Genomic DNA, 144179 nt, shown 5'->3' on the forward strand with positions numbered 1-144179 from the left:
TGGTTGCCAGTGGAATCACTCCTGGAGCAAAGTTCCTTTCCTCACAGTTATAAAATTAAAAAATTGTTGTGGTCTCGTCTGGTTTCCATATATAAATTGGGGTCTGGTCCAGGTATTGTCGTACAAATGGGAGAAGTGATCTAATTAAGGCATTACAAATTGTGATGCAAACTGAGCTCAGAAAGCAAAATTGTGTTAAGGGTTTCTTGGAAATGAATGAGTGAGGCCATTCTTCATAATAACAATCTTTATTGTCACCAGTAGGCTTACATCAACACTGCAATGACGTTACTGTGAAAATCCCCGAGATGCCATGTTCCAACGCCTGTTCGGATACAAAGAGGGAGGATTCAGAATGTCCAAATTACCCAACAGCACGTCGATACGCAGGTCAGAAGCGGGAAATCAAACAAAAACAGAAGCCCGCAAAAACAGGGAAAGTCACTCCAATCACCGTCCAGAAATGTTCTCGGTGTGGCGGGAAAAACCTGCACAAGCGGAAAGAATGCCCAGCAGAGGGGGCAGAATGCCAACGCTGTGGGAACTTAGGGCATTTAAAAATTTCTGCCAACTTAAAATACAGCCTGCAAAAAGAAAGGAAAGTTATTAAGGGCAAATCACATTCAAGAAGTGGAAGAACCACAGAAAAACAAAATAACCTTACTGGGAGAAACAGAAAATAAGTACAGGGGCCAGGATTCTCTCACCCTGAGGCTAGCCCAGAGAATCCCCTGACCAGCGCCAATCGCACCACGCTGCCCTGGCACCAGTCCGCCGATTCTCCGGAGAGCAGAGAATCGGTGCAATTGTCGCCGCCGCGGTCGGCACAGCGCCAGTAGCGGGCCACTCTACGGAGCCCCCCCCGGTGATTTTTGACCTGGGATGGGCCGAGCGGCCATGCCAAAAAAGCCGAGTCCCGCCGGTGGCGTTCACACCTGCTCTTAGCCGGTGGGAACTCGATGTGGATGCATCCATGGGCAGCCCGGCGGAGGGGGGAGGGGGGGGGGTCCGACCCCGGGGGGGGGGGGGGGGGGGGGGGCTCTGCTGTAGCCTGGCCCGTGATCGGGGCCGACTGATTGGCGGGCTGGCCTCTTGGGCTGGGACCTCTTTTGTTCTGCGCCGGCCCCTGTAGCCCTACGCCATGTTGCGTCGGGGCCGGCGCAGAGAAGGGAGCCACTGCGCATGTGGAAGCATACACACCATTCAGTACCAAACAAGTTTGGCAGAAACCAATGAGTGTTTCTGACAGCTGTTGAGACAAGGTCAACAGTGGTGCTGGAATGTGGATCTACAAAATGCTTCTGAGAAGATCAAAAATCTAATTTCTCCTGAAATTTTAGCACAGTAGAATCCAGAACTGCCCACCATAGTAGCTGCAGATGTGTCATCTACAGGACTGAGCGCAGTTTTATTCCAAGTAAACAGGTATTGTAAATGCAGACCAGTTGATTCCGCCTCAGGATCACTCATAGACACAGAAAAAAGATATTCTCCAATTGAGAAGGGAACATTGATAGCAATATGCAGATGGGAGCTGTTGTAAGACTAAGTGATAGGATAGTGGTTTGAAACTGAAAGTGACCATAAGCTATGAGTCACTCTTCTGAACACGAAGGAGATTGCGAAGAAGTCACCGAGAATTTAGTGTTTCAGACTGAGACGAATGAGGTAGGATTCAGTAACTGAGTACGTTCAAGTACCAGATAACAACAGGTACATTATCAGGAACACCAGTTGAAGAAACCAAATGAGAAGATTTGCATTTCATCAAGGAGGTGGAAGCATACACACCATTCAGTACCAAACACCGACTGGCTACTGCAAAGAAGCTGCCGGAGACAAAACAAGTACAACAGCAAACTGATGAACTGCAGGATGGCACAGTGGTTAGCACTCACCGCATCAGGAACCTGGGTTCAATTCCAGCCTTGGCTGACTGTGTGGAGTTTGCACATCTCCATATCTAACCATTAACCCTTAATATTCAATGGCATTACCATAGCTGAATCCTCCACTACCAACATCCTGGGGTTACCATTGATCAGAAACTGTGTTGGACTAGCCGTATAAATACTGTAGCTACAAGAGCAGGCCAGAGACTATGAATTTTACGTCCTATCCACTATCTACAAGGCACAAGTCAGGAACTTGTCAGGATGGCCGAGTGGGCTAAGGCACCAGACTCAAGGAATGTATTTGGGCGGCACGGTAGCACAGTGGTTAGCACACTTGCTTCACAGCTCCAGGGTCCCAAGTTCGATTCCCGGCTTGGGTCACTGTCTGTGTGGGTTTCTCTCCGTGTCTGCGTGGGTTTCCTCCGGGTGCTCCAGTTTCATCCCACAGTCCAAAGATGTGCAGGTTAGGTGGATTGGCCAGACTAAATTTCCCTTTCGTGTCCAAAAAGGTGAGGTGAGGTTACGGGGATAGGGTGGAGATGTGGGCTTAAGTGGGGTTAAGGGCTGGTGCAGACTCGATGGACCGAATGGCCTCCTTCTGCACTGTGAATTCTATGCAACGGGGAATATTCTCCACTTGCCTGGATGAGTGCAGCTCCAACAAAAATCAAGCATCTTGACGCCATCCAGGATAAAGCAGCTCTTTTGATTGGCACCCATTTTACAAATACTCACTCCCTCCACCATCAACAGACAATAGCAGCAGTTAGTGCCATCAACAAGATGCACTACAGGAAGGCTTCTTAGTGTCTTTGAATCGCACAAACACGACCATGTAGAAGGACGCAAGCAGCAGATACATGGGAACACCACCCTCAAAGTTCCCTTTCAAACCACACAGCATCTTGCCTTGGAAACAAATTATCATTCCTTTACTGTAGCTGGGTCTAAACCCTGGAACTCCATTCCGTTTTTTAAAAACGCATTTTATTGCAAACTTGTATCAAAGTAGGTTACAGCAAATAAACACCCCGAGGAATATACTTCCCAACAATCAGCTATACAGTCTGTACAGAATTTTCTCCTTTTTCACCCCCCCTCTCCCCATTCACCCTCTCCCCCCCCCCCCCCCCCCCCCCCACCTCCCTGCGATGAACAGCTCCTCAAACACGGTCACAGACATCCCCCACCTTTTCTCAAACTCCCCTGCTGAGCCCCTTAACCCATACTTTATGTTCTCTAACCGCAGGAAGTCATACAGGTCACCCAACCATGCTGCTACCCCCGGTGGCGATGCCGACCGCCACTCCAGCAAAATTCGTCACCGTGCAATCAGAGGGGCGAAGGCCATGACATCGGCCTTCCTCCTCTCCATGAGCTCCGGCTTCTCTGAAACCCCAAATATCGCCACCAAAGGACACCTCCTCCTCCACTATCCTGGCTAAGACCGCAAACACTCCCACCCAGAATCTTCCCAAGTTTTCGCAACCTCAAAACATGTGCGCGTGATTTGCTGGCCCCCGCCCACACCTCTCACAGTCATCTACTACCCGCTGAACGAACCCACTCATTCTCACCCGAGTCATCTGCACCCTGTGCACCACCTTAAACTGTATCAGACTGATCCTTGCTCAAGAAGAGGTCCTGTTAACCCTTAGCAGTGCCTCACTCCATACTCCCCAATTGATCTCCATTCCCAACTTCGCTTCCCATTTCGCCTTGATCTTCACCATCCGCTCACCTCCCTGCTCCCCCAACCACTTATATATATCCCCAATTTTTCCCTCCCCTTCCACCTCCGGAAGCAGCAGCCGCTCCAGCAGGGTGTATCCCAGCACTCTAGGGAACCCCTTCCAGACTTTTTGTGCAAAGTCCCTAACCTGCAGATACCTGAACTCACTGCCCCTCGGCAGCTCTACCCTCTCCCTGAGCTTCTCCAGACTGGCGAACCCTTCCTCCAAATAGAAATCCCTCACCTTGACCAGCCCCACTTCCCTCCACCTCCTGTATACACTATCCATCCCCCCGGCTCAAACCCATGATTCTCGCACAGCGGCGTTAGCACCTACATCCCTTCCACCCTAAAATGCCTCCTCATCGGATTCCATATGTTCACCGTGGACTGCACCACTGGGCTCCCTGAATACCTCCTCGGAGCCATTGGCAATGCTGCCATCACCAGGCCCTCAATCTAGACCCTTTACAAGATTCCTCCTCCATCCTAACCCACTCTACCCCTTCTCCTTCCCACCACCGCCGCACCTTCTCCACCTTCGCCGCCCAATAATAATGAAGCAAATTCGGCAACGCCAACCCCCCTGCCTCTGCCTCTGTAGCAGGGTCCTCCCCACCCTCTGCACCTTCCCCGCCTACACAAAGTCAGAGATGATTGTGTCCACGTTCCGAAAAACGGCCTTTGGTATAAAGATCGGGAGAGCCTGAAAGATAAACAAGAACCTCGGCAGAATATTCATTTTCACCACTTGGACCCTCCCCGCCAATGTTAAGTGCAGTGTATCCCACCTCTTAAGATTCTCCCCGGCCTCCTCCACCAGCTTCGTTAAGTTCCATTTATGGAGCCCCGTCCATTCCCTCGCTACCTAAATCCCCAAATACCTAAACCTATCCCTTGCTACTGTAAATGGCATCCCCCCTAAATTAGCCCACTGTGCCAGCTCATTCACCGGGAACACCTCGCTTTTCCCTACATTCAGCTTGCAGCCCGAGAACCCTCCAAACCTCCCCAACAGGCCCATAATCCTTCCCATACTCTCCAACAGATCTGAAACATCCAGCAAGAGGTCATCGGCATTGAGCGACACCCGATGCTCCCTCTGTACCCTCATTATCCCCTGCCACTGCTGACTCCCTGAGAGCCATTGCCAATGGCTCTATGGCCAGCGCAAACAGCAGCAGCGACAGCGGGCACCCTTGCTTTGTACCCCTGTGTAAGTCAAAGCTTCGTGAGCTCATATCATTCGTCCACACCCTCGCCCTTGGTGCCACATACAGTAACCGCACTCATGCCACAAATCCCGGCCCAAACCAAAACCTTCCCAAAACTTCAAACAGGTACCACCATTCCACACGATCACATGCTTTCTCCGCGTCCATGGACACCACCATCTCCAGTACCAGAGCCCTCGACGGATTCATCACCACATTCAACAGTCGTCTTATATTACTCGCGGGCTGCCTGCCATTCATGAAGGCCAACAACATAGCCAATACTTTCACATCCGTGTTCAATAGTGATATGGGTCTATATGACCCACATTCCACTGGATCCTTCCCTTTTTTTGGGATTAGTATGATTACTGCCTGGGTCATCGTCTCCGGCAACTCCCGCTTCTCCAGTCCTTCATTAAACGCCCCCAACAGATGTGGTGCCAGGTCCTCCGCAAATCCCTGATAAAATTCCGTTGGGTACCCATCTGGTCCAGGGGCCTCCCCCGACTTCATACCCCTGATACTATCCAGCGCCTCCCTCAACCCCAGTGGCTCCTCCAATGCCTGCCTCTTTGCTTCCACCTGGGGAAATTCCAGCTCGTCCAGAGACCACCCTTTGACCCCCTCCTCTCCTCCTGGATCTGCTTTATAAAGTCCCTGGTATACTCTCTAAATGCCTCATTTATCTTCCCTGGCTCTGACACCACATCCCCAGCCCCAGACTAGTCAATATTTCCCTGGACGCAGCCTGCCTCTGCAGGCTCGCCTTCTCCCCATACTCGTATTGCACCCCTCTTGCCCTACACAGTTGCCCTACCAGCCTATGTGTTTGTCTGCAACTTTCTCCTCCTCACCAATCCCTCCACAAATATTATCTCGCTCACAAAATGGTCATTTTCCGCCCTCCTTTCTTTATTCGCACGAACCGTAAACAAAATAATTTCTCCCTCGACCACTGCCTTCAGTTCTTCCCAAAAATGCCCGCCGCCACCTCCCCATTCTGATTCAACTCCACATAATTCCTAATTGCCAGCCACACCTTATCACAAAAACCTCCATCCGCCAACAACCCCGGGTCAAACCTCCAGCCAGGCCTCTGCTCTCGTCTCGTTCAAAACCGAATCTCCAGCCAGTGGGGTGCATGGTCTGAGATAACTATTCCTGCATACTCTGCCCCCTCCACCCCAACCAAAATCTCCCGACTCACTACAAAGTAATCAGTCCTTGAATACACCTTATAGAAGTGTGAGAAGAAGGAATACTCCCTTCCCCTTGGGTTCTGAAAACGTCCTGGGTCAACCTACTCACCCCCTCCATAAACCTCCCCAGCTCCCTTGCCATTTGTACCCCACCCATTGACCTGGGTTTCGATCTATCCACCCCCGGCTCCAGCACACAGTTAAAATCTCGTCCCATGATCAACCGGCGCGTGGCCAAATCCGGGATTGCTGCCAGCAAAACCCTCATAAAGCCCACATCATCCCAATTTGGGGCATAGAGATTTACCAACACTACCGGTGCCCCTTCCAATACCCCACTCACAATCACATATCTCCCACCTGAATCCCTCACCTCCTTCACACTCATGAACCCGGGCGCAATTCTCCGCTCCCCAGGCCGGGTGGGAGAATCGCGGAAGGGCCGCTCTGGCACCCCCTGTGATTCTCTCACCCCCCCCCCCCCCCCCCCAAATGGCATGTCACGTTTTGCGACACGCCGCTCGGAGAATCGCCGCTCGCCGTTTTTCACGGCGACCGGCGATTCTCCGGCCCGGATTGGCCGAGCGGCCTGACAACCCCGACCTGTTCACCCTGACCTGTTCACACATGGTCGCTGCCGGCATGAACAGCGCGTGACAGGTAAGTGTGTGGCCTGTGGGGAACGGAGAGAAGATCGAGCACCACGGGCGTGCTCGTGAGGGGACTGGCCCGCGATCGGTGCCCACCGATTGTCGGGCCAGCGTCTCTAAGAGACGCACTCGTTCCCCTCCGCCGCCCCGCAAGATCAAGCCATCATGTCTTGCGGGGCAGCGGAGGGGAAGACGGCAACCGCGCATGCGCGGGTTGGAGCCGGCCAACCTGCGCATGCGCGGCTGACGTCACTTAGGCGCCGCTGGCAACGTCATTCTTGGCGCGCTGCCTTGACATGAGCGTCAGGGCCCGGCGGCCGAGCTTCCCGCAATGCCGCTCCTCGCCCCCCGGGGGGGAAGGGGAGAATAGGGGGCGAGGAGCGGCCTCTGGAGTGTTTCACGCCGGTGTCGGCCGTTGCGGAGAATCGCGCCCCCCATTTTTTTGCTCATTAAAATCGACACACCCCTCGATTTCAAATCAAACCCCGAGTGAAAAACCTGCCCGACTCGCCCCTTCCTTAACCTAACCTGGTCCGTCACACGGAGGTGTGTCTCCTGCAAAAAGACAACCCCCGATTTCAAGCTGCTGAGGTGCGCGAACACCCGCGATCTTTTAACCGGCCCATTCAGACCCCGGACGTCCCACGTTATCAACCTTACCAGAGGTTTGCGCCTCCAATCCTGTCTACCATCCGTCATCTTCCCTACTTAACTCCTGCCCCTTTAATCCCACTCTCCCTAGCCCATCCCAGATTACCCCTTTCTTTGCCCTTGACCGTGTCATCTCTCACCCCCTACCACGTTGCAGAAACCTCCCCCACTTCCGCTTTTCCCCTTCCCCTTCTTTCCCCCACACTTTCCCTTTCCCCCTCCCCCCGGCCACCCGTCTTGGCCTTCTCCCCCACCACCTCACTTCCGTTCACCAGGGGTAGCGCGGCTGCCCCTGCCCAAAGGCACATCCTAAAGACCTCCTCTGCCCTCTCCCCCACCCCCTCCATTCCTCAGCTCAAGGAAGACGGCCTCCTGCTGGCCTTACCCTCCCCCACCCAAACAAGGACTTCTCCTGAACTCCAGACATCCTTCTCCAAAAGCAAACAAACAAATGTTAAACACACATAGTCCCATAAAACAGGAGGGGGGAATAGGAACATCCACCCCCACATAAACCTTTCACCCCTACAACTCCTTACAATCTCAACATTGAACAGAATGTTCCCCCCACAAAAAAAGGTGAAAATTCCCCAATCCCTACACCCATTTCAAACATGCTCCCGACCATTACATAGTGCCAGCACCCTGGTTCCCAAGCATTGTTTGCTCAGTTCTCCCCCAGTTTATGCTCCTTAATGAAGTCTTCGGCCACTTCTGGGGTCTCGAAATAATACTCCTGGCCTCTGAACATCACCCATAATTTCGCCGGGTAGAGTACCCCAAACCTTGGCCTTGTTGAAACCTACCCACCGTTTTGCCAACTCGGCTCTAATTTCCTGATAAATTCAGACGCTATTTCCCTGCCAGTTGCAGCTACGCTTCTCCCTGGCCCCACTTCCGCCTCCAGAGCCACCACACGATCGCTGTGGTCCATGATCACTCCTTCAATCTCCCGAATCTGTGACCCCCTGCACATCCAAAAACCTCTCCATCCGCTCCAGAGTACTCTTCAGGGGTCCCACAGCTTCTGCAATGGCCTTTGCATGATCCTCACGCATTTCTTTCCTCTGTTTATGGAATTCTTCCTTGATAAAAGTAATCAGTTCCTGTATCTGGGGCTTTCCAGCTTGCCCCGCCTGCATGCTGGAAGAGACTGTCTGTGAAGCACAAGATTGTTCCAACTTTCCAGCCTAATCTCTCACTGTTTTCTGCCGGGTCTTGTTGCTCGTTGTGCTTTCTCTTTAATTGCTCTGTTTTAATAACCTTTGCTCTAGAGTCGCCAGGTATCTTTCTGATACCACCAGGAGGTTCAAAGCCAAGTACTGATCAATAACTCAATACACCAGTTAGTAAGTTTGAAATCAATACACATTTATTATACACACAGTCAATCACTACTCATGCATAAAACTCTACTTACTAAACTATCACTATTACTAAAAGCCTATACTTAGCTTCGAATGGCCCACCAGGTCAGAGGAACAATGGCCTTTGTCCGGTTCTGATTCTGTTGGCTTCGAGCTGGTACGGAACAGTAGCTAGGAGCGTCTATCTCATAGTGTGCGTTGATCTGAGACTTACTTGGTTGATGCAGCTGCTAGGCAGGTCTCTCCTCGTTGAGAGCCAAAGACAAGAAGGTCGAACTGAACTTGGGGATACTATCTTATAGGTCCCAGGGGTTTTGAGCTCTTTTGGGCGGTCCCCGGACTTGGTCCCAATTAATTGGACCATGTCTCATCGATTTTCTCCAATACTGGAGTTGTTCCCTGATCATTGGGTGGGCCCTAGGTGTTCGTTGGCCTGCCTTTGTCCTAGCTCCCACTGGCGCCAGGGAGTCTGTCTTGGTCCCGATCGTTTCAATGTTTCTGATTGTCCCTGTAGATCGCTCATTAATATGTTAATGGCTATTGGTTTCAGTTCTGTCTGGGTTCTGCAAATCTTAATACACAGGAAACCTTGCACCTGCTTGTGTTCCCTGTAGCTGGCCAATTTTCCCTACACTCCTCATGAGTGTCCATTTTGAAATCGGGACGTGGCCACCCCAGGTGGCTACAGTCTGGTGATCAGAAGACATACCATTTCAGGGGTAAACTACTCCTCTAACATTCACCTATGCCTTTTCATCAAAATTCCACCCTGTTCTGTGCAAAAAGAGTTATTTTCTGTGACTTTAAGCAGGAGCAGCGTACGTGACCATTCACTCCATGGTCACAACCGGAAGTCCTGGAACTCCATTCCTAACAGCACTGTGGGTGTACCCACAGCATATGCATTGCAATAATTCGAGAAGGCAGCTCACCACCACCTTCTCAAGGGCAATTAGGGATGGGCAATAAATGCTGGCCAAACCAGCGATGCCCACATCCCTTGCCTGAATAAAATAGAAACTCCCAGCAAACCTCAAACCTTGGGCAATGCTGTGTAGATACTGCTATTGATGCAGTAAAATGCTTGCGCTTGTATCTAATGTAAGTTGATTGACCCAGCACCATTGTTGTCATAGCGTGCGGTTCAGCGGACAAAAGTTAAAGTCTGCTTATGAGCGCATTTGGCGGGGTGCAGCACCGAGAATCACCCTACCAATCAATGGCACTTTGCCTTTTTGTTGAGCTCAGGGAGGTTCGCACCGCCATGGCCAGCCACACTCTAGTCAATTTCCTGCTGGCGAGCTGATCTTGGTGCCATTTGCAGTGGCAGCCCCGATATCCTCCCCCAAACTGGTTGAGGACCCTGGCCGTGCCAATCTGGGACTTGGGCACTCTGGCATGGGGGTGGCACTGCCAGAACACCTGAGTAGCACTGCTAGTGTGCCAGACTGGCAGTGTCAAGGTGCCCAGGTGTTGGGAGAGTGCCAGGGTACTACCCTTCCCTGATCACCTGGGGGTCTCTAATGGCCTGCGAGACCCCCCCAAGGAGCTCTCATGCCTGGTCCACGTATGTGGAAACAAGTGCTAAACAGTGCTTTGGTGAGGTCTCACAAGCACGGCCATTGACTTTGGACACCAAATGAAAGCAACGTCCTGGTGTTTAAATGAGCTTAATGTCTAATCTAATTATGTTGATCTGGATCTCGCCCAGCTAGGGAGTCGAGTGATTCGCGATCAGCCTGACACCCACTACGGAGCCCGATTTGGGGCTCTCCCAGGATTCACCCAGCATGCTGATTGTTGAATCACGCCCATAATCATCATGATGTCAGAATCATAGAATGGTTACGGCGCGGAATGAAAATGGTCAGCCTATCGTGTTTGTGTCAGCTCTCTGTACGAACAACTCAGTCAGTTCCACTGTGCTGCCTTCTCTTCATAAACCTGCAAATTCTTTCTCTTCAGCGTATTGATTTCAGCTTGTGTATATGAAATAGGAGCAGAAGTGGGCCATTCGGCCCCTCAGACCTGCTCCACCATTCAATAAGATCATGGCTGATATGTTTGTGTTGTGTTCCACATTCCCATCTACCCCCGTTAACCTTGATTCCCTTGTCCAACAGAATCTATCTACCTCCGCCTTAAAAATATTGAATGATCCAGCATCTTCTGAGGCAGAGAGTTCCCAAGTCGCACAATCCTCTGAGAGAAAAAGATTCTCCGCCTCTCTGTCTGATAAGGGCGACCCCTAATTTTAAAACCGTGCCCTTTAGTTCTGAACTCACCCACAAGAGGAAAATCCTTTCCACATCCACCTTGCCAATACCGTTCAGGATCTCATATACTTCAATCAAGTCACCCCTCATTCTTGTAAGCTCTAGTGGAAACAAACCCAGTCTGTTCAACCTTTCCTCATAAGGCAACATGCTCATTCCAGGTAGCAACCTTGTAAACCTCCTCTGAACCGCCTTCAACGCATTCACATCCTTCCTTAAATAAGACCAGAACTGCACACATTATTCAAGATGTGATCTCACCAGTGCCCTATATAACTGAACATCCTTAATTGTATCTGTATTAGATACACTTTGCAAGAGGAATGGTTTATGTTCTTTAAAGGCAAATTATTTTGTTTCAAAAAATACCTGATTGTAATTTCTTGTGATTTGGCAGACTCTGTGCTATTCAGCGATGTCTAGACACTGTCTCTCCTCTGATAAGACCTAGTGGTGTTAGAAATATGGCCACAGCTCCCATGAGTGGGTTCCCAGCAAAACTAATCAAGAACATGATCACTTTACTAGCACTGGGCCTGTTGTCACGCTTCAGCCATAAAAAAAACCTCTCCTGTGTATTGTGCTGGGGGGCTTAATACAAGTAGTAAGATTGAAAGCTGATGGGGAAGTCCTTCAATTGAAGTAACTGTACTCATATTGCCTGTAAAGTACACAGGGGAGGATCTTCGTTGGTGTTAGATCGCAGTTAAAGGACTTGGAACAATTCTGAATGAACTCCCTTGGGGCCGGGATTTCTCTGAATATGAAAGGCTGAGTGAGCTGACTGAAAGATGAGCAGACAGGCGGGGAGATTGTTTCACATCATTGCACGTTTGCCGAGAATGTATTTGTTCTCTGTTCTCAAAGTGACAATTAGAAGAGATACACTGTTCTTTGCCCCCATGGTGAAGCCACTGGAGAGAATTTTAACCCCCCCCCCCACCCACAAATGGGTGGGTTGGAGGATTGTGAGGGGGGAAAAGTATTGGCGAGCATCTAGTAAGGGGTGAAGTGAGGTCATTCACTGATGGACCTGTGAAAAGCTATGATTGTACGTTTTCTATAGGCCACAGCAGGAACCAATAATGAACGGAGTGACTGAGTGGAGAGGCTGAGTGGCATGGTGCGTTGCTGGTGAAATTGTATTCCCTCTGATCTCACAAACAATAGGAAAATTGATTTAAATAATTTTCAATGTTGTACTTTCATTTGTAGCTCCCCCACTCCTCCAAGCACACACAGCTCCTCCTTTACAACCTTTGTAGGGGATGGAGCCAGGGGTTCTGCGGAGGGTGGGGTTGGCTGGGAGGCAGGGGGAAGAGCGCGAGACAGGGCTGCTGGGAGGAGGTGTAGGGGGAGCAGAGCTAGGGTGCTAAGGGTGTAGAGTGGAGAGGGGTCAGGGGCAAAGGAGCAGCCCGAAATAAATAAACATAAAAATTGGGCTAGGTGCTGAGCAGTCAGCTCAAGGTTTTGCGCTGAAAGGCCCAGGCAGAACTATCAGCATGAGTTCCTCTGGAGCTCAGTCAGGCAGGCTGCAGCTTCCAGCTTTCAGTGTAAGTGTGCGCCCCCCCCCCCCCCCCCCCCCACCCCTCCCCAGAGGTTTTGTTGCCATTGCAACCTGAAATAATGGCAAACTTCTCAGCTGTTCCAGCCACCCATGTCTGTTTATGCTCACGTGTGAGTTGTGAAACATCAGCTGAAAACCCAACTAACTCTTTAAGTGAACTTACTGAAGTATGAGTATCTGTCCGGGTGCAAGACTGTATGTCCTGTGATGGTGCACCCTCAGGATGAATGGAGTCACATGAATAAGACAATTCCTCAGACCCTCTGAGGAATTATTCTCATGGCCATCCTTTGGAACTTGTGATATGAGTGAAGGTCGGAAGACAAAAAGGGATATGATTTAGCTCCACAAGATCCCTGAATGATGGCTTTCCCCAAGGTATGTTCTAACTCCGATCTTCTTCAATATCTATCTGCCTCCCAGCATCACTCGGAGATTTGCCTATGTAGATGATCTGACCCTTGCTACCAGAGGAAAAACCATGAGGATCTCAACAGCATCTTATCCAAGAGCACAGAATTGATGGAGCAATGTTTATACTACTCGTGACTCAGTCCAACCCAACTACCAACACAGTCACTACTTTCCCCTTCAGCAACTGACTGGCTAGCAGTGAACTGCATCTCTTTTCTCAGCAAACTGGTCAAGAATGAACCCTAACCCAAAGTACCTTAGAGACCGCAGCCTCAAGTATTGTGAACACCTGAAAAAGGTCAGAGACAAACAGAAAAGACCAAGACCAGAGTAAACAGTACATGAACAGTAGCAGGCACTAGCTGGGAACCAGTACATGCACTCTTCATACTGGTAACCTCACTCATGTGTACTCTTCAGCAGAATGCTGCTTTAGACAGTAGCCGCACAAATTACTTGGACACTGACTGGACATGTCACTGCAGATTATCAGTGGTACACTGAAATTAACACCTGTACAATGGTTTCCACTCCTTTCGAATGTCTCACCTCCTGGCTCAGTAAGTTGTGAAGCTCTGTGGATTTTGCTCCAAAGGTTTAGACGCCCAGAAAATGTCATCACAATCCTGCAGTTGCTTCGTGATGATATGACTGCAACTGGGTTGAGTGGGAGATCTGAAAAAAGTTCCCTTCAGAATCTTGACCAGGGTAAAGCAAGGCTGTGTGATAGCCCTCATACAATTTCCAATCTACCTGACAGTGGCCGGGCATCTCATTAAAGATCAACTGCCCTCTGGTGTCAGTATTAAATAATACCTGGATGGAAAATACTTCAGTCACCCCCTGCCCCTCCAAAAACTAAACTGACCACCACTGACATGCCTGATCAACAGTTCGCGGGTGACTGCAGTGTCATTTCCCGCTCTGCACCAAATTTGCACACCGCTCTCAATCTCTTCAAGTCTGCATACATTAGAGGTGCCACGGTCAGCACTGCTGCCTCACAGCGTCAGGGGCCTGGGCTCAATTCCGGCTTTGGATGATTGCCTGTGTGGAGTTTGCACGTTTGCCCTATGTCTCCATGGGTTTCCTCTGGGTGCTTCGGTTTCCTCCCAAAGATGTGATGGTTAGGGGGATTGGCCGTGCTAAAATTCCCCTTGGTGTCCGGGGATGTGCAAGTTAGGTGGGGTTACAGGGATAGGGCAGGGGAGTGGGCCTAGATAGGGTGTTCTTTCAGAGAGTCAGTGCAGACTTGATGGGCCAAATGGCCTCCTTCAGCACTGTAGGGATCCAATAGTTCTATGGTTCTGAGAAACTTGGCCTGTCCTTGAATTTTGCCAAAACAAAATTCCTAGAGCAACCTGGACCTGGTCAGTCAAATAATCCACCTCCCATTAATGTTGAAGGAGAGATTCTATAATATGTTGAGCACTTCCCATAATTTGGCAGCCACTTCTCTCAATAGACCACCATTGGTGTGGAGATCCAAAATCAGATTAACTGTGCCGGCTGAAGTGTTCCACAAACTACAGCAGCGAATGTTTGACAACAAAGACCTCCACAAGTCAACCAAAGTCCGAGTGTACAGAGCATTTGTTGCCACGATGCCCCTGTAGTGTGGTGAGACATGAACTGTCTATCAGCAACACCTAAATATGCTCAAGAAATTCTGCCAACATTGCCTCCATTGCATCTTCTGGTGTGAATGGGAGGGTTATTGAAAAAGTGTCAGTGTCCTTCTTGAAGCCAGCTCCTCAAGCATTCAGGAAAATCTGCTGCAAAATCAACTTTGATGAACTGGATACTGTCTCAATGGCTAAAAATGCTCCCCTGCCAGGTCCTGTTTTCCAACTCTCAAATGGCCAACGTTCCAGGGAAAGACAAAGAGAAGACTTCAAAGATGTTCTGAAGATCTCCTTGAAACGTTGCAGCTTTGACATTATTTACTAAAAGTTGCAAGCCTGAAATGAAGTATGCGTGTCCTCATTATCACTCTCTTCATGCGGTTCCTGAATTTGCTGCCAGCTTTCCTTCTCAGATATCTGAGAGGAGGAAATCACAAGGGACAGGGAAATGCAAACTGATGACGGACACTAAGGAAATCCACAAATGTGAATTATTTACTTTTGTATGCAATATGGAATGTTTTGAATTCTAAATTTGGTTTTGCATGTCTATTCTATGCTGAATTTTATATTTGCTTTGCAGTTAAGAGGACACTATAATAGTCAGCAGTACAGGGGAGGTAAGATGCAACATGGTTTGTAAATGAAGAATTGGGATTGTGTTTATGGTATTGTATTATGATGACAATACCATAAATCAGAAAGGATCTGTTTCATGAGCCTTCTCTCTTCTACTTCCCCCTCTTCCTGTTCCTCATGCTCTTGTTCCTGACCTGCTTTCGGTATAGCTGATGGTCCTCTCATGATGGTGAGGCCCGGCAGCCAGTCGCAGGCTAAAAACACTGCAGGGTTCCTCCAGAGTGGTCAAGGCAGCAGAAGCGTTGTTTCAGTCTGTCAACGGTCTGTATCATCACAGTTCTTATGGCAGGCAGCATGGCTGCGCACATACATGCTGTGTACATGTGTGTGAGTGAATGAACAGTGATATCGTTCAAAGACATGTCTGTCTTGGAGGGAATTTACAGACAGTGGTGTTTCCAATCATCTGCTGTACTTGTCTTTCTAGGTGGTAACATTTGGGGTTTGGAAGTTTCTGTCAAAGGAACTTGGTGAGTTGCTGCCATTATGCTGCAGGGCGTGAACTTTTCAGGTGATCAACGTGGTGCTAGTCACACAGTTGCTTTGTCCTCACTGGTGTCGAGCTTCTTAAGTGTAATTGGAGTTTCAGTCATCCAGGAAAGTAGGGATATTCCATCAGATTCCTGACTTGTGCCTTGTAGATCTAAGAAAGGCTTTGGGATGTCAGGATATGAGAATTCTCAGTTTCCGACCTACTCGTTCAGTGACAGTATTTATGCAGCTGGTCCAGTTAAGTGTATGGTCATCCCTAGGATGTCGATGATGGGAGATTCAGCAATGGTAAGGCCAATGGCTGTCAAGGGGAGATGGTTAGAATCTCTCTTGTTGGGGATCGTCAACTTGTGTGGTGTGAATGTTATTTGCCACTAATCAAAACAAGCCTGAATATCGACCTGGTCATGATGTATGCCTGCATAAACTATTTCATTATCTGAGGAGTTACAAATGGGACTAAACATGTAACAATTATCAGTCAACATCCCCTCGTCTAATTTTATGATGGAGGTTAAGTCATTGATCAACCTGCTAAAGATCGTTGGCCAATAGGACACTGCCCTGTGGATCTCTTGCGGTAATATCTGGGGCTGAAATGATAGGCTTCAAACAACCCAACCGTCTCCCTCTGTGCCAGGTATGAATCTAGCCAGTGGAGAGTTTGTCCCTGATTCTCATTGACTTCAGTTGCTCTGGTGCTTCTTGATGTCACTGTTAAATGCTGCCTTGAGTTAGGATCACAATCAACTGATCATTGAGAAAATCTATTTTGGTTGCAGTATGCCCATACTTTGATGCCCAAAAAGCAATATGCATGTGCAGCCAGTGGAACCCTGCTAGGGGGTACCTACAAGCTTAGCAAAGCCACGAGCTTGCTTTTCTCTGGTAAGAGAGAATGACAGCTCTGATTGATTGTCCAGCCTCATTTATTCCCCCTCACACAACATTGGAGGGCACACTGTGAGATGTTGCAAGAACCTCCAGCTTTGGCATGGATAAAGCGAGGCACACATAAGATCAGTGCCACTGGCAATGCAGTCCTTCCCCTGCCCTGGATAGATATAGCCTCCTCCCACCCAAACCCCAAACAATGTTTCCTGCTCTGAAAGGCCTCCTTTTGCATTCCAGTGATGCTGAACTCCAAGCGGAATGCCGGCTCATGCACACATGTCTGGGAACAAGCGTCTGGGACAGAAGCCTCGAGATTAGTAAAACATCTCTCAGCACCTGTCGCACCACCAGCTTTGAGACTCTAAACAACAATAGGAAGCAACAGACACTTGTAGAATTGGGCAATATCCCATTGGGCAGACGCAACATGGGTTCATAAAGGGCAGGTCGTGCCTAACTAATTTAGTGGAATTTTTTGAGGACATTACCAGTGCGGTAGATAATGGGGAGCCAATGGATGTGGTTTATTTGGATTTCCAGAAAGCCTTTGACAAAGTGCCACACAAAAGGTTGCTGCATGAGATAAAGATGCATGGCATTAAGGGTAAAGTAGTGGCATGGATAGAGGATTGGTTAATTAATAGAAAGCAAAGAGTGAGGATTAATGGGTGTTTCTCTGGTTGGCAATCAGTAGCTCGTGGTGTCCCTCAGGGATCAGTTTTGGGCCCACAATTGTTCACAATTTACATAGATGATTTGGAGTTGGGGACCAAGTGCAATGTGTCCAAGTTTGCAGACTACACAAAGATGAGCGGTAAAGCAAAAAGTGTAGCGGATACCGGATATCTGCAGAGGGATTTGGATAGGTTAAATGAATGAGCTAGGGTCTGGCAGATGGAATACAATGTTGACAAATGTGAGGTTATGCATTTTGGTAGGAAATGATAAAATATTAAAACATGCTGCTGTACAGAGAGACCTGGGTGTGCTAGTGCATGAGTTGCAAAAAGGTGGTTTACAGGTGCAACAGATGATTAAGAAGGCAAATTGAATTTTGTCCTTCATTGCTAGAGGGATGGAGATTAAGACTAGGGAGGTTATGCTGCAATTGTATAAGGTGTTAGTGAGGCCACACCTGGAGTATTGTGTTCAGTTTTGGTCTCCTTACTTGAGAAAGGACGTACTGGCACTGGAGGGTGTGCAGAGGAGATTCACGAGGTTAATCCCAGATCTGAAGAGGTTGGATTACGACGAGAGGTTGAGTAGACTGGCACTGTACTTGTTGGAATTTAGAAGGATGAGGGGGTATCTTATAGAAACATATAAAATGATGAAGGGAATAGATAGGATAGATGCGGGCAGATTGTTTCCACTGACGGGTGAAAGCCGAACTAGGGGGCATAGCCTCAAAATAAGGGGAAATAGATTTAGGACTGAGTTTAAGAGGAACTTCTTCACCCAAAGGGTTGTGAATCTATGGAATTCCTTGCCCAGTGAAGCAGTTGAGCCTCCTTCATTAAATGTTTTTAAGATAGAGATAGATAGTTTTTTGTAGAATAAAGGGATTAAGGATTATGGTGTTCGGGCCGGAAAGTGGAGCTGAGTCCACAAAAGATCAGCCAGGGTCTCATTGAATGGCAGAGCAGGCTCGAGGGGCCAGATGGCCTACTCCTGCTCCTAGTTCTTATGTTCTTAATTGAAGGAACAATTGGGAGAAGTTAATCAACAATTAACCTGTAAGTAGTTGATCATTCCCTTCAAATAGCACTGCTGCGAGTTTCTTCTTGTCGCTGAATGCTTGGCCAGCTGGGTGAGATTAAAAGAAGGTGTTTAGCTGGAGTAATGAGTTCCAAGATGGCACCAGTAGTGTCAAATCAGAGTTGCAGACTGATTGTCATCATGATCTGACTGCTTGGCAAACTTCTGCCGGCTGCGAACAGCACTTGTACTCGCATGCTTGCCAATATGACTGATTCCTGGGATGGCGGAACTGACATACAAGGGGGGTTGAATCAGGATTGTACCCGTTGGAGTTCAGAAGAATCAGGGGGGAATCTTATAGAAACCTATAAAATTCTAACAAGGACAAGACAGGGTAGATGCAGGAAGGATGTCCCCGATGATGGGTGAATCCAGAACTAGGGGTCACAGTTTGAGGATATGGGGTAGACCGTTTAGGACAGAGATGAGGAGAAATTTCTTCACCCAGAGAGTGGTCGGCCTGTGGAATTCGTTACCAAAGGAAGTAGTTGAGGCCAAAACGTTGCATGTTTCCAAGAAGCATTTAGATATAGCACTTAGGGCGAAGGGGATCAAAGGATATTGGGGGGAAAGCGTGGTTAGATTATTGAGTTGGATGATCAGCCATGATAATAATAAATGACGGAGCAGGCTTGAAGTGCCAAATGGGCTCCTCCTGCTCCTATTTTCTATTTTTCCATGTTCTAACATGGTTTCTGGCGCAAATGGTCCCAGAAATGTGCATACTTTGATGCCCAAAAAACAAATGTGCGTGCAGTCAGTGGAACCCTGCGCGGGGGTCAATTTGACCACAAATAGGTCACCCAAACTATGGAGGCGTTACCTATCTGAATGTTGCTCCTTGGATGTTTACATAGTTATTAGATTGGTGAGGGAAGCAGAGACGCTGGTCGAGTTCAGTTTTGAAATATTCCACAGTGTGCCAAACTCAGTGGGGGGGGTAACTAAGGGTAGACAATGATAATAATAATTATTGCCCATACCCCCCTGAGAGGAAATAAATAAATCTCAGCCACAGTACGAGCCAATGTGTTACAATTGATCTCAGTGTCCAGTGACACTGGGGAAAAGACATTAACCCTAAGGAGGAAGGATCACAATCTGGTGTGCACACATAGGATGAGGGCATGGTCGGGGTCAATCGTAATGCCTGCTTTGTCAAATAAGTGGCTGTCTGTGTGCGGACCTACATGTGAACAATGGCCACTCGGGGAATGGTATTTGAGGGCTGTTTGAGCAATGGTGCCAGATTCCGGTGGGAGTTGCTGCTTTCAGGAGGGCCGAGATAATTGGATGAAAGTCAGAGAGAAAGAAAATAAACATCAACACAAAAAAAATGAAATCCAATATGGATGTCAAAAATTAATTAGATGGTATATGAGCCCATTGCCTTCTTTCATCTTTGTTCCAATTAGTTTTGATTCAATGTTTAGTTAATAATTGTTGCGATGATCAGATAAATTCAATGATCTCATGTTCCCAGTATTCAGCTCATGCCAAAAGGTACTGGGAGCGGGGGTTAGACTGCAGCCCCTATTGACTCATGTTCCTCTTGGGCACTAGGAAAGCAGGATCATTGAATTTATCTCCATAATTTATTTTAATGTATTAATAAATCAGTCCCAGCATTGGAAGGCCGCACTCAGCTGCCCCTGCTTCCTTTGGTTTTGTGCTCTGTAACGTAAGTTCAACGGCAGATTCAAGTGCTGATTGTATCCTTGACAACTCCTGAGAATGGCAGGGGACGGGGGGGGGGGGGGGGGGGGGGGGGGCATTGCATCTCGTGGTTTTGATTTTAACCACATTGCTGGTGTGTTATTTTGGAATTTGAATTGAGATGAAATTTTGCGAAGATTCTGTGCAGATGGAGTACTTCGCCTGGTATTTTTTTCTCTTTTAATAAAAACAATGTCAGTTTTGTAAAACCCCAGAAAGCACTGGCACTGAAGATAATTTAAGGAAAAGAAATTTGCTGGCGGCTTTATTTATAGAGCAGCCAATGATCAGGTTTCAGAGAAATGTCAAAACCTCCAGGTCTAGTTCTTTTGCGGAAACTGGGGAGTCTGAATGAGGGATTCGCGCAATAAGTAACTTACAGGGGAATCCGAGTAAAGCTGCAGCATTTGTCACATTCTGCAGAAGCCAGAAGGGAATATTTACAATTGTACATAAACCCAGGCTTATGGACTCCAGTTATGTCAAAGTGGGTTCAGGTGGTGAGCAACTGATCCATTGAGCCATCCTATAGGTTTTCACTGTGTTCAAAGATGTTCAACATGCTACAATTGGCTTCTGAGACAGTCAGACAAAATAAACAAAGGTTATTACTCCTGATTGCGATTCAGCAACCTCTTTGTCATGCCCCACGTGCTTTGTGAAAAGCCTGTATTTTCCTTTTGTGCAATCTCCTCCTTGCGTCCAAAAGTGAAGCCGGGGATATTCCAAGAGGTGGGCAATGGATATGACATCATCAGGTTGCACAAAATGTCTATGTGACCTGAGGTTGCTACGGGGATGAAAGTTGAAGTGAACAGGAAGCTAATTGCAGTGGTGTTGGGTTCCAGCCTGTCTTGAACACAGAGTTTGTGTGAGGGGAGCAAACTGAGAACTCCTGAACAGATTAGCTTCTGTTTGGCTGTAAGAAGAAAATCCAGCTCCAGAAGCTCTTGATGAGGCAATGTGAGGGCAAACTAAATGTTTGTATCAGAGGACCAAAGTGAACTGGATGTGCTGGTTGGTCAGTCAAAACAAATTCTAAATAGCTATACCATGGAATCATAGAATAAAATCATAGAATCCTTGCAGAAGGAGGCCATTCGGCCCATCGCTTCTGCACTGACCCGCTGAATGAGCACCCTACCTAGGCCTAGTCTCCCACCCCATCCCCGTAACCCCACCTAGGGGCAATTTAGCATAATTAATCCACCTAACGTGCACATCTTTGGACTGTGGGGGGTAACCGGCGCACCCGGAGGAAATCCACGCAGGCACGGGAGAGCACGCAAACTCCACACAGACACCCAAGGTCGGAATCAAACCTGGGCCCCTGATGCTGTGAGGCAGCAGTGCTAACCACTGTGCCACTATGCCACCCATCAGGACTGTTGTGAACCATGTCGGGGGCCTTCAGATGGAATACGTTCAGCGGGAGAACATGACACAAGTGCCAAGATCCTACTTAGTGAAGGCTGGGGTGTAAAGACTGTGAGATTGCACATGCTTCGACAATTGTACAGGAAGTAATGCAAGTGAGAAAAGAGAGTTTGGTGAGGAGGGGAGGGAGGTAGTCCTTTGCTTTTCTAACTTTTTCACCCCCGAAGCATTGTTTTTTGCTGTACAACAGGAGAGAAGGTAAGCTGTTGGTGAGTATTGGGTAAGTGGTTGGAGAGAAACTTGCTGTACAAGGTTATGATCTCTGCATTTTTACTTGAACCATGTGTAAATTGGCATAGAGTATATAAAATTAGAGAGAAGAATACGTGGCTCAAAGACTGGTGTGGGAGAAGTGGGTTTCAGTTTGTGGGGCATTGGCATCAGTACTGGGGATAGTGGGGGCTGTCCCTTTGGGATGGCCTTTATCTGAACTGTGCTACAACTAGTGTCCTTGAAAACCGCAGAACTAGAGAGGGCTTTAAATTAATAAAGAGGGAATGGTTCTGCAGAGAGAATACGTGGGCTTACAAAGCAAAAGGATATGGCAGCATTGCAAGGCAGCTATTTAGGTAATGATGCTCAGGATTTGACAGGAAGTGTGCAAACATAAAAAATAGCAGCAAATAGGGTCAAGGGGAAAATGGTCAAACAAAATTAAAGGCTCTTTACTTAAATACACACAGTATTCGGCACAAAATAAATTAATTAACGGCACAAATCGAGATTACTGGGTATAATCTTATAACCATTACAAGGACGTGGTTACAAATCAAAATTGGGAACTAAATATTCAGGGCTATATGACCTTTCACAAGGACAGGCAGGAAGGAAAGGGCAGTGGGGTAGCTTTGTAAGTACGAGATGGAAAAGTATGACAACAAGAAATGATGTCACGGGCACTGATTTCTTTGATCCTGAAGCGGGATAAGGACCCCTTGCAGTGTGGATCATACAGGCCAATCTCGCTCCTCAATGTGGATGCTAAGTTGCTGGCAAAGATCCTGGCCACCAGGATAGAGGACTGTGTGCCAGGGGTGATACACGAAGACCAGACAGGATTTGTCAAGGGAAGACAGCTTAACACGAATGTGCGGAGATTGTTAAATGTTATTATGATGCCGGCGGTGGAGGGGGAGGCGGAGATAGTGGTGGCGCTGGATACAGAGAAGGCGTTTGATAGAGTTGAGTGGGGGTACCTGTGGGAGGTGCTGGAGCGGTTCGGATTTGGGGAGGGGTTCATCAAATGGGTGAGGTTGCTGTATGAGGCCCTGATGGCGAGTGTAGTTACTAATGGAAGGAGATCAGAGCACTTCAGGCTCTACTGTGGGACCAGGCAGGGGTGCCCTCTGTCCCCCTTGCTTTTTGCACTGGTGATTGAACCTCTGGCTTTGGTGTTGAGGGAGTCGGGGAGGTGGAGGGGTCTGGTGCGGGGTGGGGAGGCACATCAGGTATCGCTGTATGCGGACGACCTGCTGCTGTATGTGGCAGACCCAGAGGGGGGAATGCCGGGGGTGATGGAGCTGTTGGCTGAGTTTGGGAGCTTTTCGGGCTATAAGCTGAATCTGGGCAAGAGCGAGGTATTTGTAGTGCACCTGGGTGATCAGGAGGAGGGAATTGGGAGGCTCCCGTTTAAGAGGGCAGTGAAGTGTTTTAGGTACCTGGGGGTGCAGGTGGCCAGGGGTTGGGGGACTCTCCACAAGCTTAATTTTACCAGGCTTGTGGAGCAGATGGAGGAGGAATTTAAAAGGTGGGACATGGTGCCGCTATCGCTGGCGGGTAGAGTGCAGTCGTCAAAATGACGGTGCCCCCGAGGTTCTTGTTCCTTTTTCAGTGTTTGCCCATCTTTATCCCTAGGGCCTTTTTTAGGAGGGTGACTAGCAGTATCATGAGCTTTGTTTGGGCGCATGGGACCCCGAGGGTGAAGAGGGTCTTCTTGGAGCGGGGTAGAGATGGTGGGCGGCTGGCGCTACCCAATCTCTCGGGGTATTATTGGGCGGCCAATGTGTCGATGGTGCGCAAGTGGGTGGTGGAAGGGGAGGGGGCAGCATGGAAACAGTTGGAGATGGCGTCCTGTGGAGGCACAAGCCTGGGGGCCCTGGTAACGGTGCCGTTGCCGCTCCCTCCTATGAGGTATACCATGAGTCCGGTGGTGGCGGCTACCCTCAAGATTTAGGGGCAGTGGAGGCGACATAGGGGGGGAAGTGGGGGGTTCGATGGAGGCTCCGCTAAGGGGGAACCATCGGTTTGCCTCGGGGAACATTGATGGGGGGTTCCAGGGTTGGCACAGAGCGGGCATCAGACAGCTGAGGGACCTGTTTATTGATGGGAGGTTTGCAAGCCTGGGGGAGTTGGAGGAGAAATTTGAGCTCCCCTCGGGGAACATGTTCAGGTACCTGCAGGTAAAGGCGTTTGCCAGGCGGCAGGTGGAGGGATTCCCTTTGCTTCGCGCGAGGGGGGTGAGTGATAGGGTGCTTTCGGGGGTCTGGGTCGGGGATGGGAAGATATCTGATATCTACAAGGTAATGCAGGAGGTGGAGGAGGCGTCAGTAGAGGAGCTAAAGGCTAAGTGGGAGGGGGAACTGGGGGAACAGATTAAAGATGGGACATAGGCTGATGCCCTGGAGAGGGTTAACTCTTCCTCCTCATGTGCGCGGCTTAGCCTCATCAAATTCAAGGTGCTGTATAGGGCCCACATGTCTGGGTCTTGGATGAGTAGGTTCTTTGGGGGCGAAGACAGGTGTGTCAGGTGTTCGGAGAGTCCAGCGAACTATGCCCATATGTTCTGGGCATGCCCGGCACTGGAGGAGTTCTGGAAGGGGGTGGCGAGGACGGTGTCGAGAGTGGTAGGATCCAGGGTCAAGCCAGGCTGGGGACTCCCGATTTTTGGGGTTGCGGTGGAGCCGGGAGTGCAGGAGGCGAGAGTGTCCGGTATTTTGGCCTTTGCGTCCCTAGTAGCCCGGCAGAGGATCTTGCTACAGTGGAAGGATGCGAGACCCCCAAGCGTGGAGACCTGGATCAGTGACATGGCGGGTTTCATTAAGCTGGAGAAGGTCAAATTCGCCCTGAGAGGATCAGTACATGGGTTCTTTAGGCGGTGGCAACCTTTCCTCGACTTTCTGGCTCAGCGATAGGGTACTGGGTCAGCAGCAGCAGCAACCCGGGGGGAAGGGGGGGAAGAAGGGGGGGGCGGGGGGCGTTGACTATGTTTATTTAATTTAAATTTATTTTTAAGTTATCTTGTTGTTTACTGGGTTTGGGGGTGGGGGGCAGGTGTGTGATATATGCGTTGCTACGGTCTTGGGGGTGTTATACTTATTATGTTGTTTTATTGTTGCTTGCTATTGTTTGTTGTTATATTTTCTGTAAAAAATTTCAATAAAAATTATTTAAAAAAAAGGATTATCATATATCAGTCATGATCTCATATAATGGGGGAGCAGACTCGATGGGCCGAATGTCCTATGCTTAAGAGCTTGCAATTATCTTTATTGCATTGACTATTTAAAGTAAAATCTATCTTTTAAAAAAAATATCCCTTTCCTGTTAATTAATGTTTGACCTATCTTGATTTTAGTTGGTTTGTTACAGTAAAGTTAATCAAGTCTTGACCATTGGTATTCTTTTTGTTGGCATCATGGGGATTCCGTTCTTTTATAAATGTTATTGGTCTCGCTGGTAATGTAACATTTTTCAGGAAATGTATTTTTGTGATTGAGAACTGGTGAATTTATCAGTAATCACAGATGGGAGCCACATGGAAACAATGACCTTTCAGGGATTACTGGAGGAATAGTAGCCTTGGAATATTAGCGGGAAAAAATAAGAACAAAGAATAGTACAGTACAGCACAATAACAGGCCCTTCGGCCCATCAAGCCTGCGCCAATCATGATGCCTGTCTAAACTAAAATCTTCTGCACCTCCAGGGTCAGTAGCCCTTGATTCCCCCATCCTATTCATGTAATTGTCAAGATGCCTCTTAAAGGACGCTATCGTACTTGTTTCCGCGACCTCCTCTGGCCGTGAGTTCCAGACACTCACCACTCTCTGTGTAAAAAAAACTTCCCTCACACATCTCCTCTAAACTTTGCTCCTCGCACCTTAAACTTCTGACCCCAAGTAATTGACTTTTCCACCATGGGAAAAAGCTTCTGACTATCCACTCTCTTCGTGCCACTCATATTTGTAAACTGGAGGCAATGGGGCTGACGGTGTCGGACATGGGTCAGGTTTTTCATGGCCTGATGCATTCTGTGCAGGCGGGGGCCGTAGCCCTGGAAAGGGCTGCCAACTCACAGTTCGCCACGTGCCAGAGCAAGCTACAAACTGCAGTGGCGCTCCTCAGCGTGGCGAAGTCCCAGCAGGCCATGGCTGAGAGCATCGGCACCATTGCCCAGATGCTGGCTGGCATTGCATAGTCCCAGAGGGAGATGGCGCAATCCCAGAGGGAGGTGGCAGCAGCTAAGTTGGCACGGGTGCAGGGCACAGTTTAGTTATAAGGGCTAGGGCACAAACTGTATATATCTCTTAACATTAAAAACATGTTAACACTGGTCAAACCTGCATCCGTGCTCTGTCTGATGGGGGTGGGGCATACAGTGATGGCCACTGTGGGTGAGGGGTGCTGGATGAGTGAGGCCCAGTGGATGAACTGTGCAACCCCCCCCCCTCCTCCCGCCCGACCGTCCCCATCACCCCGTCCCAGCTATTCGACAGGGCCATGTGATGGACCGGCCATCCCGCACAGTCAGACATTGTCTAACGATGTGGAGCATGGAGCTCACCGCAGAGCAGGCTGTCATCATCCTCATCCCATGGCCCAGACCTGCTGTCACTGCCAACCCAGTGCCCCCAGATCGTTGTGCATATAATGGAGGGGTGTCTAAGCGGGTGGTTTGGTGGTGTGGGAGGTGAGGGTGGTCGGTGGTGTGGGAGGTGAGGGTGGTCGGTGGTGTGGGAGGTGAGGGTGGTCGGTGGTGTGGGAGGTGAGGGTGGTCGGTGGTGTGGGAGGTGAGGGTGGTCGGTGGTGAGGGGTATGGTATTGTGGTGTCCGTGTCCCTGCCGAGCAAACACCTGCCCATATAGTTGGTGAAACGTCTGGCATCTAATGTGTCCCGTGCTCGCTGGCCCTGCCAATGGCATAGTACGGCCCCCAGTGCATGGACGGCCCCTATGTCCCGCCAATTGTCGCCCTCCCCCTCATCCTCCTCGTCTGGAGAGGCCTGCCCTTGCTCCTCCAGCACATCGCCCCTCTGCTGGGCTATATTGTGGAGGACACAGCAGACCACCACGATGTGGCCGACCCTGCTTGACTCACACTGGAGGGCCCCCCCCCCAGAACGGTCCAGGCACCTGGAACACATCTTCAGCACCCCAAAGCACCTCTCCAACACACCCCTGGTCGCACAATGGGCATCATTGTAGCGGGTCTCCGCATGGCTATGTGGCCTCATATTGGTGACATCAGCCACGACCTCAACGTGTAACCCATGTCGCCCAGCAACCAGCTCCACAGCAGGGGGTGGCGTCCTCGAACATGCCAGGTATCACACGTTGGGCCAATACAAACGGGTCATGCTCACTGTCTTGGTACTTGGATGCAGACGTGCAAGGTCTTCATCTGATGGGCACAGACCACCTGAAAGTTCATGGAGTGATAGCCCTTATGGTTGGTGAACAGCGGCCTGTTATCTGCAGGTGGCTGCAGGGCGACATGCACCCCATCAATTGCCCCCTGTACCATGGATATCTTGGCACGGCAGTGAAGCCCGCTGCCCAGGCATCCTGGTGGGCATGGTCCAGATGCACCTGTTCGCCGATGCTTGGGAGATGCCCGACAGGTCCCCACTCGGTGACTGACCCGGTCGCATTGACGTTCAGGACGACCGTCATCTTGACAGACACCAGTAGTGGGTGTCCTCCCCCACTCCCACATGGTGCCAGGTATGTCATCATGTGGCACATGTGTCCGACAGTCTCCCGGCTCATCCGCAGTGTCCTCCTGCATGCCCAGTCCGGGAGTTCCTCAAAGGACATGCAGCACCAGTACATGCAGGGCCTCATGAGGCACCTCCTTGGCATCACCACCTCTTCCTCCTCCTCATCTTGTTCCTCCTTCTCCTCGGCCTTCCAGCCTGAGCGGCTGGCACCTGCCCCTCTATGGCCCCCTCCTCTGCTGCAGCCTCAGCCTCATCTCTGAGCCACATGAGGTAACGCTGCCACAGGGCTGCATGCAGGGCAGCGGCCCCCGCCACGGCGGCCAACATCGCTGGGTGGTTACCAAACATGATCTGCAGGGTGTGAGGGGAGAAAATTTTACCATGGCACATGGACCTGTGCACAATCACCTGCCATGGGCTACATTGTCGCCCCGGTTGGCACCGAGCGTCCCCGACACGTATGCCCCCCACACCTGCCCGTTCCTGCTGCCAGGTCCACTGTTTGATGACATTGCACTCACTGGGGGCTGCCGTTGATGTGGCCCTGGGAGTTCCTCCCCGGTGGGTGTCGCCGTTTGAGTGGGGTGGCCGGGAAGGGGGACCCATATGGCCGTTAACCCTATGTTCACCCAGCGCCCGGGTGGGTGGCCAAAAGGTGGCCGCCGTAATGGCGCTCCTTGAGTGGGCACCACCCTGTCACATTGGGGCTCCCCGAATGCTCGGCCTGTGCCTCCCCCTTCCCCTCCCCTCACTCAACCCTGGCAGGCCCACCCCCACCCTCCTCCCCCCCTCAGAAAGCACAGCCAGTGTCGTTCCGGGAGCCCGCAGTCCACCCCACGCCAACCCCTACCTCCTCCCGCAGCCGCCTCAGCTAGCACGCCGGCTTCACAAATTTTTACAGGTGGTTAGAAGCACACTGTTGGGAAATCAGCCTATCCGGGCTGCGAGATTCGGTCATCGGGGCACTTGAGGCGATTCTCCGGCCCACGCGCCTGGGGCCGCGATTCCGTCGATTTCGGCGTCGGAGCCGATTCTCTGGCTGATCATGTTTCGCAATTTCGCTGCAATGTCTCGGAGAATCCAGCCCAGTATGTTCAATTCTCGTCACGCAGTTTTGGCTAAACTAGTTTCAAACTGACCTTATGGGCTCCCCCTCCACAATGATGGGCACTTAGCTGTGGGCAAGCTTAATTTTTTTAAATTGCAGCGAGTGTGTCTGTAAAGTTCTTGGGACAGAAATATCTAGGAATGTCCAGAATTTATAACTGCATGGTGGCAGAGTGGTTAGCACAGGGACTCGGATTCAATTCTGGCCTTGGGTGACTGTGGGGAGTTTTAACATTCAAAGTACAAATATATTGGCAGCAAGCAGCAGTGAAGGATTGTGATGAACAGAATCAGCTGGTCCCCAGTGACCTGCCTGCTTCGGTGGCGAAGATTTCACTTAGATTGTAACTTCGCTGTTCCTGACATCTTGTGGTTTATTGAGTCGGGTCCTGGTGTCCATCCTGTTCAACTACTAACAAGATTGCCTGTGGGTGAGTTTGTTCTGACCAGGCTGAGCCTCTGAATTAGTGTTACAGACACATACAGGGCAGATACTGATGCTGTTGCATTCTAAATAGGACAATATGTCTCTGACCATGGGATACATTGGAAGGCTAGGAACAATGCGAGAGGTCAAGAACCATTCAATTTGTACATTGAAAGAATGGGCATGTATTTTAGAGTTAGAACTTGAAGGTGAAGAGTGCCAGATTCAGGACATGGCAATTATTGAGTGCAAGAAAGCGCTTTTGCTAATGGAGATTGCCCCGGGAGCTCCCAACAATGCAAAAGATGCATCTTTCAAAACAATTATGTCAGTGAGATTAAATCCTTTCTTGGTATGGTCAATTACTGTGGAAAGTTTATTGTAAATTAAGCCACAACATTGGCACCATGACATCAACTATTAAGGAAGAATCAGTGGTGACAATGGAAGGAGCCTCAAAAAGAACTCTTCCAAGTCGTCAAGCAAGCGTTGCAATCTTGAAACCTCTTGATGCATTTTAGTCCAGGAAAACCAATCATGCTGACATGTGACACGTGCCCTTACGGTATTAGAGGCTGTTTTATCCCGCAACATGGGAGGTGGTTCCAAACTTCCTATCGCCTTTCTGAAGCAGAACAAAACTATGTTTAGATTGAGAAGGCAGGCTTAGCGGTTGTATTCGGTGTGAAGAAATTCCACCAGCAAGTGTAAGGTCGATGGTTCGACGTAGCGACTGATGATAATTCTTTGCTTCGTCAACTGTTAAGGGAAGGTAAGTCCATGCCACCCATAGCCTCAGTGAGGATGCAGATGGGCCCTGTTGTTGGAGACTTTCAACTTTGCTTTTCAGCACTGGCAGAGGATGTAAATTGCTAATGTACATGCATCAAGTTGACTGCCCCGACCCAAGAGCATCCCTAGGAGATCATTCTTACACTTAACTTCCTAGATACCCTGCCAGTGTCCGCGGGCACATTCGCATCTGGACTCAGCGACCCTATTATTTCAAAGCTCAAAGGAACAATACAGTCTGGCTGGCATTACGAGAAGTCTGAACTACTGAGGCCCTTCTTCACCCCTCAAGACGAGTTGACAAGTGAAGATGGCTTATATGATTGCTTTTTAATGATGTACTTGAAAGTTTGAATGGCCCACTCAGCCAGTCCATTCGACGTTGGGTGATAGGAGGTTATCCTCGTGTGTCGTATGCCATTTGCGCTCACAAAACATTGGAAATCAGCACCGGTGAAGGGGATGCCATTGTCCAAAGCAGTTGGGGATCATCGGTGGTTGTCCCACCTCAGGCTAGGAGACCCTTTCCTTCAAGAGTTACACAGCACCCACCAGAGCAAACAAAGATGAAGATGTTGGCATGCAGTTGTCTCTGGTGACCAGGCATAGACAAAGCCTTTGAAGAACTAGTACAACAGTGCCACCCTTGCCAAATGCAGCAACCTTTGCCCCCTTCTGCCACCATTCACCCCTGAGAATGGCCAGGTTATCTATGGACCAGGGTCCACGTGGATTACGCAGACCTGTTTTGGGGCAAGATGTTTTTGGTGCTGGGAGATGCCCACTCAAGGTGGATATTAGTCCAGGAGAAGGGGACCACTACCTCTGTGGCCATGGTCAATGCCTTGCACCAGCTGTTTGCCATTTTTGGGCTTCCAAAGGCAATTGTTTTGAACAATGGCTCCCACTTCACCGGCGCTGATTTCCAGTGTTTTGGACAATGCACCCACTTCACCGGCGCTGATTTTCAGTGTTTTGGACAATGCACCCCATTCACCGGCACTGATTTCCAGTGTTTTGGACAATGGCACCCACTTCACCGGCGCTGATTTCCAGTGTTTTGGACAATGCACCCCATTCACCGGTGCTGATTTCCAGTGTTTTGAACAATGGCACCCCATTCACTGGCACTGATTGCCAGTGTTTTGGACAATGGCACCCCATTCACCGGCGCTGATTTCCAGTGTTTTGGACAATGCACCCACTTCACCGGCACTGATTTCCAGTGTTTTGGACAATGGCACCCCATTCACCGGCGCTGATTTCCAGTGTTTTGGACAATGGCACCCCATTCACCGGCGCTGATTTCCAGTGTTTTGGACAGTGGCACCCACTTCACCGGTGCTGATTTCCAGTGTTTTGGACAATGGCACCCCATTCACCGGCGCTGATTTCCAGTGTTTTGGACAATGGCACCCCATTCACCGGCGCTGATTTCCAGTGTTTTGGACAATGGCACCCCATTCACCGGCACTGATTTCCAGTGTTTTGGACAATGCACCCACTTCACCGGCACTGATTTACAGTGTTTTGGACAGTGGCACCCCATTCACCGGCACTGATTTCCAGTGTTTTGGACAATGGCACCCCATTCACCGGCGCTGATTTCCAGTGTTTTGGACAATGCACCCCATTCACCGGCACTGATTTCCAGTGTTTTGGACAATGCACCCACTTCACCGGCACTGATTTACAGTGTTTTGGACAGTGGCACCCCATTCACCGGCACTGATTTCCAGTGTTTTGGACAGTGGCACCCCATTCACCGGCACTGATTTCCAGTGTTTTGGACAATGGCACCCCATTCACCGGCGCTGATTTCCAGTGTTTTGGACAATGGCACCCCATTCACCGGCGCTGATTTCCAGTGTTTTGGACAATGGCACCCCATTCACCGGCCCTGATTTCCAGTGTTTTGGACAATGCACCCACTTCACCGGCGCTGATTTCCAGTGTTTTGGACAATGCACCCACTTCACCGGCACTGATTTCCAGTGTTTTGGACAATGGCACCCCATTCACCGGCGCTGATTTCCAGTGTTTTGGACAATGGCACCCCATTCACCGGCACTGATTTCCAGTGTTTTGTTAGCGCAAATGGCATGCGACACACAAGGATAGCCTCCTATCACCCAGTGTTGAATGGTCTGGCTGAGCGGACCGTTCAAGCTTTCAAGTACATCATGAAAAAGCAAGCAGATAAACCACTTCGCCAGAGGTTGATTCATTTTTTGTTGTTGTACAACTCAACCCCTCAATCAACCGCGGGCTGCTCATGGGCCGCCGGTTGAGAAACCGATTGGATCTTCTGTGTCCAAATTTGATGGGGAGGGTGGAGGCACATCAGGCCTCCCAGAAGAGTCAACGGTCAGGACAGAGAGGTGACAGGTCATTCCGGGTGGGAGGCCCAGTTTTGGTTTGTAATATTACAGCAGGCTTGTCTTAGTTAAAAGGATGGGTTGTGCCCAGTCAGGACTGGTGTCTTATGTGGTCGATGTTAACGAGAAGACTGTCAAGACGCAGGCTGACCACCTGAGGAGTGGCAGGATGGTGACCCCCAACATGGAGTCAATGAGCCCAGTGAGCACCATGGTAACCACATGAGGCAGGCATGTCAATACAGAAATGCCAAATGCTTTATAGGCTGAAACAAAGCTCAAATTGCAACTGCTGTCTGAGCAAAGTCCAAAGCAGGAAAGAAAACTCATTTGGGTGGTAATGGAAAACAACAATGTCACATTGGTGAAGTTCACAATCTTGAAGTTAATCCAGAGTGTGTAAACAAAGAGGAGTTAGGTCCATATAGTGTTTATGCTATCAGCAATCACTATTGTACAAAAGTACTGGTAAATCAACAATGCGTCAACATACCTACCGACAGGCTGTAGATGATTCCGTTATGAATAAATGCATATTCATGAGCAAATTGAGGGAAGTACCTCTCACTGAAAACAGAATTCAATTGAGAACCTGCTCTCATGAGGTGTTTGAAACATCTGGATAAATGGAGTGCAATGACCATTATGAGAGCAAGACCCACAAGATACTCAGTTTTGTAGTGTGATATGCCAACAAACCAACATTAATGGGTAAGGATTGGCTTAAAAAGCTGAAGTAAAACCGGAAGCACATTCTTCAAGTTAAGGTGACCAAGAGGCTTAATTAGCTATTGAATAGTTACAGCAACATTTTCAAGGACAGTTGTGAAGGTGTAATCAGTGTGGAAGCGCACTCCCACATTCGGCCTGATGTAAAAATAGCAGTTCTAGCCTTGTTGACATTGTCAAAGCCCGATCTGTATATTTACTATTGCACTTGGCAGATTTTCAAAGGGTGACTCGATCTGCCAGCTGCAGTTTAACATCACAGTCAACCAGATCACCAGCAACAAGCAAGAAGCTAGGTTTCTCCCTCCAACTAACTGTCGGTTCCCCAGGCGCCACTTCCAGAGTAATATTCATGTCTTACATGGACCATTGTTTAATAGGGAGTCATGGGTGAAGGAAATGCAGCATGAAAGACAAAATTCAAACTTCCCATACACAGGCCTCAGCAACACCGGACTTGTGGGAGCTCCATGTGAGTTTAATCACGAACGGAAAAAAAAATCCATTTTGTGAATTGTAAATAAAGTAGCTAAAAATGGCTGCACATTCATACAGCAAATGGAACTCCTTTAGCGCGGTGAGGTAGCACAGTGGTTAGCACAGTTGCTTCATAGCTCCAAGGTTCCCAGGTTCGATTCCCGGCTTGGGTCACTGTCTGTGCGGAGTCTGCACGCTCTCCCCGTGTCTGCGTGGGTTTCCTCCGGGTGCTCCGGTTTCCTGCACAGTCCAAAGATGTGCAAGTTAGGTGGATTGACCATGATAAATTGCCCTTAGGCTAGGTGCGATTACTGGGTTACGGGGGTGGGGTAGACGTGTGGACTTAAGTGGGTGCTCTTTCCAGGGGCCGGTGCAGACTCGATGGGCCAAATGGCCTCCTTCTGCACTGTAAATTCTATGAAATTCTATGAAATCTATGAGTTCTCTGGAAAGTGAAGGAAAAACAAACGATTGATAATTGTGCGCCTGTCCTACACTAATGTCACTGAACTCTGCCAGATGCAGAGAAGCATGCAAAGTTTACTTTCATTACCCAATATCTAGATGTGCGAACAATATCCTTGTTACTTGAAGTGGATATCATGATCCTTCCTTACGGTTTATATTTCAGTTACTATGCGGATACAAGAGTAAAACTCATAGGAAATCTAATCCTATTTCAAATGTGTCCCTCTTTGGCAATAAAGAGAGGACAAAGCACACCAGAATGCTCTGATCATTTGTCTGTTGGCCTCCTCTGTTACTGAATCAGGCCGGATCTGATTTGAACACCTTTTGGCTTCCCTCTTAAGGTGGACGATCTCAGACCTTCCTCAGAAAACCTTAAAAATTTACTTTATAACGTGTTTCTTCTGTGGCTTCGGAGAGCAGGAAAATGAGGGCTCCACTTTTCTGTTTGTTGCTGTTCTGGAGCTGTGAAATTATGTTGACTTTAGTGCCACACTTCAGTATAAATTATAACCAAATCCTTCCCTGGCAAAATGGTTGAACGTCCCAGAAAGCAACTTGAATACTTATGGCATTTTAAGAGAAGATCTATGGACGTGGTGCCCTGCATTGTCATTTTGCTGTTAATTCTCCATGTGAACATTATTGATGGATGATGTGAATTGAAAGTAGATAAGATATGATTTATCCTCCTTGAGTTGGCTAGTCTGGGAAATGGGAAATATTAAAAAGTGGCCCTCTGTTCAACCATGAAGAGCCCAGAATCTCTGATTACATATGGATAGGATTAAGGAGTAAGCAGTGCAGAGGTAAGATTATCAGAGCATATTACAGGCTATTAGAGAGTGGCGATGAGATAGAGGGAGCGATTTGTAAATAAAGAGGCAATAATATTGGGTGATTAAACAGCCTGGAACAGACTGGGATGAAGATAATGGCACTAAATTTCCAGTGCACACCCCGGTACGTTTGCTGGAAGCGCAACAGCACCCTAGGAATTAGGCCAGGGTCCAGCTCCATCAACTCCCAATCTCCATTCTGAATTCCTGTGGAAGTGGAGACTGTTTGGCTGGGCTGAGGGATAGGGAATTCCCAGACTGTTTTTGGTCAGGAAATCATTCAGCAATCGTGTCCCCAGCTGCTGCTCTTGGACTGGGCACAACTCGCCAGGTCACCTTCCTGCTGGGAGTTACACTTCCGACTAGCTAAAAGGGAATATAAAGATGTTAGCAGATAAAATAAAAATGAAAAACGATGGCTTCTACAGCCGCATTCTAAGTAAAAGTATATTTAATTGTTCAGGACAGCTCAGGAATGATGGATCTAGCTGTGGTGGCTGGATATGTACTGGTAATATTAGACTGGCAGCACACCAGGGTACAATCTGCCCACGGCTAAAGCAATCAAAATATAATCAAACTGCCTTTACATTTTTCTCTGCTACAAATATTTATCTAATTTTTTCTTTCATAATGCAAAAGTCTGTCAAGACTGCGACCTTGGCAAGGTTTCTATGTTCCAATAACCTTTACTATAAAGACATTCATAATCTCTCTTCAAATGTTCTCCGTGACAAATATAAATTTATGACTCCTTGTTACTGGCTATCTAATCAGTCTTTCCCTATTCACTCAATCAAAGCCATCATCATTTTGAAAAATCTTCAATTAAATCTCTTTTTACCCTTCTTTGTTCTGGTAGCATGTCAAGTAGCGATAGTTTCCCATTCCTGGCAGCATCCTGACAAATCTATGTCTCAATGAGGTTAACATTTCAGGGCTTTTGTTCTGCTGCTGCGAAGCCTGGCAGAGTGACTCCCAGCCCCTAACTAGCAATGATGATCAAGGTTTTACTATGTTCTGCTGTCCTTCACCGTGAACCAATACCAGTCCTACACCAGGGCTGGTGAAACAATAATGCGGTTTCTTTATTTGAAGAAAAGGGGCTGGATTCTCCGCGTGTTCCGTGGCAAAGTGACGTTTGCTGGCAGCGGGATTTTATCTTCCCGCTGCTTGTCAATGGGATTTCCAACTGTAACCACCCCACACATTGCCGGGAAACCAGGTGGGGAGCCTTGCTGACAGGTAAAGTGAATCGCAGCGACTGGAGAATTCTGGCCAAGATTATATACAGATAACGTTAACTGGAGACCACTATCCACATGTCTGACCTAACTGCCACTTAAAGACTGACACTAGTCATGTGACTAATACATCACATCCTCTTGATGTAGCAATAATTGGCAATAATTTAAGATATGCTCCCTTAAATGCTTTTCTCACCATATCAAACATTCTCCCTTTTCTAAACTAAAGGTTTATCCTTATAAAAATCAAACTATTTACACAAAAGCAAAACAAAATAACATTGTGTCTGAATGTACTTTAGCAGAGAGCAATACATTTACAAATCTCTGAAACACATCAGCAACTTGCTCATCTGTCCAGACATAGCAGAGGTGGTCTTTGATGGATTCTGATGCATGTTTTCAGAATGCTGGTTCGAGTGCTTTTGTCCGTGTTCTGTTCACAATAGGACTGCTTGGTGTTTCTAGTTGAGTTTACTGTTCTGTTTTGGAATCTGTTTGGTTGCAATGCCATGCCATTTGGTGCTCATACTTGACACAATCCTTGGTTCTGGTCAGTGACAGTTTCTGTAACACAGTCGAGTGTTGTACTCCAATTTTCTGTTTGACGTTCAGGTTGAGTAATTTGTTACCCGTGTGCCAGTCATCAGCATCTTTTGTCTTCCAGAGGCTAGGCACGGTGGCACAGTGGTTAGCATTGCTGCCTCACGGCACTGAGGACCTGGATTCGATCCCCGCCCCGGGTCACTGTCCGTGTGGAGTTTGCGCATTCTCCCCGAGTCTGCGTGGGTCTCATCCTCACAACCCAAAGATGTGCAGGGTAGGTGGATTGGCTACATTAAATTGCCCCTTAATTGGAAAACAACATTGGGACTCTTTAAAAAAAACTTTTGTCTTCCCTTGTTTTTCAGTTAGTGCATCACACACTCCTGGGTGTTCCGACAAGTGATGACTGGGGAGGGTTGTCAGCACTTGTCCACCAAAATGCAATTCTACATTGGTTCCACAGTGCGGTAAGCATGCATGTTTGGAACGGGTGCACCTATTTGGTTCAAATCGTTCAAATTATTGGCTGGTGATCATTGTTGCAGAGTTAGGTGACCTACTCTCACTATAAGTATAGAGTTTCCAATGGTTCTCCTTGTGATTTGCACTCCTTGTCATTGTCTTGACGAAAACATGGATGGTGACCAAGAACAGGTCTTTGCACACCACTAGGTCTGCAATCATTGGGCCTGTAGTGTCCATGACATTAAAATATCTGCGGTGATCATGTTGAGTTTTTGTAACGACATTTAGAGTGTAATGAATGCAGGGATGGAATCTCCGAACCGTTGTATGCCGTGATTTTGGCAGTAGTTGGTTGAACTATCACTTGCCGCTTCTGTGAGTACATACACTTCAGTATACAAAGTGGAGGGATGTCTGAACCTGCACCTTTATCCGGTTTTCCATATAGGTTAGGCAGATCCAGCATCTGTGGGCATATAATCTGGATGCTGGCACTGTGCCAATATATCCTTTGATGTTCACTATGCTGAATGCCTGCTCACTTTGAATGTCGATGATCTGGTCATCCTCCTCATCTGACCGTGTACTTGGCAAGACATTTAGTGGATCTTGTGTTGACCACTGTTTGATCCAGCTGCCTGGAAGGCTATACCTGTGTGTCTTATGGTTGTGGCTCCTCTTGAGGTCAAACTGCTTATTTTGGCATTTCCAGTATCCTCTTTGCCACATGCCTTGCATACAACCTTAAAGCTCAGAAATTCTATCTGTATGTATGAAGCTGAACTGCTCGCATTACTTACTCCAGTTACCTGCATTGGCTGTCATTCCAATGGTAGATGAATTGTGCACAGCCTGTCACTCTCTGTCTACCTAGTAGTATGACTTCATACTTGTGACCGCTTTGTAGTAGTGCTTCCAGGTTGGTTCGAGATATCTTGCTTGAATGTTTCCATTGGGGTAGATGCTATCGCGAGCTTGGTTATTCTGAGGGCTACCTCAACTACCATGACATTTTCACAATGACTGCTGCATTCAAAGCCTTTCTGAATAGTTAGTTATGGAGGACATAATAGATCACTGCAGTTTTTAACACCATGCTAGGCGTATACCAAAGGGCATCCCTGACCAATCCAAGCATGTAAAATTCAGCATGCCAGTTGATTGCCCCATTTGAACTTTTGTTCCAATGTGAGAATGGCTGTTTCTGATTTGTATTGGTGATTCTGTGTAGTGGCCTTATAAACCGTGAGAGAAGACGATAGCCATTATTTACAATGGACCATCTTGATACTTGCCCTAAATTTTTAAACACATTGGTTATTCTGTCAACCAAGCAGCTTCAATGTGTTAATAGCTGCTTTCACGGTCCATACTTGTGTAAATGATGCATCAACTGAACCTGCTGCAAATGAGGGGCGGGACCCTCCGTTGCTCGACGCCGAAATCAGGAACGGCGATCGGGCGGAGAATAGCACCCGATGCCGAAATCGGGAACAGCGATCAGGCGGAGAATAGCTCTCGACGCCGAATTCGCTGCAGGCACCGGTTTGACACCAGGTCGCGGTACTCCACCCCCTCCAAATCGGTGTCATCGGGATGCGCGGCAGGCGCAGTCACAACCCCATTGGAATGTCATTAGCAGGCCCATGCATGATGCTCCGCCTCCGATGGGCCGAGTTCCTGACGGCACGGGCCACGTGTGGTCTCAGTGGTCGTGAGCCTAGTGTGTGTGGCGGCTGCAGTGAGAGAGAGAGGCCGTGCGCACATTGTCCAGCACTGCCACACTCGGCCAAGGTCTGTGCCGCTGGTCGGGGGGCTTCTGCCAGGGCTGGGGGTTGACCAGGAAGTGGGCTCTTGGGTTGGGGTGGGTGGGTATGCAGTCGAGCACAGCAGGCGCCATCTTTTCCGGTGTGATCGGTGCATGTGCGTGGGGTGTAGTTGTACGCGTGGCTGTAATCCGTCAGCCCTGAGCATGTCCGGCCAGGGACCCAGCGATTCTCCAACCATTTTCCACACTTTCCGCGGATGTTACACGTGGCGCCGGTGCTAGCCCCTCACCGGCAGCGGAATCGGTGCGTGTTTCGTGCCGATTTTCCCGCGTGAAACACCATGGATCTTATGTTGCCGTCAGCACTTAGACGCAGGAACGGAGAATCCAGCCCGATATATTTTGCTATCAACAAAATTATGAGGATTGCCAGTCGAGAGATTTATAGTTACATGTGTACAGTCAACTGCACATACAGCACGGGAAATGCTACAACTCTCTAGAAACTAATGTCATATTTATTCAGGTGCATCTGATCTGCATCAAACTTGCTAATTTGGATAGCTGTGGTGAGTTGTGCATTGGAGATTTGTCTTCTATTTGTATGAATTGCAAGTTGATATATAGGCCAGAGTTACCATTTAGGTCTTGGAATGCGTGAGTTGCAAAAAAATAAATAATGGTGCACGGCTGGGACCTTTTCTGTAATGGTAAACGTGTGGCTCTATTTTCCGATTTGTGGGGAGGTGAGCGAGCTGGAAAGAGAAGTGCTTGGTCCGTTCCTGCCCGCTCCCACTGTTTCAGCATGGTGGGTCAAGTGTTGGCCAGCCAATTAGTGGCTGCCCAGTGGGGAGACTGATCGCTTCACAATGGGTAGACGGGGGGGGGTGTCTCTGCTCCCACCCAGACATGCAGGGCACGACGTCCGAGCGGAGAGGTTAGGCTGGGAACCGGAAGTCGGTCACAATCACCCAATTAAAGGCAAGCTGGCATTGGGTCGGTAGCAACTTCAGATTTGGTGGCAGCACTCTGTGGCTGTGCCCAGCATACACTGAAATACTGGAGCAGGTGAGGACCTGTTTCTCCCATTCTGTGGACTCTTGTGTTAACAATGTCACATTCAGAACCCTTATTAAAAAAGAAATAACACCCAAGGACACCTGTCCATTCTCTTTCTGAATAATATTGGTGCAATTTAATGGAAAAGTTTCTAAGTAGTGAGCAGGAACTGCCATGAGCTACCTGACGTCAGCCTGATGAGGATGTCACCGCTTTAAATCACTAATTGGCCCACTTAACAAGGCCCCACGGGCTTCACACTGCAAATGACTGTACCACTGGCTGATTCATTGGGACTGAGCTCGCCAACCCCCTGCATAGCTGGCAGCCACCCCATGATTTGGGGATGCCCACCTGGCCAGATTGTTGGACACCGTTGAGAACAGACAAGATGCCCTGTTCCCCCGAGGGGCTCGAGGGGGCAGTCACAGGGCAGCCAGTGCCACCTGAGAGGAAGCGGCAGTAGCTGTCAGCACGGGGAGTGTCACCAGGAGGACCAGTGCGGTAAGAAGGTCAACGACTTCCACTGGGCTGCATGGGTGGGTTGACACTGGCCCTCTGGCACTGGCCCCACCCACCACCCTTGACACCCCCGGAGTCCCCACATGAGAATGTGTCTGGCACCGCCGCCACTCAGCACTGTTTTGTGCCCCGGCCCCGCACCCATGTCCAGCACTGCCACCTGTGCCGGGTGCTCCCCATACTCGCTATCTCTTCCCCCATACAACCCCCATACTACCCATCACTCCCTCAAACTCCCATACTCCCCATTCCCCCATACTTCCCACTCCTTAAACTCCCCATCACTTCTCCAAACTCCTCTTCCCCCCCACCAGACTCCCTATCGCCCCATGCTCCCCAAACTCCCATAATCCGCATCCCCTATACCTCCAACCCCCCATACTCCCCATCCCCCCATGCTCCTCATCACACCCAGAGTCCCCATGCCCCCATACTCACCATCTCCCCTCCCCCCCCCCCTCACCCCCATGATGAATGAAGCGTGCGTCTCACGATGTCCCCTCTGTGTCACCGCAGGATAACTTAGCGCACAATGGTGAGAGACTGTCAAGACAGGCAACAGGGTGCCGGACATCAGAGTCCTCCCTTCCTCCAAAGAACAGGCATGGAGGTTACGGGGGTGGGCGAGGACAGATTGCACCAACGGAGAAGTTAGCATCTGGTGCAGAGGTGAGCTTCCACCGGCCCCACCCAGATTACCTGTCACACGCCATGCCATGCAGAAAGAAAATCCACCAGCGCAGAGACACACACCTCGGTGGGCAACAGTCATGGTCAGGCTTCTGGGACACGTTCTGGTGAGCACCACACAGCTGCCAATGCACATCAGGTGGACAAAGGAACACTCAGGCGAGACAGCAGCTGGATACCAGGACCCAGCTGGGTCCCAGTCAGATGCCAGCCTCTGGAACAGGTTTCCCTGGAGCTGATGCAGAGGGTAGGGTGCGGCTGTGATATTCCGGAAGGAGGGGTCACTGGGTGCCAACGCGGAGCCACCCTATAGAATGGTGACGGCAGCCACCAGCTCCCCCGAGTTCAAGCCCCTGACAACAGCGCATCTTGGAATCAGCACCCGGAACAGGCCAGCACCACGGGGCACATGTCGCCAGCAAGTAGCCTGGGCCCCTCCAGCCCCAGGGCCCCCCAGAGGACACCCACCACGGGCATCAAAAGCGATGGGACATTGCCGGCAGCAGGCTGCCTCCACCACTGATGTGCCTAGAGCAGCGGTAGAGCATAGAAGGCTAACCGTGTCAAGAATCACTGAGAGGGCATGTGGGGGTGGACGGGGGGAAAGGGGTTATGGCCTAAGGGGGGAAGGGATGCGATGAGAGGGGATAGAGGGGGGGGCGGGGAAAAGAGGGATGGATGAGGGTAGATGGAGGATGATTTGGGAGGGGGGTGGGGGCGGTTTAATGCAGTGCCCCTGAGGAATGCCGAACCCTCCCTCTTTTCCCCGCCCCCACACCTGGGGTAACACAGAACCTAAACCGCACTGTAAATCTGTGCCAGTGCACAGGGGGATCAAATAGCTCTGGAACAAAGGGCAGGATGAAGAGAATGTGAGAGAGAGAGAGGAGAAAGGGGGAAGGAGGAGAAAGGGGGAGGGAGGAGAAAGGGGAGGGAGGAGAAAGAGGCCCAGGGGGTGGGGAGGCAGAATTAATCCACATTCCTGCTTATTTCCTCAGACTCTTCAAAAGGTTGTTTCTCCCCAGGATTAGAAAAGGTGCCTTGATAATTCACAGCGCAGAACCCTTTCTGCGCTGTGAATTATAAAGGCAGAACCCAGAAACTTTGCCAAAAGTTTTTCCCTCTCTCTCCGCGCATTTTTCCTGTTGTTGTGAAACTGACCGGAAATCGCGGAGGCTGAAGCTGAAATAGACAAATCCAGACACACCTCCCACCCCGGGATCCCAGCATTTCCCTCTGCATTCTAACCAGGCAATATTAGAACATAGAACATAGAACAGTACAGCACAGAATAGGCCCTTCGGCCCTCGATGTTGTGCCGAGCCATGATCACCCTACTCAAACCCACATATCCACCCTATACCCATAACCCAACAACCCCCCCCCCCCCAACCTTACTTTTTAGGACACTACAGGCAATTTAGCATGGCCAATCCACCTAACCCGCACATCTTTGGACTGTGGGAGGAAACCGGAGCACCTGGAGGAAACCCACGCACACACGGGGAGGACGTGCAGACTCTGCACAGACAGTGACCCAGCCGGGAATCGAACCTGGGACCCTGGAGCTGTGAAGCATTTATGCTAACCACCATGCTACCGTGCTGCCTGGGTTTAGGCAGATTGCAATATACTCACCAAAGCCCTGCTCTCAGCCAGAGGACGGACGGGACTCCCTCTCTCTCTCTCTCTCTCTGTGTCTGTCCCCGCAATCTCCCTCTCTCTCTCTCTCTCAAACAAAGACAAGGCAGCTGGGAGGAAGGGGAGCCTTGAGGAAGATCTGCTGATGCCCCCATCCAATGGATGCCCGGGGCCAACGCACCGTCGCCCCCGCCCCCTCTGCACGCCGCTGCCCCTACCCCAACCCCCTACCCCCCTACCTCTACCCCTACCCCCCCCCCCCACCCCCCCCCCCCCCCACCCCCACCACACAAACGCCGGTACTCTCCTCCCCCCCCCCACCACACAAACGGCGGTACTCTCCTCCCCCCCCCCACACAAACGCCGGTACTCTCCCCCCCCCCCCCCCGCCGCACTCGATGTAGGTAAATGAACGGCGTCAACCATCATCAATGGTTGACGCCGTTTTAAACCTACTGTGATTTTCGCCGACGTGACCCGTGGCCACATCGGCGGGACTTCGGCCCATCCGGGCCGGAGATTTCTTGACAGTAAAAATTAAATGACATCCCGCCGGCGCCAGCTGTTCTCCAAGGCTGCCGGCGGGATTTGGACAACGCCGGTTTATGGCCGTTCGGAAAATTCAAAACCTGGCGGGAGCGGGAATAACGCCGCTGCCGGCCGATTCTCCGACCCTGCGTGGGGTCGGAGAATTTCGCCCCTGATTTCCCAATGGGAGCGGGCCGGTTAGATTACAAACAGATCAGCGCCCGGCGCGGTTCTCATTTTCGGCCTCTCCCGTGATCGAATGGTTTCCTCGCCTCTCGTCTAAGCGCGTTGTGACCATTAAATCGCCCCCAAAACGTTTGGGGAGAAGAGTCATATATTCTACCCTTTAACTCTGTTGTTCACTCCGCAGAAGCTTCAAGATCATTTGACTATTTTCAGCACTTCCTGCTTTGAATCCTCATCACCTCTTCCAGCTGCCAAAGCAGATGGATGGGCTCAGACCACAGTTGGTTCCATGGTTTGGCAATGACTTGCTACTCATCCTCCAACTCATCCTGAAACTCGTCAGAGGATGCAGCTCGCTCCAGTAGACCATCTCTGCCAAGTCCTCTTCACTCTGGAATGCCAAGTTGTGTGTGGCGCAGCGGATCATGATGATTAATAAAACACGAGATGGAGAATATTGCAGCGAGTCGCCTGCATTGAAATCTCATTTTTGAGCAGATTATTGGTCTGTTCAACAATGCCCTACTGCATACGTGGCTCTCACTTTCAGGCACTGCAACCTCTGTCTGTAGATTCCTCACCGGGGTCATGAACCATCTCTTCAGTGGATATCCCTTGTCTCCAAGAAACTAACTCCCGATTGTCTCTGGGGACAGAAAGTCCCTGGCACCCGCGAGTGTCTGAGGATCTAAGAGGCGTGATTACACCCAGGATAGCGGGCATACAGCTGCCTGATCCTTGACAATGGTCTGACACAAGTTGAACATTGAAGGAATGAAAACCTTTACGATTGAAACACGACCCTGACTGGCCCAATGGAGTTCTGATGGCCACACGGGTACAATCTGACACACCTTGAACTCTTGGGAATGCAGCAATACTGCAAAGTCTCTGCCTCTGTGGCCTGACTAACATCATCAGTGATGAAGGAGATAAAGTCATTTGCTCGCCTAATCATTGTATCCATGACAGCCTTTATGCAATGGTGAGCTGAAGCCTGTGATATGCGGCAACTTTCTCCATCTGATGCCTGGAATGGCCCCAATGGATAAAAGCTCAAGGCCTCAGTGGCTTGAGAGTGACAAGCAAATGGCTGCCAGTAATGCAGTTTGAAGTGACCTCCCAGCCAGCAATTCACAACCAGACAAGGGGCTGGATTCTCCCTGTGGTGGTATGACTAGGGTGTTTACGGTACCTCAGAGCAGTGCTGCCATTGGTGCAGAAGACTCGCTGTCCATTGGCTCAGGCAGGTCATGTGCCTCTCTGCCAATTGGCTGAGGCTAGTCATGTGACTACTCACCGATTGGCCGAGAGGTCGGAAGCCCTGCCTACGAGGCGGGGTATAAGAACCCGTATCAGCTGGCAGTCGGCCTTTTCCTGTTAGTCGACTGCCAGGCACATAACTAGTTCATTAAAGCCTGATATTTGGAACTTCTTCACGACTCAAGTCCGATTGATGGTACATCAATTTAATGAACTAGAATTTTGAAATGGAGCTACGGATCAAGCCAGACTGCTTCCACATCAGCCCGCATGCTACAAACGCATCAGCAACTTTTAAACATTGGCTGGCATGCTTCAACAGTTACCTCTCCACCACAGGCAGTCAACCAACAAAGGAGCAGAAACTCCACATCCTCCACTCGTGCGTGGGCACCACCGTTTATTCGATGATAGAGGATGAACAGGACTATGACGTAGAAATGGACCTACTAACAGGACATTTTATCAGGCCAGTAAACCAAGTCTACGTGCGGCACCTCCTGGCAACAAGGTAACAGTTCCCCGGTGAGTCCCTTGACGAATTCTATCGGGCCCTCATTGTCCTGGGGGGAAGTATACCGAACTGCTAATTAGGGACGCCTTTGTTGCGGGCATGCAATCCTCTCAGATATGCCAATGGCTCTTAGAAAAAGACACTTTAAGCCTCGCTGAGGCACGGACCCTCGCATCCTCCCTGGAGGTTGACGACCGAAATGCCCGCGCATATGCCCCCGGCCGTGCGGCAGCCCCTTGGGCAACGTGGCACGCAACCACCCTCACCCCCGCCGATTCCGAACCCCCCCCAGGCCTGCGCTGCGAGATGCCCCGATAAGCCCACGGGGCCCCGCTGTTATTTCTGTGGCCAAGCCAAGCACCCCCGGCCCGCGCTGTCCGGCCCGCACCGCAGTCTGCAAAAGCTGCGGCAAAAAGGGCCACTACTCAGTGGTCTGTCAATCAAAGTCGGTCGCTGCTGTTCCGCACAACGACCGCGGATCCCCCCCCCCCCCCCCCCCCCCGTGCTCCTCCAGGGCCCCGTGCAGCCCGCAGACCTTCCTGCCCCTTCTCTGCACCACCATGAGTGACCCATGGGTGCCGCCATTTTGGGGTCCCGACTCCACGTGCGAGCCCCGGGCGCCGCCATCTTGCTCACACCCCCCCCCCACGTGCGGCCGGCGTGGAGGACCTCACCAGTGAATACTCCATGGGAGAAGACGACTCAGAGTTCCTGCCACAACTCACCGCAGCGACACTGAACCAGTCGCGGCCCCGCACGCTCTCCACGGCGACTACACAGATTCTCCTCAATAGGCACGAGACGAGCTGCCTACTGGACTCCGGGCGCTCCCTGTTCACCTGGTTAAGCACAAAATCGCTCTGGCTTCAGGTTCGCATTCCGTCCAAATCACCGGGTGCTGCGTAGCGGACTTCACGGTCCAGGGGAGGGATTTTTAAAATTATAAACTCCTCGTCCTTCCCCGTCTCTGCGCACCGGCACTTTTAGGACTGGACTTCCAGTGCAACCTGCAGAGCTTAACCTTCGAATTCGGCGGCCCTATCCCCCCCCCTTACTGTCTGCAGCCTCGCATCCCTCAATGTTGACCCCCCTTCCTTGTTTGCGAACCTCACCCCAGATTGCAAACCCATTGCCACTCGGAGCAGACGGCACAGTGCCCAGGACCGGACCTTCATCAGGTCTGAGGACCAAAGGCTGCTGAAGGAAGGAGTTATCGAGGCCAGCAAGTCCCTGGCGAGCACAAGTGCTGGTGGTTAAGACTGGGGAGAAAAACCGGATGGTCATTGACTACAGTCAGACCATCAACAGGTTTACGCAGCTGGACGCGTATCCTCTCCCCGTATCTCCAACCTGGTTAACAGGATCGCGAAGTACAAAGTGTTCTCCACGGTGGACCTTAAGTCCGCCTATCACCAGCTGCCCATCCGCGCGAGTGACCGAAAGTACACTGCGTTCGAAGCGGGTGGACGCCTTGTAGCCACCTAAAATGGACGCTGAGCTACAAAGTAAGCCAAGCGCTAAGACTGCAGGGAAACAGGCAGTTTAGCCAGAACAGCAGTCTGCAAAGAGAGCATTTTGCATTCTGCAAGTAGCAGAAACCAGTTTGGGCTCAGGTGAGAAGACCTTAGCTAGGTGCAAATGGCAAAACGCTTTGCATGCTAATGAGGCAATCAGACCTGAACACCCACACAATAGAAACATTTGATTCTGAATGGACACATTTGAATCAAGGCCCAGACATCGAGGCACCAGAAACCTCCAAACAAAAGGGCATAAGGAACGCCCCCCCCATCACGGAGACCCCCTCGCATTGGGGAATTAAAACAGTATCGATGAGGAATTGACCCAATAGATATCCAAAGGTTAAAGCCCGCCCAAGAAGAGGGAAGGACAATGGGATCCCTATAAAAGACAGGGACCTCGTGTTGTCCGGTCTGTTATTCCGTGCTCCGGCTCTGACCAAGACCTTGAAGATACACTCTGACTCCAGCCGTCGAGCACCAGCCGCCGAACCGTAAGTGCCAGTACGACGCTCGCTACGTGAACTAAGCCCGCTAGAACCCCCAGTGACCAGAACGCTTGCTGAAGGTTGCAGCCCAAGACCAGGACGAAGGCCTCGCTCCCTGACCTTGCCTGTTCCTGTTAGATAAGTATTCTGATTACTTTAGTTTAGTCATAGCTTAGTCTCTTAGTGTGTGCATGAGTATTTATTATAACTGTATAATAAATATTATCGTTTGGACCTTACTAATTGGTGTATCGTCTTTATTACTTTGAACTTGACCTTGGAATACTCGTGACGGTGTCTATACGGCACCTGGCGACTCCTAAGCTGAATAAATACATAGAACAGAGCCTAGTGGTGTTAAGCACTTGGAAGTTAATACACCCCAATAAACGCGTTTTGCGCCCATAGTAAAACGTGCAACAGCCTCTACCACTTCCTAAGGGTTCCATTCGATGTCACAAATGGGGTCTCGGTCTTCCAATGGGAGATGGACCGAATGGTGGACCAATACGGTTTACGGGCAACCTTCCCGTATCTCGACAATATCACCATCTGCGGCCACGACCAGAAGGACCATGACATCAACCTCCACAAATTCCTCCGTACCGCAAAACTCCTTAACCTCACATGCAATAAGGATAAGTGCGTGTTTCGCACCGACCGTCTAGCCATCCTCGGCTACGTAGTGCGTGACGGAGTGATAGGCCCCGACCCCGAAGGCATGCGCCCCCTAATGGAACTCCCCCTTCCCAACTCCCACAAAGCCCTCAAACGCTGTCTGGGCTTCTTTTCCTATTACGCCCAGTGGGTCCCCAATTACGCCGACAAAGCCCTCCCACTCATCCAATCCACCACGTTTCCCCTGTCGATGGAGGCCCGCCAGGCCTTTAGCCGCATCAAAACAGACATTGCGAAGGCCACAATGCGTGCTATCGACGAGTCCCTCCCATTCCAGGTCGAGAGCGATGTGTCCGATGTAGCTCTGGCGGCCACACTCAACCAAGCGAGTAGACCCGTGGCCTTTTTCTCCCGGACCCTCCACGCCTCCGAACTCCACTTTCCTCGCTGGAAAAGGAGGCACAGGCCATTGTCAAAGCTGTGCGACATTGGAGGCACTATCTCGCCGGCAGGAGGTTTACCCTCCTCACAGATCAACGGTCAGTAGCCTTCATGTTCGATAATGCACAGAGGGGCAAGATCAAGAACGACAAGGTCTTACGGTGGCGGATCGAGTTGTCCACATACAACTATGATATCTTGTATCGTCCTGGGAAGCTCAACGAGCCTCCTGATGCCCTGTACCGCGGTACCTGCGCCAGCGCGCAGATAGACCGCCCCCACAGCCTCCACGCGGACCTCTGCCATCCAGGAGTAACCCGCTTCTTTCATTTCATTAAGACTCGCAACCTGCCCTACTCCATCGTGGAGGTCAGGACTGTGACCAGGGATTGCCACATTTGTGCAGAGTGCAAGCCGCACTTTTACCGCCTCGAGCAAGTGCATCTGGTAAAGGCGTCCCGCCCCTTTGAACGTCTCAGCATGGACTTCAAGGGTCCCCTTCCCTCCAACAACCGCAATATATACTTTTTAAGTGTGATTGATGAGTACTCCCGCTTCCCTTTCGCCATTCCCTGCCCCGACATGACCACGACAACCATCATCAAGGCCCTCCACTCCATTTTCTCCCTGTTCGGTTACCCCGTGTACATCCGCAGTGACCGGGGGTCCTCCTTCATGAGTGACGAGCTGCATCAATTCCTGCTTAGCCGGGGCATCGCCTCTAGCAGGACGACCAGCTATAACCTCCGGGGTAACGGGCAGGTCGAGCGGGAGAACGGTACGGTCTGGAAGACCGTCCTGCTGGCCCTACGGTCCAGGTGTCTCCCAATCTCCCACTGGCAAGAGGTCCTCCCAGACGCCCTCCACTCGATTCGTTGTCTCCTCTGTACTGCCACGAACCAAACACCTCATGAACGTCTTCTTGTTTTCCCCAGGAAGTCGTCCTCAGGATCCCCGCTCCCGACTTGGCTGGCCCCCCCGGGCCCATCTTGCTCCGGAAGCATGTGCGGGTGCACAAGTCTGACCCGTTGGTTGAACGAGTCCAGTTACTCCACACAAACCCGAGTATCCCGACGGACGACAGGACACGGTCTCCCTTCGGGACCTGGCACCCGCCGGCGTGCGGCCACAACCCCCAGCACCAACCCCCCCCCCCTCCGATCCGACATCACTGGCACCACTGCGACGGTCCAGCAGCACATCGAAGGCACCCGTCAGACTGATCGAGTCGATTTGATGTTCCACTGGATTTTGTTGGACTTTTCGTGTTCATACAGTGTTCCTTTGTACAGTGTTGCATATTTTTTTCATTTTTTTTGCGTTCATTGCTTGTAAATACACTGTGTGCGGTATTGTTGTTCTCTTTGTAAATACACTGTGTGCGGTATTGTTGTTCTCTTTGTAAGTACACTGTGTGCTGTATTGTAGTTCTCTTTGTAAATACACTGTGTGCGGTATTGTTGTTCTCTTTGTAAATACACTGTGTGCGGTATTGTTGTTCTCTTTGTAAGTACACTGTGTGCTGTATTGTTGTTCTCTTTGTAAATACACTGTGTGCGGTATTGTTGTTCTCTTTGTAAATACACTGTGTGCTGTATTGTTGTTCTCTTTGTAAGTACACTGTGTGCGGTATTGTTGTTCTCTTTGTAAGTACACTGTGTGCGGTATTGTTGTTCTCTTTGTAAATACACTGTGTGCGGTATTGTTGTTCTCTTTGTAAGTACACTGTGTGCTGTATTGTTGTTCTCTTTGTAAATACACTGTGTGCGGTATTGTTGTTCTCTTTGTAAGTACACTGTGTGCTGTATTGTTGTTCTCTTTGTAAGTACACTGTGTGCGGTATTGTTGTTCTCTTTGTAAATACACTGTGTGCGGTATTGTTGTTCTCTTTGTAAGTACACTGTGTGCGGTATTGTTGTTCTCTTTGTAAATACACTGTGTGCGGTATTGTTGTTCTCTTTGTAAATACACTGTGTGCGGTATTGTTGTTCTCTTTGTAAGTACACTGTGTGCGGTATTGTTGTTCTCTTTGTAAGTACACTGTGTGCGGTATTGTTGTTCTCTTTGTAAATACACTGTGTGCGGTATTGTTGTTCTCTTTTGCACATTCGTCACGGGCCAGTGGGCAGCCACCAGAGATCTTGGTACACCTCGTTCTCTCTATTCATACCACCAGTTCTACGCCCCCCCCCCCCCCCCCCCCCCCCCCCCCCCAAAATAAGACTATGTCCCCATGCCGGCGGAGTTTTACTCCAAAAATCCCTGACAAAACGTTGACCAAATTCAGTGCCCTGCAGGGGGCTAGCAGCGACCCGGACTGAAACTGCGGATACGGGCCCCCGCCCCTCCAGTTCGGAGTCCGCACATGCGCAATGCGGCGGCCTCCGGCCGCGCTGAGCTCCATGGCAGACTCGGATCACGGAGCCACACTGAGAAAAGAGACCCCCTCGATTGGCTGCGCTTCCGAGCCTGAAACAACGCAGATTTAATCCCCGGCCACCTATAAGGCCCCCCTTGGCCTTTGATCTCCCCAGTTAGTTCCACGCGGTCGGGAACTCGGCCGGTCGGGAGCGGAGGATTGTTGGGCGGGCTTCTGGCAATGGCCCCCCGGTGACGTGGCGTATGGCAATTTCCGGCGCCCGGAAAATCGCCAGACCGGCGCCTGGCCCAATTACAGTGTGAAAGTGGATTCTCTGCCCTTGCACCGGCCGTGATTTCGGCGCGGGGCTGCGGAGAATCCAGCCCAAGGTGTCTCCCTAGAAAGCTGCAGTCTGTGATGTCAAGGGTGCTCTGAGTGCTGAAAGTAATTCACCCGTACTCGGACCCCTGTTGCTTGTGATATACATAAATGATCTGGACGAAGGTATAAGTGGTCTGATGAGCAAGTTTGCAGATGATACTAAGATTGGTGAAGTTGCAGATAGCGAGGAGGACTGTCAGAGAATACAGCAAAATATAGATAGATTGGAGAGTTGGGCAGAGAAATGGCAGATGGAGTTCAATCCAGGCAAATGCGAGGTGATGCATTTTGGAAGATCTAATTCAAGAGCGGACTATACGGTCAATGGAAGAGACCTGGGGAAAATTGATGTACAGAGAGATCTGGGAGTTCAGGTCCATTGTACCCTGAAGGTGGCAACGCAGGTCGATAGAGTGGTCAAGAAAGCATACAGCATGCTTGCCTTCATCGGACGGGGTATTGAGTACAAGAGTCGGCAGGTCATGTTATAGTTGTATCGGACTTTGGTTAGGCCACATTTGGAATACTGCATGCAGTTCTGGTCGCCACATTACCAGAAGGATGCGGATGCTTTAGAGAGGGTGCAGAGGAGGTTCACCAGGATGTTGCCTGGTATAGAGGGTGCTAGCTATGAAGAAAGGTTGAGTAGATTAGGATTGTTTTCGTTGGAAAGATGGAGGTTGAGGGGGGACCTGATTGAGGTCTACAAAATTATGAGAGGTATGGACAGGGTGGATAGCAACAAGCTTTTTCCAAGAGTGGGGGTGTCAATCACAAGGGGTCACTATTTCAAGGTGAGGGGGAAGGTTTAAGGGAGATGTGCATGGAAGGTTTTTTACACAGAGGGTGGTGGGTGCCTGGAACGCTTTGCCAGCAGAGGTGGTAGAGGCGGGCATGATAGCATCATTTAAGATGCATCTAGACAGATATATGAACGGGTGGGGAACAGAGGGAAGTAGACCCTTGGAAAATAGGCAACAAGTTTAGATAAAGGATCTGGATCGGTGCAGGCTGGGAGGGTCGAAGGGCCTGTTCCTGTGCTGTAATTTTCTTTGTTCTTGTTCTTTTCCTGTAGACCCTCTGCATTCTCTTAGCAAGGACTGACTTGGGTTTTTGTCTGTCTTGTCTGCCCTTACACTGCAGCATATCCCTCGCCTTCCCGGATCGCAGTGCGCAACTGTCCCTGGACAGCTGGCCGCCTCCTCATTTCCTCCTCACTGGAGGGGCGTCCTCCAGAGGGCACAATCCACATGGGGACAGGAATCTCTGGCTCCTCTGCTGGAGACCTCATCCTGAATAATCCTGTCTCTACGCCCCCTTTCCTCACACTCATATCAACCTATAAAAATGGAAGGAACAAAGTCTAACAGCCAAACGCTGCCCCCTTGAGAGGCACTCTCTGCTGCTCCATGCAGCTACGGTCCGGTTTGCAGGCCTTTTCATTCACCCTTATGCCTGGCATAAGGCACTGCTAATGTTTTTCCCATGCAACTACTGAAAAACAGAGTGGGCAATATAAAATACAATCAATTGCCTCTTTAACAATCTCAATAACCTATTAATTTCGCCCCCAAAAAATGGTGGCAGACTCCTGATTTCGGCACCCACTCACCTTCCATATTATCAGATATGGTTAGGGATGATGGTGGATTACCAACTGGATTGGCATTGTGCTGTATTTTATGTCAGAGTGGAGTGGGGGGAGGGGACGCACGGGAAGTGGAAACAGTGGGAGGGAGCTGCCTGCCCAATTTGTGGTAGTAAAATTCAGCCCATGGCCTTAGATTAGAACTGGTCTGCAATTCTGACTGCAAAAAGCCAAGGGCTTGACACCCTTCTTTAGTATGGAGCCCAAACACAACTCCAACTGAGGCTGAACCAGGGAATGGTAAAGGCTTAGCATAGCTTTATTTCCATCTTCAATGTCTCTATTTACAAAACCAAGTATCCTATAATCTTTCTCAACTCCCTTGACATTTACAAAGATCTCAGAATATGTATCCCCAGATCCTCAAAATAGCACCTTTCTGATTATACTACCTCACAATGTTATTCCACGCAAAGTCCATCACTTCATACTTATCTGCATTAAATTGGATTTGGCATGTGTCACTTCATTTCACTAAGCATTCTATGTACTCCTGAGGTCAGTTATTATCCTCCTTCCTGTTTTACTATGCTGCCAAGTTTTCTATCATCTGCAAACTCTGGAACTATACTCATTAGACACAAGTCCAAATAATTTACATATAACAAGAAACGTAATGTTCCTGATGGTGAGCCCAGGGGTTTCCACTACATAACTTCCTTCCAGTCAGAAAAATATTCATTTACTCTCTGCCTGCTTACTCATTGCAAATTTGGACCCAAGTTACCACCATTCCTTTACTGCCTAGTGCTTCTAATTTCCACGTGGGTTATTTGGCAATTTTATTAAATGCTTTTTGAAAGTCTATATCTATCTACTGTTGCCTATTTGCTACTTCATCAAATAACTCAATGCGTTTAGTCAGACAAGATATGCTTTTCACAAATCAATGTTGACTGTGCCATATTAACCTATGTTCTCTAAGTGAGAATTAATTTTGTGCATTACAATGTTTTCGTACCACTGACATGATTGGCTTGTATTTATCAGGTTTCTATTTCTCTTCTCCTTGGGACAGTGTGTAATATTTGCAACCCTCTGGTCCTCTGGCATCGCTCCCATTTCCAAGGAAGATTGAAACATTTTATCAGAGCTTTTGGTATCTCCATCCTTATTTCCTAATATAAGAACACTGGGATAATGATTAGTCCATGCAACACAGAGTGGGAATTCTGTGTGCGGTTTTAGGTTTCCACTTATAAAGGGACATTAAGTCATGGATAATGCACAATGTTGCTTGCCGCCTTTTAAATAAAGATACAGATTGGGCTGTATGGAGTCTTCCGGCCAGAAGTGGCAGCAGAGAACAGGTCACACAACCTGCTTGACGTAAAGAGCCGTCCGGGTATGTGTTTTTGGCGCCAAACCAGGGAGCAGAGTTGCTTCGATTTTGCATCTGCTGGCAAGCAAGGCAAGTAAACTGATCAAGAAGGAGGCTGGTGCCCAGTTTGCAGCTGAAATGTATGCTCTTTGCTGAATGACAAGGGAATGCATTCCAAGATTGGAATATGTCCATCAAATCAACCGGAGCAACAGTTTGATGCCACAATTTGACAAATTAGGAAGCTTCTAGCACAAGCACAGTCTCTGCACAAGCGCCCTTTCGGGCATGGGTGCCATGTGGTCCATGCCAGAAGCATGCCACACTCAGAGAGCCCCAGACATCCATACCTCTGACTGCAGCAATGCAATGGAGCCGGATATTCCGACCAGAATTTGACTGCAAATTCTTTCTGCTTAGCGTTGGGATTACACAAAAGGCTGCCACAGTTCTAAATTATGAAGCATTTTGACTCACAAACGACCAATTGAAACTGTAAAGCATTTGGAAATTTAACCTGCAAAATCCAAGCTGGGGACCCTTTGAATCAGAACTGTGCTATTTTCTGAAATAAAGCAACGGCTCAGATTTCAGATTAGTTTCTATGATAGGTCAATTAAAATTTTTGTACGTGGAATGCCTTGAGTGATGAAAACCACAATTAGTGCAACGGTGAAAATGGAATACCTGAGAATGATTATGGGAAAGTAATCTGACTGAGAGGGGTCTGATCGTAAACTGTGGAAACAGGGCTCAAGTGGTTCTTGACTTCCATGTGAACTCAGAGTTGAGAATCTAATCTTGAAATCACTCCAGGCCATCAGTTTTTTGTTAGTCTCCTATGTGGAGGCTCGTAGCTCTGAATAAATGATACAGGATATCATCCACATTGAAGGATTGATCATTCTGATATTGTGCGGACACCAATTTATTGATAGGTAATCAGCTGATCATTGGAAGCAATGCAACTTGTACAACAAGTGTGTTTGAATTGCAGCCTTAGTGCAGCAAAATGATCAAAGACATTCACAATTGTTGATCAGAGCAATGCAGCAGGATTGTGGGAGTGGAGGTCAAGGAAGATTGCTGCATCTCGTGTTGTGGGCTAGGTTTAAGCAGGAATTTGAGGGTGGGTGATCTCAAGAGTATTTCCATGAACTAGTGCTTCCAGTGTGTCGAGACACTCTCAGGGAGTATATTCGGGAATTTGTGGATGATTTTCTATCCATTAGAATTAGTAGGTGGGGGTCAGTTAACTCCACTTCCTAGCTGGCTCAAATGTGGTGCAGAATGATGCCCTTGGCACGGGTTTATTCCACGTACAAACCATGGTGGTTCATTGAGGCCTGCTTCCTTGCCTTGCTCCAGTCTGATGCAGAGAGGTGCCACCTCCCTGCCAGGCTATATAACCACTTAGAACTACAGAAGCATAAAGAGGCTACTCAGCCTGTCGTGTCTGCATTGGTAAAAGAGAGAAAAACTCGACACTAATATTAATCACAGTTTCCAGCACCTGATAATGGTAGCCTTGCAGGTTAAGCACTTTAGGTGCAGATCCAGATACCTTTTTAAATGAGTTGCGTGTTTCAACTTCAACCACCAATTTGGACGGTGAATCCTGGATGCCTAGCACCCTCTGGGTGCAAATGTTTTTCCTCATGTCTCCTCCAATCCTTCTTCTACGCCACCTGGTAATCTTTCCTGTCTTCCCTATCTAGGCCCTCCATAATTTTGCAGAACTCAATTAGGTCACCTCCTCTGTTATAAGGAAAACAACCCCAGCCTACCCAACCTCTCCCCATCGCTGCAATTTTTCAAGCCCTGGCAAAAGGACTCTAAATGCAGCTGATGGTCCCTTATGGACTATGACTAATCACCCACCTTACTAAATTATCAGAGAGAGAAATCACTCTCCATGCATTCATAATTTCCCAAGATAACTCCCTGTGAGCACTGTCCCCTGGTGAAAATATTGGATTATAAAGGCATCATATATTTGAACATATTTCGAAAAGAAAGGTCCCAGGTTCGATTCCCGGCTGGGTCACTGTCTGTGTGGAGTCTGCACATCCTCCCCGTGTGTGCGTGGGTTTCCTCCGGGTGCTCCGGTTTCCTCCCACAGTCCAAAGATGTGCGGGTTAGGTGGATTGGCCATGCTAAATTGCCCATAGTGTAAGGTTAATGGGGGGATTGTTGGGTTACGGGTATACGGGTTACGTGGGTTTAAGTAGGGTGATCACTGCTCGGCACAACATCGAGGGCCGAAGGGCCTGTTCTGTGCTGTACTGTTCTATGTTCTATGTTCTATGACACAAACTGGCCATTATTGACTTGGACTATATTGTGCATTGAAACAAAATGTCAGTGGGTCATTAATGAAGCTTGGCCTGTTCTGTAATCTACTTTATTTGTTCGCAAATAGAGACAGTAGCATATCTGAGCATTTTATAAATGGGATGGTTTGGTACATTGCAAGAGGGCACTTGTTTACAGTGTATGACATGATAATAGCAGACAGCTTTAGTTCATTTTTAACTGCTTCTGTATTCCAAACAAGCATGTGGGGGAAGATTTCCCTCTTAAAGTCCAAGAGCTTGGCAGGGTGGAAGCACTTAGCACGCATTCAGGAACAAGCTGCTCATGATTTTCCACTCATTAAAATTAATAGATGAAAAATTGTGAGCAGCTTGTCCCCAAGTTTGCAATGAGCACTTCCATCTTGCCAGGTTTGTGCACATAGGTACTGAAGAGGAAAATCTGTGGTCTGGTTGCATTAAATCATTGAGCAGCAAAGCACTTTGATGGGCGTCCTCTTGATGGACTGACTGCTGCAACAGGTAAATCTCACTATAATCTCACTTCTCTAAAACGTAAGAAGCACTCACCAGTTTACTGTTCTTGCTATCAAAATGAGATCGCAATAACTTAATAATGTCCTTCACATGATCTTTCACTATTTCCAAGCAAGTATTGGTGATCCATCTAACACACATAGCTCCAGTGAATATACTGTTTCCTCAAAAAGGATTGAAATAGGCACACGTAGAGATTGATTGTGTTTTTTTAGGCTATTTCCAAATCTTTTTATTTCCTCTGTTCAATTAGTGTGTTAGGAACCTCTGCACCATTTGTTACGGCATTGCTAATGTTTGGCAACATCATCTATAACAGTACAATGGGCTTCCCCATTGCAATTCATCATTAATTGTGCACTTTATTGGAGGAAGAGGACCAATCCAGGTAGATTCTCCTGTCACTGCAATCCTGACACATGCCTCTGCGGGCGAAGTTGCACTCTCCTCTAGGGGGGTGGGTACCGGAGCAATAGGTCAGAAGGTGGAAAAATTGAGGGAGAACTAGGAAATAGGGCCACTGTGGCTCTGAGGAAGAGCAGACAGTGTCATGTGAGAGTACCTTTAAGAAATGGGTGTTTAAGAAATGTACCTTTAAGAAATGGGCGTTTATCAGTGATGTCAGAGTGTGGGTAGAGCTATGCTGTCTGTCAGCTTTTTACTTTCGTTTTTGGCTGTTTGCTGCATGGTATGTTTTAGTTGCGTTTTCAGAGCTAGATAGCTGCAGTCACAGCCAGAAGGGGTATTTCCTCTCGGTCTGTAATCTACAGACTGTAAACTGATCCTTTGGTGATTTAAAACTAATAATTGCTCTCAGTAATTACTTTAACCTGATGCGCTTCTGTTAAAAGTTTTTTTTAGGTCTTATGGATGTTAAAAGGACAGCTTAAGGATTAATTAGTGTTATATTGTTTGGGGGTTGTATTTGAATTAATGGTTGCTAAGATGTTCACTGAATGTTTTTAAAAGGTTAACTTGAATTCATAGAATAAACATTGTTTTGCTTTAAAAAATACTTTTCCATTTCTGCTGTACCCACACCTGTAGAGTGGGCCGTGTGCTCCCCATAACCACAATCTATTAAGGTTGTGGGTCAGGTGAACTCCATGATACACGTTGGGGTTCTCTAAACCCTGGCCCATAACAACAGGGAGATGTTGCTGAAAACAGCAGGACTGATGGCCTGAGGTGCATATGTTTTAGAGCTAGAGATAGAGAAATACAGCACAGAACAGGCCCTTCGGCCCACGATGTTGTGCCGAACTTTTGTCCTAGGTTAATCATAGAATTTTGGACACTAAGGGCAATTTATCATGGCCAATCAACTCAACCTGCACATCTTTGGACTTTTTGGACTTTTAATGCAAGAAGTACAACAGGTAAGACAGATGAACTTAGAGCTTGGATTAGTACTTGGAACTATGATGTTGTTGCCATTACAGAGAGCTGGTTGAGGGAAGGAAAGGATTGGCAGCTAAACATTCCAGGATTTAGATGTTTCAGGTGGGATAGAGGGGGATGTAAAAGGGGTGACGGAGTTGCGCTACTGGTTAGGGAGAATATCATAGCTGTACTGCGGGAGGACACCTCAGAGGGCAGTGAGGCTATATGGGTAGAGATCAGAAATAAGAAGGGTGCAGTCACAATGTTGGGGGTTTACTACAGGCCTCCCAACAGCCAGCGGGAGATAGTGGAGCAGATAGGTAGACAGAGTTTGGAAAGGAGTAAAATCAACAGGGTTGTTGTGATGGGAGAATTCAACTTCCCCAATATTGACTGGGACTCACTTAGTGCTAGGGGCTTGGACGGGGCAGAGTTTGCAAGGAGTATCCAGGAGGGCTTCTTAAAACAATATGTGGATAGTCCAACTAGGGAAGGGGCTGTACTGGACCTTGTATTGGGGAATGAGCCCAGCCAGGTGGTAGAAGTTTTAGTAGGGGAGCATTTCAGGAACAGTGACCACAATTCAGTAAGTCTTAAAGTGCTGGTGGACAAGGATAAGAGTGGTCCGAGGGTGAATGTGCAAAATTAGGGGAAGACTAATTATAACAATATTAGGCAAGAACTGAACAACATAGATTGGGGGCAGATGTTTGAGGGTAAATCAACATCTGATATGTGGGAGGCTTTCAAATGTCAGTTGAAAGGAATTCAGGGCCAGCATGTTCCTGTGAGGAAGAAGGATAAATATGGCAAGTTTCTGGAACCTTGGATAACGAGACATATTGCCATGTCAAAAAGAAAAAGGAGGCATTTGTCAGGGCTGGAAGGCTGGGGACAGACGAAGCCTGTGTGGAATATAAGGAAAGTAGGAAGGAACTTAAGCAAGGATTCAGGAGGGCTAAAAGGTGTCACGAAAAGTCATTGGCAAATAGGGTTAAGGAAAATCCTAAGGCTTTTTACACGTTACATAAAAAGCAAGAGGGTAGCCAGGGAAAGGGTTGGCCCACTGAAGGACAGGGAGGATATCTATGTGTGGAGCCAGAGGAAATGGGGTACTAAATGAATACTTTGCATCAGTATTCACCAAAGAGAAGGAATTGGTGGATGTTGAGTCTGGAGAAGGGTGTGTAGATAGCCTGAGTCACATTGAGATCCAAAAAGATGAGGTTTTGGGCGTCTTGAAAAATATTAAGGTGGGGAAGTCCCCAAGGCCTGATGGGATCGACCCCATAATACTGAAGGAGGAAAGAGAGGAAATTGCTGAGGCCTCGACAGAAATCTTTGGATCCTCACTGTCTTCAGGTGATGTCCCGGAGGACTGGAGAATAGCCAATGTTGTTCAAATGTTTAAGAAGGGAAGCAAGGATAATCCAGGGAACTACAGGCCAGTGAGCCTTATGCCAGTGGTAGGGAAATTGCTGGAGAGAATTCTTCGAGACAGGATCGACTCCCATTTGGAAGCAAGTGGTCATATTAGCGAGTGGCAGCACAGTTTTGTGAAGGGGAGGTCGTGTCTCACTAACTTGATGGAGTTTTTCAAGGAGGTCACAAAGATGATTGATGCAGGTAGGGCAGTGGATGTTGTCGATACGGACTTCAGAAAGGCCTTTGACAAGGTCCTCATGTCAGAATGGTACAAAAGATGAAGTCACACTGGATCAGAGAAGAGCTGGCAAGATGGATACAGAACTGGCTAGGTCATAGAAGGCAGAGTGTAACAATGGAAGGATGCTTTTCTGATTGGAGGGCTGTGACTAGTGGTGTTCCGCACGGGTCAGTGCTGGGACCTTTGCTGTTCGTAGTATATATAAATGATTTGGAGGAAAATGTAACTGATCTGATTAGTAAGTTTGCGGACGACACAAAGGTTGGTGAAATTGTGGATAGCGATGAGGACTGTCAGTGGATACAGCAGGATTTAGATAGTTTGGAGACTTAGGCGGTGAGATGGCAGATGGATTTTAATCTGGACAAATGTGAGGTAATGCATTTTGGAAGGTCTAATACAGGTAGGGAATATACAGTAAATGGTAGAACCCTCAAGAGTATTGACAGTCAGAGAGATCTTGTTGTACAAGTCCACAGGTCACTGAAAGGGGCAACACAGGTGGAGAAGGTAGTCAAGAAGGCATACGGCATGGTTGCCATCATTGGCCGGGGCATTGAGTATAAAAATTGGCAAGTCATGCTTCAGCTGTAGAGAACCTTAGTTAGGCCACACTTGGAGTATAGTGTTCACTTCTGGTCGCCACCCTACCAGAAGGATGTGGAGGGTTTAGAGACGGTGCAGAAGAGATTTACCAGAATGTTGCCTGGTATGGAGGGCATTAGCTATGAGGAGAGGTTGAATAAACTTGGTTTGTTCTCACTGGAACGAAGGAGGTTGAAGGGCAACCTGATAGAGGTCTACAAAATTATGAGGGGCATAGACAGAGTGGATAGTCAGAGACTTTTTTCTAGGGTAGAGGGGTCAATTACTAGGGGGCATAGGTTTAGAGGAGATGTACGAGGGGCAAGGTTTAGAGGAGATGTACGAGGGGCAAGGTTTAGAGAAGAGGTACGAGGTAAGTCTTTTACACAGAGAGTAGTGGATGCCAGGAACTCGCTGTTGGAGGAGGTGGTGGAAACAGGGACGATAGTAACGTTTAAGGGGCATCTTGACAAATACATGAATAGGATGGGAATAGAGGGATACAGACCCCGGAAGCGTTGAAGATTTTAGTTTAGATGGACAGCATGGTTGGCGCAGGCCTGGAGGGCCAAAGGGCCTGGTCCTGTGCTGTACTGTTCTTTGTTCTTTGTTTATCAGAAATATAATGCCTCAGCTTTGCAAAGGAACCACCACAAAGTTGTGCGACAAGCTTTAAGGTGACTGCAGACAATCTCCTGGATAGGAACATCAGTGACACTGGCTGTCAAGTTAACATCTGTTCTGAGATTTCATGCTTCAAGATTATTCCAGGTTTCCACTGCAGACATCAACAATATAAAGCAATCAGTTATTCATTGATGCATTGTGAGCTCAAGGGAGAAATTTCACAAGCAAAACTGAGAGACTGATGTACTTTTACGATGAGGATGGATTCCTGCAAGTCTAAAGGATGATAGATTACACCAATTTGGTGCTTCATGCTCCATTTTCATGATGCTATTACCCACATAAATTGGAGTGAATTCCAATGTGCAGGAATAAAAAGACTTGCATGTAAACAGCGCATTTCACAACCTTACAGCTAATGAGTGTTCAGCTTTATTATGAACATGCAAACTGAATTATGAGAGTCAATGCTTACTCCTTGGTCAAATCCATCATCTCACTGATATCAAACTTACAAAGAGAAGTGAAGCTGGGGAACCAAGGCTAACATCTGCAAACATATCGGAAGACATGTCTGTTGCCAAGGAATCAGGTGACCGTTGCTTATTCAACACTGACGATCAAACTTCTGAAAAGTTCTAATTGAATCACCCTGGATAGGGGAACCTTCCCCCCAGGCATGGATATATCAAGACTAATGTTATCTGTGGAATTCACACCTGCCATTGTTTGAAGTTTACTCAAAACGTAGAATCATTGGACTCCTAGACTCTGGCCGGGATTCTCCGAGCCCGCGCCTGGTCGGAGAATCGGCGGGGGGGGGGGGGGGGGGGGGTCACGCGAGAATCCCACCATGTCACTCCGATGCTGGTCTGCCGATTCCCCAGGGAGCATCGGCGCCAATCCCGCCCGCGTGGGCCATGCGGCGCCGGTCGGAGGCCGCTGCAATAGACCCACGGCGATTCTCCGCGGACGACGGGCCAAATTCCTGCCAAGTTCTGCCAAGTCCCACCAGCGTGGTTCAAACCTGGTACCACGCGGCGGGAGCCCGGATCCGCGGCCGATGTGGATGTCCTGGTGGGGGGGCGGGGGGATCTGACTCCGGGGGTGCCTCCACAGGGTCCAGGCCCACGATTGGAGGCCACGATCTGGAGTGGGCCTACCTCCTTCCGCCCAGGCCCGCTGTTTGTTCGTCGACATGTTGCTCCACGCCTACACGGCGACGGCTATCGCGCACGTGCACGGACCTGCGCTGGCTGTGGCGCACAGGCGCGGACCCGGGACGGCCATGCACGGCCGGCCTTTGGCGCTGGAGCAGTGCACAGCACTCTGGCACTGTTCTAGCCTCCTGAAATCCAGAGAATAACTGGGCCAGGACACCACTCCGGTGTTTACGCCGGTGTCAACACTTGTCTCAAAGTTTTCAATTCAACAAAGGGCGTTTGATGAGACAAATTATCCAACAGCTAAGTGTGAAAGAGAACCATTATTGTGTTGTGATGGCTTTGGACTTTCAAACCATTTTGGTTGGATGATGCCAGTATTGATCATGTGATTGAAACCAGCTTGAGAAAACAAGCTTTATCAGACTCAGAAGGGACGTGAGCATTTCCCGGGAGCACATCGGCCAATCTCCTACAGCAATCTAAAAAGGTGAACCGTTAACTTTTGGTTCCATTATTATATTAGTGTAACCCTTGAAGAAGTGCACTATCTTCTTTAAATGTATCCTTCTTGAGTATGTAGTGTGTAAATGACACAGCATTGAAAGTTTTTGGGGTGAGTCTGTGAATAATTAACTATTTATACCACCTACTCCTCCACTCCCCCTCCTTTTCATAGAATTTACAGTGCAAAAGGAGGCCATTCGGGCCAACAGGTCTACACCGGCCTTAAAGGAGCACTCTACCTAAGAGCATGCCTCCATCCTATCTCCTTAACCCAGTAACCCCATCTAACCTTTGGACACTAAAGGGCAATTTTGTGTCTCCAATCCACCTAACCTGCACGTCTTTGGACTTTGGGACGAAAGCAGAGCAGCCAGAGGAATTTCACGCAGATACGGGGAGAAAGTGCCAACTCCACACAGACAGTCATCTGAGGCTGGAATTGAACCTGGGCCCCTGCACTGTGAAGCAGCAGTGCTAACCACTTTGCCACCTTGCTGCCTATCATCTCTTTCTTTCTTCTCTTTGTCTTCTCTTTCATTTTTTTCATCTTCTTCCTATGTCATCTCTTTTCATTTTTTTTAACCTTCTTCCCATTTCCTTCTTTTTTTTCTTTCCCTTCTTAGCACTTTGTGGAAAGGTTGAACTACTGCTCTGTAGCACAAATGATGCTGGATTAGCCACTGTGAAGATGTGTACAGCTGCAGAGGGTCTACAGGTATCTACTACTCCAACAAACTAACTGTGAATAGGAGTAGGTGAAACCACTTACCTCCATCTGATGTGGTGAGGAGCTGTCAATCATAGCAAGAGTGTTTATAAACATTGTGGTGAGCATCAAAGCAGGGTACCTGATATGCATTCAAGCATGAAGGGAAAGATAGGTAAACAATCCATCAAGTACATGTCTCTGGCATAATAAAACTGACATCACTGGCTCATGCAATGTATTGCTGTATGAATTGAATGGGAGCTTTGCATTTCAAAGGATGTCAGGGGATTTTAAGCCTTTTCAAGTGTATTTGACTTTGGAGGAAGCCTCTTTGCCCTTGTAACAGTTGCTACTTTAAACACTTTTGTATGAGGCAACAGATGTTAGGGAAGTGTGAGTGGTCTTTCACTGTACTGCCTGGACTGCTCTTCAGCTTTAAGGCAGGAGTCTCTATTGGGGGTCTCTGATGGGGGTAACTGATGGGGATGGAGGGAAGTTTGATGGAGTAGGTCTCTGGGGCGATATGATTGTGGGGCCAGGTCATTCTTATGAATGTGTGCTGAGGGGGGTTACCCCTTATTCCTGTGGTCAAGGGGAGGATGCCCCTCTTTGTCAGTAGGGAGACAGGATTAATGTGTAGGGAGCAGGGGGGCCTACCTCAGGATCTTGGGATTGAGCCACCCGCTCAAAACGATAGCCTGATGCCGGGATTCCGGCAGAATCTGGTGAGCTTTACAACAGGCATTTATTTGCATGGTTAAGGAGAGAGAATTGAACCTAGACCCCGTTCCCAGTGCCACCGGAAACCAGTTCCAATTCTCTGCTGGTTCTGCTTAGTCTCTAGAAGGGAGAATCCAGGCTTCATCCTTGGTGCTGCTGTCTCTCCTCGAAGATAAATTAAAGATCAATGATGTCTTCCTGTGGTGATAGAGATGATTACAGCCTCTGCCTCCACCCCCCCCCCCCCAAACCCCTGCCCAACCCCCCCGCAACTACCTACCATTCGTCCCAAAGCTACAGGTTGGGTCTGTGGGGAGCCTTCACCGTTCTTCCCAAGCAGGCTCTTATGACTGCTCCACTGGTTGGAAGGTCTGGGAGTGGACCCTGGAGTGGGCTCATGTTTTGGAAGGGTCTTCGGTACAGATCTTGTGATGGTCAAAGCCCTCCAGTTGGGTGGATGTGAGTGCGATGAGGGCTCATCTGTTCAGATTGTACCAGTGACAGGACTAAATATGTGTGGGGGTGCTCAATGCCAGTGAGAATGGGGCCTTCAGATTTTTGGTGCTGGATCCACACTCGCTGGCCTGGTAGCAAAGGTGTTAAAGGTTTAGATTGTATTTGGTATTTTTACCATTGGCACTGTAGAAGGTTGAACTTTGCTCTCGCTGTGTTTTGGTCAGCAGGGGTGATATGAGGCTGAAGGTTTGCAGGCAAATGGAGAACGTGCGTTTTAAATGATGGCCCATAAGGAATTCAGCCAGAGAGATCCAGTGGCTGGGGAAGTAGCCTGATACTGATCACCAACCTGAATTCTTGGACATCAGATCCTTACTGGTGCCAGCTGCTCACTCAGCTACCAGTTGGCTTGCAGCTGAAGAGGGAAGCTGGTGACGTGGGAGATCTCATTGTTAGCAGTGAACTGCTGGAAATGCGGAGTTGCAAATTGGAATCCATTATCTGGGATCTAGTATGTGTAAAAGACAATTTGTAGCACCCTGATGACCGATGAAGCCTGATTATCTCTGGCCGTCAAGAATAATAATTAATAACCATGAAGTGCATTTTGCTGTGGAAGTCAAAGAGGTCAAGACCTAAGACGTTTGGAGAGAGTGCAGAAGAGATTTACCAGGATGTTGCCTGGTATGGAGGGTATAGCTATGAAGAGCGGTTGAATAAACTCAGTTTGTTCTCACTGGAACCACAGAGGTTGAGGGGTGACCTGATAGAGGTCTACAAAATTATGAGGGGCATAGACAGAGTGGATAGTCAGAGGCTTTTCCCCAGGGTAGAGGGGTCAATTACTAGGGGGCATAGGTTTAAGGTGCGAGGGGCAAGGTTTAGAGGAGAGGTATGAGACAAGTTTTTTTACACAGAGGGTAGTGGGTGCCTGGAACTCGCTGACGGAGGAGGTGGTGGAGGCAGGGACGATAGTGCCATTTAAGGGGCATCTTGACAAATACATGAATAGGATGAGAATAGAGGGATACGTACCCAGGAAGTGTAGAAGATTTTAGTTTAGATGGGCAGCATGGTCGGCACGGGCTTGGAGGGCCGAAGGGCCTGTTCCTGTGCTGCACTTTTCTTTGTTCTTTGTTCTTCTCGACAGTGGACCTGAAATCTGCCAACCACCAGCTCCCCATTCGCAAGGCGGACCACCCATATACCGCGTTTGAAGTGGACGGCTGCCTTTACCATTTCCTTAGGGTTCCCTTTGGCGTCACTAACGGGGTCTCGGTCTTCCAACGGGAGATGGACCGAATGGTTGACTGGTATGGACTACTGGCCACCTTCCCGTACCTGGACAACGTCACCACCTGCGGCCACGACCAGCAGGACCACAACGCTAACCTTTCCAAATTCCTCCACACCGCCAAACTCCTCAACTTAACGTACAAGAAGGAGAAGTGCGTGTTCAGCACGAAGCGCTTAGCCATCCTCAGCTATGTGGTTCAAAATGGAGTTCTAGGGCCTGACCCCAATCGCATGCACTCCCTCATGGAATCCCCCCTTCCCCACTGCCCCAAGGCCCTCAAATGATGCCTGGGGTTCTTCTCGTACTATACCCAGTGGGTCCCTAACTATGCGGACAAGGCCCGCCCACTCATTCACTCCACCGTTTTCCCATTGACGGCCGAGGCTCTCCAGGCCTTCAATCGTATCAAGGCTGACATCGCCAAGGTCGCGATGCACGCGGTTGACGGGATGCTCCCCTTCCAAGTCGAGAGCGATGCATCAGACGTCGCTCTGGCTGCCACCCTCAACCAGGCAGGCAGGCCCTGTCATTCTTTTCACGCACCCTTCATGCCTCCGAAATTCGGCACTTCTCCGTTGAAAAGGAAGCCCAAGCCATTGTAGAAGCTGTGCGACATTGGAGGTATTACCTGGCCGGCAGGAGATTCACTCTCCTCTCTGACCAACGGTCGGTTGCCTTCATGTTCAACAACACACAGCGGGCAAGATCAAAAATGATAAGATTTTGAGGTGGAGGATCGAGCTCTCCACCTACAATTACGAGATTTTGTATCGCCCCGGTAAGCTCAACGAGCCCCCCCAATGCCCTATGCCAAGGTACATGTGCCAGCGCACAAGTGGACCGACTCCAGACACTGCACGACGATCTCTGTCACCCAGGGGTCACCCGGTTTTTTCACTTCCTAAAGGCCCGCAATCTGCCCTACTCCATTGAGGAGGTCAGGGCTATCACTAAAGGCTGCCCGGTCTGCACAGAGTGCAAACCGCTTTTCTACCGGCCAGACCGAGTGCACCTATGCATGCAAATAGTCTTCCACCACCCCCGCTGGACTCTTTTTTAACAGGGGGTGAATGTGGTTGTCACCACTGTTGTATATATATCATATATGGGGGTGTATTACGGTAAGGCTCCTGTACTACAGGTACGGGGGTAGATCCCTGCCTGCTGGCTCCACCCAGTAGGCGGAGTATAAATGTGTGGGCTCTCCGAGCTGCAGCCATTTCGACAGCAGCTGTGGGAGGCTACACATCTCTGCGTAATAAAGCCTCGATTACACTCTACTCTTGTCTCATTGTAATTGATAGTGCATCACCCAGCACTGGTAAAAGCCATCCTGTTATCCAAAACTAGCACCTTGGGTGTGCTGTGAGTGTTGATTGACTGGCGAAGCTGTTCGACCGTGGCTATCGTGGTTGTTCGATAGGAGCGGGCCGTGGCCAGGTTCTGGAACCACGATTCACATTCCCCAAAGGATAATGCCATCTTCGATGCTCAGCTCCGGAATCTTGGTTGTATAGGCCCTTAGGTCATCCAGAAAAGTGCGGTGTTTGGCCCCATATACTATAATGTACCTGTCAAGGGACAGCTGTGAGCCTGTCTAGGTTCAAGCCCAAATGCAAGATGCTGTTATGGGCAAAGAGCCCATGAATTGTAAGGCGGCGATGACTTTGCCAACAGAAGCGGGCATCGGTGGCCTGGTGGGAGGGGGAGGCAGCTAAACCAATCTGTGTAAGGAACCTTTGCACAGCAACAGTGTCTGTCTGGTACTTCACCGGACGCAGCCAACAGTAGTGCCCAGTGTTGGATCCACGCAGAAGCTATGGGGGAATTGCCCTGTCTTCTGTAAATAGTCCCAACAAAGGCTTGTGGTCCGTGAACACTGTGAATGCATGTCCATAAATATACTGGTGAAATATCTTCATCCTGAAAATGACGGGCTGACCCTCCTCGATTTGCGAGTAGTTCCATTCTGTGTCGGCCAGCGTCCTGGAGGCAAAAGCAATGGGGCGCTCTGACCCGTCGTCCATTTGATGGGCGAGGTTGGCTCCAACCCTGTAAGGAGAGGCATTGCATGTCAGAATTGGCGGCTTGGATGGGTCGAAATGGGTTAACAGCTGCCATGATGAGAGCTGCTTTTTAAACTCTGAGAAAGGCAGCACGGTAGCACAGCGCCAGGGTCCCAGGTTCGATCCCCGCTGGGTCACTGACTGTGTGGAGTCTGCACGTTCTCCCCTTGTCTGCCTGAGTTTCCTCTGGGTGCTCCGGTTCCTCCCACAGTCCAAAGATGTGCAGGTTAGGTGGATTGGCCATGATAAATTGACCTTTGTGACCAAAAAGGTTAGATTGGGTTATTGGGTTATGGGGATAGAGTGGAAGTGAGGGCTTAAGTGGATAGGTGCCGACTCGATGGGCCGAATGACCTCCTGCACTGTATATTCTATATTATATGTTCTAAAGCTTCATATCCACTTTAGGCATAAAAGAGTAGAGGATAAATCGGGCATGAGAAAAACATTCGGATGGGTCAACACTAATCTTGGCTGCTGACCCTTGGGTCTTCCTCCTGGAAGACATCTGGAAATTCTGCCAAGATCCTTTCTGGTCCAAGGGGGTACATGCGGCAGACTCGCTGCCAGTCGAGGCAGAGGTGCTGTAGCCAGTTGCGGCCCAGCAAGCTTGGTCCATCTCCGCGTACCACTACCAAGCGTACCAAGGTACCAGCAATGGCAATGGCCAAGGGCTCCCTTCTATATGTCGTAGCCGAGGCTGTGTCCCATAGAACCAATGTCTGAAAGCCTGATCAGTTCTGGTCAAACATTCAGTGGCTGACCACAGAGACTGCTGCTCCAGTACCCACCTCCTTCCGTATGGGGTGCCCGTTCACCTGGAGCATAACATGGATTGGTGCTACACATGGTGCCACTATGCAGTGCAGCTGCTGGAATGAGCCATTTTCCTCATTCAAATTGTATACCCGATCACAGGGAGCGTGGTCTTGTCTGGTGGGACTGCGGTTCCTAGTTTAGGGCCGCCAGGCCTTGGAGCTTCTGGACTCCCTGGGCGGGATTCTCCCAGCCCTGCGCCGGAGAATCCCCGTGAACGGGCCACGTTGCCCCAACGCCGGCACGCGATTCTCTGCAGTGCGGAGAATCGGAGCCATTGGCGCCAGGGTGGTTGGCACGACGCCGGTCGTGGGCTGCTCCCGCCGATGTCCGAGTGACCATAGGAAAAGAGCCGAGTCCCGCCGGCCCAGAGCAGGTTAGAACGGCGCTGGCGGGACTCGGCTCTTTTCCAATGGTCACTCGGACATCGGCGGGAGCGGCCTGCGACCCGCCAGCGCCGTTCTAACCTGCTCTGGGCCGGCGGGACCTCGGTGTGTAAGGGTCAGGTGGTGGCCTGTGGTGGGGGGGAGGGTGGGGATGGTGAGTCCGACCCCGGGGGGTGGGGGGGCCTCCTATGTGGCCTGGCCCGCGATCGGGGCCCACCGTTCGGCGGGCCGGTCTCTGTGGTTGGGGGCCTCCTTTCCTACGCACCGGCCCCTGCAGTCCTGCGCCATGTTGCGTCGGGGTCGACACGTTGAAGGAGGCCACTGCGCGTGCACATGTTGGCGCCGGCGCAACTGCGTATGCGCGGATCCTACGGCGCACAGTTCGCGCCGGGATCTGCAGCTGGAGTGGTGCAAACTTCTCCAGTGCCGTACTGGCCCCCTATAGGGGCCAAAGTTAAACTTGTGAGCGGCCCATTCACACCGTCGTAAAACGCGACGGCGTTTACTCCGTCGTGGACACTCTGCCGTGGGATTGGAGAATCCCACCCCCTGTTCTGCACTTTCATGGGAGATGGCAATCTCAACCGCCCGCTGCAAATCCGCGAGGTGTCTGCTAGGAGCTTCCATTCCGTTGCTGCATCGTGGATCCCACAAACCAAACTGTCTCTCAAGGTTTCATTGAACATCTCTCCGAACTTGCAGAATTCAGTAGATAGGCCAAACTGTCTACACTGGATTCTCTCTGACTCTGCTAGGCCGTGTGAAACCAAAAACGGTGGACAATTATTGGTGGCTTGGGGTTAAAATGTCTCCCAACTAAAGCCACTAAGGCGGCAAAAGACTGCAAATCAGGTGTATCCGGTTGGGTCAGACTTTTAATGATACTGTACGTGGCGCTCCCGCAAGCTGTGGAGTAGGGTGACCGTTTGGCGTTCAAGCAAGAGTATAGCATTTAATCTAAAGGAGTATTGCTTCCACTCGATGTACTGCCCCCAGTCAGGTCATCAGTACCTGCATCAAATTGCTCCAATTTTCCAATGTGAAGCATCTCAGCAGGTTGAAGGGCAGCCTCCTGAGTCCTTTGAAAAGTGGTTCGAATTCGCCGGGCTTGGCGCTGATGCAGCTCCACTTGATCCTCATCGCCAGTGTCGAATCTGCATAAAGTGATCACAAGGAACGAAGGGTAGAATGCAAAAAGAACTGTTTATTAATAAGTACACGTAACTACTCCACTCCCCAAAGGGTCTCACGCCCTGACATACACTCAGGTCAGGGTTTTTATACTCCATGGGCTACCCTCGTTAAAAGTGTAGCCCCGTCCTGTTACCAGGCAAGTTCATACTCAGTAGAAGTCATGGAGAACCGGATGGTCCACACCCCATGGCCCCCATGGGGGTTGTAACAATTGGTATATCCATTCTGTTAGCCCTTTATTCTACAGGAAGACTGAAGGGTATGGGCTCACGACTCAAACAGCCCGTGCCCTTAAAAGCCCTGGTGAGAATCGGAAAGCCGGTAACGTGGTCAGGGACCCGGCTACCATGTTTAAAAGGCTCCTGAACCATCCAAACTCGGTGAGAAGCTAGGCCGAAAGGTCGGCCAAGTGCGTTTCACACACCAGTTACTTCCAGCAAGCATATACGTGGTACCAATATCTGGACTAGTACATAAAGAATATTTTATTGCACAGGTTGACCGGCCTGATTAGCACAGTGCCCAAAAATGTTTTAAGGTACTGCTTAATGATATTGGGTGTTAAATACCAAGAGCTATTACTCTTGGATCAGGATTTCTGAAAACTACAAAGTCCCGCAGCTAATTTGGGCATTCAGTTAAGATTTGCAAAACTCACAGCAAACCCCTAACAAAAACATACTTTGTACAACACTGAATCTAGTTGTAAAAGTCCGTCGCTAGACAAAACGTCACTGCGCATTGAAAGCCCATTTTTTAAAATGGATAACCACAGGGATTAATGTTTTGGCTGGTTGAGGACTTTGTATTAAAGTGTTATGTTTGGATCAGGAATTCTATACAATAGGAGTAAATGGGAAGTGCTTTACCCCATTGCAATTCTACACAGTAACATTTGGAATCACCGTGACTACTTTAGTTGCCTGTGCAGTATAGTGCGTTTCAGTTGAAGCTCTTTATTTGATTGTGTCTCCTCATACACAAAAAGCACTGGGCTGAAATTAATTTGTGCAATGGAGCAGAACCCATCGCCAGTGACTGTAAAGACTGCCAACCTTTGTCAAAAATCCCAGAGACAGCATGGTTGGCACAGTCACGTTAGGATGCATCAGTGCCTCCCACCCCATCAGAGACCTGGAGTGTTGGAGTCTGCCACAGCAGATGTAGTGCAGAAAAGGCCTAATGAGAACAAAATGGGTTCAAGTCTGAACCTCACAAAGGAACAAATAGGGCATTCCTGCAAGAGAAGCGAACCCCTCCAAGATCAATTAGATTCTCTCAGTGGCATTCTGGAGATGGGTCAGGTGGCACAGTGGAGAGCTTCCCAGCTTCTGAGCCGGGAGCTCTAGGTTTGAGACCTCATTCCCCTGGACGTGCTAGCCAAGAAAGGTGTGTTAATAACATGGCAAAACAGTTAATTTTCAACATGCAAATCCTTCCCTTGAGGATTTTGGCCTCAATGTTCTTTAAGAAAATATTGAGGCATATGACAATGTTTAATATTGTTACCACAAACTAAAATACGCTTTAAGCTGTTGCAGTTTACTGAGCTAGATTTTCCATTGGATGCGCGTTAACAACTGATGATAAATCCATCGGATATTTCCTACTGCTGCGCGAGGTTAGAAATATTCTTCCATGCCAGCAGTAAAGATCCCATTAATGGAAAGGAACAAGTGGTAAATTTAGTCAGTATGGGCTGGTTTTTTTGAAACATTACCATACCCTGCAGGCAATAACTACTGACTGCCATTCAAATGCAAGGCTGGAGTCCTGGCTGCCTTGCTTCAGAGAAATTGGAAGGCAAGCAACTATTGCATTGGCTCACTGCTGATTAGCCTATTCTACTCTTACTAGCAATAACCCATTGTCATCAGGGGTAAAATGGTTTGGTCCAGCAGCTGTTAGTAATGCCAACTGATGCTTTTAAAACAATTGAGTGGGACATTTGGATGTGGGCCAAGCCATGTAAGCTGTCGGTGTACACCCGTGTTAGTATTTCACAATGCCGATGTGCTCTCAGGGAATCTTTGTTGAACAAAAAAGTTCACATTTTGAGATGGTAATTTGTCTTTCTGGTGTTAAAAACACAAGATGAAGAATGGTTGTGGTATCCCTAGCAAGGAGTATAAATTAAGGTCTTCCACCTCGCCAACCTGTTGCAGAAAAAATTGCCTGACAAAAATGATGTTTCTTAAAAGATCATTATTTATGGTGCACCCTCTCAATTATGCTCGGACTAATCTCAACCAAGCATATGTACAACCATCCCCAACAGGTACTGTTTATCTGAACGAAGCTTTTCAAACATAATTTGAGGGTTACAACATGTTACAGCATATAAGATACTTAAGAACTTAAGAACTTGCTTTATGCAGCAAATGACCCCCTGATAAAGAGACAACAAACCCAAGCGCTCATAAAATGGAGCCGGATTTTCCAACAAAACTCAAGTCCTCATAGAAATTGTTCTTATCAGCGTTTCTACTTTCTCTTTTTTGTTATTACACTACTCCCCTCTCTAAACAAACCATCACGAGAAGATTATTAGTCCTCAGCATTCCACTTTTATATGAAAGCAATGTGACTTGCTGATCCCTTGCAGAAACCTAATCTGAGCACAAGTTATTATCCTACCCTTACCCTCCATGATGCCTTGTGCATCTTGTGATGTTGTGTGTGTTTTGCTAGCAACTAAATTAATAACAAATGCTTCTAAGTGTTGCAAAAACCATAGGGTCTCTCCCCTCTGCCTCCTTCCAGAAGGCACAGACAGAACTACATGCATGCCAGTGCTGGGGATAAAATGAAAAGGCAACAGAGAGATCAAGAGCTGTTTCAAGAACTAGAAGCGACTGTCATTTGCAATAGAAAAACCCACAACTCTGGTCTGGATTAATTACTTGATAATTAAACAGCTTTGATTTAATTAAATGCCTTGTTCTTCTGCGCACCAGAATCACAAGCAAGAAACGCTCACCCCTTTTCACAGCAATGTCTCTGCAGCCTTTCCGCGGCCTCTCCTTTCCCTCGCAGCCAGGATGCCTCTAGCAGTGTGTTGTTTTTCACTAAAGAGAATAAGATTTCACTGTTGGCAGCACATGAATTTAATAAGTAAAGAGTGCCAGAATTGTATTGGACTGAAATGTTACTCTGCCTTTCTGCTTTCTGGTTTGCTCTGCACTATATTTCAAGGCTTTCTGTGTTGTCTGCAATGTTTTGCACATTGCGTGGCTTTTTTCACTGTGGTCTAGTTAGACATTGCTGCATTTTGCAACTCTGTGAGCCCTAAAAGTCTCTGATGTTTTCCTAAATCACCGTTTACTCCAAAGCTTCGGATAGCTGATGTTGCTTTCCCATTGGATGATGACTTTTGGTGGTCGACTTTCCAGAATGTATGAAAGAGAAACATCCTTCAGGATTTCCAGATGTTTTACCCATTTTATTGACTGGTTGGATATGCACTGTTTTAGGCTACTTACTACTGTGTGTGTGCGTGAGGGACTGGAGAGAAACTTGGGAGTGCCAGCCTCACATTATCCAAGCCTTGCCGATTCCAGTGTGTTCATTCTCTGTTATTGGTATCTTCAGATCTTGATAGAGCGGCTATTGACATCAGTTAGCCGGCAGTGTGCAGTGCCATTTCCCATATCGACTGTTCTTTTCTCTGAAGGATATTTCAAGCTCTGACCAACTTTACAACTGCAGGAGACAGAGTCAAGGGATCTAAATTATTTGGATTCTATGGTTTGCAATCCAAGTACCCATCCATCAATCAACAGGTAAATTGGCTGACCTATTAATGTGCAGTTGGTATGCAATTCCAACAGGCTTGTTGCACGCATGACTTTTACTCTTGCTAATTCCAAAGTAAGCAAGAGGCTGCTTGACTTAACCTTCCCCCACCGTGCTTTCAAGGTTGGGGGTATGGGGCACTTAAAATCTTACCGCCACATACTCGCATGCCTCCACCTACCAGAAATTGTGCGGGGGTGGGGGGGGGGGGGGGGGGGGGGGTGGTGATGAGGGAGGCTTGTGCCTACTTGAGGCCCTTAAGTGGGCACGTTCAAATGGTGGTCCTGGTAGAGCCTGATGGAGGAATATCCTGATCGGCATGGTGAGCCCAGTGATAGGTCTCATTTTCTGCCGTTCTCCAGTGATCCCACCTGATTTTATTCCCTGTGGGGATGAATTTCCATGAGGGATCTCCAGCTCTTCCACCTTAACTTTGGCAGAAAAGGTCTGGAAACCCTGAAAAATGGTACAGACTGTGTTACGCCATTTCTCGGCGATTTGGCATCTCCTTCACCAAAGCTATAGAAGGACAATGGCAGAATCCTCACACAAGTTAAACCTCTCTGTTTCTGAGCCTTTTTCATTACATTAATGTCAGTGTCAGTTGAACAAGCTATATGGTATGAAGCACTAACTTATGATTCTGATATCAAACCTTCAAAACCAAGCACAGGGATGTTAAGGGGATTCTTGTTGACAGGATCTCTCAAAGCCTGTAGAGCCTTTGATACAGTATGACATATCAGTTTCTTTGAAAAGTTCATTGTGTTCAAAGGCTCATTCAAAGTGAGCCTTTGAAGTGGATGCACTTCTACATTAGGGTCACATTAAAGTTCACCTTTCTTATGGCAAAAGCTGTGGATAGATAGTCGCTCAGAGAAGCATGGGTACCCCAATACTGGTTCCTACCAATTACATTCAAAAGTAATGTTGTTCTTTCTGTTGATGTGTCTACCTTCTGTTGAAAGACACGCATTAGTCAAATGGATGAAAACAAAACGGACAACTGGTGGACAAAGTGACTCTTAGTTGAATTAGGAAGGCCATAATAACTTCAGCATGCATTAAACTATCAGGAACAGTGACTTGCCCATTATTACCCTGGTACACACCCAGAATCTTATTTTGAATATTTCACAAACAGTTTCGGTATTTGATATATTTGCTTGTCCTCAGCTGCACCATTGCCACCATCCACCACCCCCCCCCCCCACCCCCACCCTCCGTACGACCAATGAACAGAAAGTGCATATTTGGAATTTTGAAAATGGGATTCAGATGTCAAGACTTCACAGGAGAAATATGACAGTGCAGTACTCAGAAAGTCTGCAAATACTTAGCTGCTTGTTGCATTTGAACAACATACAACACCACTGTGTGGCATTACAATCAGCCTGTCAGGATGCAACAGTAATTTGAAATAGTTTACATTTTGTTTTCCAAAATTACACAGCTGTATGGGCAAAATTAAATGTTTCAATTCGCATATTCCAAGTAAAAGCAGATGAAATTTGTACCCAAGAGTGTAATGTGTATATTTACATCTTTTTTTTTCTGGTGTAGGGGTTTGCCACCAACATGGGTGTAATGTAATGATGATCTCTCCCCTTCTCTGTTTAATTTGAAGAACCTTACTAATTATAGCTGTATCATTGCTAAAGCGGGAGGATGTGGCCAACATAATTAACCTAGTTTCTACATTTACCACTGCACTTCTGGTGCTACTCATCTCCCTTTATCCCATCTAGTATCCCGTGTTGCTATTCACGCATTCCTTGATATCCTCTAATTAGTCACCCATCTAGGTGACCTATTGGCTCGCCGCCATTTTAACTCCATCTCCACTTGTTCTTCAGGTGTATGTGCCTGATTCGTGGACAATCATTTGGTCTCTGCTAGGTGGCGTGGTAGTAATGGAATGAGCATGAATGTGGCTCCAACTGAGGCAACCTTCAAACCTCAGGTATACCCTAGCTCTCACTTGGTCAAGTCTGTAAAAATAGTTCTGTCAACCATTGGTGTAGGTAAGCCTGCACCAATATCGGGACGTGGGTCACCAGAATGTTAAGGTTCTATCCATAGACTACAGGAGTGTGAAAGGTTTGTCCAGTAATTCTAGTCTACAACACACTTGGTTGGGGACTTGTTACGTGCAAAATGCCAGCTGTCTCATATAATGACAGGCACTGAAGTTCACAGTAGTTCATTCATTGTACATGAATCAATTTGGCTAATTATGTCTTTCAACGATTGATCTGTTCTTCTATGGAAAATAAGGAGCTTGTGAGTCACTTGGTTTAGTCACTGTAGTGGATATTGTGGTTTGGCAACAATGCACACCGATAATTCCAGCTGAAATTGAGCATCGTGTTGACTTCTGTCACTAACCCTCTCAGATTGTGCGGGATCAGCGCCTGGTCTCTGGCCTCTTCGGCAGGTGACTTGACATTGTGCCACAAGTGTCTCAGGTTAGTGGGGGCAGGGCTAGGGAGGGAGTTACAACATTGCCTCCCTTTCAGGAATGCAGGCCTCAATCTCATCCTGACTTGGAATATGGGCTCCACCAAAACTACAAAGTCACCTGGCATACAGGCTGGTCATGACTTCAGTGTGCAAAGCTGATTTGGCACCAGCAGATCAATTTGGAGCTCAACACTCCAGCCAACACTCAATTTTAACCTCATCAATCTGAATGTTACAAGTGTTTATGCTTTCTGTAGTTGTTTCAAGCTGCAAATCAGTACAGGTGGAGGTGCTGAACGGCTTTCTGATGAATTCAAGGCTTTTAAACAATTCAGTTACTCCCAGACATGGGTGATCTAGTAAGGATTTCTCCCGGAAAATGGCTTGAAGAATGAACAGAGGTTGCATAGAGCTGAACAAGCTGTTGGAAAAGGAAGGAGAAGGGAAGGAGCAGGAAAGGAAGGGGGAGGGAAGAATGGCTCTCCGAGCACAGGGCCATATAAAGAGGCTGTGAAGATAACTGTCAATGAATGTAGTGTCTAGCTCCTTCCATGCTGGAATGGAAATATTTGCAACGTCTTGTAGTTTTCAATGCACTGTTGCTTAAGGAAGTTCCGTATTCAATGAGACATTAATACTTTTCATTCTTTCTTGCCAGAAACAAGCAGGGAGAGTGAACATGCACACTCACTAGTATTGCAAGATGCCATGGACTGCGCACAAATCACTTTAGAGGGAGATCTTTTCAACTAATTCTTATATGGAACAGAGATAGATTCACCTTCCTCGATGTCCAATGTGTGAGCACAGATATCAAATCATGCAGGTCATTGTTCGATATGCTTGCAGCAATCTCGCTGCTTCATTCTTCAGCAGTTAACTCTGTCAGTTGCATTTAATCCTCCCCTGGCACACTCAAGAGCAGAACTATTGGGTGGCTAAGGCTTTTAGCTGACGACATAGCACCAGTGTGCAATCCATGCATCGGCAGCATACGTATAGTGAGAGCCATGATGTCATGCAGAATGCAATAGAACAGACTATTGGCTCGCTGATAAATATTATTGCTGCTTGGACCATTGTGGAGGAGCCCTGTAGGACCAGGCATGCCAAGGCTTTTGGTGATCTGATGCATATAGCACAATCTTGCTGGGACAGACTAGTTATCTGGTGAGCAGCTGTGGAACCAGGAGGAGGAGGTGAAACAGGAGGAAGAGGAAGGGAGGAAGCATCATAGGCAGTCCCTTACTGTCTGTACTCAAGAACTCATCTGAAAGCAATGCCAGTAACTGCAATCCCACTCCCCCATTCACTACCAATCCCACTGACGACCATTGTTTCTGCTTGGTCACAATACCAACATTAATTTACCTAAAATAAATATTGCAAGCCAAATTTACAAATGAAACCATGCCGTATTGCATCCACCAGTCAGCTAACTACACTTTCTTGTTTCCTTGGAGCCTTTCTTCCATATGTCTTTCCTTTTCCTAATGCTTCTATACAGTATTCAATCAATAGCTACAAAATGGCTGGTGGAAGGTTGCATATGTTAGTGGGAGATATTGTGATTGGTCTTGGATGACCATGATCAGCAGCTCTGGGCCTGGAGGCTTGGCTTCAGACTGTACTATCTCATCATTGGTGGCAACAGACTGGGCTGTTTGTACGGTATGCAATAACAAGGGTACTTGGAGCCTGTGCCAATCTCCTGGGGCATCGCCATAGCACTCCTCATAATCTGTTAGAGGACAGGTTACTGGACAGCACGTCCCTTTGCACATTCTTGGCACAACCATGATGCCAGCAATCTTAGCTTCTGGGCAGCAAGCTCACCTTGCATGTCAGTAGACTGAGTTCCACTACAGCCCTCAGATGTGGTTGCTGCCTGTACTGCAATGGGAGCCTGATCACTGGCCACCATGGTTGCATTCACAAGTGGGCCACCACTCCATGCTGAAAAAGTTGGGTTTAAAACGCTGCATAAAACTTAATGTCGGACTCCTCCATGCTCTCTGACATCCAATGCAGGCTTTCTGGCAGGTTTTTCAATGCAACAATGATTTTTGAGCTTACCATAATTAAATAAAGTCCCCATAGTCCCAGATGACCATAGGCTGCGTTGCCCTTGAGGGGGAGAACTGATTGGTGGTGATTTAACCTGAGGATCACCACATCTCAGGTGAGGGGCAAGGTTGAGAAGGTTGAATATCCTCAGCTGGTATGGGAATTGAGCTAAACCACCATTATTCCTCTGTCAGCCTCTCTACTGAAGTGTTCAACTGTATTCTGTGCAACCTCTGTGCGACCTTGTTCCCCGGTGAGTTGGCACCTTCTTTACCCTTTGCCCTGGCTGCAGTCCAATCATGCCTGGTGTCTCACCTCCCACCTCCTCTAATTTATTCTTGCACGCAGTACGTGTATCTAAGCTGGTGGCTGCATAGGTGAAAGCAAATGACGTTGTAGTATCATCATCAGCACTCTTGGAGTTCCTCCACGGACTGGTCAGGTTGTGTCTGTCACATGTCTGAAAGAAAAAAGACACAAGAGTAAGGTTGTAGTGCAGAGGGTGCAGATGAAGGGTTGGACAGCAGTGCTAAGAGGGTGAGGTGAAGCATATGAACGTTAGTTATGAGTCTTAATTCTAGAGATTGATGGTAGATGAGCAATGGAGATGTGGTGACATTTGAAGTGTTTGGGCCTCATCCCACAGATGGTAGGATATGGCATTTGAAGATGCATTCACTGACCATGACCACTCGTATGAAGTAATTGAACTTCCTGTTACACTGTATGCAGGTCCTGAGGGCTGACTCCTGACCTCTACAGCGATCTGCTCCGACTGCCTTTTGAGGGCCTCCAGGCCTTCTGTGGATACAGGACACTTCTCCCACTTTTAACCTTATGTATCCAATATAGTGCCAGAAAACCATGGAGGCCTTTCTCTTCCAAGTTGTTCCATTCTTCACTGTTTCCTAGATCAGATTCCCTTCTGACACAACTGCCAGAACTTGCTCCAACCACAATAAGTCCCATTAAGTCTTGCAGGATAACTTTAAATGGTGCTAGCAAGGAATCATTGCTTTGGGCTCCCTGCTGATGCATGCGGACAATGAACAGCTTGTTTTGCGCTGACTGCATGCACTAATTATTCAAGTGAGCAGGCAATATAAAGATGGCTTATTGGCTGCATTGCAGCAATCAGATACCGATCAATCAAACATCATGATTCCAATGCACATTTTCAAGATTTATCAATCTAGCCGGCAATATTTTTCTCAAGTTGTTTGAATGCAGCTCAATATAATTTTCCGCCCTTAATTCTGTTAATGATCACAATTGGTATTTCAATGGAAAATGTGTTTCAAATATAGAAAACCCAGTTCTGGAAATTAATGATCTTAATCCATAAACAAATACTGTATGATACACTTGAACTGCAATTCCAAGCAAGTGTTAGACTTCAGCAACATTATCCTTTCAGGTCTTACACACTAAAATTAGTGTTTGATGGAGGCTGAGGAATGATTCAAAACCGCGTTCCTATTGCAGGCTTCCCTCTCAAACACCGGGGGTATTTTTAACCTAATTTTCCAGGAGATATCAAATGGGCAGGGTGTAAAACCAACATTGTGTCCAATCTCGTCACTTTCCAAATGGTTGGTTTAAGTTAAAATTGTTCCCATTTTAGGGCGGCCTGTGGCGCAGTGGTTAGCACTGGGACTGTGGCGCTGAGGACCTGGGTTCAAATCCCAGCCCTGGGTCACTGTGCGTGTGGAGTTTGCACATTTTCCCCTTGTCTGCGTGGGTTTCACCCCCACAACCCAAAGTTGTGCTGGTTAGGTGTATTGGCCACACTAAATTGTCCCTTAATTGGAAAAGAAAAATAATTGGCTACTCTAAATTTGAAAAAAAATTGTTCCCTTTCTGCATCAACGTCAAGGCCCCAACTTTCAGAGTTGTCTGTTGGTAGTTTCCATGTATGTGTCAACAAATATTTTCATACATTTAATGATCAGTTCATTTAAATTCTACCTGCAGTTGACAAATAAATCCTCAAGTGTGGAAAGACTGGTCCCGAGAATGGAATGCCCAAAACGTTTCATGATGCAAATGTACTATTCTTCAGTGAATAGTCTTGTAGTGCGGGTCTCGTATGCATCATAACTGAATTTGTGGAAAAGAAAATCTAATTCAAGAAAGAGCAGGTCAAAACCACTTAAAAATCTACTTTTATGTTTGGACCAAATCAAACTCAAATGTAAGAAAACATTTTTTACCTGGCTGTTGATAATGGAAAATGGCTTCAGGAATGGTGTTCCTTTTAATGATTTGTCTTAATAGAGTTGACATTTATGACTTTGACATCCTCTTGCAGTCAATCTTTTACATTTTCTCTGTTGAACTCTTTAATGCGTACCTGTCTATCTTCTGACTGTCATCACTTTTGTTCATTCTTCCCCTTTCCCATGTTGTCAGCTGAAGTTCATGTGCTACAAAGAAGCATGTTGAAGAGTCAACACTGGATCAGTATTGTAAAGAGGATGTTGGTTAGCTTGGTCGGATGGTTTGTGATGTGGAGCGGCGCCAACAGTGTGGGCTGATGTTATTCATGAAGCCCCGCCTTCTCAACTTTGCCGCTCGGCCGAGGTATGGTGACCCTCAGGTTAAAACACCACCAGTCAGCTCACTCTCTCAAAGGGGAGAGCAGCAGACCTCTGATACATTTTAAAAGAGAGGCGCTCTTCATCGAGAACTATTTCACGAACCATTTCTTTCTCAGCTGCTCACACACATGACAAGAAACTGTGAATCGAAAATAAAAGCTAAAATTGCTGAAAGTGCATGCTTACCAGTCAGCACGTGAACGGGAAGGATAACTGAACATTTCGGGTGGAAAACTTTATCAGTTGTCAGTTGTTATCAATTGAGAGAAGTTCCTTCATAGACCTGGTATGAAGAAAGAGGGGAGGGACAATGTTCAATGAGAATGAAGAGTTAGGGTCCCCTGATCAATTTGATGAAGAGGTGACTAATGGATTTGGCAGGCTGCAGATAGATCTTGTCGTGATGGAAACGGATTAGCATTATATATTGTAAACAACACAAAAGCCACCTCAGTCAGGCAGGTAAAAGGTTAAAGGTGACTCAGGCCTGCAGCTTTAACTTATGGGCAGTGAAATTGGCCAATGTCCTGGGCTCACAGTGAACGAGCAGCTGATTTTTTAATCTGATCTTCATTCCGCAGGAGTTCACCGAACAATAGCGCAAACCCTTCTTGGAGGCTTATTTCCTCGTCTCACTTGTTTTTACTTGGTTTAAAATTTAAAAAAAACATAGCAATATTTTCTGTGTACAAGCTGGTAGGGTGAAAAATCATTTGCTATGAGCTCATTTGTGCTGCTGGTGTATTCTCCACTGTATGGATTGGTTACCTGTTATACCTGCCACCTGATCGTCCTCTCTGTTAACCTCAATGGGAAAGAAACCTAGAGGGGTGTACAGTGGACATCTGGGCCAGGCATCTCCGGTCATCAGGATTCACTTTTGCTGCTGGCAGCTCACCCCTGCCAGCAGGTTTCGTGGCAGCGTGGAGTGATTTTGATGGAAAATCCCATTGACAAGTGGCAGGGAAATTGAACCCCGCCACCAGACTATGACGCCCGGCCCAAGAAAGATGTGGCTGAGGGATCGGAGAATCTCACCCCTGATCTGATACCATGGGTAGAATTTTGTTGTCACGCAGTGGTCCCAGCGATGGGCCGGAAAGACAAAATCGACCCCACCGTGGCCATTTGTGGCATTTTCTCAGGGACTAATTTGACACTGGGGCTACCATCCGTTGGAAAGAAGGCTGCCGCTAATTGGAGGACCAGCGGGTCAGCAGTCTCATCAGCCCCATTGGGAGTAGTGGCCACTGATGAAATTGCACCTGGAAGAACCGGCTGCCATGGAAGCATATTGTCCTCCCAGCCAGAAGCTCTAGGAACAATCAGGGAAGCCCTATCCAGAAGCAAAAAAACATTCAGGCCAGTATTCTTATTTTTCAGCTTTTGCTAGTGTTCCCTTTTAAAGCATAGAAGACCAGTTTGGATCAGTATTCTTATTTCACTAGTTTTTTCCTTCTGGGTAGTAATTCAATGAGTGGGGCTGTTTGGTGATGGAGGATGGAGTTTGCCACAGGGGCAGCCATTGCCAACAGAGAGGCTGTCCAGGGGCCGAAGAGTGCCCAAATAGGAGGCCCGCCCCAAGATCTCATGGTGATGCCGAGCAGAGAACTCAACCATCCCTGGTAAAATATCAGCGGTGGCAGAAAGAAGCCTAATTGGCCTCTGGGGAGAGGACAATCCTCCACCTTCCCCATTGCTGGTGAAATACCACGATGACCAGAAGGTGATAGACACACCTCCCACCTTCCCTTGCCATTCTACTGGGCTACCCAACGTCCCAATGCATCCCTACGGAGATGGTCAAATTCAGCCCCACCGGTGTTCCACTCACTCAAGGTGAAGGTTCATCCCATGATCCCAAAATGAAAGGGAATACAATGAAATGTAACTAGGAGAATGCAGCAGAAGCCCTGGAGAGATGGCTATATTTGGATATTGCATTTTTAACAGCTATGTCATAAACATTTAAGTTTTCCATCTTCTCACACTGAATGATGTTTATAAGTTTTATATATAAGTGAACAAGAAATTAAGTCTGTTACGACCAGCCAGGTGAGGTTCCCCAAATATTTTTGACCCAGGTGAGATCCCTCAACCTTTCACTGTCCGACTGGGATAACCTCCCCCCTCCCCAATTGTTACAAACCCGAGTCAGAAGGGATGACTGACTCATGTCTATATTCAATGAACCCTCTACTGGTAGCAACAAGGTTTAATTGAACAAGGTTGCCTTTCACTTGGATACCTATACCAGACCCAACAATTTAACCAGGCTTTCCTGAGTTAAGATAGGGCAAGTTTCTTAACTACTAAAAAAGTAAGGAGAAATAGTAAAACACATGCATCTACATTCATACTGGTTAGAAATAAGATTTGAGTCCAATAGTAAGTAAATATAAATAAAAAGTTATACGGAACAGTCATTGATTTGTGAGGAGTTGATGATAACACGTGTGACAGTTACAAATTGATTCCAGGATCGTTGACTTCTGTAGGCGAGTAGTTAATTTTTCGGATCAGGTTTTCTGTGGTTTGGTAGAGAGATTTTGATTTGCTTTCCAGCTGCGACCCTTTATACTGGCTGATTGACTTCCACAGTCAGAGAGGGAGTTTTAGATGTTCCTGCAAAATATGGCTATTTCCTCTCTGTAGGAGCACTGCTTCTGGTACTGAATCATACACTTCCAATGTGGAAAACCTCCAGCTGATTTTCCTCACAGTGCGAACACATACACACGCACACACCGACTGTCAGGGCAGGCACAGGCAAACAGGTAGGTTTCGGGCATCTCTCTCAGTTGAACCTTTAACAGTCTCTTTGTATATTCAAACTGAAACTTGGATTTGCACTTGTCTGTCTCGGCAATTAAATTCAGGGTCTTTGAATTCGTCGTTCTATTTACCAGAGATGGTAACCAGTCTTTGGATTCTTTTAGGAGTACCTTGTCTGGGAACACAGGGTTCCAACAACCCTGAGAAAAATACACTGCAATCATTCCTGTTTATTTGTAAAGTGTATTTTATTATTTTGTTTCAAACATATTCAAAAGTACAAAAACGTAAGTCAAGAAGAACATTCTCCACACCCCACAGTTTGTGCAAGTTATTTCCCCTCCTTTTTACCCTCTTTCCCCCCCTCCCTTCTCCCCCCCTTCCCGAGATGAACAATACCTCAAACATGGTCATGAACAAGCCCCTCCGCACCTCAAAGGCCTCCGCTGATCCCCTCAATTCAAACTTAATCTTTTCCGGTCGGAGAAAGTGGTACAGGTCCCCCAGCCAGGCCACTACCCCCGGTTCTCATACTCATCTCCCAAAATCTGGAAGAACTCACTCATCCTCTCACGAGTCAAATGCACCCCATGCACCACCTGAAAATGAATCAAACTCGTCCTCGCTCACGAGGAGGGTGAATTCACCCTGTGCATTGCCTCACTCCACACTCCCCATCCTATCTCCTCTCTCCCAACTCTTCCCATTTCGCTTTCATCCTTACCACCTGCGCATCCCCCTGATCCCCCAGCCACCCATATATATCACCAATCCTACCCTCCCCTTCCACATCCAGGAGCAGCAACCACTCCGGCAGCTTGGAAACCCTCTCCATACATTCCAGCAAAGTCCCTCACTTGCATATACGTGAACTCGCTTCTCTTCGGCATCTCCACCCTCTCCCACAACTCTTCCAGCTTTGCAAATATCTCCTCCAGATATAGATCCTCGCCCTCACCAGCCCCACCGCTCTCCACTTGCTATACATGCCATCCGTCTCCTCCGGCTTAAACCCATGGTTCCCACACAACGGTGTCAGCACTGACATCCCACCATCCCCATCAACACTGCTCGGCTCACTACAAAAATGTCAATTCTTGAGTATTCCTTGTGCAGGTGCTAGAAGAAGGAGTACTCTCAAGCATGTCAAGGTCTGGAATTGTTCCCACCATCCCTTACAAATCCCACGTTGTCTCAATTTGGTTCATAAACATTCAATAGCACCGCCGTCATCCCCTCCAACACCCTGCTCACTATCATATACCTCCCATCCGGGTCCCGCACTTCCTTGGCCCCTACAAATCCCGCCTTTTGCTCAGCAGGATGGCCACCCCCTGTGACTTTAAAGCGAACCCCAAATGAAATACCTGACCCACCCATCCCTTTCTCAACCTAATCTGATCCTTCACTCCTGCAGAAAGACTATCCCCGCCTTCAAGCTCCTCAAATGCGCAAATACCGAGACCACTTCACTGGCCCATTCATTCCCCGTACATTCCATGTTACAAATCTTACCGGAGACTTGGGCCTCCACTCCCCTCTACCATCATTCCCTTCCATTTCTACCTCTTTTGATTTCACCCTGAACCGGGCCCATCCAAGATGGCCCTCATCTCCGCCCATGACCCCATTCATTCTCCAACATTGTCACGCCGCATCCCCCCTCGGCCCTTCCCCTACCCCTTACCCCCTGCACCAACTCACTTCCGTTCACCAACATTTCGTACCAGTGTGGCAGCTCCTGCCCGAAGGCCCCACTATCTCCCCCTCCACCCTTCATCCCGCCCTTCCCTCCTTGGTCCATGCAAACGGCTCTCCGTGGACCCCTCTCCGCCACACAAACAAAAACAGATCCAAAACAACAGGTCACCCCCTCCAAAAAGAAAAACACCACATACGGCGGGGGGTGGGGGGGGGGGGGGGGGGGGAGGGGGGGAAGGGGAGGGGGGGGGGGGGCTGCAGTTGCTCCCTTACAAATTCAGACCCTGTTCCCCTCCCATTCACAATTCCGCTTCTCCCTGGCCCATCGCAGGATCTTCTCCTTCTCCACAAATTTATGAAACCTCACATTCACCGCCCATGATGGCTCACCCGTTCTCAGCTTTTGCTTTAGGGACCTGTGTGTCCAATCTACCTCTGGGGCCTTTTCCAGTACCTCCTCCACCACCAGCCCTGCCAGCATACCCGAGACGTATCTTGTGGTGCTCGTGCCTTCCACACCCATGGGCAGGCCAACAATACGCAGATTCTGCCATCTGGACCTGTTTCCCTGCTCCTCTACCTTTTCCCTAAACAACTTGCAATGATCAGACCCCAGGAGCCCCACCTCCACATCCAGTGCCACCACCCGATCACTGTGGTCAGATATTACCCTCTCCATCTCCTGGATCTGCGACCTCTGTGCCTCCAGGCACTTCATTACTCTCATCCATCAACCCTTTCAGTGGTGTAACTGTTCCTTCGATGGCCTTCGACCGATCCTCATGAATCTCCTTTTGTTGCTGGTGGAACTCTTCCCAATAAACAGCATTGACTGCTCCATCCAGGGTTTTCCCTACGACATCCCTTCCCCCTCCGCCAACTTCCCAATTGCTATTGCGCCACAGGTCTCCTCCAGTTCCTTGGCCAGATCTTTAACTTTCTTCTGCCAGGTCGGGTAACCAACAGACATGCCACTCACGGGAGTCCTTCTCCTGCACACCTTAAGCTACACTTTCCTGTGAAAAGTAGCCCACTTTTTGGTAAAGGGAGCTTAAACCAACGTCTTTAAGCTGTCCTGTGTGCGACTACTCACTCCATAGCCGCCACCGGAAGTCCCAGTCATTTCTAACTGCACATTCTTCGCCATCTTTGGGGTATGTGTCCATTTTAAAATATAAAACGGAGGTCTTTTTAAAGCCCACTATTTCCGTGCATATATGACATGGTGTTTTCCCCACCATCAATACAAGTCAGTGAGTAATCACGCGTTCAACTTCACTGCATTTTTCCAAATTAACTTTTGAAATCTTTTAACCCTCCTGTATGGGGTGGAAAAACCACTGGAGCAAAAATTACTGTTAGTCCACATCTGAACAAGTGAGAGTGTTGATATACTAAGTGAAAAGTCAACTGCATGAATGGTTTTACTTGGAGTTGCCCATAATTGGCAAAACAAACTGTGAACATGTAATGTCGGTGCTCAAAAGTTACTGATCATGATCAGTCAGAATGGGGTAAAGGATTTGCCAACCTACCTCCCAACCTTTCTTAAATCTTAAGGCACAATAACTCATGACATATTTGACATTGGCATAGCACTGACCAGTATTTTATGTGACAATTTATATTTTGCCGAGTTTCTTTCACAACGCATTCAGATGCTAGGTTAGTGGTACATGGTCACTGAGGCATTTTGTTACTGAGCTGTTTTAAACTAATCTCAATCTGCTGAAGCAAATTGTTTTCTCAATGTGGAAGAAGAAATTGTTTCACCTCACTGAGTAATTGTATTGATTTTTTTCCTCACGCACGCTCGTGAAAAAAATCTCAACTCAACAGTGGGCATTAACTGGGACACCATTGTGGTAGTCACCACTGATGTATATATTGTACATAGAGGGTGTTGATATAGGTGCTTTACGGTAAGGCCCCTGTACTACAGGTACGGAGGTAGATACCTCTGGCTCCGTCCAGTAGGCAGAGTATAAATAGGTGTGCTCCCCGTACAGCAGCCATTTTGTCAGCTGCTGTAGGAGGCCACACATCTCAGTGTAATAAAGCCTTGATTACATCCTACTCTCGTCTTTGTGTAATTGAGTGCGTCAATTTATTACACTGAGTTTTCAGAGTTGGACCTCTACATTAAGCCGGATCGCCTGCAGCTGCATCTTCAAGCAGACAATGCCAAAAAGGACTTTGAACATTGGCTAGCCTGTTTCGAAGCGTACATCGGGTCTGCGCCAGACACAATTCCAGAAGCACAGAAGCTCCAGATGCTTTACACGCGGCTGAGCTCCTATGTCTTTCCACTCATCCAGGACGTGCCAACCTACGCAGAGGCCATGGCGCTACTGAAGGAAAACTACGCTCAGCAGACTAACAAAATCTACGCCAGGCACCTCCTCTCCACGCAGCGCCAACTTCCCGGTGAGTCAGTGGAATATTTCTGGAGCGCCCTGCTCGCCCTAGTTAGAGACTGTGACTGTCAGGCCATTTCGGCCATGGAACACTCAAATTTGCTGATGCGAGACGCTTTTGTTACGGGCATAGGGTCTGACTACATCCGCCAGCACCTCTTAGAAGGGGCCACGCTCAACCACGCGGCGACCAAAAAACTAGCGCTCTCACTTACGGTCGCATCACACAACATCCAGGCCTATGCCCCCGACCGCGCGGCCCACCCCTCCTGTGCATCGTGGACTCTGCAGACGGCTGCCCCATCGTGGACCCCATCAGCGACCGCCCTCAGCCAACCCCACGCCTGTGCCGTGCAGCAGCCAACCAATCCCGGGGGGCCCAAATGCTACTTCTGTGGGCAGTCAAAACACCCCCGACAGCACTGCCCAGCGCGGAGTGCCCTCTGCAAGGCCTGTGGCAAGAAGGGACATTTTTCTGCAGTGTGCCAGGCCCGCTCAATCGCAGGTATTGTCCCGGCACCCCCCAAGTGCGGCCAGTGAGCGCCGCCATCTTGCTCGGCTAGCAATACGTGCGGCCCATGGGCGTCGCCATCTTGTTTCTCCCAGGACCAACGGGCGCCGCCATCTTGCCTTCCTCAAGACACGTGCAGCCCCAGGGCGCCGCCATCTTGTTTCCCCATGACAGTTGCGGCTCGTGGGCGCCGCGATCTTGCCCGACTCAGGACCCCTGCCCGTCGGGCATCTCATCAGGCTGCTCATCGCCTGCAACCACCAACAACCAGCTGTGCCTCGCCTCAGTCACGATTGACCAGTCTCGACCACACAACCTCGCGACCGCTTCAACTAAAGTGAAGGTCAATGGATATGAGACCTCCTGCCTGTTGGACTCCGGGAGCACTGAGAGCTTCATTCACCCCACTCCGTGGCAAACCGGGGGTACTGCATCGCCTCAATCACTGTCCAGGGTGTGGAGTTCAGCGGCTTCCACCTCTATGTCCTTCCCAACCTCTGCGCTGCCTTGCTACTCGGCCTGGACTTCCAGTGTAACCTCCAGAGCCTAACCCTGAAATTCAGCGGGCCCCTACCACCCCTTACTGTGTGCGGCCTCGCGACCCTCAAGGTCGACCCACCTTCCCTTTTTGCAAACCTAACCCCGGATTGCAAACCCTTCGCCACCAAGAGCAGACGGTACAGTGCCCAGGACAGGACCTTCATCAGGTCTGAAGTCCAGCAACTGCTTCAGGAAGGCATCATCAAGGCCAGCAACAGCTCCTAGAGAGCCAAAGTGGTAGTGGTCAAAACTGGGAAGAAAAACAGGATGGTGGTTGCCTACAGTCAGACCACCAATCATTACACGCAGCTTGATGCGTACCCCCTCCCACGCATATCTGATATGGTCAATCAGATTGCACAGTACCGGGTCTTCTCGACAGTGGACCTGAAATCTGCTTACCACCAGCTCCCATCAAAAAGGCGGACCGCCCATACACTGTGTTTGAAGCAGACGGCCGCCGTTACTACTTTCCTAGGGTTCCCTTCGGTGTCACCGACAGGGTCTCGGTCTTCCAATGGGAGATTGACCGAATGGTTGACCGGTACGGACTGCGGGCCACCTTCCTGTACCTGGACAATGTCACCATCTGCAGCCACGATCAGCAGGACCATGACGCCAACCTTGCCAAATTTATCCACACCGCCACTCTCCTCAACTGTACGTATAACAAGGAGAAGTGCGTGTTCAGCACGAAGCGCTTAGCCATCCTCGGCTATGTGGTCCAGAACGGAGTTCTGGGGCCCGACCCCGATCGCATTCGCCCCCTCATGGAATTCCCCCTCTCCCACTACCCCAAGGCCCTCAAACGATGCCTGGGGTTCTTTTTGTATTACGCCCAGTGGGTCCCAAACTATGCGGACAAGGCCTGCCCACTCATCCAATCTACCGTTTTCCCACTGATGGCCGAGGCTCACCAGGCCTTCAACCGTATCAAGGACGACATCGCCAAGCAGGAGATTCCCTCTTCTCTCTTCTCACTGACCAACAGTTGGTTGCCTTCATGTTTAATAACACACAGCGGGGCAAGATCAAAAACGATCAAATCTTGAGGTGGATGATCGAGCTCTCCACCTACAACTGCGAGATTTTGTATCGCCCCAGTAAGCTCAACGAGCCCCCCAATGCCCTATCCCGAGGTACATGTGCCAGCGCACAAGTCGACTGACTCTGGACCCAATCTCTGTCACCCAGGAGTCACCCATTTTTACCACTTCATTAAGGCCCTCAATCTGCCCTACTCCGTTGAGGAAGTCAGAGCTATCACCAGAGACTGCCAGGTCTGCGCGGAGTGTAAACCGCACTTCTACCAGCCAGACCGAACGCTCCTGGTGAAGGCCTCCCGCCCCTTTGAACGCCTCAGCGTGGACTTCAAAGGGCCCCTCTCCTCCACCGACTGTAACACGTATTCCCTCAGTGTGGTTGATAAATATTCCCGATTCCCCTTTGCCGTCCCATGCCCCGACATGATGTCTGCCACCGTCATCAAAGCCCTCAACACCATCTTCGCTGTGTTCGATTTCCCCGCCTACGTCCACAGCGACCGGGGATCCTCATACGTCCACAGCGACCGGGGATCCTCATTCATGAGCGATGAGCTGCACCAATACCTGCTCAACAGGGGCATTGCGTCGAGCAGGACGACCAGCTATAACCCCAGGAGAAACAGGCAGGTAGAGAGGGAGATTGGGACGGTCTGGAGGGCCGTCCAGCTGGCCCTATGGTCCAGAAATCTCCTGGCCTCCCGCTGGCAGGAGGTCCTCCTCGACGCCCTTCACTCCATTCGGCCGCTCCTGTGTACTGCGACTAACAAAACCCCCCATGAACGTCTCTTTGCCTTCCTCCGGGGTATCGCTCCCAACGTGGCTGACAGTTCCAGGGCCTGTTCTTCTCCGTAGGCATGTTCGACTCCACAAGGTGGACCCATTGGTTGAGAGCGTACAGCTACTTCATGCCAACCCGCAGTACGCTTATGTAGCGTACCCCGACGGCCGCCAAGACAGAGTCTCCCTCAGGGACCTGGCACCAGCTGGTTCCCCACACACCCCGCCCTCCGACCCGGCGCCACCCTCCCTTCCCCCGGCGCACCCCACAGCAGCCCCCGCTCCGGGACACTCCATCTTCCCTTTGCCCACACCCGGGGATGAAGGGGATTTCGACATGCTCCCGGAGCCGCCACCAGCACTACGGCGCTCTCAACGACAGATTAAGGCACCGGACCGCCTGAATTTGTAATATTATCTGTATTTTTAAAACACAATTTCCAGTATATCGTTCTCCACCACCCTCACCGGACTCATTTTTAACAGGGGTTGAATATGATAGTCACCACTGATGTATATATTGTATATAGAGAATGTTGATAAAGGTGCTTTACGGTAAGGCCCCTGTACTACAGGTACAGGGGTAGATCCCTGCCTTCTTGCTCCGCCCAGTAGGCGGAGTATAAATATGTGTGCTCCCCGTACAGCAGCCATTTCATCAGCTGTCGTAGGAGGCCTCACATCTCAGTGTAACAAAGCCTCGATTACATCCTACTCTCGTCTTTGCGTAATTGTTAGTGCATCAATCGTATCCCTTTCAAGTTAATGATTTTGGCTTGAGTCAGTAGTGAAATATTGCTCTTGCTGATTGGCATGTCGGCAACAGGGAGGCACAGACTCAGGGCTGTGAGCAGAAGGACAGGAATACTCTTACAGAGTGGGTTATTAGAAAATGGAATACTTTACTGCAAGTATCTCACATAAAAAGAGAAATTGGATCAGTGTTTGAAAGGGAAAAATATGAAAGGATATGTGGGAAGGGCAAGGCAACAAGATTAGAATAGATAATTTGAGTTAAAGAGTTTGTATTGGCATAGTTTTGACGTGTTGAGTGACCTTCATCTATGCTCAAATATTTATGATTTCATGCGGAGAGCCTCCAGCTAAAATATATAGATGTCTGGCTTCAAATGGATCCTTCATATTATCTTATCCCCATGCATGGCAGAGTGAAGATTAGATGATCATTTCTGAATGCGAATGTGTTCAGATGTTTGATTTTGTGTCACAGAGTAGTTAAAGAAAATATTCCAATCCGTTCAATATCATTCCAACATAAAAAAGACTTCCATTTATATAGTGCCTTTCATACCCTCAAGGGCTACCAACCGAACCGTAGCTGGCACCACAAGCAATATCGGGGCATTTTTGAAGTGTGGTCACCGATGTAATGTTGAAAATGCAGCAGCCAATTTATAAACAGCAAGATCCTGCATGTGGCATGCTGGTAATCTTTTAGAGTGTTGTTGGGAGCCTTTGGGCAGAACAGCAGGGAGGATGCCCCTGCTCTCCTTCGAAATGCTGCCATGGGATTGTTTACATCTGCCTGAGAGGGCAGGAGGAGTGGCAGTAAAAATATTCATCTAAAAGGCGGTGCCTCTGACAGTGCAGCGCTCCCTCAGTTATACACTGAGGTGTCAACCAAGATGTCTGTAACGCAGAATTGGAACCTATAACCTATCAGTTCATGGCAATAGGACTATTAACTAAATCCCAGCTGGCACCATAACCAATATAGGAACAGGAGTAGGGCGGCACGTGGTGCGGTGGTTAGCACTGGGACTGCGGCGCTGAGGACATGGGTTTGAATCCCAGCTCTGGGTCATTCGTTGTGTGGAGTTTGCACATTCTCCCCATGTCTGCGTGGGTTTCACCCCCACAACCCAAAGATGTGCAGGTTAGGTGGATTGGCCATGCTAGAATTGCACCTTAATTGGAAAAAAAAAAAATAATTGGGTACTCTAAATTTAAATAAAATCGGAACAGGAGTAGGGTGTACAAACTCTTGAAGCTTCTCAGCCACTCAATTAGATTAGGGATATTGCAATGCCGGTCCAGACCCCAACCATGGCTGGGACACTAGACAGATGCCCAACATTTTGTTTTAAGTTTGTAAGACACTGAGGACCTCGCTCCAGGAGTGATTTCACGAAGAAATAGCGATATGGTAGATTAAAACAAACTTTATTAGTAACACAGTATTACATATCCTTAACATCACACCAGAAAAACAGCTTACTATTACCTTTAAACAATGTTAATCAATACAGTGAATAAAGTAACCCTTAAACTGCTATCTTTATTCCCACTCAAACAACAAAACAAAAAGCATTTCAGCTCTCAGTCTACTGTTAAATACACTTAGCACCCAGGGATACCTGCTTTATAGAGATGTCTGGATACTGCACTTTAAAAGAAAGACCTGACTCCTGTCAGAATCATGCAGAAACTTTGGCTGTATTCTCCCAGAAGATGGGTCAGCTTGTTTCCACTCATACACTCTTCTGAACTGCTTTGAAATAAACTGTTAATCTATCTACAAACATATATTATATACAGACATTTACCTGAACTTGACTTCTGCTCACATCTTCAGCTAACATTCAAAGAAACTGCTTTTCTACAAAATGTCTGATACCTTAGTGCCACCCAGTAACGATATTATCTTACCGAGGTGAAATCTAATTAACCCCACAAGGAACGCCCCCCCTCCCTTAATCCAAACAAAACTGTGTTAGCCCAAGCTTTTTATGGTGCCTTAATTGCACTCCTGGCTCCAACCTTACAACCCAGAATTTTAAACACATGACTGCAGCAGTCATACATACACTAACCCAGGCTCCTAACCCTTCCTACACCAAATACCTACCACACAATACCTGACATTCCTATATTCATCACAGGGATGATGTATAGATCTATCTCATTTATCTACCTTAGTTCCACATACCTTGTTATCCTCAACCAAGATAAATCTATCAATGTCAGTATATTGATACAGCTCTTTGGTCAGTAATGTTCGTTGTGTTAGAAAATGCTTCCTCTTCCAAATCACATCCACGTGAACTGTTCTCCTTTTAAGGTGCACGAGCTAATGGGCTGGCTTTCTACACCAGAGGAAATAATTTCTCGGTTTCTACCCTTTTTACTCCCTTTATCACCTTAACACCACAACTAGATCATCTCACTCCCTTCTAAGCTCAAGGGAACACAAGCCAGGTTCATGCTACCTATCCTCACAATATAACCCTTTAAGACCTGTGTATCATTCTGGTGAATCTATGCTGTACACCCTTAAAAGCCAATACCTCTCTTCTGAAGTTTGGTGTCCAAAACTGAAAGCAACACTCTGGACCAGAACCAACAAGCAACGTTGCCTGTAATCTGCAGGGGCAGCGCGACTAAGCAGCAAACTGCATTCAAGTCAGCTCTTTTAATATACCACACATTTGGGCCCGCAGGAACTTTTTAAAGGGTTTGCACACTTGAATAAATCATCCGTGCACTCCAACATAGTAGTAAATGTTGCTGACAAGCCTCTGTACAACTAAAGCACCACTTCCTCACTTTTGAATCCTAACACTTTTGTGATAAAGGTCAACATTCCATTAGCCTTTTTGATTACTTTCTGTCCCGGTGTACTAAATTTTAGTGATTTACGTATATAGACGACAATCCACGCCTCCACAGCCCCATGTCTCTCAGCATTAAGAAAATATTCCAATTTGTCTTCCTTGGTTCCCCAAATAAAATTCCTTAGTTTTGTTTGGTCACTTTGTTTCTTTGTAATGTCCTGCTCCCATTCACACACGTTACTGCTACTCCTAACTTGGTGTTATCTGCAGACTCGGGATATACAACTCTCTACTCCTTGTCCAAGATCATTAATATCTACAGCGGGATATTGAAGACCTTGAGGAACAGCACTTGTTACAACCTGCCAAACAAAGAATGAACCCTTCCGCCTCTGTTTCCTGTCTGCAAGCCAATTACTGACTCATGTCGAGCCTCACCATGGGGAGTCCATTTCACCCTGATAAGGACCTCGTGAGTTTCAGATTAAAGATTGATGAATTGGTGAATCGGATATTTAGAGAGTTCCATCACCATGGTGTTCAGGGCAGTATGGTGAAAGCATATGGTGCTTCAGATCCTTTTTTCAGTCACCCATGTTCATCTTCCCCAATCAGAAAATGATCGATGGAGTGTTTGTTGTGTGTGTCAAGAAGATGGTTGAGTTGCTTGGAGTGGTTTGTTCAAACAATCTATGTCATATTTCCCACCGAATGAACATTTTCCCTGGAGGGAGAATCACAGCTTTTAGGGTAAACCTAAGTACAACAGCAACACAAATGTGGAAACAGGTTTGTTTTGCACACACCTTTGGGCTTGGGAAAAGCTAAATGCTAGGGGTAAGAACTTGCAAAAAGCATTGGGAGAGATGAATACTTTTCAAAGAAGCCACTTATTTTTCCAGTTTTCTTTCAAAAAGGTGATGGCCCATGACAATGTGTGGGTCAATGGCTACTGGAAGCACACCAAAACCTCACCCATGAATATTCTTTAGTCATGAGACGTAGCAGTGAATGAAACCCAGCTATTTCATTTTGACACAGTCACGCCTGGGTGGCACAGTAGCTCAGGGATTAGCACTGTTGCTTCACAGTGCCAGGGACCTGGGCTCGATTCCCAGCTTGGGTAACTGTCTGAGCGGAGTCTGCACGTTCTCCCCGTGTCTGCGTGGATTTCCTCCGGGTGCTCCGGTTTCCTCCCACAAGTCCTGAAAGAAGTGCTTGTTAGGTGAATTGGACATTCTGAATTCTCCCTCAGAACAGGCGCCATAATGTGGCGACGAGGGGATTTTCACAGTAAGTTCATTGCAGTTCATTGTGACACCAATAAAGATTATTATTATTACATATTATAGAAGGAGTGATGAGCAGAGATGAGGAGTGGGAATCCTGGCTGATTTATTTTTGTTCGCAATCTGTGACTCAGCAGCAACTAAGTATGACAACGAAAACAATGATCTTTTCTGGCTGCCATCGGCATTTGATCACCGCTACCAGGCATCCAATGTTGGACTTCCCTGGTTTATGGATCTGAGCACCACACTTCTGGTCAGTGTGTATCCACCCCACTAAATCTGGGGGTGCTCCAGTATTAGTCGGCTGATCTATCTTTCACAGTCTGGTGCTGCAGCCTTGATGAATTGTCTCATAAGTCACTGATGCCGACTCAAGCACCACTTTGTAGTGCTGCAACTGGGATTTCTCCAAAGGTTTTGGTTTGTTTTAATTTAACCGCATTTTCAGTTCATGCTGTGAAACAGCTGTTAGCCTTCCCAGTGTAGGACAGAACAACAAAGCGTGTAAAGTATAATGAAGGGGATACCATCACCCTGCCACTCCAGAAATGAATGGTGACGTGTTCCACACTGAAAGTGCAATCTAGAGGGGGGGAAACCTTTAACGAGCACCTCTCTACTTTAGGGGTAGAATTAGCTGCGGTTAGATTCCAAATTCCTTTAATAAGATGTGTAGCATTTTCTTCTTCGAGTGCTTGCCAATTTGTTGCAAAGTAATTTGGAAAATATCTGTTTTAGCTCAGTTTAAGTCATGCTCCATTACCCCCTTAGTCATTTTTTTAATGCCGTTTTCTAGCACAGCTAACTTGTAAACTGGGCATACATGACCTCGGTACTCGCTCCCCTGTCACAAGTCAGCATATTAGCAAACATTAACTATAATATGGGAACATGGAATCCACAACTTTATGACTTTCTGATTAAAGTCCCCCATTAAGTAGGGCAAGGTAGTTTATACTTTATAAGAATACGTTCCAGTTCTCTCACCGTTTGAAATGGAGAGACATATTTACGATCTCAATTTCAAATCTGTCTTTCATCATGGGGGAGGTTGATTCAGCACAACCAGCTGCAGGGCCTTGCATTTGTTTCCATCTCGGTGAATGTGAGTCGTGAAACTTGAATTATTTCACTGACAATTATGAGTCGGCTGTGGCGATATCTCGTGGTAAACCCCTCAGGGATTCCGACATATGCTGTTTTTTTCATCGCAGCAATGCAATCACCGGTGATTATTGATACCAAACCTTGAATAGCATTTCGGCAACACCTCCACAGGCAGTGATCTGTGTTGCCATGAGCATTTTACTCAGCTAAAGGCACTACTTAAATGCAAGCGATTGTTGTTGTTATGGAAGAGAGTCCCTGTGAGAATCAGAAGTCGCTTGTACACTTGCACAAAGCTGGCAGATGCCTTCAATTCACAGAATTAGGAGGTTTGTTACTTTTTTTTCTAATTTTGTTCTCTTATTCTCTTGCAGTTAGGTGTCGGTTTATGCTGAGGTTGACGACATTTCAAACATCGGGCAGTGAGGGACAGACTTTCCCCTGCTGTGATAATCAGAGCATGTGGGAGACAGATCCCACTCGTCAGCCAAGTGGCTGAATCCATCAATGTTCTACATACCAAGACATTTACATGGGTGCCCAGGTGATGTTTCACCTTGGGCAATGCTGCTGGGCAGAGGGCAAGATTGCAGCACTTTGCCTGTGTGAAATGTTTATATAAACAGCTGAAAAGATTTTAAACCGGCCGCATATATCAGCGCTAGATTTCATGGGCTGCTCGCAACTGTTTGACGCTCGGCGGGGGGTTCATTGGCTCAGGCAGTTTTGCCCCTATTTGGGCAGGAAGTCTCGCCTTGCAAAATGTGCCAGTCAAATTCAACTGGCCGGCAGCTCTGACATCCCAGCAGAGCCGGTTATGAGCAGGATGAAAGTACTGGGACTACAGCTAGAGCATGAAGAAGAGGAGGTTAATGGTCAGACTAAAAATAAATTTGGAGTGTCATAATATTCACTCAAGTATATCATGAGATGCAGACAGGCAGTGATTGACACACAGGATAACCAATGAACACACATGACACAGAACAACCAATCACCAGAAGTACACCACCACTATAAAGCCCACAGGGCATTAAGGCTCTCCCTCTCACAGGACACGGCTAGGGAGATAGTCACAGTGCACAGGCCAATGAACATCATCACCATGTGGTAGAGAGCAAGCCAGTAGGAGGTTCTCAGTTCAGTTACTAGAGTGTCAACACAGCAGATTATGTACAGCAATCAACAGGTTCAATAAAACAGTGTTGGATCATGTCCTGTGTCGGAAGCCTGTTTCACGTTTTACTGCATCCAGTTGCAGTCAATGTTAGACCAACACAGATAACACATCATGGTACCAGAGAGCTATTAACTCTAACGAACCTACCTCAAGCGAATCTGCAACGGCCAGCACGCAGCCATCCAGCGGCAGGAAAAGATCCAACCTCCTTCACATCTCCAGATGTCCGGCAACCTCGGCGTCAACTGGAAAGTCTTCAAACAAAAGTTCCTCCTGTGTATCGAGGGCTCTGACCTCAAGGCAGCATCGGATGCCCGAAAGATCGCGCTGTTCCTGTCGACTGCGGGGGACCACGCCATCCACATCTATAACTCGTTCACGTTTGCCGATGGCGAAGACAAGACGAAGTTCAAGACGGTTCTGCTGAAATTCGACAGCCACTGCGACATTGAGGTGAATGAGAGCTTTGAACGGTACATCTTCCAAAAGAGGCTTCAGGGTAAGGATGAACCTTTTCAGTCCTTGACCCATCTCCGCATCCCAGCGCAGTCATGTAATTATGACTCGACTGCTGATTCCATGATCCGGGATCAGATCGTTTTCGGGGTCCAGTCCGACTCCCTGCGGGAGCAGCTTCTCAAAATCAAACAGTTGACCCTCTCCGTCACCATCGAAACATGCATTGTCCATGAGCATGCCAGGAATCGTTACTCCTGCATCAGGGCAGCAGAAAATGCAAAACATGGTGCTCAGACAGATCCATGGGGGTCACCTGGGGGTCGAGAAATGTCAATGCAGAGCTCGGCAGGCAATTTACTGGCCTGGCATCAGCCAGGACATTGCCAACACAGTCCTCAATTGCACAACATGCCAGACGTTTCAACCAGCTCAGCCCAAGGAAACGCTGCAACAGCACGAGATGGTGACCTCTCCGTGGTTCAAGGTGGGGATAGACCTCTTTCACACCAATGGGCTTGATTATGTGCTCCTGGTCAACTACTTCTCCAGCTACCCGGAAGTGGTGAAACTGTCGGACCTCACTTCCAAGTCAGTCATCAAAGCCTGCAAAGAGACAGGCATGGGATACCACTCACGGGAATGAGTGACAACGGTCCATGTTTCTACAGCCACGAGTGGTCCGACTTTGCACGATCCTACCACTTTAGTTACATCACATCCAGTCCCCATTACCCGCAATCAAATGGGAAGGCCGAGAAAGGGTCCATATTGTCAAGCGGTTGCTGTGCAAGACTGCAGACTCAGCCTCGGATTTCAACCTGGTGCTATTGGCATGTAGGGCAACCCCTCTGTCGAATGGTTTGTCTCCGGCGAAGTTGCTTATGAACCGCAACCTGAGGACGACTGTTCCAGCCATCCATGTTCCAGACCTTGACCACCTCATGGTGCTGCAGAAAGTGCAGTGATCCAGGGACCAGCAAAAGATCACGTATGATGCTCATGCCACGGATCTGCCTGCGCTGGCTCCAGGCGATGTTGTTCGCGTTCAGCTGCCTGAGGGAGGTTGGTCAGCCCCAGCTGTTGTCGTCAGACAGGCTGCTCCCAGGTCTTTCGTTGTCCAAATGGCTGATGGCTCCATTTTATGGCGTAACAGAAGGGCGCTGCATAAAATTCCCTGCCTATCACCCGACCGCACTTCTCCGCATGTTATCATGCCTCCTCTGGACGTCTTGCACCACAAGGCCACCGATCTGGCAGCGATCCCACCGGTCCACAAGGCCACAGAGATGGCAGCCATCCCGCCTGTCCAGGTGCCAGCGTCCCCCCCTCCACCTCTGCGGCGATCAACAAGAATTCGTCGCCCACCACAAAGACTGAATCTATAGACTTAAATCTTGTAAATTTTGTTCAGTTTGCTCTGTATCTGCAGGATAGACACCTTCCCATGTACATATGTTCATTCATTCCCCACTTGTACGTAGTTATGCATGCATATACAGCCACGTTCCAAAATTTATTTTAGAAGGGGGAGATGTCATAATATCCACTCATGTATATTATGAGACGCAGCCAGGCAGTGATTAACACACAAGATAACCAATGAACACACACGACACAAAACAACCAATCACCAGACAGGAAACCACCACTATAAAGCCCACAGGGATTTAAGGCTCTCTCTCTCACAGGACATGGCCAGGGAGATAGTCGCAGTGCACAGGCCAATGAACATCATCACCATGTGATAGAGAGCTAGTCTGGTCAAGCCAGTAGGAAGTTATCAGTTAGGTTAATAGAGTGTCAACCCACAGCAGATTATGTACAGCAATCAACAGGTTCAATAAAACAGTGTTAGACCATCTCCTGTGTTGGAAGCCTGTTTCTCGTTTTACTGCATCCAGTTGCAGTCGATGTTCGACCAACACAGATAACACATCATGGAGTATCGATGTGGCCTGGCTGGTAGGCCTCAGTGATGGTCGGGAGGGGGGATGGGGAGAGGTGAGGGACTTGGGGGCTGGGTTTGAGAGACCTGAAGGGAGGAGGGCATGCTGGGGAGGGTCAAAAGGAGCACGGGAGGGGCGGGGGCTTATGGCCTTGGAAGAGTAGGGGGGAAAGTATGTGTTTGATGGACGCAGGAGACCCTTCTTGCCTGACATCATATCACCCAGTAAGAGCTGCTGAGTTACCCACTTGGCCTGGATCTCCCTTGGCCACAGATAAAATAGTGGTGGGACTGCAATGAGGCATTTAATTGGCCACCTAAGGGCCTTGATAGGTCCAAGGCTGAGAGGGCAACCCAATGCCTCCGCTACCCCCAGGCCAAGCGCAGATCCGGGCATGGCAGTTAAATCATAGGAGTGGCCGAAATCGGGTTCTGCGCCGGGCATGAATCAGTTTGTGATCTAGCTGGGCCCCTCCCATTGGTGGGTTTCTGGATCCCACCCAGACATGGCGAGACACCAATTGAGACCAATTAAGAGCAATCTCCATCTCATTAATGAGATCAAAGTCCAATCTATCGGCCTCCCGGAAACTAGCCGGCTCCCGGGAAATGGGAAGCTAGCAAAATGGCTGCTGAGGGGAATTGAGGAGGTGAGTAGATATTTTCAATCTCCGGCATGCAGTCCAGAGGCACTGGAGCAGCTGGGAGAGGAGGGGGGGGGGGGGAGCAGAGATCCTGCAGTGGAGGAGGGCCTGGATGGGGACTGGGCGCCATAGGTCGGTGATCACCCCTGGGCTGTGGGGATGAGGGCCTCAAAGTCTGCAGAATCTACAGGCCATCCTCCAATATTGTGCCTACCCATAATAGGGGCAATTACAGCTGCTGTTTGTCTGTCCTACCAAACACTTCCAGGACAGAGCCCTGTTCATGGTTATATGCTGAAACTTTAACTCCCTCTGGCTGCACAGCTGATGACTTTTGCTGATAAGGAATTGGCATTATTAATTATGTGAACACTTCTCAGCTGCAGTTTGTTTGCTGTTTGCTCCTGCTGGTGGCAGCAAATGCCGCGAGGCTCCTGTTGCTGTTTCCTTGCTTTTCTGTAGCCGGAAAGAAGGGCAATATTTTCTAAGATACTTGGATTCTGGAACACCGGGCTCAGGGGCAAGTATGAGTCCAGAAGGCAATCCGGTTTGAAGCAAAAAGACACTGCGGGACCTGGTGCATGACTTGATCCAAACAGTCCACTTGATGACACCATTGAAGAAATGCTTTTGCAGATTGCTGATGCATTTGTTGCTGGTGTAGTGAGTGCTACATGTAACTAGCACATCACAACTGGTGGAGGGAAATAGAGAACCAAGTGGAGTGGTGCAATGACAACAATCTATCCCTCAATGCAGCAAAACTAAAGAGCTGGTCATTGACTTCAGGAAGTAAAGTACTGTACACACCCTTGTCTGCATCAATGGGGCTGAGGTGGAGCTTCAAATTCCACATCGCCAAAAATCTGTCCTGATCCACCCAGGCCTATGTGACCACCAAGAAAGCACAACAGCGCCCATACTTCCTCGGGAAACTAAGGAAATTCAGCATGTCCACACTGGCTCTTACCAACTTTTACAGATGAACCATAGAAAGCATCCTATCTGACTGCATCACAGTCTGGTATGGTAACTGCTTAGCCCAAGACTGCAAGAAACTTCAGACAGTCGTGAACGTAGCCCAGTCCATCACACGAACCTGCCTCCCATCCATTGAATCTATCTACACCTCCCACTGCCTTGGGTAATCAAAGACGCCTCCCACCCAGCTTACTCATTCTTCCAACATCTTCCAAATGGCAGGAGATACAAAAGTCTGAGAACACGCAAGAACAGATTCAAAAACAGCTTCTTCCCCACTGTTACCAGACTCCTAAACGACCCTCTTATGGACTGACCTAATTAATACTACACTCATGAATGCTTAGCCTGATGTCGATGTTTATGTATTTCCATTGTGTACCTTGTGTTGCCCTATTTTGTATTTTATTTTTATTTTTTCGCAGAAAAATACTTTTCACTGTGCCTCGGTACACGTGACAATAAACAAATTCAAATCCAAATCCAAACACACTGGGAGTTAAAGATGTTCAACTCCACCTTGAGCGCCAGTGGAAGTTGTGGATGCCAAGATTTTGGTTCCGGTAAGATTGGGCCGTGTGGGAGGACCTGCACAGCCGCGGCTTCTGGACGGAGAATGGCACTGATACGTGGAACAAGTAACGCATTGATGGACAGATCATTTCTACAACAAAGTTCTGGACATAATAACACATTCTCAGGCTTATCCTCTATTTCAATGGATTTCTCATCAACCTCCCCAGACCCTTGTCACACCGTGCGCCAACCAGTCTCGTTTCAGCTCTGGGCTCGAATTAATGGAACACAAAGAGTCCCATTTTGGGCGCATTTAACCAGGTGTTTCCCGGCACTTGCAGCGCTGAGAATGACCCCGCTATTAAACAGGACTCTGCTTCATTTTCTGTCCTTGGTGAGGAATGCCCAGCCGAGGTCGTATTTAGATCTATTTCCTGCACGAATGAGCTCCGCTCGCCAGTGCAGGAAGAGATCAGGTGCCATTTAAAAATGGCGCCCTGATCTCTTGCCCCACCCCACACCGCCCATCACCCCCATCGCAGCCCCCAAATCGAATGCCCCCAACTCCCCAACTTAGCAATTAGGGTGTCCTCAAACACAGGGTGCCAGAGTACCACCCTGCCCAGAGGCCGACCTCCTGGGGCCCTCGATCGCCTGGGAGACCTCACCCCCAAGTGCCGTTACGTTCATGTTTGTGGAGACAGTGCTAAATGGCACCCGGATGAATTCTCTGAGTAGAGGCCATTTGATCCCTTGCCTTGGGTAACTCTAGCGTAATATTCAAGTAAGACTAACTACTCACTACTCACTTGAACTTCCAAATCTAGTCATGCCCAGTGAGGGTGAATTCCAGATAGTGATGTAGCGAGCGTCTTAAATCTCGCAAGAGCCCTCTTGTAAGATTTACCGGCCTCGTTACACCCGAGCAGGGTGCAACAAGGCCTTTAGATCATGTATCTATGTCCTTCTCATGAAGGTTTCCAATCTCCATATTTGAAGATCTCGCCTTGGAATTCTCTCTGAAATGACACTCGAATGTCTCAAACAAGGATTCACCTCGGGGGTTTCAATCTATCTTTCCCAGTTCCTTTCCTCTGAATCTCTACATATATTCAAGCTGCATCTTCTATGCACAATCCCAGATATTCCGTTGTGCCAAACAGAACACCACTCATTCAAAGGGAAGCACCAACCTTCATCTGTCTCCTCTAGGTCACCTTGTTTGGTTTTTCCCGGCCATTTAAAGCACAAACTGTGCATGTGCGGACATTCCAGGACCAGCGTTTGGGCAGAGACTGCTGGCGCCCACTGGGAACAATAGTTCTCAGCCTCCCAGGGTCTGATCTCCGTTTATAAGTAGAAAACCTTCAGGGGACCCGAGAAGGTGATTCAAACGTAGGTTTATCTCTATGGAAAAGAAAAGGCCGCAACGCGGCCTACAGCACATAAATCCCAACCAGGACTACCGGTCATGCCCATCCCAATCTAGGCTGGCATTTAAGGGTTGTTTTCATGGGCTTCCATGCCCATCAGCTGAGGAGTTTGTATTCCACGAGCCCCACAGGGAGATCAATTGGGTCATCTCCATGGGTCTCGTGAGGGTTATTACATCCCTCTGTTGTTGGATGCAGGGGAGGTCTCATTCGCCACTTTGCCCGCGATTGTGCTTTCAATAGCTTTGGGCCTGTGTTGCGGGGTGTGTAACGTCGCAGAGCTTAGTTACTGTGCCAACCATCAGTGTAGTCCTGTTAACGTCTGTCCATGACTATACTGTCATCCAAGAGTATGGAGGATTCCATCTCCATATCTGAAACAGAGTCTTCCATCTCATGCCAAACTGTACCCTGGTCCTTGGAGAGGTTTTCTCTGTGGCTCATGGATGGCAGGCAAGGCGGGGGGGGGGGGGGGGGGGGGGGGGGATGGGACGAGGGACTGACTTGTCTGGCGGGGCTAGCTCTGGTGCAGGCTTCCTACTTTTGCAATGGTCCACATGCTTGCATACAGTCAGTTCTCTGGTTTTGACCGTGTAGGAGTCTGGTCCTGTCTTCTCCACTATCATCCCCAGCATCCATCAGGAGCAGTACAAAAGTTCCAGGTGTATACTTTGTCTCCTGGCTTGAACCCTCTGACCTGCTTCCAGTGGTCATGCTACCTCTTCCGGAAGCCTTGTTTCTTCTTCACCTTCCCATTAAGGTTAGGAAAAGAAAACTGAGACAGGTTTGGAGCCATTGGCCCATCAGTAGTTCTGCTAGCACTACCCTGGTCATAACAGGCTCTCCAAGTTAATAACGTCTTTGAATCTGGGGTTGCCAGGTAGGTAAGGCTTTTGATCACACTGAAAGTCTGGACTCTACTGGGGTCAGGAATTCTACCTTTTGCTGGCTGTCTCCTACAATGTGATTTGCCTGGAAGAAATACTGCATCCGTTCAATATACTGGGCCCAATCGTCCACACCTGTGCCAAAGGCCTCTCGCCTTCCAAAAAGCGGCATTTTAAAATTCTGTCTGTGGTGGTATGAATGTGAGCACTGCCATTGGTGCAGAGCATGGGTTTCCCATTGGCTCTGGCTGGTCATGTGCCTCTCGTCCGATTGGCTGGGACTAGTCGTGTGACTGCTCACCAATTGGTCAAGAGGCAAGTAGACCCCGCCTCCGAGGCGGGGTATAAGTACCCAGAGTTCCCGGCGGTTGGCCTTACTCTGTAGTCGACCACCGGGCTAACAACTAGCTGATTAAAGCCACAGTTCGGATCCTAATCGTGTCTTGAGTCCAATTGATGGTACATCACTGTCTATCCTTGCTCTCGTGCTGAGGAATTCAAGTGCGATCCAGACGTCCAGAATGGCAGTTGTAGTTGTTCCTCATCGCCAGTATAAACGCTTCAGAAGATCCAAGAAGGTGATTCAAACGTAGGTTTATTTCCAGCCAATAGAAAAGGCTGCAATGCACATAGATCGTAACCGGGACTACCAATCATGCCGGTCCCATCACAATGTACACCCGTGTTTACTTGTGTCTTCCAGCTCAAGATTTCTTGGTGCACTTTAATGTGTTGTGATGCACCTTGGGACTCCTTTTCAGAATCATCATAACAGAAAAATAAATGCTTGACTGAGAGTTGTTGGCACAAATGGCACCATGTTCAGTTTGAGTAATTTGGGTCTAAATGTAGCATTTTTGCACTCATTTATGGGCCGAACAATAACCAATATAGCCGCACAGTGGCCCATGCCCAACCTGTTCCCATTTCCGACCCAAACTCCAGAATTCACTTAGACTAGTCAGAACTTGCTGAATTCAAATATTCCACCATTCTATTTTTCCAGGTCTTCCACTCCCTAACCTGTGATCTTTAAAGGAACTGTTGATGGCCATTCAAAAGACCCCCTAATGTTTGTGAAATGTTGTTTGTTTGTGGATTTGGAAGGAGTGGCTTGCCTCGCTCTGATTCTGTCAGTAAAGTTGAGAAACTTTTTCGATCTGCTGAAGAGCACATCTGCTCTCTGTCAAATGCCTCACATGACCACTCCTTAATGACATTCTGCAAGTTACCTGCTCAACTAGGAAGGATCTGGATCAAAAGGAATTCTGGGGAAATCACCACCTTTGTAATCTTAGACAGCTGAAGAGGGGCAAAATCAATGACAATGATTAGCATTTTGCAAAGTTGCAAGGTGCGGGAGATCTCCTCTTGTCTCCACAAATCAACTCTGGACAGCTGTTGGCCTACTCTAGTTCCCTTCATGATTGCCTCCCACCATAGCACACAATCGTGGCTCTGAGCCTCAGTGTAAGGTAGCCCTGACAGACAATCTGCATCAGAGTGGCCTGACTAGTGCCCGTGGAATTATCGCCTGAATTGGGCCATCTGAGAGTCTTTTCTTACCTTTATTTTCACATGTTCTGCATTTGAAGTGCCTGGTCCTAACAGATGGTGTCATAACTGAGGGAAAAATTGTTCAGCTCACATGCTTACTTCGATCAGCGCAACATTGACCTTTCAAAAATACTATGTTGGGTTGACATCTAAAATAAGAAAATAGCTTAATATGGCACTTATGCAAACATTGACCATGAATTCCATTGGCATTACCTTGGGTTAAAATAACAATTTAGATTCAAACTTTGTTATTTCCTGGGCACCCTGCAGGCACGTAATGTTTGGACATAGACCATGAAGGGAAAAACAGACATAGAGAAAGGGTTGGAGATTTTATAATGGCAATATAAGGTCAATTGCAATCTTGCAATTCAGAATTGAAGGGGCAAGTCCTTTGATACATTGCTTTGGTTCTTTCTATTCCGTAAACTCAGAATATTCATAATATTTTCCATTAAAACAGCTGAGCTGGTCCTTCACGGTATTTTCAACCAGATGTTTCATTTCTTCACTGATTGTTGTCTTACCTTCATGTGCAGAAATGAAAAACTTATGGAAATAACCTCAAAATGTTTCTCCTTTTACAAAAATGTCACTTATTATTTGGAAAAGAAACTGGAGACGAAGATTAAGGTGTCCACATCACACAGTCGTCACTCATCCTTTGAGTGCGGATTATATTAATAATTAAAAAATCGCATTTTAACAAATTCCCCCCTCATGTTTCTTCCCATTGCAACTAAAATGATAGATTCTTGGTTTTCGCTGACATTCTCCCAAAACGTTTGCAATTCACACTGGCTATAGGTGGAATGATCAGATGAACAAGCCTATTTGATGCTCATTTGGAGGAGAGCTCTCTTTCTATTTCCTCCAGCCTCTCCTGAACTTTTGAATGCAGGGGCTGCGTTATCTTCCACTTCGAATACAGAACTTGAGCACGGTGGTATGGTGATTAGCACTGCTGCCTCACGGCACCGAGGTCCCAGGTTCGATCCCGGCCCTGGGCCACTGTCCGTGTGGAGTTTGCACATTCTCCCCGTGTTTGCGTGAGTTTTATACCCAAAGATTTGCAGAGTAGGTGGATTGGCCACGCTAAATTGCCCCTTAATTGGAAAAATGAAGTGGGTACTCTAAATTAAAAAAAACAAATACAGAACTTGTAAAGCCAGTAAACATATCAGTTCCAGCTGCAGCCCCTGAACTCTAAGAGTTGGATAACTTTTGACAATCATTCCTACTTAGTCCAGTTTAACATTTTCAAATAATAATATAAATTGCCGTGAAGTGTAGTCCAAGGGTGTTCAACAAAGCAAAGGTTAATATGGGACTGGCGAACAGAACTGCCGCAGTACAGTGTAGAAAGTCACATGATTTTAGACATGGGAGAGACATGATGAAGAGACTCTGGTAGAAGTCAGCATGAAGTTAGCTCCTATTCTGGGCTATACTTTGTACATGTGTATACAGTTATGTGTTATCAATAAACATTGTTCAATCTTACAAGCTTCCAAACCTCTTTGTGAGACCTCCTGAATAACCCTGACAACTTAAAGCATAATTTGATTTTATATTGAGGACACACAACTCCTTGCTGGAGAAACTAGAACTAGGGGGCACCGTTTAAAACTATGGGGCCTCCTATTTCAGGTGGAGACGAGGAGAATTTTATTTCTCTGAGGATCATGAGTCTTTGGAACTCTCTTCCCCTGAAAGTAGTGGCGACAGGATTGTTGAATAATCTTAAGGCAGAGGTAGTAGATTCATGACCAATAAGGGATATTAGGGGTGGGCAGAATGTGGAGTTGGGGCCACAATCAGATCAGCCATGAGCTTAGTGAATGGCAGATCAGGCTGGAGGGGCCGAATGGTCTACTGCTGCTCCTAATTCATATATTCCAATGTGAGTAGTTCCACATTTATCTGCTAACTGCCCTGCCTCAAGTATGCCAATTGAGATGTAATTTATTTCCTTTTTTTAAATGGTTTGAGGGGAAAAATAGTGGAGGAAACCTGGGATAAAATGACTCTTGGTCATCGGATAAACCTTTAGGAAGCTGTTTGTAGATGGATGCTGCTATGAGAGAACATTGTGCGAGGCATTTTGGTAAAAATATGGACCATTTTGATACATCTCGTCTTCCTAATTAGGTATTGCCCTCAACTGCCATTGGGAATGTTACATTGACTGTTAAAATTTGGTACACTGTCAATTTCCTAACAGGCATTTTGGAGCTTAAAGTTTCACATTATAAAAAGGTAAATACTTCAATGTTAACCTCAAAGTGGATAGAGCTTGCATGACCCCAGTGGGTCAGTTCCAGTTGTACTGATAAAAGGTTGTTATGATCCCCCTGCTACTTTTGAATTATGGGCCTATTGCGCCTGAGAGAACCATCAAATTAGCATCAGTGCTCAGGTATCCTTTGTGTTCCCATGCATCACGGCATTCCATTACTAAACTGTTGCTGTTTCTTTTGAGGCTTCTGTTAAGTCTGGAATCTTTCCCACCTGCAACTTGCATCCTTCACCTACATCCCATTTTCCCCAAAGACTTTTTCAGCTGCTGCAGATTGCGATCTAGCAACAACTCTGACATATCACTCACCACGTACATGCCAACAGCTCTTGTCTTTCTTTTCTCCTTGAATAATACGTTGGTGACTCCACCAGCACTGAATACCCGATTTAACTTCTCCGAGGTTCCGTAATATCATTTGTTTTTAAAACATCTGGTAGATTCAGTGACAAAAGCAGAAAACTAAACCAGTGACTTGGGATCAGCTTTATGCCATTTGCGCCCGACCTTCAGGTTTTCCTTCAAACAACTTCCGAGCAAAGAGGCAACCTGCAAAATATAGTTGAGAAGGAAGGTTGTCTGCTCGCTGGTACTTTCACTCGCTGGGTCAAAAGGTTGGGTTCAATTCTCCGCCTCTTGTCGCTGGTAGCGGAGTTCCCGGTGAGGCGGAGACTCCAGCTTCGGGGAGAAAATGGGATCGCCGCCAGGCAGATAAGGTCCCGGTTTACGGTCTCATCTGAAAGATGGCACATGTCAGTGCCACACAGTCTCAGTCTTTCATTGAAGTGTCAACACTAGATTCTTGTGCTCATACATCTGGAGTGCTACTTGAACCGTACCCTCTTGGCTCAGGGACATGAGTGCTACCGGCTAGGCCACAGTTGGCAGAGACAGGGGCACTGCTCAAGCTGATGCCAGTGTCCCTGCTAGTGCCACACTTACTGACTCTTGTCACTTCACCTATCCAAAAGATAGGTAAATATTCAATCCCATCAACAGCAACAAGCGGCATTTACAGTAGTAAAGCATCCCAACAGACAAGAGCCATAACAAATGTCATTTGACACTAAGTCAAGTAAAGAGCACAGGTGACCACAAGCCTGTTCAAAGAACTAGGTTTCGAGGGGCATAGCTAGGTGTTGGGGAAGTGCAGGAGGCCAGAATTGGTGGTGTGCAGAGATCTCAGAGGGCTTTAGCCCTGCAGGGATAGAAAGACATGAATCCATGGAGGGATTATTACTTAAATGATAAAATATTAAAACATGCTGCTGTGCAGAGAGACCTGGGTGTGCTCGTGCATGAGTCGCAAAACGTTGGTTTACAGGTGCAACAGGTGATTAAGAAAGCGAATGGAGTTTTGTCCTTCATTGCTAGAGGGATGGAGTTTAAGACTAGGGAGGTTATGCAATTGTATAAGGTGTTAGTGAGGCCACACCTGGAGTATTACATAGAACATAGAACAGTACAGCACAGAACAGGCCCTTCGGCCCTCGATGTTGTGCCGAGCAATGATCACCCTACTCAAACCCATGTATCCACCCTATACCCGTAACCCAACAACCCCCCCCCCTTAACCTTACTTTTTAGGACACTACGGGCAATTTAGCATGGCCAATCCACCTAACCCGCACATCTTTGGACTGTGGGAGGAAACCGGAACACCCGGAGGAAACCCACGCACACACGGGGAGGACGTGCAGACTCCGCACAGACAGTGACCCAGCCGGGAATCGAACCTGGGACCCTGGAGCTGTGAAGCATTTATGCTAACCACCATGCTACCGTGCTTGTGTTCAGTTTTGGTCTCCTTACCTGAGAAAGGACATGCTGGCGCTGGAGGGTGTGCAGAGGAGATTCACTAGTTTAATCCCAGAGCTGAAGAGGTTGGATTGCGAGGAGAGGTTGAGTAGACTGGGACTGTACTCGTTGGAATTTAGAAGGACGAGGGGGATCTTATAGAAACATATAAAATTATGAAGGGAATAGATGGGATAGATGCGGGCATGTTGTTTCCACTGGCGGGTGAAAGCAGAACTAGGGGGCATAGCCTCAAAATAAGGGGAAGTAGATTTAGGACTGAGTTTAAGAGGAACTTCTTCACCCAAAGGGTTGTGAATCTATGGAATTCCTTGCCCAGTGAAGCAGTTGAGGCTCCTTCATTAAATGTTTTTGAGATAAAGATAGATCGTTTTTTTAAAGAATAAAGGGATTAAGGGTTATGGTGTTCAGGCCGGAAAGTGTTGCTGAGTTCACAAACGATCAGCCATGATCTCATTGAATGGCGGAGCAGGCTTGAGGGGCCATTTGGCCTACTCCTGCTCCTCGTTCTTATGTTCTTATATTCTCATGATTTGACCATAATGCTGAGAAGTTTAAATTTGTGGCCAGACTGGGAGCTAATGTGTATAAGATGCTGAAAGGTATTGACAAAGTAGACGTAGAATGGATGCTTCCTGTTTTGGGGCAATCTAGAATGAGAGGCCATAGCTTCAGGATAAGAAGTAGCAGATTTAAAACAGAGATAAGGAGGAATTACGGGCTGGATTCTCCGGTCGCTGACGCCGAAATCACGATCGGCAATCGGCCGGTGAAACAGAGTTCCCGACCAAATCGGGGATGTTGCCTGAAGCCCGCCCCTGATGCTCTGCCCCCGACCGGCCGAGATCCCGATGGTGTTGATCGCTTGTGGCCTCATCCATCGGGAACTCAGCCTGGCGGCTGTGGACTCAGTCCAGCACCACCACAGTTGGGGGGGGGGGGGGGTCCGCGGGCATGGGGGACTTTATCAGGGGCTGGGGGCACTGTTTATAGGGTGGTCTGGGGCATGTGAATCAGCCTAAGGGATGCACTATTTCTCAGGCCAGGTCCCCGGGCTCTAGGATATCCCGAGGTTGTGAAAGCCACTGTGTAAGTCTTTCTTTTTTGGTGCAGCTGCTGCCATTCATTTCATAAAGATCTGGAAACAAACAATCATTTCAAGTATTTGCGCTCATTAATAATTAAATATTGACTCCGTTTATTCCCAAGAATTGCTGGGTCCGTGGCCGCGCTGCGCAACATGCGCCTTGTTGCGCAGCGCGGCCACGGACCCAGCAATTCTTGGGAATAAACGGAGTCAATATTTAATTATTAATGAGCGCAAATACTTGAAATGATTGTTTGTTTCCAGATCTTTATGAAATGAATGGCAGCAGCTGCACCAAAAAAGAAAGACTTACACAGTGGCTTTCACAACCTCGGGATATCCTAGAGCGCTTAATAACTGTCTTAATAGAACAAATGTGACAGCCAGTTTGTGCATGGCAGGATCTCACAACAGTAACGTGATAATAACGGGATATTCTGGTTTCATTGATGCCGATTGAGGGATAAGTATTGGTCATGACACTGGCGACAGTTCCACTGCTCTTCTTCAAAATAGGATCAAAATATACGTTCACCTGACCAGATAGAACCTTCTCTCATCCAGAAGACAGCACCTTTGACACTGCAAGAGTCCCTCAGTAATGCATTGGGACGTCAGCCTCGATTTTTGTGTCCAAGCTCCTGGGGTGGGACTTAAACCCACAACCCCCTGCCTCAGAGGTGAAAATGCCACCGGCACCTAAATCCATCACAGATTTCTCTCTGCGTATCACATTCAAATATGCACAGTTTACCTCCAAAAATAAATAAATCTTAAGTAAATTTCTTGCTCATTTATTTTTTTTGTTGAAAATGTGATAAGCTATTTACATCCCTCGAAATCCCTGCTCTCCACTTGCGCGTTGATACACTTTCTCTGTGGAAGCAGTGGATTAAAATTAGATTCATGGAGAAACCTCAGACCCTATAAATGGGGTGGCTGCTTGTGCATTTGTATTTGTTTTATATTTTTATGTTTAAGGCCAATGCGGGACAGGAAATGAGCCAACAACAGTAACCCAACAGCCAATAGGTGACCCCACCCATCAGTGACTGAAACCAAAGTAATTACTTCAGCTCTCTGCCCACATTTGTATACACGTTCATGCCAATAAGCATCATGCACTGATGTTCCATCCGACAAACGCCATGTAATCAAAATGTGCAATAGCTTCACAAAATGTGGCATGAATTCTCTTGAACTATGAATATATGGATCAAAGTTCTGTCTATAGTTAAATCAGCACTAAAACTGATTTTTTTTAGTGATGGTTTAAGAAATTGCTTGGTTGCCATGGATATTGCCTCTGTTTTGTTTGGACTGCGTGGTCTGCGGAGGCTGGAAAATCCCACTCCTATGTGATTTTAAAGAAATTCATTCACGGGATGTGGACATTCGCCGCTGGGCCAGCATTTGTTGCCCATCCCTAATTGCACTCCAACTGAGTGGTTTGTTTGGCAATTCCTGCCGACAGTTCGAGAGCTGACCGCATTGCTGTGGGTCCAGAGTCACATGTAGGCCAGACTGGGTAAGGGTGGCAGAGAAGGAAATCTAATGAACCAGATGGGTTTTTCCAAAAATTGTTTCATGGTCATCATTAGATTTTTAATTCCAGATTATTATTGGATTCAAATTTCACCATCTGTCATGGTGGGATTTAATCTGGCTCCCCTTAACCTAGTCCAGTGACAATACCACTATGCCACTGCCACCCTTCAGAAATTGAGTTAGCAATCTAACCACTTCTCATGGGTTTTTTTAAAATTTAAAATACCCAATTCATTTTTTTCCAATTAAGGGGCAGTTTAGGGGCTATCCACCCATCATGCATATCTTTGGTTTGTGGGTGTGAGACCCACGCAGACACTGGGAGAATGTGCAAACTCCACATGGAAAGTGACCCGGGGCTGGGATCGAACCCGGGTCCTCGGCCCCATGAGGCAGCAGTGCTAACCACCGCACCAATTTGTTCTTGATTTTAATAATAAACGTAACAGGAAAACTGGTGGGCAATGTGAACATTCTACTGGGATCTACAAAATATGTAATGGAATCAAAGAATTGAATAACGGCCAGTAGTTGAGTTTCTAATTGATCATGTGTTATGTAGTAACATCCATATAGCTGTGGGCCAAGCATTGTCACCATTCAGAAAAACGTGGGCAGTTTCTGGCACTTTGTGCAAAACAATATGGATGGTGTTAGTATTCAATATCAGATCAAACGATTAAATAAATTCCAGTGAGCTTTGATATAATGAAAAATACGACTGAAAATCAGTGATGAGGAACCAGTCTCTGCCAGTGGTAGCAATTATCCAGAAATAGATTAAACTTAACATTGTGCTGTCTTCTTTAGATAATTCTTCTTAACCAGAAGATTAACCCCGAGACATAACGAGCATTATAATATTATTAAAGCTTGGCTGCTTTTTATAACCCACAGTTATCACAGTGGGAGGCATGCTACAAGTTAACTACTTGATTGACAGCTCAAATAGGTTATTAAAGGATTAGCTGCCTTTGATGTGGATTTTGAAAGCAAGTCTGTTTGGTTTCTCATGCCTAGTGAAGCAACGACATATTCATAACTTTACACATTGACTGTGTTCAGATGGAAGCTTCTGGAACTGTATTTTGTTTAAAATGGACACTGACAAACTGTTAACTAGGCCACCAAGGGTCAGGTCACATTTGCATCTTCATCACAGACTAACTGAAACTTCCAAAAAGTTTCTAATTACATTAATCTGCACAGGGCGTCTCCCCTATAATGGATATATCAAGAAAAGTACAACCAAGAGACTCACACTTGCCTTTATTTCAGATTTACCCCAAACATAAGTCTGGACTCCATGGCAGAATCTTCTGCTCATGGCAGCAGCAGGAAGCTTGGGGGGCAGGGAACTTAACTCGGCATCAGGGCCAAAATGAGTTTCCCAGTGGTGAAATGAACTTTAGGAATTAAGTTCTTGGACTTTGAAGGCGAGGTAAAGGAGGATGGAGCTTCCCGAGGAAGCCCTTTGGCATAGATTAGCAAGTCACACATGTTCATTAGAAGAACACTTCACCTCGCTAAGAATCACACATACCTCCTCTCTACAAACACACATTACCGACAGTAATGGAAAGGATACAAAGGTTTCAGTTCACTCTCCTAACTCTGTGAAAATATTGATAAGGGTAAAACTTGAGGGAATTTAAAAGTTTAAAAAGGCTTTGTGAATGGGGGCATTTTTATTTGTGAATCTGCAATGGATATTTAGAACATTATTTTATTTACTCTTAGTATGGCTCCTGAGGTCTGTCTGTAATGTATACTGGGTGAATTGGTATGGAGTGTTTCAGGGCAAAGTGTTGGGGTATGATTTGGCATGAGTTTGCACTAACTTGGCCTAGGGCGATAAATGGCCTTCGAGAGGGTGGGGACATGTGTTGGCATGGAGGGTCTGACATGCCTTTGGGGGTCGGTGGGGGGCATGGGTTGACATGGAGTGTATGAGGGGGCCAGTGAGGGTGAGGGCATGCATTTGAGAGGCTGTTTAGCACAGGGCTAAATCGCTGGCTTTGAAAGCAGACCAAGCAGGTCAGCAGCACGGTTCAATTCCCGTAACAGCCTCCCCGAACAGGCGCTGGAATGTGGTGACTCGGGGCTTTTCACAGTAACTTCATTTGAAGCCTACTCGTGACAATAAGTGATTTTCATTTCATTCATTCCATAAGCTGCCAATTATTGGCATGGGACTGCGTGCGGGGCAATTGGGTGTGAGGTTAAAGGGCTTAGCATTGAACAACACTGCTTGGACAAAGTCTCAGAAAACTGAGGCGCTCCCTTTAAATGGCCGCCCTCGGTATTCAGCTGTTCCCTTGGCTGCTTCTAATCTGCATGCGATGGCGGGGGGTCCGATTCCATCCAGCACCCGCCATCTCCAGAATGAAAATCCTGCCATTTGGAATACTTTTTCCCCCCGAGGTGGGTGCGGCGAGTTGCCAAGTTTCCTGACTGTTTGAATCCCCACTTGGGATTGAAAATCTAGGCCACAGAATTCATTGACAGTAATTGGAAATGCCCAGCAAGCAAACTTTGAATGAAATATGTAGTTCTGGGATAGAAGCAAATTTCAAGCCGCAGGTCCTGAGAGAGAGAGAGAGAGAGAGAGAGTTAGGCCTCCGAGGAGGAAAATCCTTGTCGATTTTTAACCTTAAATTATTAATTTCACGCATAATATTTGTGACTTATTTTTTGCAGATTTGTTTTCTCATTTGTTCTGGCTGTTGCATAATCAATGTTATTGTTGGCTGTGGCTGCTGACCTGGGAAGAGAAATGCCAGTCAGAAATATTTTGGAGAAATTACTTCGGTAATTTGATTGGTTTGCCCATTTTGGTTCCACTTTGGTGGATTTGAAGGATCTGCACGAGTTAATTGGGTGCCTGCTTATTTGATTTTAACAAATTAAATCGATTTGTGATTTTTCCGCGCTCAGTTAATGAATAATTCAGTCAATATCAATGACCTTAATGTTGTCTTTATGTCCTACAGACATTCTTGAGTTGTGCGGACTGGGCGGAATTCTCCTCAAGGCCCGATGCCGTCGTGAAACCTGGAGAGGTTCACAACAGCGTCGGAAGCCTCTCCCGGCCCCCTATTCTCCGCTCCCAGGGGGGATAGGAGGGCCGTACTGGGAAACTTGGCCGCCGGGCCTTGTCCCTGGCTTCAAGGCCCGGCGCACCAAGAATGACACCGTGGCGGTGCCTAATGATGTCAGCCGCGCATGCGCGGGTTGGGCAGCTCAAACCCGCGCATGCGCGGTTGCCGTCTTTCCTCTCAGCCGCCCCGCAAGACGTGGCAGCTTGATCTTGCGGGGCGGCGGAGGGGAAAGAATGCGTCCCCTTGAGACGCCGGCCCGACGATCGGTGGGCACCGATCGCGGGCCCGTCCCCTCCCGAGCACGGTCGCGGGGCTCAATCCCCGATCCAGCCCCCCTAGGCCCCACACTTACCTGGCGCGCCATGTTCACGACCAGGTGTGGTTGCCGCCGTCGTGAACAGGTCGGGAACGGCAGGCCACTCGGCCCATCGGGGTTGGAGAATCGCGGGCCGCCGTGAAAAACGGCGGCCCGCGTTTCTCCGAGCGGCATGTCGGAAAACCGGGCGCGCCATTTTGGGGTGGGTGGGAGAATAGCAGGAGGTGCGGGAGCGGACCTCCCGCTATTCTCCCACCCATCGTGGTTGCGGAGAATCACGGCCAGTGTGTTCGTTATAATCAAGACCGAGTCAGATTTATAATTACACTGATATTAACTCTTGATAGTTCAGCTTAAAGCAACAGATAGTAATAACACAGCTGGCGAGGTGCAAATGCTATCCTTGTGTTTTTTCCAATCATTGAGACACTTTAGCAATCTCTGCATGTCACAGTCATATTCGTGTAGTTGACCTGAGTGACCACTGTTCCTTGCCCAGGCCTAGCAATGAATTGACAACAATAGAGACCATGCCAGTCAACCAGTTGTCCACTCTTTCTAACAAAGTTGCACTGGATGGCTACCAGATTTTGCTTCTCCAAACACAGGAAGAGTATTTGTAATGCTGTTATGCAGCTGTGGCTTGTATCAGCTAATTAACTCATCACAGAGCAGGAATCGAGGTCTGTAGATTTATGTTTAACAGTGACAATAACTTGATGTGATGTTGTGGCAGAACGTCTGATTCTAGAGTGGCATGGTGGAAGCGTCCTGCCTGTCTATTTCCTTTGTTCTCATTTCTTTTCTTTTATTGTTTTGTTCTGTGGATCAATAATTGGGATGTGCCTTTATATAGACAGAAGAAAGCAGACAACTTCAAGTTTAAAACAACCTGTTTACCAGGATACTGGATTTATCAGGCTTTGTGTTTGGGAGAAGGAGAAACCAAACTCTTCGGCGTCAAGTGGACGGGAGGAGCCGGTTTTGGTGGGAATTAGCTTGATTGGTTAACCAATGGGTTGGCCAGGGACAGTGTTCTACCTGACAACAGTCAGTGATTGGTTCTTGCTGGATGATGTTTCTGAGGTAACCTTCCAGAAGTGATCAGACCTACGACGTGAAGAAAACTGTAGTAGAAGAACTGATCAATTGTTTTGAAAGCAGTGAGTGTCCAGCATACTCTTTGCTGTGAGCCTGAAATGATGCTGAGTCTGCAGGTAAGGTAAACAACCCTTCCTGAGAAAATCATATCAAGTCTGGAAGAAAGGAAGTACCAAACAGGAAGCCTGAACTTCAGAAAGACATTGACTGGAAGTCATCCCTGTGAGTCAAAGGTCCCTATTCTTTTATTTTATTAATATTTTCTTTCCCTTTCCAGTTTATGTTGTTTGTCTGTATGTCTATAAGGGTGGGGCAAGTTAGAAAAGGAAAATGGGTAGTGGATAGCCGGCTACGTTTCCAGCCTGTTTAATTAAATATAATGTTCATAATAAAGGGTTAGTCATGTTCAAAGTTACAAACCTGGTGACTGGAGTTTATTGGACTCAACCAAAGACCTCATGCACCCCCACCCACCCTGGTCCAACCCACAACACCCCGCAGCCATGCAAACTCAGGGTAAAACCCTCTGGAACATTTATCTCTGTTCACTCCTTCTGCTGATTGAAACCTACCGAAGAGCTTACATTGACTATGCCTGAATTTTGCACATGTCGTGCGGCGGGCCCGTACGCAGAGGCGATATTCATTTCCAGCCACGATTTGAACTGAGCATGTAATTTCACATTGGCTGGCAATTAAGGCCCAGACAGTGTGAAACGCACACAGATATTGGTGCAGCACTGCCGGGGGAAGTGGGAGTGTGCTGGGTCTATTCGGTACCTGGCGGAAGGCTTTTAATAGAGCAGAGGTGGCACCATGAAGGCTGCCAGGAGGTTCCAAGAACCCCGAGGGTGCTGTCCAGGAAATAAATTAATACTCTGCATTTTGAAGATGTCATGGCCTCAGCAGCCACTGCACACGGCAGAAGGGAGGGCACTCTGCACCACCCACCCCCCCCTCCCAGCTTCTCAGACCTGTCCCTGTGCACTCTAGTGGATGCAGTCTGTGCTTGACAAGACGTATGAATGCTATTGGAAGGCAAGAGGAGACAAAGATGAAAGATAAAGAATGTGTGGACGGAGGTGCCAGCCCAGGTGAACGGGCATGACGTGGTGCGGTGCACATGGATCCACTATCGCAACATGTTCAACGACCTTCTCTGGTCTGCAACGGTGAGTAGGCATGGAACCGAAGATGTCTTGAAGGGTGTCTGTTCTTCGTGGATCTCAGGGGTGTGAGATTCAGAATGCCACATGGCACAACTATCTGTGCCGGCCAAGGTTGGGTAATTTGCCCACTAGCCTTGGGTGAGGAGCAGGAGATGAGTTGACCTGATGGGCACCTCAACCTGGTTCTCCGAGGCTGGGAACGGGGGGAAGCTTCTATGGTGTTGCAGGTAGAATTAACTAATGAATGAACTTCTGTCTGTACAGGAAAAGAGAAGCCATAATACACAGGAGCGCACATAAATAGGTGGTGGAGTGGCCAACCTGCTTAGACTCGGCAAGCTCGAGATGAATTAGTGTGCGAGCGTAGACCAAGGCCCTCAGGCCAAGGAGAGGCAGGGGCCTCAGAGGAAGGTAAGAGTCCAATGAACAGTTGACAGATTGGGGGTGTGTGCAATAAATGTATGGTTGTGCCATTTCCACTGAGAATGTGCACTGCTCACCCAATCGCTCTGAAAATGGGAGTGGGGCAGAGGGATAATGTTGGATGAGGGAGAATGGCATGGGGGGGGAGAGATGGGATGTAGAAAGGTGGATGACATGGGGTGCGATGTTGGGGTTGTTAAGGACATGTGAGGGGGACAACATAGTGAAGGGACTGGCATGGTAGAGGTTAATATAGTGTGGGGAATGGCAAGTGAGAGGGATAGTGGATGGAATAGCATGGGGGCATGGAATGAGGGAAAGGCTGGCATGGGAAGAAAGGGTAGGACGGGGATGGGATGAGTAACTCATCAAGGTGAAAAAGGGAACACAGTGGCACGTGGTTAACATTCCTGCTTCACGGCGCCAGGGTCCCGGGTTCGATTCCGACCTTGGGTGATTGTGTGAAGTTTGCACGTTCTCCCCATTGGCCATGCTAAGTTGCCCCTTTGTTTCCAAAGGTGTGCAGGCTTTGTGGGGTTACAGGAATAGAGCGGGAGAGTGGGCCTAGGTAGAGTGCTCTTTTAGAAGGTCGGTGCAGTCTTGATGGGCCGAATAGCCTCCTTCTACACTGTAGGGATTCGATAGATTCAATGGAACAGATCAGGGTGGAAGTAAAAAGCGGGGGGGAGGGGGGGGTTCCGAGGAGAGAAATTCAGCTTCATCACAAAGAGCAAAAAATTAAGTCTGAAAGAAAGAAGCAGCTGAATAAAAGATTAAAAACTTGTCAAGATTCAGGCGAGGGGCGCTGAAAGGAAGCTTCCTTTCCAAGTCTTTGAGTCCACATCTAGAGACCACTTACACTGAAATTCAACAAATGTCGTCTGGGAAATCGCCACAATGGGGAAACTAACTCCAGAAGGCAAAGCACGGATAATGGACCAAGATATCACAACAAAATTAGATGAAGACTGCTGGAGGCTGATGACATTTTATCAACTGAAGGCCCTTGGAGGCAGCCCAGTGATCGAGTGTAACCAATGCAACACCTGTATGCAGCTGGCTTGTGCCAAAATCCAAATGCATAACGTTTCTGAATTGTTTTTCTCTGAAAAATGTTGAGATATGAACACAGAGAAAAATTTAGGCTTGAAGCAGCATAAATATCCTCTCTTCTGTGGTATAAAGAGTTAACAGATGGGATCTGCAAATGTATTATGGAAATGATGATGTATCACTGACATCAACCAGTCGTATGTTAGACTCCCACGACACAGGTTTGACACATGACTAGGAGAAAGTGTCTACTCTCACCTGTTCAGAAGTAGTACTACTAATCAAGTGTTAAGCACATATCCAAATATGTCTATGGTCTGTCCAAGGAGCAAGTTCCACCACTGCAGTCCAATACAGAAGGACCCAATTTCAGAACACCTTCATAGAACATAGAACATAGAACATAGAATGATACAGCGCAGTACAGGCCCTTCGGCCCTCGATGTTGCACCGACATGGAAAAAATCTAAAGGCCATCTAACCTACACTATGCCCTTATCATCCATATGCTTATCCAATAAATTTTTAAATGCCCTCAATGTTGGCGTGTTCACTACTGTTGCAGGTAGGGCATTCCACGGCCTCACCACTCTTTGCGTAAAAAACCCACCTCTGACCTCTGTCCGATATCTATTACCCCTCAATTTAAGGCTATGTCCCCTCGTGCTAGCCACCTCCATCCGCGGGAGAAGGCTCTCGCTGTCCACCCTATCTAACCCTCTGATCATTTTGTATGCCTCTATTAAGTCACCTCTTAACCTTCTTCTCTCTAACGAAAACAACCTCAAGTCCATCAGCCTTTCCTCATAAGATTTTCCCTCCATACCAGGCAACATCCTGGTAAATCTCCTCTGCACCCGTTCCAAAGCTTCCACGTCCTTCCTATAATGAGGCGACCAGAACTGTACGCAATACTCCAAATGTGGCCGTACCAGAGTTTTGTACAGCTGCAACATGACCTCATGGCTCCGGAACTCAATCCCTCTACCAATAACGGCCAACACACCATAGGCCTTCTTCACAACCCTATCAACCTGGGTGGCAACTTTCAGGGATCTATGTACATGGACACCGAGATCCCTCTGCTCATCCACACTGCCAAGAATTTTACCATTAGCCAAATATTCCGCATTTCTGTTATTCTTTCCAAAGTGAATCACCTCACACTTCTCCACATTAAACTCCATTTGCCACCTCTCAGCCCAGCTCTGCAGCTTATCTATGTCCCTCTGTAACCTGCAACATCCTTCCGCACTGTCTACAACTCCACCGACTTTAGTGTCGTCTGCAAATTTACTCACCCATCCTTCTGCGCCCTCCTCTAGGTCATTTATAAAAATGACAAACAGCAACGGCCCCAGAACAGATCCTTGTGGTACGCCACTCGTAACTGAACTCCATTCTGAACATTTCCCATCAACTACCACTCTCTGTCTTCTTTCAACTAACCAATTTCTGATCCACATCTCTAAATCACCCTCAATCCCCAGCCTCCGTATTTTCTGCAATAGCCGACCATGGGGAACCTTATCAAACGCTTTACTGAAATCCATATACACCACATCAACTGCTCTACCCTCGTCTACCTGTTCAGTCACCTTCTCAAAGAACTCGATAAGGTTTGTGAGGCATGACCTACCCTTCACAAAACCATGCTGACTGTCCCTAATCATATTATTCCTATCTAGATGATTATAAATCGTATCTTTTATAATCCTCTCCAAGACTTTACCCACCTCAGACGTTAGGCTCACCGGCCTATAGTTACCGGGGTTATCTCTACTCCCCTTCTTGAACAAAGGGACCACATTTGCTATCCTCCAGTCCTCTGGCACTATTCCTGTAGCCAATGATGACCTAAAAATCAAAGCCAAAGGCTCAGCAATCTCTTCCCTGGCTTCCCAGAGAATCCTAGGATAAATCCCATCCGGCCCCGGGGACTTATCTATTTTCACCTTGTCCAGAATTGCCAACACTTCTTCCCTACGCACTTCAATGCCATCTATTCTAATAGCCTGGGCCTCAGCATTCTCCTCCACAATATTATCTTTTTCTTGAGTGAATACTGACGAAAAGTATTCATTTAGTATCTCGCTGATCTCCTCAGCCTCCACACACAACTTCCCACCACTGTCCTTGACTGGCCCTACTCTTACCCTAGTCATTCTTTTATTCCTGACATACCTATAGAAAGCTTTTGGGTTTTCCTTGATCCTACCTGCCAAAGACTTCTCATGTCCCCTCCTTGCTCGTCTCAGCTCTCTCTTTAGATCCTTCCTCGCTTCCTTGTAACTATCAAGCGCCCCAACTGAAACTTCACGCCTCATCTTCACATAGGCCTCCTTCTTCCTCTTAACAAGAGATTCCGCTTCTTTGGTAAACCACGGTTCCCTCGCTCGACCCCTTCCTCCCTGCCTGACTGGTACGTACTTATCAAGAACATGCAATAGCTGTTCCTTGAACAAGCTCCACATATCCAGTGTGCCCAACCCTTGCAGCCTACTTCTCCAACCAACACATCCTAAGTCATGTCTAATGGCATCATAATTGCCCTTCCCCCAGCTATAACTCTTGCCCTGCGGGGTATACTTATCCCTTTCCATCACTAACGTAAAGGTCACCGAATTGTGGTCACTGTTTCCAAAGTGCTCACCTACCTCCAGATCTAACACCTGGCCTGGTTCATTACCCAAAACCAAATCCAATGTGGCCTCGCCTCTTGTTGGCCTGTCAACATATTGTGTCAGGAAACCCTCCTGCACACATTGTACAAAGAATGACCCATCTAATGTACTCGAACTATATCTTTTCCAGTCAATATTTGGAAAGTTAAAGTCTCCCATAACAACTACCCTGTTACTTTCGCTCTTTTCCAGAATCATCTTCGCCATCCTTTCCTCTACATCCCTAGAACTATTAGGTGGCCTATAGAAAATTCCCAACAGGGTGACCTCTCCTTTCCTGTTTCTAACCTCAGCCCATACTACCTCAGAAGAAGAGTCCCCATCTAGCATCCTTTCCGCCACCGTAATACTGTCCTTGACTAGCAGCGCCACACCTCCCCCTCTTTTGCCCCCTTCTCTGAGCTTACTAAAACACCTAAACCCCGGAACCTGCAACAACCATTCCTGTCCCTGCTCTATCCATGTCTCTGAAATGGCCACAACATCGAAGTCCCAGGTACCAATCCATGCTGCCAGTTCCCCTACCTTATTTCGTATACTCCTGGCATTGAAGTAGACACACTTCAAACCACCTACCTGAACACTGGCACCCTCCTGCAAAGTCAAATCTGTGCTCCTGACCTCTATACTCTCAATCTCCTGCACCCCAAAACTACAATCCAGGTTCCCATGCCCCTGCTGAATTAGTTTAAACCCCCCCAAAGAGCACTAACAAATCTCCCCCCCAGGATATTGGTGCCCCTCAGGTTCAGATGTAGACCATCCTGTCTATAGAGGTCCCACCTTCCCCAGAAAGAGCCCCAGTTATCCAGAAATCTGAATCCCTCCCGCCTGCACCATCCCTGTAGCCACGTGTTTAATTGCTCTCTCTCCCTATTCCTCATCTCACTATCACGTGGCACGGGCAACAACCCAGAGATAACAACTCTGTTTGTTCTCGCTCTGAGCTTCCATCCTAGCTCCCTAAAGGCCTGCCTGACATCCTTGTCCCCTTTCCTACCTATGTCGTTAGTGCCAATGTGGACTACGACTTGGGGCTGCTCCCCCTCCCCCTTAAGGACCCGGAAAACACGATCCGAGACATCACGTACCCTTGCACCTGGGAGGCAACATACCAAACGTGAGTCTCTCTCGCTCCCACAAAATCTCCTATCTGTGCCCCTGACTATTGAGTCCCCAATTACTAATGTTCTACTCCTTTCCCCCCTTCCCTTCTGAGCAACAGGGACAGACTCCGTGCCAGAGGCCCGTACCCCATGGCTTACCCCTGGTAAGTCGTCCCCCCCACAAGTATCCAAAACGGTATACTTGTTACTCAGGGGAACGACCGCAGGGGGTCCCTGCACTGACTGCTTCTTCCCAGTCCCTCTTACAGTTACCCATCTATCTCCAGTCTTTGGTGTAACTACTTCCCTGAAGCTCCTATCTATGACCCCCTCTGCCTCCCGAATGATCCGAAGTTCATCCAGCTCAAGTTCCAGGTCCCTAACACGGTTTTTGAGGAGCTGGAGTTGGGTGCACTTCCCACAGATGAAATCAGCAGGGACACTGACGGCGTCCCTCACCTCAAACATTCTGCAGGAGGAGCATTGTACTGCCTTCCCTGACATCACCTCTAGATTTAAAAAAAAACAAGAAAACGAAAAAGAAAGGAAGAGCTTACCTGATATTACCTCAAACCCTGCTCCCGCTGAAAGGTAAGCAAATTTAAAGGCACTCACTCACCTTCACGACAAGCCCCTGCTCCCACTTCCCAACAACCGTGGGGTGGGGGGGTTGGTTAGAGGAGGAGGTAGGGTGGGAAACACTCACAAAGTGTTTCGGGTTTAACTGTCACTTGCCAACAGCCTCTCCACAAACCACCTACAACTTAGGCTGACCGCACTGCACGTGTGCAAATTTCCCCAGAACAGCTGATCAGTAGCTCTGCTCTGCTGCCCTCTGCTGGATGATTGCCTTCACTCAAACTCCTCGGGTCTCCTTCGCAGATTCACCTTCAACTTAGGCTGACCGCACTGCACGTATGCAAATTTCCCCAGAACAGCTGATCAGTAGCTCTGCTCTGCTGCCCTTCAATGATCAATTTGAGTCTGATTGTGATTCATCTGTGTGAGGTAAAAATCATGAAATGAAAACAGCATAACAGGTCAACCAAAGAAACCTTAAATGTACCCAGAAGGGAATCCTGACCAGTTTGGTCGATGGCTCAATTTAATCCTTTAAATTTTTTAATTAAAGCTAGGGTGAGGGTTGTAAATTATGGAAGGGATGACAGTGTAGGTAGAAACAGATTACTTCCCATGAAAGAACAAGAATGAGGAGCCATTGATAGAAGATTCAATGTAAGTGATTTAAATCAAGGGCGATCAATTTACACAAGAGAGTTGTAAAGCAGTGGAATTGACTTCCAGTATTAGTCGCATAAATTACATCGACACACAAGTCTAGATTAGATAGATGAAGCAAAAGGGATTGTATGAATATGGGAAAAAAGTGAGTAAATGTGAATATTACTATTTTCTCACGAGGTGGATAAACGGCAACAGCATTGTTCCAGTGCTTTCGGACATCCACTCACCCCTCTAACATGGTTTAAATGTTGACCCAGTAGAACTGCTTCTTCATAATTAGAAGAGGCATCCAGCAATTTAAAGAGACAGAAAAACCTTAGCAAACTGATCTAGAGAAGATTCAAGTTCCCAGTGTATGTGCTTGTGTTATACTCTAAACTCCAAATTTTACACACTTATTTGACACACCTTTGCCTGTGTAAGGGCCCTTCCTGTTGATTCCCTTATTTCCCATTTTTTTTTACTTTGTCATTTTAATCGATGGATGTTTAATGGACATGTACCTTGAAGTAGGGCAGAGCAAGTGAAGAACTCAAAAGTTGCAAAATTATACATTGTGTTGTGGCGGTTTAGCTTCTGAACTGAAAAACCCAGACTTTCTGGCATCCAAAGATTGGAGGATTTCAGTTCGATTGGTTGGCTGGTGGCAAAAGGCTGTATTCTGCCCGGTGACAGGCGATGATTGGGTCCTAGCCGAATGGGATGGTTTTCAGAGAACTAAGGAAAGAACAGTTGGACGCTAGACGTTGAGAGGAACAGTTGTGCGTGTCTGTCTGTCTCTCTCTGTCCAGAATTACTGCCTACCTGTTGGTTTCTGAACCTGCAGAGAACCTGGATGAATCTACAGTGAAAACCATAAAAGACTGAAAACAAAAACATACAACTGAAGGCCTAGATTGAAGAAAGGTTACTGGAAGATGTCCAACTGAAATAAAGACTCTAATCCTTTTACTTTCGTCATTATTTTACACCACTCTTTCCCCTTTGTATTTGTCTTTTTTATTTATATGTGCAGAGGGTGAGGTGAGTTAAAGATGGGAGGGGGTTAGGAATTAGATAATAGTTAACCAGTTGTATTTGCTGCATATTTAATTATAATTATTGTTATTAATAAAAATTAATTGTGTTCGAAGGTACAAACCTGGTGACTACTATTGGGCAGCTAAGGACAATAATAATAACCCATGTTGAAGACCAGAGGATACAAACTGCTAGGAGAGCAGCAATTATGGCCACCGATTATGAGCTAATCCATAAATTTAAACCTTTGTTCCATCACCCCCATAATTTTGAAAAGGATAGGAAATGGGAGAGTGAGAGGAGGCAGATAGCCAAGAAAGAGAATGGATAGGTGCGACGCTCCGAGATCCCGAGATCCTGAGATCTCCTCCTCAGACCAGAAAGGAAGATCATGGGGGTGGAAGTGAGATTTGGAAGCCGAGGTTTTAGATTTAGATTTAGAACAGTACAGCACAGAACAGGCCCTTCAGCCCTCGATGTTGTGCCGAGCAATGATCACCCTACTTAAACCCACGTATCCACCCTATACCCGTAACCCAACAACCCCCCCCCCCTTAACCTTACTTTTTTTTAGGACACTACGGGCAATTTAGCATGGCCAATCCACCTAACCCGCACATCTTTGGACTGTGGGAGGAAACCGGAGCACCCGGAGGAAACCCACGCACACACGGGGAGGACGTGCAGACTCCACACAGACAGTGACCCAGCCGGGAATCGAACCTGGGACCCTGGAGCTGTGAAGCATTGATGCTAACCGCTATGCTACCGTGCTGCCCCCATTCTTCACCATTCTTCACCATGTTGGAAGTTTCAGGGAAAGCTCATGGGACTTGTGAGGGTTCAGAAGGAGGATTCAGAAATCCTTCAAAATAGTCATTCAGTAAAAGGTCCTATGATGGAGTGAAGCCTTGCAATACCCAAATGGATTGCCTTGGAAGAGAAGAGACACCAAGCCGAACTTGAAAGAAATGCTACAGGGTGCACTGCCTAACCCTCTTGCAGGCTGCAGTTCTCCAGTGTAGCCTTCGTGTTTCCTTGTGAGAATTTCCATCCTTCTGCCCGTATATAGTCTCTGGCAGGGAAACTGAGATCTGGCCTTAGTTTCTCTGAGGACTTAATAAAATGACCCAAATCTTTGCTAGAAAAAGATGGTCAATCCCAAAATGGATCAATTGCATTCTCTGTGATAACAACGTACCGGCTGCAAACAAGGTACACTTTTTGATTTGTTCCTTGTATAATAGGCACCTTAACATTTGAGATAAATTTTTAGGGAAAATTCATAATGGACCAAGTTCTCCATTAAGGAAACTGTTCTCCCGCTGAAGCTGAATTACACCTGATCTGTACTCCCTCTGGGTGCACAGATAAGGAAGCGATTCCCAATCGTTCGCCATACAAATTTCTGCCTGGCAACTATTGCGAAGGATTCCCAAGGGAATTCCACTATTGGGCCACCTTTTTGAGCGGGTGGCTCAGTGGCAAGATCCCGTGATTGGCCACCATACCCCCCCCCCCCCCACATCGCGGTTCAGCGCCCCCCCCACCCCCCGCTTCCCCTGCATTGCAATTCAACCCCCCCATCCCTGAATTTTCTGGGTCCCCCCTTTCCCTAAATATGGGGCTGTGCTGAATCCCCCCCACCCACAGAGTCACCCTAAAGAAGGAGACCCTCTCAGAGACTGCAATGTTTATAAACATCAATTTCTTCAAACAGAGTTAATTGCTGTCAATATCCAGCTGACCAATTAAAAATCACTCACATGTGAAGGGGGCTGATTGGAAAGCACTTAATTCTGTTTGATGTGAACCAGGACCTGTCACTCAAGGATTGATGTTCATAAACAATGTGGTGAGAGCACGGCAGAGTTACTCAACCATGAAGGAAGATGAATAATAATAATAATTGTTATTGTCACAGACTTACATTAACAATGCAATGAAGTTACTGTGAATGAAGGGATGGTGCAGGCGGGAGGGATTCAGATTTCTGGATAACTGGGGCTCTTTCTGGGGAAGGTGGGACCTCTATAGACAGGATGGTCTACATCTGAACCTAAGGGGCACCAATATCCTGGGGGGGAGATTTGTTAGTACTCTTTGGGGGGGTTTAAACTAATTCAGCAGGGGCATGGGAACCTGGATTGTAGTTTTGGGGTGCGAGAGATTGAGAGTAGAGAGGTCAGGAGCACAGATTTGACTTCGCAGGAGGGTGCCAGTGTTCAGGTCAGTGGTTTGAAGTGTGTCTATTTCAATGCCAGGAGTATACGAAATAAGGTAGGGGAATTGGCAGCATGGGTTGGTACCTGGGACTTCGATGTTGTGGCCATTTCAGAGACATGGATAGAGGAGGGACAGGAATGGTTGTTGCAGGTTCCGGGGTTTAGGTGTTTTAGTAAAGTCAGAGAAGGGGGCAAAAGAGGGGGAGGTGTGGCGCTGCTAGTCAAGGACAGTATTACGGTGGCAGAAAGGATGCAAGATGGGGACTCTTCTTCCGAGGTAGTATGGGCTGAGGTTAGAAACAGGAAAGGAGAGGTCACCCTGCTGGGAGTTTTCTATAGGCCACCTAATAGTTCTAGAGATGTAGAGGAAAGGATGGCGAAGATGATTCTGGAAAAGAGCGAAAGTAACAGGGTAGTTGTTATGGGAGACTTTAACTTTCCTAATATTGACTGGAAAAGATATAGTTCGAGTACATTGGATGGGTCGTTCTTTGTACAATGTGTGCAGGAGGGTTTTCTGACACAATATGTTGACAGGCCAACAAGAGGTGAGGCCACTTTGGATTTGGTTTTGGGTAATGAACCAGGCCAGGTGTTAGATCTGGAGGTAGGTGAACACTTTGGAGACAGTGACCACAATTCGGTGACCTTTACATTAGTGATGGAAAGGGATAAGTATACCCCGCAGGGCAAGAGTTATAGCTGGGGGAAGGGCAATTATGATGCCATTAGACATGAATTAGGATGTGTAGGTTGGAGAAGTAGGCTGCAAGGGTTGGGCACACTGGATATGTGGAGCTTGTTCAAGGAACAGCTATTGCGTGTTCTTGATCAGTACGTACCAGTCAGACAGGGAGGAAAGGGTAGAGCGAGGGAACCGTGGTTTACCAAAGAAGTGGAATCTCTTGTTAAGAGGAAAAAGGAGGCCTATGTGAAGATGAGGCGTGAAGTTTCAGTTGGGGCGCTTAATAGTTACAGGGAAGCGAGGAAGGATCTAAAGAGAGAGCTAAGACGAGCAAGGAGGGGACACGAGAAGTCTTTGGCAGGTAGGATCAAGGAAAACCCAAAAGCTTTCTATAGGTATGTCAGGAATAAAAGAATGACTAGGGTAAGAGTAGGGCCAGTCAAGGACAGTGGTGGGAAGTTGTGTGTGGAGGCTGAGGAGATAAGCAAGATACTAAATGAATACTTTTTGTCAGTATTCACTCAGGAAAAAGATAATATTGTGGAGGAGAATGCTGAGACCCAGGCTATTAGAATAGATGGCATTGAGGTGCGTAGGGAAGAAGTGTTGGCAATTCTGGACAAGGTGAAAATAGATAAGTCCCCGGGGCCTGATGGGATTTATCCTAGGATTCTCTGGGAAGCCAGGGAAGAGATTGCTGAGCCTTTGGCTTTGATTTTTAGGTCATCATTGGCTACAGGAATAGTGCCAGAGGACTGGAGGATAGCAAATGTGGTCCCTTTGTTCAAGAAGGGGAGTAGAGATAACCCTGGTAACTATAGGCCGGTGAGCCTAACGTCTGTGGTGGGTAAAGTCTTGGAGAGGATTATAAAAGATACGATTTATAATCATCTAGATAGGAATAATATGATTAGGGATAGTCAGCATGGTTTTGTGAAGGGTAGGTCATGCCTCACAAACCTTATCGAGTTCTTTGAGAAGGTGACTGAACAGGTGGACGAGGGTAAAGCAGTTGATGTGGTGTATATGGATTTCAGTAAAGCGTTTGATAAGGTTCCCCACGGTCGGCTATTGCAGAAAATACGGAGGCTGGGGATTGAGGGTGATTTAGAGATGTGGATCAGAAATTGGCTAGTTGAAAGAAGACAGAGAGTGGTGGTTGATGGGAAATGTTCAGAATGGAGTTCAGTTACGAGTGGCGTACCACAAGGATCTGTTCTGGGGCCGTTGCTGTTTGTCATTTTTATAAATGACCTAGAGGAGGGCGCAGAAGGATGGGTAAGTAAATTTGCAGACGACACTAAAGTCGGTGGAGTTGTAGACAGTGCGGAAGGATGTTGCAGGTTACAGAGGGACATAGATAAGCTGCAAAGCTGGGCTGAGAGGTGGCAAATGGAGTTTAATGTGGAGAAGTGTGAGGTGATTCACTTTGGAAAGAATAACAGGAATGCGGAATATTTGGCTAATGGTAAAATTCTTGGTAGTGTGGATGAGCAGAGGGATCTCGGTGTCCATGTACATAGATCCCTGAAAGTTGCCACCCAGGTTGATAGGGTTGTGAAGAAGGCCTATGGTGTCATGGCCTTTATTGGTAGAGGGATTGAGTTCCGGAGCCATGAGGTCATGTTGCAGTTGTACAAAACTCTAGTACGGCCGCATTTGGAGTATTGCGTACAGTTCTGGTCGCCTCATTATAGGAAGGACGTGGATGCTTTGGAACGGGTACAGAGGAGATTTACCAGGATGTTGCCTGGTATGGAGGGAAAATCTTATGAGGAAAGGCTGATGGACTTGAGGTTGTTTTCGTTAGAGAGAAGAAGGTTAAGAGGTGACTTAATAGAGGCATACAAAATGATCAGAGGGTTAGATAGGGTGGACAGCGAGAGCCTTCTCCCGCGGATGGAGATGGCTAGCACGAGGGGACATAGCCTTAAACTGAGGGGTAATAGATATAGGACAGAGGTCAGAGGTGGGTTTTTTACGCAAAGAGTGGTGAGGCCGTGGAATGCCCTACCTGCAACAGTAGTGAACTCGCCAACATTGAGGGCATTTAAAAGTTTATTGGATAAGCATATGGATGATAAGGGCATAGTGTAGGTTAGATGGCCTTTCGTTTTTTTTCCATGTCGGTGCAACATTGAGGGCCGAAGGGCCTGTACTGCGCTGTATCGTTCTATGTTCTATGTTCTATGAAGCAAAGCTGACAGCTGTGTGTGTGGAAGCTGTCAATCACAAGATAGTAAGGGAAATGAACCAATGGCTTGCAGCTCAAGGATCTGAGGGGTTTAAACTCAGCTGACACGTGGTGCTTCATGTATCTGAGGCATTTTTCTTCTCAATCTTTTCTTCTCTATGGAAAACAACCCCAGGTTCCCCCAAGCTATCTATGTAACTGAAGTCTCCAATCGTCAGAACTATCATTGTAAATCTTCGCTAAACCCTCCCCAAAGCTTTCATATCCTTACAAAAGTGCGATACCCAGAATTAGACACAGTGCTTTAGTTGAGGATAAATCAGTGTTTTACAATGGTTTATCATAACTTCCTTGATTGTGTATTCTAAGCCTATATTTAGAAAACTCAGGATGCTGCATGCCTTTCAACAACTTTCTTAAGAGCCCTGACATCTTCTGTACCCACTTCAGAAACATACCCCTCAGTTTATATTGCTCCTTCCTGTTCTTCCTATCAATATTTATTGATTATCTATATGTTAAAGTTCCAGCCCGATTCTCAGGGCCAGAGCCGCAAATCCCGTTATGGTTCTAAATCCCCTGAGAGGGCCGTAACCAGATTTGTGGCAGCGAGGTCTCAGTTTGGGATCTTCCCTGACTCCGGCCAGCAGAATAACCAGGTTCACACCCAGAAAGGACATGAACCTGATTTCCACATCTTTAAATGTATTAAAATATCATTATATGGCTTAACGGTGTTGCTTCTGGGTGTGTTCTATGTCCCCCACCCCAACCACCGGCGTTATGTCACCCCGCCGGGATTCACTACTGGTTTCCAAAAATGAAAACCAGTTGTGACAACCATGCTGGGGCATAGAGGTGAGTACCGTCTTGGGCGGTGAGAGGCATGGAACTGCCCCCTGGCACCCTGGCAGTACCAACCTTGTGTGCGTAAGGGGGGGTGGCAATGAACAACGAGGGAGGGTTCTGCCTGCATTGGGGATGGGGGAGGCGCAAAGACTGAGGGGGGTTGCTCCAATGCCTGGTGTGAAGGGGGCGATGGAACCATCAATTCACCAGACAAGTGTTTCCGATATGAATCTAGGCTTTAATCGACTTACTTCAGAGCCAGCCTGTTACCCGTTCATGAACTCTTAGTGAACTCAGGCTGACTCTGGACAAGGGTATTTATACAGCGGCACTAGGGGGAGGAGTCATGGGCGGAGCCAAGGGTGGAGCCCAGTACAAGTTCCTGAGTACTCCCAGAGCTACTCCCCTAGTGGTAGGATAGCGCTACTGCGTTTACAAAGACAGTGTGAATTATCATATATACATATATATATTACATTCACCACATTCACCCCCTGCAAAAAAATCAAGTCCGGCGGGGGTGGTGGCCTACAACGTCAGTCTGTCCGGTGGTCGAATTGTCCGCTGTGACCTGCGGAGCACCGGGGTTGCAGCCTCTTGCGGTGGCTGGATGGGTGTTGTGTGCTGGGGTACGATGGCGGACTCCAGGGAGGGTTGTTTCCGAGCTTCATACTCTCCTGTTTCGACCGGGGACTGGGGGCGCTGGGGGCTGGCCGGCGTGGGTGCGCGGAACTGGTGGAGCAAGCTCGTGGGCTCGGGAGTGCGAGGGGGCGGCAGCATGGGGTGTAGGGTGAGGGGTCCTTCTGTGAGGGTAGAGGGGGCGCTGGATCAGGCGGGTGCCAGATCCCAGAGGGATACAGTGTCCCGACGGCCGAGGTTGGAGTGGAGCATGCGCACCTTTTCAACAAGGGGGTCGGTTTTGTGTTCCCTGACGTGTTTCCTCAGAAGTACGGGGCCTGGCGTCCTCAGCCATGCCGGAAGTGAGACCCCCGTGGTAGTGCCCCTGGAAAAAATGAAGAGCCTCTCATGAGAGGTCTGGTTGGTCGCCGAGCACAAAAGGGACCTAATAGCGTGGAGCGCGTCTGGGAGGACTTCCTGCCACTGGGAGACTTTGAGCTTTCTAGACCGGAGGGTCAGTAGGACGGTCTTCCAGACCACCGCTTTCTCCCTTTCCACCTGCCCGTTCCCCCTGGGGTTGTAGCTGGTAGTCCTGCTCGAGGCAATACCCTTGTTGAGCAGGTACTGACGCAGCTCGTCGCTCATGAAGGACGAACCCTGGTCGCTGTGTACAAAGCTGGGGAAACCAAACAGGGTGAAGATGCTATGCAGGGCCCTAATGACTGTGTGGGAGGTCATGTCGGGGCACGGGATAGCGAATGGGAAACGGGAGAACTCGTCTACGACGTTTAAAAAGTAAACGTTCTTGTTAGTTGAGGGGAGTGGCCCTTTGAAATCAATCGCGAGGTGTTCAAGGGGCCTAGATTCAGTTTCTGTGCCGTCTGGAGAAAACGGTGGAGGTTGGCGTCGTGGTCCTGCTGGTCATAGCCGCAGATGGTGACATTGTCCAAGTACGGAAACATGGCCCGCAGCCCGTACTGGTCCACCATTCGGTCCATTGCTCGTTGGAACACCGAGACCCCATTAGTGACGCCGAAAGGGACCCGGAGGAAATGGAAGAGGCGGCCATCGGCCTCGAATGCCGTGTAGTGGCGGTCCTCTGGGCGGATTGGGAGCTTGTGGTATGCAGAGTTCAGATCCACCGTGGAAAAGAACCAGTACTGGGCGATCTGGTTTACCATGTCTGCAATCCTGGGGAGGGGATACGCGTCGAGGAGCGTAAATCTATTTATGGTCTGACTGTAGTCGACCACCATACGGAATTTTTCCCTGGTCTTAACGACCACCACCTGATCTCTCCAGGGACTATTGCTGGCTTCTATAACCCCCTCACTGAGTAGCCTTCGGACCTCTGATCTGATAAATACCCTATCCTGCAAGCTATACCGCCTGCTACGAGTGGCTACGGGTTTACAGTCCTTTGTGAGATTGGCGAAGAAAGGAGGGGGGGGGGAATTCGCAGCGTAGCGAAGCTGCAGATCGTGAGTGGGGGGAGGGGCCCTCCGAAGCTGAGGGTGAGGCTCTTGAAGTTACATTGGAAGTCTAGGCCTAATAAGAGTGGCGCGCGGAGTTCGGGCAAAACGTAGAGTTTGAATTTCAAGTAGCTAGCGCCTCGGATTGTGAGTGTCGCGGCGGTGCGCCCCTGGATCTGGACCGAATGGGAGCCTGAAGCGAGCGAGATAGTTTGCTGCACGGGGAAAACGGGGAGCGAACAGCGTCTTACCAGGTCTGGATGTATGAAGCTCTCCGTGCTCCCGGAGTCGAAGAGGCATGGCGTTTTGTACCCGTTGATATGGACCTCTACCATCGAGTTTCATAGATTCTTTGGTCGTGGTTGGTCCAGGGTGGCCGCGCTGAGTTGCGGGTAGTCGGCGGCTCGATCAGCTGTGCTAGAGTGGCCCCGTGATGACTGCCCTCTGAGTTCATAGTTGAATTCGAATTCTACCGCAGAGTTGTCCGAACGTGGAGATGCCGATCGGGCCCGTGGATCGCACGTGGCGGGCGGCGAGGAAGATGGTGTCCAAGATGGCGGCCCCCATGAGTCGCACATGGCCGGCCACGTGGTGGAGGTTTTCCAAGATGGCAGCCTCCATGGCTCGCACGTGGCTGGAGGGGGCGGAGTCGGGGCATAGGCCGCAGCGTTTCGGGCCGCGCGGGCCTGTGAATGAGGGGAGCGATTACTTCGAGTCGCTGGGGAGTTGGAAGCTGGGGCCCTTTTAGTGAGGCACACTCTTGCGTAATGGCCTCTTCGCCCGCAGCTGCTGCAGGTCACGTTGTGGGCCGGGCAGTGCTGCCGTGGGTGCTGGTTCTGGCCGCAGAAATGACAGGCTGGAGCAGCACAGTGGCTGGCTGGAGCAGCATAGTGGCTGGCTGGGGCAGCATGGTGGCTGGATGGCCGCGTAGCACAGACCTGGGGAGTCGCTGGTCGGGGGCCCATGATTGGGTCGCGGGGTCCGCGGGGAACGAGTTAAGGCTGCGGAAGGAGACCTCCATCGTGGTAGCAGCTTCCCCAGTCGTTTCTAAGTCCTGGGCACCCTTTTCCAGCAGTCGTTGGTGCACATAGTTAGACCTGAGGCCCGCTACAAAAACATCGCGTACAGCAAGTTCCCTGTGTTCAGCTGCGGTAACCGCTTGATAATTACAGTCATTGGACAAATTATTGAGTTCCCTTAGAAATTCGGCGAGTGATTCTGTAGGCCGCTGGGGGCGAGTCGTGAACACATGGCCAGCGTAAACTTCATTAATAGGCCTTACATAAATTTTATCGAGAACTGCTAGCGCCGCAGTATATGAACTGGCCGAGTTTAGTTGCGTAGAGATTCTGTGGCTTACCCTCACGAGCAGTAGACTTAGCTTCTGATCCTCTGTCGTTTTGGCTGTGCTCGCTTCTGCCAGGTAGGCCTTGAAGCACCGCAGCCAGTGGGAGAAGATTTCTTTAGCCTCTGCATCCTGCGAGTCGAGTTCCAGGCGTCCAGGCTTGAGGGCCGATTCCATAATCGATCTTTCCTGTTCTTAAGTCGATTAAATTGATGGAACCATGAATTCACCAGACACGTGTTTCCGATATGAATCTAGGCTTTAATCGACTTTCTTCAGAGCCAGCCTGTTACCCGTTCATGAACTCTTAGTGAACTAAGGCTGACTCTGGACAAGGGTATTTATACAGCGGCACTAGGGGGAGGAGTCGTGGGCGTAGCCAAGGGTGGAGCCCAGTACAAGTTCCTGAGTACTCCCAGAGCTACTCCCCCTAGTGGTAGGATAGCGCTACTGCACTTACAAAGACAGTGTGAATTATCATATATATATATATATTACATTCACCACAGGCGGGTTGCTCTGTGATGAGACCATCAATTCACGCGACACGTGGTTAGAAGTGAACAGTGGCTTTAATCGCCTTACAACAGATGCTGCCTGTGACAAGATGAACTCCAGGTGAACTGGCAGGCAGGCTCTCAGCATCGACCTTTATACTTCCGGCTAGGGGAGGAGCCATGGGTGGAGCCATGGGCGGAGCCAAGGGTGGAGCCCAGTAGAAGTTCCTCATCTCCCCCTATGGGTAGAGCCGTGCAACTACACGTGATCTACTACAAATACAGGCTCAACACATGTTGTACAATACAGTGTGGATTATTAGTGTTTATAATTCACCACAGTCACCGCTTGTGAAAAAAATCAGGTCCGGTGGGGGTGATGGTTTACAAATTGAGTCTGTCCGGTGGTCGAGTTGTCCGTTGTGATCGGCAGAGCACTGGGGTTGCAGCCCCTTCTGGTGGCTGGGTGGTCGGTTGGGGTATGATGGTGGACTCCGAGGGTGATTCTGTCCGAGCTTTGTACCCGCCTGGTTCGACTGTGGGGTGAGGGCGCTGGAAGCTTGTGGGTGCGGGCGCGCGGGTCTTGCGTAGCAAACTGGTCGGTGGGGGGGGGGGGGGCGTGGGGCATGGTGAGTTGTGTGGGGTGTAGTGTGAGGGATACCTCAGCGGTGGTAGTGGTGGGGTTAGATCCTGCAGGCGCTAGGTCCCGGAGGGATACTGTGTCCTGATGGCCGTCAAGGTACTCTATGAAGGCGTACTGGGAGTTTGAGTGTAGTAGAGGCACTTTTTCCATGAGTGGGTCTGTTTTGTGTGCCCTGACTTGCTTCCGGAGGAGTACTGGGCCCATTGTCTTCAGCCATGCTGGGAGCGAAGCCCCCATGGTAGAGCCCCTGGAAAAAATAAAGAGCCGCTCGTGGGGGGTCTGGTTGGTGGCAGTACATAAGAGGGATCTGATAGCGTGGAGCGCGTCTGGGAGGACCTCCTGCCAATGGGAGGTCGGGAGATCCCTGGACCGGAGGGTCAGTAGGACGGTCTTCCAGACCGTCGCATTCTCCCTCTCAACCTGCCCGTTCCCCCTGGGGTTATAGCTGGTCGTCCTGCTCGAGGCGATGCCCTTGTCGAGCAGGTACTGACGCAGCTCGTTGCTCATAAAAGGACGAACCCCGGTCACTGTCTACGTAGCTGGGGAACCCGAACAGGGTGAAGATACTATGCAGGGCCCTAATGACTGTGTGGGAGGCCATATCGGAGCACGGGATAATAAAGGGGAATCGGAGAGAACTCGTCGATGACGTTCAGGAAGTACGCATTCCGATTGGTCGAGAGAAGTGGCCCTTTGAAATCGATAGCGAGGCGTTCAAAGGGCCGGGAAGCCTTTACCAGGTGGGCCCTGTCTGATCTATAGAAGTGCGGTTTGCATTCCGCGCAGATCGGGCAATCCCTGGTGACCGCTTTTACCTCCTCAGTGGAGAAAGGTAGATTTCGGGCTTTAACGTAATGGGCGAGCCGGGTGACCCCCGGGTGGCAGAGGTCATTGTGGTTGGCTTTCAGGCGGTCGCTCTGCGTGCTGCGCACATGCCGCGGGACAGGGCATCTGGGGGCTCGTTGAGCTTCCCCGGTCGATACATAATGTCATATTTGTAGGTGGAGAGCTCGATCCTCCACCTCAGGATTTTATCATTTTTAATTTTGCCCCTTTGCGAGTTGTCAAACATGAAAGTAACCGATCTTTGGTCGGTGATGAGGGTGAACCATCTACCTGCGAGATAGTGCCTCCAGTGACGTATAGCCTCCACCATGGCTTGTGCTTCATTTTCGACTGAGGAGTGTCGAAGTTCCGAAGCCGAGAGGGTTCAGGAGAAAAATGCGACTGGTCTCCCTGCCTGATTTAATGTGGCTGCAAGAGCGACCTCTGAGGCATCACTCTCAACCTGAAAGGGAACGGATTCATCCACCGCCCGCATAGCCACTTTGGCGATGTCCTCCTTGATGGAGTTGAAGGCCTGGCGAGCCTTAGCTGACAGAGGAAAAGGTGTGGCCTTAAATAGTGGGCGGGCTTTGTCCGCATATTGAGGGACCCACTGGGCATAAGATGAAAAGAATCCCAGGCACCTTTTGAGGGCCCTGGGACAATGAGGGAGAGTGAGAGCATACGGTCCGGGTCGGGGCCCAGGACTCCGTTTTCCACGACATAGCCGAGGATGGCTAGCCTGGTCGTGCGGAAAACGCATTTCTCCTTGTTGTAAGTGAGGTTGAGTTTCTGGGCTGACTGGAGAAATCGGTTGAGGTTGGCATCGTGGTCCTGCTGGTCATAGCCGCAGATGGTGACGTTATCCAAGTACGGAAACGTGGCCCGCAATCCGTACTGGTTCACCATTCGGTCCATTGCTCGTTGGAACACCGAAACCCGGTTCGTGACACCAAAGGGGACCCAGAGAAAATGGAAGAGGGGGCCGTCGGCCTCGAACGCCATGAAGTGGCGGTCCTTCGGGCGGATTGGGAGCTGGTGGTATGCAGACTTCAGATCCACCGTGGGAAATACCCGCTATTGGGCGATCTGATTCACCATGTCTGCAATCCTGGGGAGGGGGTACGCATCGAGGAGCGTAAACCGATTAATGGTCTGACTGTAATCTACGACCATGCGGAATTTTTCCCCGGTCTTGACGACAACCACCTGAGCTCTCCAGGGGCTGTTACTGGCCTCTATTATCCCCTCACGTAGGAGCCTCCGACCTTGGTTCTAATAAACACCCTGTCCTGCAAGCTGTACCGCTTTCTGCGAGTGGCTACGGGTTTGCAGTCCGGAGTTAAGTTAGCAAAGAGTGGAGGGGGGGGGGGGAGATTCGCAGCGTGGCTAGGCTGCAGATGGTGAGTGGGGGTAGGGGTCCGCCGAAGCTGAGGGTGAGACTCTTGAGGTTGCACTGGAAATCGAGTCCCAGTAGGAGTGGGGCGCAGAGTGCGGGCAGGACGTACAGTTGAAAATTAGAGTTACTAGTGCCTTGGATCGTCAGTGTCGCTACGGTGCGCCCTTGGAGGTGAACAGAGTGGGAGCCCGAAGTGAGGGAGATAGTTTGCCGTGCAGGAAAAACAGGGAGCGATCAGCGTCTTACCAGATCTGGGTGTACGAAGCTCTCGGTGCTCCCGGAGTCAAAGAGGCACGGTGTATTGTACCCGTTGACTTAAACGGTCATCATGGAGTTGCGGAGGTGTTTCGGACGCGACTGGTCCAACTTGACTGCTCCTAGCAGCTAGTCGGCGGCTTAGTCAGCTGTGCTGGGATGGCCCCGTGGTGAATGCCTGCTGAGGTCACAGTCTTCGATCAGCGTTTCCAAGTTTGGAGAGGATGGAGCCCTTGATGGCCACCCCCGTGGATCGCACGTGGCGGGCGGCAGGGAAGATGGTGGCCCCCATGAGTCGCCCGTGGTCGGCCGCGTGGTGGGGGTCCGCCAAGATGGTGGCCCCCATGGGTCGCACATGGCGGGTGGGGGCGGAATCGAGGTATAGGCCGCAGCGTTACGGGGCCTGCGGGGCTTCGAATGCAGGGAACGGGTGCTCTGAGCAGCGGGAGGGTTAGAGGCTGGGGCTTTCTTCGCCAGACACACTCTGGCATAGTGTCCTTTGCGACCTCAGCTGCTGCAGGTCGCATTGCGGGCCGGGCAGTGCTGCCATGGGTGCTGGGGCTGGCCACAAAAGTGGCAGGCTGGAGCAGCATAGTGGCTGGGTGGCCGCGCGGCACAGGCCTGGGGCAGTCGCTGGTCGAGGGCCCATGACGGGGTCGCGGAGTCCACGGGGAACGAGGTGAGGCTGCGAAACGAGACCTCCATTGTAGTAGTGAGTTCAACAGTGTCTTCTAAATTTTGGGCCCCCTTTTCAAGCAGTCGCTGGCGCACGTAATTTGATCTGAGGCCTGCAGCAAAGACATTGCGGACAGCAAGTTCCCTATGTTCTGCAGCATTTACAGCTTGGTAATTACAGTCCCGGGATAAGGCTTGCAAGTCTCTTAGAAATTCTTCTAGCGATTCTGTGGGGCGCTGGCAGCGAGTAGTAAAAACGATATGCTTGTAGACCTCATTGATGGGCCTCACATACATTCTATCGAGTAGGGCCAGGGCCTCTGTATATGAGCCGGTACAATTTAGCTGAGTAGATATACGATGGCTCACCCTTGCGTGCAGTAGACTGAGTTTCTGCTCCTCCGTAGTTTCCGTGGTGCTTGCTTCAGCCAGGTAGGCCTTAAAACATCGGAGCCAATGTGAAAAGATTTATTTCGCCCCTGCATCCTGTGGGTCGAGTTCCAGTCAATCAGGCTTGAGGGCTGATTCCAGAGTCATTCCTTACCTTTTCTTAAGACGATTAAATTGATGAGACCATCAATTCACGCGACACGTGGTTAGAAGTGAACAGTGGTTTTAATCGTCTTACAACAGAGCCTGCCTGTGACAAGATGAACTCTAGATGAACTGGCAGGCAGGCTCTCAGCATCGACCTTTATACTTCCGGCTAGGGGAGGAGCCATGGGTGGAGCCATGGGCGGAGCCAAGGGTGGAGCCCAGTACAAGCTCCTCAAATCCCCCCATGGGTAGAGCCGCGCAACTACATGTGATCGAATACGAGGTACAGGCTCAACACATATTGTACAATACAGTGTGGATTATTAGTGTTTATAATTCACCACACTCTGTTTTTTCAGTGGTGGGGGGGTGGGGGGTGTAGTTGTCCCTCAACGTAAGAGGATTGGGCGTGTTCCACATGTCTGCCGAGTGTGTCGATTTTTGCCATGTGGGAGTGGGAGAGGGAGGCCATTATTTTGAGATCGGGACAATTCCTGAATCTCAGCTTTGCCTGTGACTTCAGAACCCCCCCTCCCCCCCACCCATCCAGTTGGTTGTGTGATCCTTGCCGTTTGATCAGGCTAGAAAAGGTATCTGTGAAGCCAGCAAGTTTCACACTGCTTTTCTCACCTGATCCAGCACCCTGTGCAATTATGAGAAAATTCTCACTTCATTGCCATTCCACTGGCATGTCCATGCCCTTTTGAAGTTTGTCACTGTCCTCCTCACCTGGTTTACTCCACTTTCACGTTATGTCTGCTTATAGGTCTCCACCCACATTCCAGGAGGGGAGAAGATTGGCAGTGAGGGAGGTGTGGCTGTGTGGAGACAGCAACACAAACGTATTTTGTTTTCTTCAATGATTGATGCAGGTGCTGCTGGAAAGGTCAGCGTTTATTATCCCTCTCTCACTGTGAACGTGGCGAGCTGCCCTTGTGAATTGCTGGAGTAGGTGTGATGTAGGTACTCCCGCAGTGCTGTTAGGTGGAGAGTTTCACTCAGCAACGTTGAAGGAGTTACATAAACCAATCTTGTAATGCGGTACAAGATCAGAGGTGCAAGACAATGGGCTCGGGCTGCACAACATCTGCATTTCTAGTAAATGGAATTCCTTCCAGTTAAAGTAAAATGTGACTTGAAAATGAAAAGAAAATCGGTTATTGTCACAAGAGGCTTCAAATGAAGTTATTGTGAAAAGTCCCTAGTCGCCACATTCCAGCGCCTGTTTGGGGAGGCTGGTACGGGAATTGAACCGTGCTGCTGGCCTGCCTTGGTCTGCTTTCAAAGCCAGTGATTTAGCCCTGTGTTAAACCAGCCCCAACCTTCCATTTGTGACTAAATCAGTGTAATTAGTTCAGGCTAATTGGCTGGTTTAGCACAGTGGGTTAAACAGCTGGCTTGTAATACAGAACAAGGTCCGCAGCGCAGGTTCAATTCCCGTACTGGCCTCCCCGAACAGTTGCCGGAATGTGGGGACTAGGGGCTTTTCACAGTAACTTCATGGAAGCCTACTTGTGACAACATGCGATTATTGTTATTATGTTAGCAATGACTGTTTTTAAACAGGCTCATTGTCACCCTAGTCCATGTCACTGATAACTAATAATGTGTTGACTGGGGGATTTAATTAATGAGAAAAACTGTGACAAGGTGATATTTTCAAACTGGCAGAATGGGCAAAGCAATGACAAATTAATTTCAATAAAGGTAAGTGTAAGGGTGAGCATTCTGGCAGGAGAAATAAGCAGACCATCTACTTCTTGGGAAAAAAAAGCAATGTAAATAGATAGAGGATGAAAAAGGGGCTAGCAACGCAGATCAACACACGTATAGAATCATAGAACCCCAACAATGTGTCCAGCATCTCAGCGTATATCCTCATCAGTGTTCCCCTGCAGGAGGTTCCATTGAGGTACCCTCCATCTGAGCCACCGATAGCAGAGCTTATCTGTGACTTGTCCTCTGGTGAACAGGCGCGCAAACTATCCTTTCCCAAGACCTGGCCCCAGCCCACTTATGCCTGTTGACCCACCGTATGAAGGTTCCAAACCTATGCTAGTTTCCAATGTAAGTGCCAGTATCCTACATGGCTGAAGGCAGAAAATCAGGAGAGGGAGGCTTGGGTTGCAGGAAGGACATGGGTTGGAAAGCAAGGAGATCCATGGTCACACCATCAACAGCTTACACACCAGACCAGACAGCAGGGTGAGGGTGAGAGTTGAGATTCGGGGGATGAAGGCAGGAGCATTTCATCAGCCCCCATGCTCTCAGCGGTGTTGGGTGCTACACAGGCTTTGTCACAGCCAGCCCCATGAAGGAGGAAACCACCTCCTCTGTCGAACTCAGGTAGCTTGTCTTTAGCTTGTTCTGGATGGTTCCGGGTGGGTATGGGCAGGCCATTCTGGAAGAGAGAGGGAAGAATGCCAGTAATAGTGTTGCTGTGCATTTGGGCAATGTGCTTGCCTCATCTGACTGATGGAAACATGTGGAAGTAACAGGAGCTTGGAGTGAGGTTGGCATCAATGTAAAGTGGGGGAGCATGAAGGGGAGCATGTGGGTCTAAGATGTGAGTCCTGAGTGCCACAGTCTGCTGAGGGTGTGTGATGGGGCGTGGTGCATTGAGCAGTACACGAGGTTGGTGGTGTTGTGGTTAGAAAATCCTTTAAAGATGCATTCATTGGCCATGATACCCATGTGAGGTCATTTAACTTTTTGTGGCACTGCTAGTATGTCCTCAGGAACAAGCTCCTTGCATTGATTTATTTTTTAAGCTGCGCACAGGATGTGAGCATCACTGGCAAGGCCAGAATTTATTGCTCATCCTTAATTGCCCTGGGAGAAAGTTGTGGTGAGCCACTTTCTTGAACCCCTGTAGCCCATATGGTACAAATCAACCTACTGTGCTGTTAGGGAGGGTGTTCCTGGAATTTGACCAATAACTTAATTTCCATTTCTGGGCAGTGTGCAGAAGAAGCCAATGTGGCAAATGTCCTAAATGAGTACTTTGCATTTGTCTTTTGAAAGGAAGTGGATGACGTGCAGATTGCACCAAAACAGGAGAGGGATGTTATAGACAGGATCAGAGTAGATAAAGAATATGCACTGAAGAAAATGTACTAAAAGCACTAACCCTCATGGAAGAGGGCCGGTCACCTGGTCCAGAGGGAATGCATCCAACTCGTTGAGAGAAAGAAAGTCTGCAATAGCAGAGCCATTGGTTACAACCTTACAGGTCTCATTTATTCCAGGTGTAGTGCTGTCGAACTAAAGCGTTTTTAATGTTAAACCAGTAATGTTAAACACACCGTGCCAGTTCAGTGATTAATCTTGTGACAGCCTGCAGGGGGATAGAGTCACAAAAGTTGAAGACGACTGTAACTTAATGACCACAGATAGAGCA

At 48.4% G+C, this 144179-nt stretch overlaps 1 long non-coding RNA gene across 1 annotated transcript; it reads right to left on the minus strand.

Moving 5' to 3' along the window:
• Positions 1 to 299: 299 nt before the first annotated feature.
• Positions 300 to 73523, minus strand: LOC119963761. Its single transcript, XR_005460156.1, has 3 exons — positions 73300 to 73523; positions 70137 to 70279; positions 300 to 584 (listed from the first exon to the last, which is right to left on the minus strand). It is a non-coding gene; the product is annotated as an uncharacterized LOC119963761 (long non-coding RNA).
• Between the last annotated feature and the right edge of the window lie 70656 nt (positions 73524 to 144179).

The sequence above is a fragment of the Scyliorhinus canicula genome, chromosome 3 (assembly GCF_902713615.1).
Source record: "Scyliorhinus canicula chromosome 3, sScyCan1.1, whole genome shotgun sequence".
Classification (NCBI taxonomy): domain Eukaryota; kingdom Metazoa; phylum Chordata; class Chondrichthyes; order Carcharhiniformes; family Scyliorhinidae; genus Scyliorhinus; species Scyliorhinus canicula.